The sequence below is a fragment of the Ceratotherium simum genome, chromosome 36 (assembly GCF_057802395.1).
Source record: "Ceratotherium simum simum isolate JZ-2026a chromosome 36, ASM5780239v1, whole genome shotgun sequence".
In the NCBI taxonomy this organism is placed as follows: Eukaryota; Metazoa; Chordata; class Mammalia; order Perissodactyla; family Rhinocerotidae; genus Ceratotherium; species Ceratotherium simum.
In genome coordinates, this window is record NC_141935.1 from 22,513,102 (window position 1) to 22,656,596 (window position 143,495).

At 47.9% G+C, this 143,495-nt stretch overlaps 1 protein-coding gene and 1 pseudogene across 1 annotated transcript; one reads left to right on the top strand and one right to left on the bottom strand.

The window, feature by feature from the left end:
- Positions 1 to 4,509: 4,509 nt before the first annotated feature.
- CNIH3 (cornichon family AMPA receptor auxiliary protein 3) lies at positions 4,510 to 115,472 on the top strand. Its single transcript, XM_087424399.1, has 6 exons — positions 4,510 to 5,393; positions 54,504 to 54,572; positions 59,335 to 59,382; positions 100,685 to 100,797; positions 105,386 to 105,529; positions 110,012 to 115,472. The coding sequence occupies exons 1-6, from the start codon at positions 5,313 to 5,315 to the stop codon at positions 110,037 to 110,039; spliced, it is 483 nt and encodes a 160-aa protein (XP_087280525.1). The 5' UTR covers positions 4,510 to 5,312; the 3' UTR covers positions 110,040 to 115,472.
- Positions 115,473 to 127,217: 11,745 nt separating this feature from the next.
- On the bottom strand, positions 127,218 to 127,324 carry LOC147912362 (small nucleolar RNA U3; annotated as a pseudogene).
- Between the last annotated feature and the right edge of the window lie 16,171 nt (positions 127,325 to 143,495).

Consider the following 143,495-nt stretch of genomic DNA (forward strand, 5'->3'; position numbering starts at 1 on the left):
TCTATAGGCTTTGACTGTTTCTCTGATAGATGCTTGCGGGTGAGGTGGAGAGGGGGTATAAGGGGAGCATAGAAACAGGACAGGGTTGGAAGAAGCTTCCTGAAGACCCAAGTCTTGAGTTGTGTGGGGACACGTTATTTGCCTTCACCTTCAATAAACTGAGGTGTTACTACGTAAGTTGACTATATGTAAGACAGGAAAAGGCAGAAAACCAAAACTCACCTGTGTAGACGTATAAACTTAGAAGGAGGTGAATGTGTCAGGAAAACATGGAACCATCAGATTTACTTAAGCGCAGACAAAGAGTTTGATGGAATTTGCCTAAAGTTGTCACCTTGTCTATGAACCCTCCCCTGATCATACCACCCCCAAAGCACTCTGTCTCTCTTCTCAGACAGCGTTGTCGGCACCATTGTAGCACCCAGAAATTGTCTCAGGTGCTGGTAACAGGAAACCCCATGACAGCGGTATGGAAGAAATGTGGATATTCACAGCCACTCAAAACCCTTTTTTTCTTTGCCTTCCTATTTTATAAAGGCCGGAATGAGAAAAGACTCATCTTCTCAGACTCACTTGAGGTAGAGGTGGCCAAGTGTCAGAGTTCTGGCCAATGAGATGTAGGAGATCCCTGGGGAAGGCTTCCTTTAATCTTCCAACAAGACATGCTTTCATGAGCTGAGACCTTTTGGCTCTTTTCTTTCTTCCTGCCTGCAACATGGACATGATGCCTGGAGCGCAGCAGCCTTCTTGTGACCATGAGAACTAAGTCCACATGATAAGGATATCAAATCAGGAAGGGGAAAGGAGCTGGGGACAGTAATGGTGTCATGGCACTGCCACACCAGCCCAAATATCCCGATTTCCTGTCATATCAGGAACACCCCCCCCCATTAAACCATGGTAACACTTAAGAATTGTGTTCACCTGTAAGTAACAGAATTCCTTACTTTCATGGCTTAAAAAAGTGGGAGGTTTTTATTGTCTCATTCAATAAGAAGTCAGGGAATAGGAAGTTCAGGTCTAGTAGGGTGGCTCAATTATGTTGTCAATGGTACTTGCTCCCTCTATCTTTTTAGCTTTTCCATTCTTAACGTGTTGATTTCCTTCTCATTGTGACAAAATGGCTGCTGTACCTCCAGGCATCAGGTCTGCATTGCAGGCAAAAAGAAGTATATATCTCATGGGTCCAAACTGTGTCACATGGCCACTCCTGGCTGCCTGGTGGCTAGGAAAAAAATCAAGTAATTGGCTTTTCAATGTCTACAGTAGATGAAACAATGTAGGTTGGTCACTCAACATCCATTCCTAATCACTTTCTCCCTTGCCCTCCTCTACTGTGTCACAGACCATTTTTCTTTTTCTTTTTTTTTTTTGTGAGGAGATCAGCCCTGTGCTAACATCCGCCAATCCTCCTCTTTTTTTGCTGAGGAAGATGGCTCTGGGCTAACATCTGTGCCCATCTTCCTCCACTTTATATGGGACGCCGCCACAGCATGGCTTGCCAAGAAGTGCGTCGGTGCGCGCCCGGGATCCGAACCAGCGAACCCCGGGCCGCCGCAGCGGAGCGCGCGCACTTAACCGCTTGCGCCACCGGGCCGGCCCCCATTTTTCTTTTTTAAACACTGCCTTGTGAAGGAGTTCTTTATCACCTCACTAATTAGGGTGGAAACCTTGTGGATCTCTGAAAGTGCCCACCACATATAGGTACTAAATAATATTTGTTAAATGAGTAAACAATAACTGTTTGGGGTTCTTATTTTCTGAAATTCTACTACCGCAGTCACCTTTACGAAGACACTGCTCTGTAACTGATAAAGCAAGATAAAGCAGCGTTGGGGAAAGGGCAGGTATTTTTCTGTGATCTGGATGGAGACCTTGAAAGTCAGAGTGGCAGGATGAGGGATTCATGTCTTCATTTGAAATTTTCCTCTGACGTAAAGACTCCTGATTCTGGCAATTCTAGGCCAGATAATTCAGACCAATTCCCCCACTGAACACAATTTAAGAAGGTGAATGAAATATAAAAACACCTTCTTAAAAGCATCAAAGACTCAAGAGAGTAAGCAATTATTGGAGCCAACTTCTGAGAGTGGTCTGGAATCCAGAGAGGTCAGCCTAGCACTTGGGGCCAGTTTTGCTCTAGGGACATGTGCTAATCCGGAGGAGGTGGCTGAGAGGCTGAGTTGTGGTTTTAATGCTTTGTAGGGCTGGGAGAAAAGGTCAGAGTCCAGGGACCACCAAGGCTTTGGACTTGATAATCCACCTGCTTTGGCTTGGGATCCCAAAAGGATTGTTCCATGTGAATAAGGGTGAACCAGAAAAAAAACAGCCCTCATACAGACCACAGTCATCTGGTTAGCCCAGAAAATCTCAAACCCTGAATTTGGATTAGGATAATTCTAGTTTCCCCCAGACACCTGGCAAAAGAAGTAGAAATTCCTCCTTGGAGAAAGATATCATCTTAGACCTCAAATTTCTGTGAAGAACTGTTCAAAACAATGTTTGACATACAATAAGAAATTACTAGACACATGAGGAGGTTGGACTTCATAAACAAGAACCAGCAGAAACAAAAAACAATAGATCAGCCCTAAAGGGACTCAAAATATTTGAATTAAATTTTCTTTGATATTATCTTATTGTTTTGGTGTCACAAAAATTTATACAGTATAATTACAACAATTACAAGAAATGGTTGGTATGAAGTAAAAAGCAAAAAACAGAGCTAGAAAGAAATATACCACTATTGTGCTGGTGGTGTCTGAGAGTGGCAAACTGTGGTGTTTGGTTCATCATTTTTCATTTCTGTATTTTCCAAATTTTCTTTAATGAGAATTTATATTGGAAGGTGTACTTAAGGAAAAGAGAAAGTGATAAAGAATATAAGGAGAGCAGAGCTGGATTCACAGGTGTGCAACCTCTGCAGTTGCCCAGGGTCCTGGAGTCAGATGGGCCTCATGCCTGGTTTAATGCTCTGCTGTTGCTCTTCTGAAATTCTTAATAATTTTTTAACAAGAAGCCCCACATTTTCATTTTGCACTTGGCCCTGCACAGTGTGCAGCCAGTCCTGGCCCAGGGGAAACCTAATGCTGATCTGTTGACCAATCGGTCAACAGCCACTGAACTGGCTCTAGTTTCCCCACTTCTCACCAAAAGGCGTCTTGTTTCCAAAGTGGAGGTGCGGCCAAACAGCTGCAAGAATGTTGTGGTGTAGTGGAAAGAGCCCCAGATTAGGAGTCTGCAGACCTGATTCTAGTTCTGCCACTGGCTAGTTGTATGCCTACCTCTCTGTAATTCATTTCTTCCAGCTCCAAAGCAGTTGGAATCACATTTGTGAACAAGGCAGCAAGCACACCAGGGTTACAATAACCCAACAACTATTTATTTAGTGCCCACTCTGTGCAAGATACCAGGTGCTCTGAGATTCACTCCAAACCATGATGTGGCGGATTTGCCAACTATTTTTCAGGATAGTCCTCCTTGCTTTCTGGACTTACTGACTTATCTGAAACCCAAGTTTTATCTTTAACGATTGGAACCTCTTTTGCAGCTGTCAGAAATCCCTTAGGAAGGAAGCATGGCGCGTTTCCAAGATGCTAGGCCACTGGGGCAAAGTGTGCAGATAACATTCTCTACTATTTACTGAATGTGCACCAAAAGCCAGGCTCTGTGCTACGTTCTTTATGTTCCCATTTAATCCCTTAAAATGGATTGGTAGTACTCCTATCCCTAATTTTCAGATAATGAAACTGAGGTTTAAAGAGGTTAAGAAAGTTGCAGCTATAAGGGGTCTGACTCCAAAAGCACACGCTCTCGACAGTTCCACTAGACCAACACCAATTACACAGAGCCATTGTTGCTGCCTCTTCAGCCCAGAATAGTCCACGAAGTCTAGTTTCCCAATCCCAAGGTCAGATGGTGGGGGAGGGTGAAGGATGCGAGGGAAATGGAGAATTTCGCAGGGGCTGGGAGCAGCACTGCAAACGCAGCCGGGAGCATTAAGGGCACTACAGTTTGGGAAAACCCACCCGAGCAATCCAGGGGGGCAAGGGCTTGTCCTGTATCCGCAACCGACACAAAACCAGCGCCCTCAGCCCCCACGTTTCCCACTCAGGAGGAACTGCGAGAACCGCAGGTACACACCATACCCTTCCGCAGCTTCCCACCTCCTCCAGACGCACGTGTTTAAAGAGTCCCTGCTCCTCCCCGGCGCGCCCCACCTCGCCGCGGCCGCCCTGCCCCAACTGCGCCGCTGGCCTCAAGTTTCCTCCGAGCGGCCGGCGCGCACAGCTGCAGCCGCGGCCACGGGCGCCCAGCGGCGCATCGCCGGCCACCTTTCCCCAGCCCCCGCCGCCGCAGTCTCCGCCCGCCGGGGAGGGCGTGCTCGCGGCGCCGGAGCCGAGGGTGGGGCGCCGAGAGGGAGGGGATCCCGGCCGCGCCGCTTCCGTGCTCGCAGCGGCAGAGGCGGCTGCAGCAGCAGGTGGACCGAGCGTCACGGCGAGCGGCTCCTGGCCTGAAATCCGCCGCTCCTGCCGCCGGGCGGGAGCAAGCCTGCCGGGCTGGAGCCCGTGCGCACCCCGGTCCAGTCCCTAGTCTCCGGGGAACTTGGATCACCGAGGCCGGCCGGCCGGGGCTGGGGCCAGGCGCGCAGGAGCGCACAGCAGCCCTGGAAGCTGCGTCCGGGGCGCGGGACCAAGGGGATCTGGCTCTTCCTGGCTCCCTAGAGACCTTTTCTCCCGAGAAAGCGCCGCTGCCGGCTCCGGGATTCGGGAGGAGCCCGGAGTCCGTGCGGGCACCGCGCTGGGCGCTCTCCGTGTGCGCCCCGGTCGCGCAGGAGGGTCCTGAGCGGCGCGCTCGCCTCTCCTCTTCGGCTGGGGCGCGGAGAGCAGAGGGCTCTTCCCTGGGATTCCGGGGGGACGGGAGCCTCTCACGCGGTCCTCCGTGGAGTCCTCGCACCCCTCGCCGTGTTGGTCTCGAGAGGCTCGCTGGCTGGCACCAATCTGCAGGAGTTCTCTACTGCTTTGGTTTCTTTTCCGATTTGGGGACATTTCCCGCCAACGACGCTTGAAGCACCTTTCTCTGTCTTCGCGGGCAGGCTGGCGCCCCGGGTTGCCGGAGCCTGGGAGAAACCTATCCCTGTTCGCCGACCCTCAAGGCTCTCTCCGCTTGGCCTGCCTCGTCCTAGCCACTGGCCTCGAAGGGAGGGTGCAGACGTGGCTCCTTTTTGCCCCCCTTTTGAGGGAGTGCGGTCCCCGACGGGGCCATTGGTCTCCTAGGGGCTCTTTGTGTGTGGCGGGATTGGGCCACCGGCCATGGCCTTCACTTTCGCTGCTTTCTGCTACATGCTCTCCCTGGTGCTGTGCGCTGCGCTCATCTTCTTCGCCATCTGGCACGTGAGTAACCGGCAGCCGCTTCTAACTCTCTTTCGCCCCAAACGCGCCCCTGTCCACCTCCTTCCCCAGTTTCGCTAAAATGCCACCTCATTTTCTCCGCATCGCGAGTGTGGGCGGCCCGGGAGGCCAGCCGCGGCGCTTCTGAGGTTGGACCTGCGGCCGCTCCCTGGTCCCGGGGCAGGAGACGGTTCGCGGCATCCCGAGGCCGGGCGGGCCGGGCGCGCCTTCGGTGCCCAGGCCACTGGCTGGAGGCGGAGGGACAGCTGGTTCCCGGGGGCAGGGCACCCTTGCCAGGGCCTGGCTTTGCGTCCCGGGCCCCGGGGAGTGGCGGCTACAGCCCCGTCTACCCCGTTGCTTCCCCTGCCCCCTCCTCTCTTGCCCGCGGGAGGCGAAGGAGAAGCGCCGCTGTCGGGCCGGCAATTAGTCAAGTAACTATAACAACTAAACATTTAAAATGTCAGCATCTGTGGTGGGTTGCGTTTAGACATAATTGGAGACAAAGTGGAAACACGACACGAGCGCCTTATAAGAGGAAGTAGGGAGAGGCCGGGCCCGGGGAGGAGGGGGAACCAGGTGATGGGGGTCGACATGGGAGGCGGGGGATGGCTTGGAAGAGAGAAAAGCGAGGAGGCGAGGGAGCGTGGGGAAAGACAGGCATGAGTGAGGCCGTGGAGGAAAGTCTAGGAGAGCGAGTTTCCTTCCTCCTTTGCTCTGGGATCCCAGCCATCCACCTCCTCAAAGACCCCCTGCAGGTGTCAGATCTCCCTTCGCCAGGCACCCAGCATCCCAAGCAGGCACAGGCTTTCCTGCCATTCTTCCAGGGGCGATGCCAGGCTGAGGGCAGTCGTGGGTCCCAATTCTGTAGGTGTGGTGTGGCAATAGGAAATGGAGTGCTTCTGAATAGAAGTAGGAAAAAAGGGAGAGAGTAGGACTGAGGAAAGCTGGTTTTCTTATAGAGATTGTGCAGTATCTGGCAAGTGGGTTGAACTGGAATTCTCAGGGCTTCCTCCTCTGGCTAAGCTCCCTACTCTTGCCATCAGAGAGTTGGTGGGAAGAATGGCTAAGGTCAAGTGTTTTAGAAGGAGCACCAAAGTGCATAGTCTCCCACCATTAACAGCCTTGCCCTGCCCAGCAAGTCCGGGTGACAGGAAGGACCCTGAGGTGAATTCTTGGAGGCATGGTTCTGGTGCCCCTTAGAGAGCACTCATGTGGTGGGAGATGACCTGGGATAAAGAGCAGAAGGAAATCACAGAGTGGGTGAGATTCAGGAGCTTTGTGTAAGTAGTTTCTAGAGTGAGAGGGTTTATCTTAAAATAGAACTAAGCAGCTCGAGCTGCTGCGGTTACAAGGCTCTCTGATGAGGAGGAGAGGGAACCCGGGAGGAGGAGGGCTTCTATGTCACCTTAGGAAATTCGATGGCTGGGCTTCCTTCCACATCTCCGGAGTGAGGGAGTTGACCTGGATGATCTTCAAGCTTCCCCTGATGTCTAAGATGCTGTAAGTCCAGGAATCAGTTGATTTAGGCATCTGGGGGTGAGAGAGAAGGAATTCACACAGAGGAATTTCGGGGCTGATCAAAAATCCTGCCAGTGAGAAGTGATGAGATCTCGCAGCCTCTCTTCCTCTGCCCTGGGATGCTGGATCTAGTCTACGGTGGAGAATTGAGCCTTGAAGTTGTCTACAGTTGTTAAGGGAAAAAGAAACTTTACTTAATTTAGAATAAAAAGGGGTACAGAACGGATCATGCCCACACACTGCAACTGACCCCTGCTAATGTGTTTTAAAGGAGCTTTACTTTGCTTCTTTGGATTGGGGGAGTTCTTTGCATTCTAGAAGGCTAACTAGTCCCTTTTTCCAGAAATACTTCATTTGCCGTTTCATTATGTTTTTGCCTTGACCAGAGGGTGGCAGGGACCAGAGAGCTCTGTCAAACTGTCAGGCTTGGAGTTCTCTGAACTAGCTCCTGAAGCAGAGCAGGTAACCGGAAACAGTCATTTTCTCTCACTCAGGGGAAGGTGATAAATAATTCAAGAGCAGGTTAATTAAACGGATGGTTTGTGCAGCTGGTTGACTAATAGACTTTTGCATCGGAATCAAGCATTGCTCTGATCCCGTGTTGGCTTCCACTCTTCTGGTTCCCAGTGCTCCCCTTGTCCAGGGCAGCTGAACGTGGTCAGATTCCAAGTCTGGGTCAGGTCCTGATTCCCAGGGGCAATGGCAAGATTCCAGTTTCTAATAATAAAAAGAATTTGTGCTTTTTGAATTCAAGTTACAGTAACAATTCCCAAGTCTCAGCCCTCTTCCTTTCCTAATCTTTTCCTTCTCCCTGTTTTCAAACAACCCAAAGCCCCTCTGCATTAATTTGGTTCCTGGACTTTGAAAGGAGAAATCTGAGACACATCCATTTCAGCGCACCCATTGTATGTGTGGGTGTTGTGTATATGGCGGTAATTATTTCAACCAAAATTTAGGAGAGTTAGTTTTATATTAGACTCTGTGTTTGCTTTCTTTCCAGCTTCTTATATTCCTTCTCTATTTCTTGATCTGACAAGCCATGTTGATTGCTTGGATATATTGATACTCCAAATAATGAATTGGGCACTTAACATACAGCAGTTAAAAAGCCTGCCCCATTGCCATCCCTAGGCTGTAAGATGAAGATGGCACCGTTTTTCTTATTTAATTGTGCGTTCCTACTTAGGAGAATAATAGTAGCTACTATTTATTGAGTGTCTACAGTAGGCCAGTTCTTGGCACTTGTAGATGCCCTCTCCTGATGTTCCTCCGTTTACCTCCTCCTTCCCACCGGAGGTCTGGGATGACGATGGATGTGGCCAGCCATAAGCACAACATTTCTTTCAAGTCTTGTTTTTTTACTTTGAACATGTATCTGCATTTGTTTTCAAATGAAAATATTTCGAATTGCCAATTTATTTTATATCGGCCACTATCTTCTAGTATATTTGTGATGTTTGGAGGATGCAGAATAAAACTGAAATTTTTTTTGTGGCTTTGCGTACCTTCAGGCACATGGCTTCTTACTGCCCAGGCAGCCCTTTAGTCTCTGAAACTGGCGTTTTACAGATGAGGAAACTGTGGATCAGAGAGGTTATAAAACTTACCTGAGGTACAGCTGGTATGTATTGGAGCTGGGATTTGAGCTCCAAGAGTCTGAAACTCTTATGCCTATGTCTTTTTCTAACTCTAGCCACTGTCTTTGGATTGTTTGACTTTGATAGTAATGGATAATGTTTCTATCCAAAGAATTAGCTTTTTCTGTATAAATAAAATATTTGGAGTTGGTATTTTTTTTTTTTAATTTTTACTTATTTATTTATTTATTTCTCCCCCAAAGCCCCAGTAGATAGTTGTATGTCATAGCTGCACATCCTTCTAGTTGCTGTATGTGGGACGCGGCCTCAGCATGGCCGGAGAAGTGGTGCGTCGGTGCGCGCCCGGGATCCGAACCCGGGCCTCCAGCAGCGGAGCGCTTGCACTCAACCGCTAAGCCACGGGACCGGCCCTGGAGTTGATATTTCTGATTGGAGTTATAAGAACAATAAGACACAAACATACTACATATCCTTTTTAAAATGAGGAAATTCTATTTCATTTTTTTGAAATTTGTTTTTCTGTTTAGAAAATGATATGGGTTCATTGCCAAAAATTTTGAAGATACAGGAACATGTAATAGAACAAAATGACCACTAGTCTTATCATCCAGAAAAGATTTGAGTGTCTCTTCTTCTCATCATTGTGTATGTGTGTATTTTTAAAAATTGCATATGGATGTTTAGAAGGAAAAAAAAGTGTTCTGAAGGATGTCAGATGGGAGGTGGTGCCTACTTGCAGCCAGGATAAAATGAACAGTGTTTACTCCCAAGAGCCCTCTCAGCTCCAACTTGGTCGAGCTTGTTTGCAGACTGTCTCATTTCTATAAACACAGATGAAACCACTCTTTGAAAAGATCAAAGATTTATTACTAGTTATTTCAGGTTTTTAGCTTTTAAAATTTTTCACTTCTGGAGTCACTTATGAAAACTCTGAGTTTTGACAACATACAAATAAAATTAATTCCCAATAATATTTTTGGGGGATTCACAGCAGCGTTTGCTATTGGAGAGTTTTAGTGGGCCCCAACAGATGATAACAAATACAGATTTACGGAGAGGCAGTTTTGCTAGGCGAAATGTCTTTCTGGCTGAACCTTTCAGCCAGTTCCACCGACACGGACACGGCCACTGGGAACCGAGTAAACTTCTTAGTTTCTCAAATTATCCTTTTGGAAACAAAAAATGGGTTTTTGTGAAATGGTCAGATGCCTGGAGTTGACGGTAGCCTGTCCTTCCTTCCCTACCCAGATGAGGATGCTGAATTCTTAGCCCGCCTAACCTGGTCTCCACTTCTTGTTCTGTTTGAGACAGCCCCATCCCCTCTGGTGTCTCCCTTTTCGATGTGATGTCTGCACCTCCAGCCTCCCCTACTCCCTCCTCTCTCATCCCCTCACCCCATCTCCTTCTCCCTTGCCTCCTGGCTAGCGTGGAAGGAAGCTCCATGACAGCAGGGACCCTTTCTGCCTTATCATTGTTTCTCAAGCCTAGAACAGTGCCTGGCATGTAGGAGGGGCTCAGTAAATACTCGTGGAATAGTTTCTTGTTCCCTTCTGGCCCATGTGGTAACTCACTTCTGATCTGGCTTCCGGCTCCTTCTCAGGGACTGCTCGCCAGGCAGTCTGGGCGCATGCATTTTCTGCTGAACCCCGGCACTTTGAAACCTTGGAAGCTGTAGTTGCAAAAGAAGACTGGCCATTACTGGGGGCACTGTCTTGATGATGCTGGAGCTAGTTCCCCTGCAGAGGGCAGCTTGGGGGCAGTGCCGGCTGTACCTGGAGAGAGTGCCTACGTTCAGATGTGATGTCTGTGCTGACTCGTGCTGCTCACCCTGGCTGGCCTGGAGGTGTTGGCTGGTGATTTTCTGTGACTACCCCTGAAAGAGAAGACTTACATCGTCATGGTGTTTCTACCACCGTCAGGTTGAGAGAGAGAGGAGAGAAGGATGCAGGATTCAGAGATCGCCTAAAACAAGTGGGCGCTGGCCCCATCTCGACTGCTTGGGAGGTTCAGGGCCTCTCTGGGGTTGGGTGTCACAGGGGCACTGTACCATTTGACTCTGATGTTACAGTTGCTGCACAAACATGACAGGCAGTGACCATTGTGAGGTCTTTGCCAGGTAATTGGGGTGCACACCTGTACTGGCCCTGAAGCCATGCCCGGGCAGAGCTCCCTCCTGAATTGTGAGGCTTGAAGACCTCACTTGGCTCACCCAGCCCCTCTGGCTGCCTGGCCCCTTTCTCTCCCTCACATCTACGTGGCTCTGTGCTGTCTCCTCTGGACTTGTTTTCTGCTGCTGCTCTCCCCCCTGCACGAAATCTGCAAAGAAATTCCTCTGCTGTGGACGTGCTCTCTGGGTGGAGCCCTCACCAGCCTTCCCTGTCGCCATCGTCTGTCTCCTCCAGGGATCCACCGATGACTTAGCATCTGGTCACAGTCACATCCACATCCTGCGTCATCCATCCTGGGTGCTGCCGGTGACCTGGCCTCACCTCCGGTCACCACTGTCACCTCCTGTGAGCACGTCCATCCCTGCAGTCCCACACCCTGGCCCTGCCTTTCCAGTGTGAGCCCCGGGTTCTCTCACTCCCGCACTCCGATGCCCTGCTCTTGGCCCTCGTTGTGACTGACCGTTTCCTCTCGACGTCTCGCCCCTCGAGGGGAGAGTTCAGTTCCTGCCCCGTGCCTTCAGACCTCATCATCCTCCACACGGCTCTTATTGCTGCCCTCAGCTGCTGTGTCCTGTGACCCGTCACTCCCACCTGGAAGCCCTTGGTCTCCGAGGAGTCCACTCACTCAGTTCCCCCTCTGCTCTCACCCCGGGTGCCTGAGGGCTGCTGGGGCTACATGACTGCGCGGTTGGATCTCAGTATCCCCTCATCACTCATCAGCGTCATCCCAGTCCCTTCTCTCAGCTCCTACAATACTGTTGTAGATCTTTGGCATTTTCTCAGAGCCCCCCGAAGCTCCCCAGAGCCCCCCATCACCTCCTCTCTGCAGGTGACTCCACCTTCAGCTCACAGAGAAGATGGAGGTTCTCAGACAGGGCTGCCTCCATATCCCGCCTCTCCTGAACTGCTCTGATTATGCCCTTATGATTTCTGCTTCCTTCCCAGACTCTGAAGAAGCAGTTTCTCCTCCTGTCTGAGGCTAGTGCCTCCCCTGCCTGTTCCCCGGGGACACTGCTCCATCACTTATCCCCACCCCCTGTGTCCTCAGCCACCGGCCCTTGCTGGTCCTCACCCCCGGCAGATGTGGGTTCTCTGAGCTTACAGACGAGCCCCTTTGTCCCCTCCCCACGCCACCCAGCCTCTCTTCCCTTGCAGACAAGTTTTGTCTCCTCACCTCCTGCCTCCCATTCCCTCTTTTTATTCTTACATCAAGCATACAGAAAAGTACAGAGACTAACAAAGCCTTCTTCTGCCTCCACCACCGAGAATTAGCAATTGTTAGCATTTTGCTACTTTTGCTTCATATCTGTCTTTTGAAGGCATTCATTTCCTCTTTGGCCTCTGCCTCGTGCCCCCACCTCTTCTCGGCCCCCCGGCATTGGCACCAGTGGCCTCCTACTGGCCAGTCTCTGAGTACCATTAGTGCTTGTTGGGACCTCTCTGTGGTTCTGACACGGTGGTCCACGCCTCCTTCTGGCTGTTGTTGCATGTTGCTTCTCTGTTCCTCCCCTTGGTCCGACGGTTTCTCCCCCGTCTCCTCTCTGGCCTCTTCTTCCTCTGCCTTCGTTTACCTGTTGGTGGTTCCCCCGCTCAGCATGCCAGTGCCTCCCAGACCTGTCCTCTGACGTAGGCTGTATATCGGGCTGCCTACCCCACCTCCCACAGTCGGTTCCATGCTGAGTGCGTCTATGTGCCCTCCTCACCCCTCGGCCTCAGTGGCCCCAGTCCCACCAGTGCCTCCCCACTCCTGTCCATTCTTTCTCTACTTCCTGCTCATATTCCTCCCCGCTTCCCCTGCCTCGTGGCCCTGCCTCGGTTCAGGCTCTCGTCTGCTCTTTCTCACAGCATCGTGGTCCCTTCCAAACTGGCCTCCCTGGTTAAAATCTCACCTGAACGAATCCGCCCCCACACACCTGCCGAGAGTGACCTTTCTAACGCCTGAAAGGACCTCTCCGTGTCATTCCCATACTAAACACTTTTCTGGCTTCTCTCACCTACAAAGTTTAGGGGGCCTGTGGGACTGGGCCTCAGTTAACCGTTTAACCTTGTTTCTCGTCTTCTCTGTCCCAGATGTTCTCGACTTCTTGCAGTTACCTGAATGGGCTGTTTCATCCCCCTCGAATGCTCTTCACCCACCGCCTTCTTCACCTGCCCCAGCCTTTGTCCTTAGGAAAAGTCCCACTCTCCCTTGTATCTGAGCCCCACTCCCGCTGCTCCCATCCTCTGGTCCGAGCCCCACTGATGCAGTAGTTACGTGGTGTTGTATTTGTCTCTGTGCCTGGACCATAAGCCCGTAGAGGGCAGGACCTGCTGCCCTCATGTGTAGCCTCTGTGCCCAGCATGGAGGTGGCACAATGGTGCCCACTGAGTGCAGAATAATAAATGCAGGATCTGGGTAATTTACTGTCACCAACCCAAGCTTGACAAACTTGTGCTCAATGAATGGTCTCCCAGACTCCCCTGGTTACAGCAGTCATCTGGGCTCCGCTGGAGGCCCACAGAGTCCCAGGTGTGGTTGGGGGGTAACAGAGCTCCGGCCAGAATCGCCGAGTTGAGGGGTGACGCCAGATGGGGCAGATCCGTCTGGTTGGAGGTGAAGAGGGCCCCGGTGGGCTGACATTCTGAATAACAGGCGTCAGAGAGGAATTGCTTTCATTGGAGTGGGCTGTCAGACAGTGACCACAGCCCATGTGGGTGCCCCAGTGCAGAGGACAGTGTCGGGGCTGGCACCAGCTGTGTTGATTTTATGCTTCAGGATAATGGTCCCACGGTATCTTGTGGTACACATTTTTGATCGAGGATGATTGTGAAATACCCCATTCTCCCATTCCTTGATGACCAGGTATAGATAGTCCCCTTGTGGCTTAGATAAGGCAGATATTAAATTCCAGGCTGATGTGTTTGCCTTTCGTGTTGCTTCTGAGTTGCTTCCTCTTCTAGTAGCTGGAGGGTCCTCAGAAAAAGAAAATGAACTGTGTTGGTTTAGGGAAGAGGCATTAGGTGAGTCCTGGTACAAACACTGAGGTCATGCACGTGAGTTACAAACTCAGATCTGTGGGGTTGGAGGTGGGATCTTTCATAGGCAGGGCTTCTGCCTCTTAACACGAGTAACTGAGACTTGCCCATACTACTCTTAATGGCACTCGGAATCTGATTAATTCCCATGAAGGTCACTGAAAACTCCAAGTGCACAGTCCAATCCTGAATTGGTTTCTGAATACCAATCCAGAACTTAATGATGAGGCTGAAAAATATTTTTAATTTGGCATAGAAAGCGAGGCAAACATGAGACCATGTTACTTATGCTAAAATAAAGCCGAAATATAAACCACTGAAAAAGATACCTACATCAAGATTAAGCTGATAGACTGTGACGGAGGCACCAGCATTTCTGTGTGCACAGCGTTGCAGGCATTGAAAGACTTCAGAGTCTTGGTGGGGACAGTCCCTGCTACAGGGCATGGGGATTGAGGACAGGGATCTCATGGGATAAAGTCCATGTTGGTTTGGTGTGGGAGGCCTATTACAATGTAGGCAATCTCCCACTCCCCCCCATCTCACAGCCCTAACTCCACAGGTAGACTTTACTGCCTCCTAGATGTGTGTATTTGTTCCTCTTTCCACAAGGAAAGGCTGTCTCCCTCTTGGATCTAAATTCTGTACATTCCTTCACTGTCTAGCTCAAGTCTCACCATCATCAACTCTGCTTGCTCCAGCCTGCCACAGACTCCTAAGACAGCTTGTGTGGCTCATTAGCTCTTGTGTGCCTATGACCTTATGTTAGTACACACTTTCCTGTGTGTCCGCCTGGGCTCTCTAAGTGAAGTAGAAGTGGATGGAAGGCAGGACCCTTATTGTCCACGTTATGCATTCACAGAACTTAGGAGGACACACAAACGTGTGGAGCACATCGCTGCTGGTTGTGGCTCTCAGACTGGCCGTGAGAGGAATGGAAGCCACCTCTTTGGCAGTCTCGTGTGGCTTGTGAACCCAGAAGCTTGCAAGTTTCCTCCCTTCGAAGAGAAAAGGAGCCTGTGGCTTTTGGGATGTTGGTGGCTGGCTCTGGGAACAGTGCCCAGGAATTGGCCCGCCCAGGATGGGCTGGGGGGCTGCCTGAGAGCTGCTTCTACCTTCTGCCCTGAGACTCAACTCAGAAGGGAGAGTCAACGCAGTACAGTCTCCAGGATCCACCAGTCAGTCTGAGGGTTGAGCATCATTGTCACAGGGGATGGCTTCACCCTCCAGGGGCCCAACCACCACAGGCCTTGGCACTCCTGTCTGTGACGGTGCCCTGAGAACAGAACCTTCCATCACCACCTGACTCTCTGAGGCCGTTGTCTTACATGAGCAATTAAATTACTTTAGCTGGAGGATTTGTAAGGGCCTCGGTTACATACAGGCATGTAGAGGGCAGGGCTGTTTCTTTTTTTTGTGAGGAAGATCAGCCCTGAGCTAACATCCACGCCAATCCTCCTCTTTTTGCTGAAGAAGACTGGCCCTGGGCTAATATCCGTGCCCATCTTCCTCCACTTTATATGGGACGCGGCCTCAGCATGGCCTGAGAAGCGGGGCATTGGTGTGCGCCTGGGATCCAAACCCGGGCCGCCAGCAGTGGAACACGCGCACTTAACCGCTACGCCACGGGGCCGGCCTCCAGCAGGGCTGTTTCTTAACCTCTGTCTTACCAGAACTTGTATAGACACTAATTAAGTGCACATTGAATTGGACTGGGTATTTGTGTCCAGACTCCGTCATTTAATAAGTCTAGCCTAGGTCTAGACTCAGGCTGCCATGTCGAGATATCTGTTGTTTTGAGTTCTGTCCTGTTGGTACCTTTTTCTCGACTTTCTCTGTGTTCCCTTGGCTCCCTGAGAGAGAAAGGATCTCACCTGGCCTTGCAGTTTCTACTTTGGGCTCTGTCTGGCTCCTCTAACTTTTTAATTTTAATTTTATTTTTTTATTGTGGAAAAATATACATAACAAAATTTACTATTTTTAACCATTTTTAAGTGTATAGTTCAGTGGCATTAAGTATATTCACATTGTTATGCAGCCGTCATCACCATCCATCTCCAGAACTTTCTCATCATTCCAAACTGAAACTCTATACCCACTAAGCAATAACTCCCCGTTTCCCCTTCCTGTCAGCCCCTGGTAACCACCATTCTACTTTCTGTCTCTATGAATTTGACTGTTCTATGTACCTTATATAAGTGGAATCATACAATATTTGTCCTTCTATGTCTGGCTTATTTCACTTTGCATAATGTCCCCAATGTTCATCCAGGTTGTAGCACATGTCAGAATTTTGTTACTTTTTGAGGCTGAAAAATATTCCGTTGTATGTATATCCCACATCTTGTTTATCCATTCGTCTGTTGGTTCCACCTTTTGGCTATTATTGTGAATAGTGCTACTATGAACATGGGTGTGCAAATATCTGATACCCTGTTGTGCATTCTTTTGTGTATATACCGGAAAGTGGAAATGCAGGGTCACGTAGTAATTCTACGTTTAATTTTTTGTGGCTCCTCTAATTTTAGAAGCAGAAACTCTTTTGGTCCTAAGTCTTTGCTGCACCAACTCTCTGACCTTTCTTGACCTTCTGGCTCCTGTTGGTTGCCTCTCTCTACCTTCCTCTATGATGGACCAGCGGCAGTGCCCCACACATCCCAGGTTTACTTGTTTGATTAAATATCCGATCTGTTTTGCTACATTACTCTGGAATCCTCAGGTCTTGCAGGTGAATAAAATGGTTATAGCATCTTCAAGTCTTAGCATTGGCTCCCAGTTGTCAGGAGTTATAATGCTCCTTAGACAGATTTTACTGGAGACAACTCTTGGGCTTTGCATGCAGGTGGCCCCATGACCATGGCCATTTCTTCCCGGGAATTTCATCAGGAAGGGATACCAGTGTTTTCTGACATTTTAGGCCTGAGGATGTTTTGGGTGTGTAAGAACTGAGAAATGCACTTGACATTAAGAACAAAGGGATCTTGTGAAAAAATTTTTGTTGCCGTTTGTTAAAACTTTATTTGCATTTCTGCTTTCAAGTCAATGGGAAGGCCAAAGGCCCAGCACTTTCTTTGGTGGCTGCCAAGGAGAGGGACCAGGCAGCCTTACGTGGGCTGCAGAGGAGCCGAAGACTCTCCATTTCGTTTTTGCCCTTCAGCTGGGGGCTGCTGGGGCATGGAAGTGAGGCAGGCTGTCAGCTCACTGGGAGACATTTTGGAGGATGACTTCATCTTCTAGTTTCTTTAAGCTGCCTTGAGTCACAAAAGTGGTTTTAAAAAACAAACTAGATTTGTAAAAGTGTAATTTCGCGCACGCACACACACACACACGCAATTACCACCACAACAAAAAATATTCCATAGCAAGGCAAATGCCACACTTTCCTGGCCATAAATATTGGGAGGGTGGAATTTGCTTTTCTCCGTTCTCCTGGGGTAAGGGTGGGTGGTGGGGGGTGTGGGCGGTCGGGATGGTTTGGGTTGAATGCCTTCATGGGAGCAGTTCACCACACACCTTTACCCAACCAGTGTCTGCTGCCCGCAGCCCTGTTTGCATGGTCAGCCCTTGAGTGCAACCAAGACCTAGAACTGCCCTTGGTGGGGTTGGGTTTCTCTGATGCTGTCTGGCCAGAATGATGCTATGACTTCTGGTCCTTTGCAGTGTTTGTAGAAGCTGTAGGTGTGTGCTCAGGACACGTTTCTGACTGAACAACACACTGATTCCTTTCTCCGGACACCTTTTCTCCTAGCGAGGGAGGAACCGCAGGCCAGACCACTGTGAATCCACCTTACGTTTCCCTCTCTCCGTTGCTCGACTTTTCCGTTCACGTTCTTTTCAGATTTTGTCTTCCCGTTTACACAGGGGGTCCCACTTACGTTGTTTTCTCTCTCTGGCCAGCCGCCTTGCACCCCCGAGCTCAGCTCCCCAGCCCTGCCCAGCAGGTGGTCTTGCTGGCTGGCTGGTTCTGACGTCTGTGGTTGTTGGTGAGTCCCTGGCATTAAGGATTCCCAGGCCTCGACTACTCTGTCTTTCTCCTTTCTTCCCTTCTTTCTCTATTACCTCCTTTTATTCCTTCTCCTTTGCATATCTCTTAGATCTGCCAAAGGCTGCACAACATCACTTAGCCCAGCTGGAGGGCCCAGGGGCTAGGAAGTTAGCTGACACCACCTCCTTCCCCCAAGGCATCTAGACCCATGGGCTGACATCTCCAGAGCATCAGTCTAAGGTATCTTTTGTTTTTTGTGTTCACATGGTCCATTTTGACTATGGGCGGAGGGACAGCTCTCCTGCTGGGGAAAAATGCAGGGGAGGAAAGCAGAGTCTCAGAGCTGACTTCCTTTTTTTTTTCCTTATTGGCATCTGATTCATGAACCCTAAAAAAAGAGTTGAGAGCAACATAGCCAGCTAGCGATAGCAGCCCAGATGGTCCCCTATATAATAGAGACATTTGTATCTTGGATAAAAAATATTTAAATGTGTTCTGTGAACCTGATTGAGAAAAGGAATTAGCAACTGCATTCAAGGGGTGTGGGTATGGAAATTGCCAGATGATTCTAGTCCCCCAGAATGCAAAGATTAGGAAACAGGAATTGGGAGGTGTAAGGCCCAGATAGGAGGGAATCCTGGGAGGGCAGATGGATTCTGAGGGCACCACATTGCACTGTCCGAGGCCTGAGGCATCCCTGCCTTGGGTGTGTCATGAGTAGAGGGGTCCAGTTTGGACGTGTGCACCTGTGGAGATTGCATGTCTGGCTTCTGTGTACTCCCAGAGGTCCTGCCAGCTGGCGAGACTTCACAGCAGCTGTAGGCAGACCAGGGCTGAAGAGAACAAATTTGTGCCAACCGTTTCTAAATTCTGCACTGAACAGATAGGCAGTTATCCTGTTTCCCTTCTCCTTCCTTTTTCTGTTCACTGGGAAAGGGTATGGGACCAGTGAATCCTATGGGCCTGCCTGAAATCTGTATAGGACTTTTATTGTTCTCATTGTTATGTATCCTAAATGGGCCATTGGGTGGGGCTTGGAAATCTTTGTCTGAGAGGGGTTCTGAATTGAGGTGGCATCGAGCTGACGTTGGCCACTTTGCGAGGATGGAGGGGGAGGTGACGCTGAGAAAGGATTAGTGCCACCCTCTGGGCTGGAGTGTGCGAGTGGCGGTTTGTGGGGATAGAGGACGTCTTAGGGCACGTGGAGTCATTATCTGGAGTTGGGACTCGGAACCAGATGCTGCGGAAGTTAAAGTTGCTTCATCATTACTGGACCGTGACTTATCCTGGGATCATTTTTCTTGGAGGTTCCGGAGAGTGATGAGGGAATTGGGTTGAGGCCAGCATAGCATATGTGCTGACTGGAGAAAAATGACTGGAGAAAAATGTGTTTGGTCTTGACATCCTTTTTGCTCATTGGTTGGCAGAACTCAAAGCCATGCCCTAGAAAGGGGCTGGCAGCTAATGGGGCCAGTGCTACTGCTGAGTGGTGCTCTCCGGCAGACTGCTCTGTGGCTTTAGACACGTCCCTGTGTCTCCCTGGGCCTTTTATTTTCATGGGTGTAAAATGAAGGAGTGGAACACAGAGATCTCTGCGCTCCTGTCCAGCTCCAGGGTCCTGTGGGTCTACCACTGCTTGCTATATGCATCTCGTTCTTTTCCCTTCTCCTGTGATGGTTTTCCTTCTGCGATAGCCTTCCTGGGCATTCGGTGTCAGCTTTCTCTGAAGGGACTGGATCAGTTAAGTTTCTTAGAAATCAGTTCTGGCCACCTTAATCACAGAAGGAATTTATGGAAATGGAATTTGAGTGCTCATAGAATGGATAGAAAGTCCAGAAAACAAGACTTGAAACAAGAGAATAGCCTAGATTTAGATGGCTGCCCCTCGTTCTTCTGTCCTTGATGCTCCTAAGGATGGAGAGTCTTGTAGGCTGAGCTTAGGTTGGTGCCCCCTGCTGGCTGTACCGAGTGGTGGGTAGAAGGATGACAGGGATCCCCAGGGACCCTTTTGGTCTCCTCAATGGAAAGATAGGCAGTTGGATTTACCCATCCACCTGAATGCACTCAAAGGGAGAGAGGTAATTCCCCAGAGGAAATCAGAGCAGTGTAGGAAGGGGGCAGAGATGTTGGGTGACCAAAAAATGACGGAGGGCCACTACCTGGGCTCTTCAGTTTAGTTGTCACCTCACCTCTACTCAGAGAAGGCAGAATTTTTTCTAAAGGTTAACTTCTCATTGCCACAGACCCTGTGATGTGTTATCCCCTGTGAGCTGCAGAAAAACATCTTATTTCGCTTCATCCTCAGCTTGACGAGGAGCAGCTGTGCTCTGGCCAGGAGGCTAGACTCCTGGGCTCGTGGCCCTGAAGGTGTTTCCCCGTTTGAGTGATGACTGCCCACTTAGTCAAGTCCCCATCATCTCATCATCAAAACCTTCCGTGGAGGCAGTGTGATATGCTTCCATGGCACACGTCTTTCCTTCTGAGCCTGCAACTTTTACAGAGTCCACTTGGATGAGGGCTTTGCAGGAATTTAGCAAAACACATGCTCACCTAGAAGGAAGGGACACCAGTGGTGTAAATCAAAAATAAGAAAAATGGTATCTTGCCGGTTTGGTGTCTCCCAGTCTGTTTAGCCCCAAATTCTAGAGGAAAAAGGGAGAAGTGAAGCCCAGCTCTTCCTTTTCTTCTTCAAAAAGCAGCCCCTTAACCCCAAATTCCCTCCTCTTCCTGAGAAATTCCCCCTTGCCCCACATCTAGACTGTGCTGAGCAGATGTGCCCAATTTCAGTTCCCTGCTTGATACAGAGCCAGGGGCAGGAGGCCCCCTCCCAGGCCCTGTCTGTACCACTTAATATGCTCCCCTCTGCCTTCCCACCAGGAGCCACTCTCTTATAATTAGCAGAGTTGGCAACTTCCACCACTGTAGAGTAGGTTATTTTGCTCTGTAAATGGAAGGCCGCATCAGTTGTCTCCCGAGGGGAGAGGTGATGTTATGGCTCAGAGCTATGCTGTGTGCTGGCACCTCCATTAAAATTAGTTCCTCCACCACTCTAAGAGGGTCATAAAGGAGCCAAATAAAGTTTGGTGTGGCAAGATTATTAAAGCCAAGGGAGCAGTGACTCTAAGAACAGCATGGCATTTTCAGGAAGTCAGTCCCACCGAGCCACGGGGAGGCAGGCAAAGCACTGGGCCTGCAACAGGGACTGACCACAGAGAGGGGTGCCTGCAGCACCACACAGTGGATTTCGTTGCTGGGAGCTACTTCCATGGACTCCCTCTTCAGTTTTTCCTTTCTTATATCAAAGTACCAAGTGGAACATTTTATTCAAGAAAAAAAATTAATGAAACAAACCAAAGCCCAACCCAGTAAAGGGTTTGGGGTCAAGCAGCGTGTGGTTGCTTGGCGTTGGTTCACGGGTGTTCTGAACTTCGCTGATGGTGCCCTCCTTCTGGAAGTGGGGCAGAGTGGGTGGGTTTGGTTTAATGTTTGCTGATTTGTTTTCTTTTAATGTGACTTGCATTGACAAAAGGGGATAGAGTCATGTAATCATCCAGTCCTCGTATCTGGCCACCTAAAGGGACCATGATGATCTGGTCTGTCTTCTCCTTTAGAAATGAGGGTACTTCAACCCCTGAGTTTTCATCAGGCAACCTACTGTGTTTTATAGCAACTGAAATAAAGAATAAAAATGTGTCTCCTTGATCTTTACAGCTGTGCAGACTAAGTATTCATACTTCCTCCACAGCTTGTAAGCGGATTTTGTGACATTTCATTGCTTTCTAGATGGGGAGAAAGAGAACATTGATTGAATTAATAGGGACACGTCATATTCCGCCAATCTCCGTATTTAAGATATTGCATAGCCCTGAGGAAGATGTGAATTAAAGGATTGTTTTAACATTTTTATTTATTTATTCATCTACCTCTGAGAGGTGCATGCTCTACTGTGAACAGAGGTTCCCATCCGAGAGGCCCAGCACACTCGTGCAGTCCTAATTCAGAACACTGAGACAGAACGTGTGCTCTTCCCGGAACAAACCACCCCTCACAGGTCAGTTCACCTCCCTTTGGGTTGCAGTCTCTTTAATCGTCAAACAAGGGGGACTTCTCTTTCTCCTGGTGTTCTGAATTAGGGGTCACCCTCTCTCCTGCATCAACACAGTTTCATGCAAGACATTATGGTCCTGCATTTTCAGGAGTGGTTTGCTTTAGCAACTGCCCACTCGCTTGCCTTTAGAAGGTCTTTGTAAACCATCAGCAAAGACACATCCTTTCTTCCTTTGTCATGGTGTCTGTCCTCTGACTCAGTACAGTCCTAAAGGACACGAGGTCGTGAGCAAGGTAACGGCTGGCTTGTCACCAAGTCGCCGGTTGAGGTCTTGTTGCTGTCAATAAATAAGAAGCATAAACTGCAAGAGAAGCAAAAAGTTTATTTGTGGTCTCAAGAATTGCAATTCGGGGAGCACAGAATCAGGTAGAAACCCAAATAGCGTCCTGTAGGGAGTAAAAGTTAGGGGCTTTTAAAGGCAAAGAAGGGAGGTCGTATTACAAAGAATTTTCATTGGAGTTGGAGGCAGAAGCTAGTCTTGGCTAACCATTGATTGACTATTTGATTCTGTCTTCAGAAAGCCCACAATGCTCAGTCTTTGTGATCAGGATGTCCGTTTTCCTGCTGAATTCTTGTAAAACAATTGCCATTTTGGCCCAATCCAAAGGTTTGGCCCCGTCCAAGATTGAAGACAGCAAGGCAGTTTCTTTGGAAAGGGAGCTCTGACTCCATTTTAAAATGGCTCCACTAATGTCAACTGTGACATTGCTCACACTGTGACCCTGTTGCTCACCACCAACCTCTCCACTGGGGGCAGACAGCATTGTGATGGTGTGTGCTTGGGGGCTCTCTCCCAGGCCCTTCGCTGTGGCTTTTCAGTTGATCCCTTTGGCCAGTTGACCCCTTCCGTCTGCACCCCCACCCCCAGTCCCTCCCTCAGGCTCCCCTCCCTGCCAGCAGCTGTGGGACCCTCGCCTGGTGGAGGTCAGTTAGGTTTGCTTGTGGCTTCAGCGCTTTTCAAATGGATGAATAAGAAAGACACAAAAACGAAGCCAGTGGCATTTCCCGTTTATAGCTTTTCCAACATAGAAACCCTGGTTTTGAGCGTAGCTGAAGTATTTCCTGCCTGAACCATAAAGGAAAGCTCATGCAGTGAGATGGGAAGAGTGCTCTGCAGTTGTGCCTGTGAAGGTGCCATCTCGCTGATGGACTTGGCAGGGCTGAGCTGCACCTTAGACCCCAGACAAACGTCGGCCCCACCTCTGTGAGGCTTTGTGGTCAGTCCCGGTGATGCTGAACCCCCTGGGAGAGGGCAGGCAGTGTCTGCAGAGGATGCAGGTGAAGAGATGAAAGCCACAGGGAGATTCTCGAGGGGCAAAGGATGGTGAGAGTGCATCTGCCCAGTCCCTGCCTCCAGGCTGGACAGGGTCAGCCTTTTTTGGAAACTCCAGGAGGTTCCGCAGCCCCCTTTTGAGCCCTGCCCACGAGGATGCTCATCCTAACAGCCAGGTGGATTCTCTTCTGCCCTTGTGGACCATTCTTCCCCTTGTCATGCCAGGCCTGACCTTCTGAAGTTGGGCTCTAGAACTCTCCTCTTGTTTGCCTTTCCTGATTTTACCAGCCTCGTTCCACTGCTCTGGGCCTCAGTTTCCTGCTCTGTATAAAGAGGGGTGGCAAAATTAGTGGTTCCCATAGCTGCCTCACCCCTAGACGTTATTTCTCAGAAGGTCTTGGGTAGAGCCCAGGACTTGGAATTTTTTTCCTTTTTTTTCAGTGAGGAAGATCAGCCCTGAGCTAACATCTGTTGCCAATCCCCCTCTTCTTGCTGAGGGAGATTGGCCCTGGGCTAACATCTATGCCCATCTTCCTCTACTTTATATGTGGGATGCTGGCTTGATAACCAGTGCGTAGGTCTGCACCTGGGATCCGAACCTGTGAACCCCAGACCGCTGAAGCAGAGCATGTGGACTTAACCATTACACCACTGGGCCGGCCCCAGGACTCTCAATTTTTAGAAAGCTCCCAGGCGATTCAGACTTGGGACATGCAGGCAGCATTAGGAAGCTTCCGGAGGCCTCTCTGACATTCCATGACTCGTGAATCTTATTCCCTCATGATTCCCCTCCAGGACCCCACATTAAGTAAAGTTAATTACCTTGTCATGTCTTTATTCTCAGTTTGGTCCCACATGTGTACCTCTAGCATGTAATTCTTTCCTTTATTTTCAGTTCTATTTTCTACGAATCCATATTTCCAATTTCCTTCCTCCTCTAGAAAGTTTCCCATGATTTGCTTCTTACCCACTTGTTTCCCTTTTGACCCAGGGCTCCCTTCCATCCTCAAGGTTATATATCTATATATATCTCACAACAGGGAGCAATGCTTCCTGTTTTGCTCACGAAATGTAGTCTCTTGGTGGTTTGGTCTGTGGATTTTCTTTCCCCCAGAAGGTAACCTCCTGACCATCCTCCCTTCCCAGCAAGGAGCCCGGGAGTCTCGAAGGCTCAGTGAACACCGTTGATCTTTGACCTCTGTCTTCAATGGGAAATTGACAGCCGTTGCCTAGCACATTCCTTGAAGTGGACTTTCCTATACAAGAAGCCCCGTTATCTGATAATTGTGTGATTCAGACCTTGATGGGGTCCCCTGTCCCCCCACCTCCCTCAAGGCCTACTGGCTGTCTTGTACCCTACGGCTTCCTCTCGCTCTTCATCGTTGTGTGAGAGCAGGCTGGAGCCCGTCTACTTTGTGACACCCGTGTGTGTGTGTGTGTGTGTGTGTGTGTGCACGCGTGCGCACGCTGCCTCCCATCCACTACCTTCCCTACCTCACCAGCCTCAGCCTCCCTCTCTGTAAATCGAGGGGGTGGACACGGTGACAGCTGAAGCCCCTTTAAGCTCTTTGCTGAAGAGAGGCCCGGCTCCCCCATAACGCCTCACTGCTCTGCACCCTTAAGCAACAGGTGCCCTGAGAGGCAGCTTGATGAGTGTTGCTTAGAAAAGCCCTTTGTTTGCAAAGGATGTTGGTGTCAAGGTTGTCTGGGGAAGCCACGTGTGCTTTCTGGTGATGCAGACTCTCGGAGCCTTTGTGATTCTCGGTTCCTGTGACCCTCTGAATAATTTATTTACCCCTAAGCATCCCCACTGCCTTTTCCAGCAATTCTCTGCTCATTAGCGTCTGCCCTGAGCGTACAGGGGCCCGAGGACCAAGTGAAATGATCCTCACGGCCACGCCCACTGTGGTGTGATTGGTGGTTCACGGCCCCGCCCACTGTGGTGTGATTGGTGGTTCACGGCCCCGCCCACTGTGGTGTGATTGGTGGAGTGGGGCAGCCCTGAGCCCAGGGACCAGAGGTTTGGGTGATGATGGAGGACCTTAGCCACCATCTGCCAAGATGACCATTGTGTGTGTCGTCACCCGAGGGATGGCTGAGCGGTCGTTAAGGGGCATGGGCTGTCTGGGGCAGGCTGAAGGCCACTGGTTGTGGTCTCTTAAGCAGCAGATCCAAAGGTGAAGGAAGAGGGGCACTCGGTTGTGAGGACGTGTGGCGGTGACAAGTTTCTCGTGAAATAGGTGACGTTTGGCAAAGATTCTTTTACTTTGTATGTGTCCTGTTTGCTTCCTTGATCAGGCAAGTGCAATTCCGCAGGGCCTGTGAGGCTCATTTTCGGTGTGATTGGGGTACGAAGACGCTGCCGGTAGAGTCTTGGGGGCGCCGCGTGGGCTGAGCTCCCTGGCAGACCCTGGCACCACCCCGCAGCTGCCCTGAACCGCAGTACCTGCTCATCGCAAGTCGCTTAGCCCCACCTGCAGGACAGGCCTACAGCACCTGAAGGAGGAAGGAGTAGAGGGGGCGAGAAGATTCCCTGCCGAGGGAATGTGCCTCCTTGCCCACCAGTCGTTTCCTGGGAATAGTGCCCAAGCACGATCATGTGTGCCCTGGCTGGGAACCGTCCCCTCCCCCCTTCCCCAGCTGGCCTCTCTGGAGTCCTCTCTTTTATTCAGTGGTGCTATCCTCTTCCCAGGTGCCCAGCCCTGGAGGCACCCAGAGCACTCTTCCTTGCCTCTCCATCCTCCAGTCCCTTGGAGAAGCAGGGCCTTGTGTGTACCTGCTGGCCTTTGCTCCCCTTCCAGCCAATCAGGACCCCAATTTCTCAGGCCCCAAAGGAAGCCAGGAACCAGCAGCCCTGTGACTGATCAATATCATGGTGTCTGAGTGGAAAACGTTGCTGAGAGCGCAATTTGCATAGGCGTGGCCTCTGTTCAGGCAGCACTAGCTGGATTACAGGGTCTATTCCGGTGCATTTCTCACTCGAAGGACAGCCGACTCTGAGAGGCTACCGGCCTCTCCCCACAGCACACTTCCTTCTTCCTCTGTCATATTCTCTTCATCATATGCTAGCACCTCTCTCAGGACAGGGATATTGGCCTGCCCCCACCTCCAGGAGTTCCAGACGCTGCCAGGCCCCACTTTCCTTTCCCATCAGTAGTTAATGGAGAATAAGTGGGGTGTCGGCTGTAAGACTCCGGGGCGATGCTTTTTGGTTTGTCAAGAAAGTTGAAGACGGATCACATGGAATCGCCTGTCCGTCACCTGAGATTAGGACGGTGAGCCATCCAGTCCCGTCTGCTGTCTCTCTTCTCCCTGCTCTGTCTCCTTCTCCGGTGACAGATAACTGACGAGAGATGGAAAATGGAGTTGTCTTAGTAAAACCGGTGAAAGCTCTAGGTTTCGTTCCTCCCGCATCTTGCTGTAGTTCCATTTAGGGTGTTCTTTACTGGTATTCTGGACCAGCGGTTCTCAAACTTCAGTGCACACATGAAGCACCAGCAAATGTTCACAAAATTCGGATTCATTCCTGCCCTTGGGGATTCTGGTTTGGGTGGGAGGGCTGCTGTGCTCAGTGTGGTTGTGAGGATTTGTTAGATAATGGTGTTTTCCCTGTATTGCTATTTTGTGGAAGGGTGTGAAGGGTTGGCATCACTGTAATAGTGGCTGATATTGATTGAACACCTACTCCTGCAGGCACTGTTCGAACTGTAGTGACTCGTTTAATCGTCACAGTGTCCTATGATGCAGCTGCTATTATTACCTCTGTTTCTCAGAGGAGGAAGTGGAGGCACAGAAAGGGCATGGCCAAGCCAGGATTGATGCCAGGCAGGCTGACCCAGAGCGGGGCTCTGTACCTTGTGCTACCCCACCTCTCTGCTCTGCTCTACCTTTTGGGTAACCGTTTCAAGCTCTCTGTGCTCGGTAGGTAGAGATTTTTTTTTTAAAAAAGAGAATGATTGGTATTTCTGATTTCTCATAGTCCTAGAATTGCACATATCTATGTGTAGCTCTGATGAAAGAAAACTCCAAGATGGTTAGGTCCTCCATCTCAAGATAGAAAGCCTGACCCTATGAGGTAAGAGGCCGGGGGTTAGGCAGAAGGAGAGGTTGGAACATTGTGAACAGATGCTGCTGTGAGCTATAAACTCTCCTAAGAGAGCTCTGAAGGGACACTTGTCAATGCAGCTGAACGTACCAGTCAGGATGCAGCTCTCTTCCAAGGCTCCCAAAGGATCCCTGATTCCTACCTGTGTCAGCCAGCTATGAGCTCGCAGATTGGATGCCTCTGCCGGCCTTCTGTGGTCTTGGTGGCTGTAGGCATGCATTTGGAGAGCATGCACTTTGATTTTAGCTCTTATGTTCCTGTCCTCAAATGCATTTACTCATTCCACAGTTATCAAATACCTACCAAGGATCCTGGGCCTTGGGAATATAGGAAGGACCAAAACGAGGGCTGCTCTGAAGGAGATGGCAGGCTGCTGGAGAAAATGCACGTGAGATGAGCATTTGCACTCCGGTGTGGTGATTGCTGCGTCCACAGAGCATCTTATTTGCACTGTCTTTTGGACATCGATTCCAGCCACATCTATGCGGAGGCTCATCTACACTTAAGGAAACTGGAGAAAACACAATCAGATGTTAAATATAACCACACCCGTCCTGCTTTGGTCCCTGCAGGCCAGTTAGCTTGGCACAGTGACCCCGGCAGGAAGGTGAGTCATGGGAGCGAGACCGAGTGAGGCAGGTTTGGTGAATGAGGGGAGGGCCTGCCTTACTGAAGGCCAGGCAGTTTCCTGACTGTGGCCCAAATGCTTGAGCACCTCGGGAGGAAACCCAGCCCAGGGGAGCAAGTCCGATGTCTCCAAAGCTGGGAGGTGGGTGTCGGTGCAACCCTGGTGAATCCACTGGGGTGTCAGAATTGTGGTAGAGGCTGAGTGACCCCAGGGACTTCTTAGACTGACAGCTTCATGAATGCAGGGCCCAGGTCTGCTGTTGTTAGCCATTGCCCCGGCACCTAGCCTGCTGTGTGCAGGCACTCAACAAGTGCTTGGCCAATGAATGTGTGGAAAAGATTGTAAATATCTCTACCAGATAATTTTACATCCAAAGTGGTAGCTATGGAGATAGATGACAGACTATCGGAGAGAGTGGGGCTGGACTAGATGATGTCTGAGGGACCTTTCGGCTCTAACATTCTTCCTGGCATAGGACAGGATGTCTTTGCTGAATTGCAAAAAATTCTACAATTCTAGGGAGGAAAAGAGCATCCCTATAACCCTTCTCCATGTCTTTCATCTCATCCATTCTTAGGTAAGCTTTTCCTGGCTGCTGCAAGTGGGTGACTGTTATCCCAAAGACACTTGACTGTTCTAAACAGGCTTGTCTTCCATTTGAGACCGAGTTTTTTTCTCCACCAAGCTGTAATGCTCAGCCGCTGCCACTAGAGGGCCAAGGTTTTGCACAACAACTGGGAGCTTCCAGTTCAAGGGTCTGAGAAATCCAGAGAGCAGGCAAATGATGTCCTGAAAACTTGCTTAAGCAATAGATGCATAAGCAGCCAAGTGCTTGCACATCTGGGCTGGGGGCGCAGGAGAATGACGATTGTTCCTGTGCTAAGAGACCTCGTGCCGGCAGTGGCTGAGGTCTCCGTGTGGCTGACTAAGGAAAATGGGACCATGGTAGATCCCGTGTGAGGAGTGTTTATGGCAGGTGACAGCAGCTCCCTCACCACTCTGAGCAGTGAACAGTATGAAACTGCTCTCTTTCTCTTTGAGTACTGGGCTTTTTTTATTTTAAAGGAGAGGAAATACTCAGAGGGCGTGGTCTTACCAAGGAAACTGTTTAGGTTCTAGGTCTCCCTGCCATGTTTGATCCTTTTCTTGTTCTCTTCTCTCACCACCTCTCCCTCTGCCCTGCTGCTCCTTTCCTTCTTTTGCCCCCCACTCCCCCATCCTCTCTCCTGTGTTACTTTCTGAGGTTTTGCCTTGTTTGGTGTCTGGTCACTGCTGGGCGCTGCTGTGGGTACTCAGGTCCCCAAAGGTGGCTGACCCAGCTCTGGAAGGGAAATCCAAAAAGAAGTGACAAAGAGACTTGGTGTGGCCTCATTGCCCTTGCTCCTTTGCTCAGCACTGTGCAGGGTTACATGCCTGTTCCGGAACTTGCCATGGAGGATGCAAAGCCAGCAGTGTCAAGCGTTTTCAACCTGCTCTGAAGTCAGGGCTGTGCAGCTCACCAATAAACATGTGTGTGACACGGTCTCTGTGCTCCAAAGTATACATTTCCAAAGTCTAGAGGGTAGTGAGGTTTAGGCCCTGGTGCAGTTTAGGGTGTTGACACATGGAACAGTTACAGTTCAGAAGGCTCTGTTATGGCAGCGTGTGCCCATTGTGGCCGTGGATGTTTACATCTATTATAGCCTAAAAATGCAAAGAAAAGCACATGCAAAATCCAGTTCATTTACACCATTCCCCACCGCCCTCCCTCCAAATGGAGGAATTTATGTTGTGGTGTATTCTCTGTTCCTGGCCATTGTTCCCTGAAGGAGTTAATAAGGACCAAAATGGCCAACGGGCAGGAAGCAATGGGGAGATGCAGAAGAGAAGCATGGACCATGTTTAATTCATAAATCAGGTAATCTCTTGCCCTTGGCAATGTACAGGATATTTTTAGCCCTGTGCTGGGTAGCCCTTTAGGGAAACCAGTTGTATTTAATTCTCTTCATATTTATTGAGCACTCATCTGTCAGTCACTGTGTTTGGACTTGTAGGCGATATAAAGAGTAAGATAAAGGCCCAGTCCTCAGGGATCTGACAGTCTAAGATAATGACTATAGCATAAGGCGGCACAGGTCCATGATGGACTTTCAAATCAAGGTCACCTCTGATTAGGGGCATCACAGAGAGGTGGCATTTGTATGGGCCTGAGTGTTTTGACAGATGGAGATGAGGAGAAAGATGGAGGGATTAGTCCCCATGGTGAGGATGTATTTGAGAGAACCCTCAAGTAGTATGGTTTGGCTGGTCCATGGAGCCTGAACTTTGAGTGGGGAATGTTGAGGTGAAGCAAGAGTGTCTGACCACCCTGCTGCCTGGGCCTGGGGACTAGGGGTGGGCGGAGTTGGCTGAGCTGTCCCTGGCAGGGGCAGGGTTCTGTGTGCCCAAGGCCGTGGAGGAAGTTCTCAACTAAGACTGAGAGTCATGAGAAGAACCAAAGCAGAGAGCTGGGTCAGAACCCCTAGGAGAAAGTAAAGCTCCAAAACATGGGAGAACTTAAAAGAAATGAGCTATCAAGCCATGAAAAGACATGGAGGAACCTTAAACGCATATCACTAAGTGAAAGAGGCCAATCTGAAAAGGCTACATACTGTATGGTGCCAACTATATGACATTCTGGAAAAGGCAAAACTGTGGAGACATAAAAAACATCAGTGGTTGCCAAGGGTTGGTGGGGAGAGAGGGATGAACAAGCGAAGCACAGAGGATTTTTAGGCAGAGAAACTATTCTGTATGACACTATAATGGTGGGTACATGTCGTTATACATTTGTCCAAACCCATAGAACAACAAAAGCGAACCCTAATGTAACCTATGGACTTGGGGTGATTATGATGTGTCAGTGTAGGTTTATCAACTGTAACAAAGGTACCACTGTGGTGTGCGATGTTGATAATGGGGGAGGCTGTGCATATATGGGGGCAGGAGGTATATGGGAAATCTCTGTACCTTCCCCTCAATTTACTGTGAACCTAAAACTGCTCTGAAAAGTAGTCTGTTAAAAACAACAACCCCAATTCTGGAGAAGACAAGGGCTAGGATGGAGGCTGAGGCCCCCAGGGCCGAGAGTTTGTGGCTGGGTGGCAGAGAGGTCAAAGGGAAAGCAGGTTGGAAGCGAGCATCGTGGTGGAGAGAGGAAGGAAATACCTTAGGAAATGGTCGGTGCATCCGCTGGTGTTCCCAGATCAGCATAATGAGCCAGCAGGCACAGGGTCTGGGGGGGTGGTCAGGCTGGCTTAATGGATCAGTAGCAGGTGGATGAGGGAAGAGTTTAAACTAGCTGAAGTTTTGAAGCTCTCGACCTGAGGAGTGCCGGTTACAGAAATGGGCAGGAGCTTTTGGGTTTGTTGAGGTATGTTGATGAGTTCTTTTCTGGGCCTGTTCAGTGTGAGGTTTTAGAGTACCTTGGGGCAGAAACTTTGGGTCTGGAGTTGGGGAGAGAGTGAAGCTGTTCAGCTGGAAGTGATCAGTCTAGAAATGGTAATAGAACCTGTGGGACAAGAACATAGGGAGTTCACCAGGACAAGAACATAGGGAGATATTTTCCCCTTCATTTACTCACCCATCAAATGGCTATTTAGCATGGGTACTGTAATAGGCAGTCCTCATTCTTCAGAGTCATTTAGGAGCAAAGGCACTGTTTGGGCTTGGGGAGAAGTTTGCTTATTAAGATGATATTAGAGCTAGCGATGCAGGAATATCTGAATTTTCTATCACTTCTCCCGGATGTGTTTCTGGGGAAGATACAGATATAAGGAACAGTAGCACAGTGGGAATGAGGACTGCTTCATCATGACTTAGGGCTGTGCTCAGGTCTCCCCAGTGCAGAGGGCTCCAAGGCTGCACTGGAGCCCAGGGCTCATGTTTAATGCCCAAGTGGGAGTCGTACCTCCTGTAAGCTCTAATCCAAGTTTTATCACCAGCTAGCCTCCACTCCCAAAGGGTGTAATGGAGAGCTGAGTAAGACGGGAGGGCATCTGGCCCAGGAGAGAGGACCAACATGTAAGGGCTTTTTGTGCCCAGTGAGCTTTAAGTGCCCAGTGGCCCTGCCCACCAGTGAGCAGGGCCTAGTCAGGGTCTGTACTCAGATTAGTAATGGTTCCTTCCTGGAGGGGAGGAGCAGGGAGGTTCTCAGCCCCACTATGTGCATGAGCTCCAACTCCCACTACAAATGCCCTTTATTGGAGAGGGAAATGGAAGGCCCAGAGTCCTGAGTTACAATTTATCCCCAGTTGTGAATGATCCATGTCCCTTGTTCTGAGAGTTTCTTCCTTTCAGACTCCCTGGCCTCTGCAGCCAGCCGTAAGTGGTGGGGCTTCCCTTATGTATGGTGCTCACCAATTGTGGGAGGCAGAATAATGGCCCCAAAGATGTCCATGCCCTAGTCCCTGGAACCCTAGTGACTCTGTTACCTTACATAACAACAGGGACTGTGCAGATGTGATTAAATCAAGGATGTTGAGATGGGGGGATTATCCGGGTGGGCTCAATATAATCACAAGGGTCCTTTTAAGAGGGAAGCAGGAGCGTCAGAGTCAGAGAAGGGGGTGTGATGACAGAAGCGGTTGTCACAGTGGTGTGATTGCTGGCTGAGGGCCACAGCCACGGAATGCAGGCCACTTCTAGAAGCTTCGAGAGATAAGGAAATGGATTCTCCCCTAGAGCCTCCAGAAGGAACACAGCCCTGTTGACACTTGATCTTAGCCCCTTGCGACCCATTTCAGAATTCTGACCTCCAGGACTGTAAAATAATAAATATGTGTTATTTCAAGCCACTGAGTTTGTGGTAGTTTCATACAGCAGCTAAAGGAAACTAACACACTAATATATACCTAAAATCCTGGTACATAATAGGTGCTCAGTTTAGTTTATTGGATGAATAATGAATCCCATATTAACTCTAACACCCAAGGCAGGGTTCTCTGTAGTGCTTTTTGAAATCTACTTGGCTTCATTTAGATGGGTAGAAACTTGGGGGAAACTTTGCTCAAGCAAACAAATCCCCAGCGGCTCCTCCTCTGTTAATTGCAAAATGATCAGTCCTCCAGTCCAGGCCACCAAATGCAGTGTCTGCTTGGGCAGGGTTTACGCTGTGAGGGCTAAAATATTTGCCTCGACTCTACCTTGCCTTTCACTGCTTTTCCACTCTCTCTGTTGCAAATCAAAATTGAGGAGGTGCCTGCAAGTTTAGAGAGCCAGGTGGAATGATAACCACACATAAACGTTGTCCTTCATGGAATCTTAGAGGTCTTTGAATTAACAGAAATTTTGAGTAAGCAAGGTGTGGTTCCTGCTCTCAAGGTGCTCGCATGGCCAGGAGGTATTATGTGTAATTAATTATCTACAAAGGTGTTCTTCTGCAGGCACGAAGCATTGTGTGGGGGTGTTGTGTTGTTTGCACACAACCTAAGTGTCCCCAAAGAGACAAGTCCCCAACACCACACTGGCCACACCCTCGGCTGGATAAGCTATTCCCGCTGATGGGGTACCTCCCCAGTGAAGACTTTCAGGAGTGTGGGCCAGGGCACTCCCTGCCCAAGTGTCACGTTTCAAGGGGACAGAAGTGTCCCTCGACCCTTACCAAGCAGGGAGGCTAATTGGATACATACTTCCAAGAAGTTGCACAAACTAACCAATTTTATTTTAAATACTTGGGATTAGGCCTCTGGAGACTGACATGCAAATTTATGTAAATTATATACAAAGAAGCACCAGATCCAAGGGGCCTGGCCCTGCCCCCTTACTCAGGATAGCCACTCCAGCCCTGCTGCCCTCGTGTCTAGTTCTGCTTTTGGCTCTGGGACTCTGGGGCTGTTGTGTTGGCAAAACGTGGGGGTGGGGTGGGCAGTGGAAGGAAGGATTGTTCCAATTTAAACAGCCACGACAACAAGAATCCTTTTAGCAAGTCGGCAAGCTGTTCATAAACAGCTTTCTATTCACATGAGGCTTTAGAGGCCTTATAAACTCTCTTCTTGGAAGTAGAGGTCAGGAAAAGATTTGTGAGAACCCAGTTCCTGAGGTGGTACTTGAGGAGAAGTCTCCTCCGCTCTCTGGTGGAGCCCCCGAGCTGCCGGAAATCAGGCAGGGCCCCCGCCAAGCCCAGTTTAAGATCTGGGCTCTTTGGGCAAAGACGAGGAGGAAGGTATGGAGCCTGCGTGTTCAGTACAGACATTGGCTCCATGGGTCTTCTGGAGCACGTCCTCAGTACTCCATGGCTTGTTCAGATGGCGGTGGGCTGGGGTGAGAGAGAACGTGAGAGAGCGTGCACACACACACACACACACACACACATCAAGACTAATAAACACTGAGCCTGGTGCAGTGGGCAACTCTCTCTATGGTGTGGTTCGTTTGGTTGGAAGTGGTGAGTTTGGAGTGACAATAGAGGTAGAGAATCAGGTGAATAAAAAAAATTAACAGTAAAATAGCTTTGGGGGGGTATTTTCCTGATTATAAGAACGATTCATACTTATTGTAAAAATGCAGACAATACAGGAATGCTGTAAGGAAACCACCTAGTGATCACCTCTATAGGCGTCTGGTGACCAAACTTTCACGTATCTTTTTTTCTTTTTTGTGAGGAAGATCAGCCCTGAGCTAACACCCATGCTAATCCTCCTCTTTTTGCTGAGGAAGACCGACCCTGAGCTAACGTTTATTGGCAATCCTCCTCTTTTTTTTCCCCCCTTTTTCTCCCCAAAGCCCCAGTAGATAGTTGTATGTCATAGTTGCACATCCTTCTAGTCGCTGTATGTGGGACGCGGCCTCAGCATGGCCTGACAAGCAGTGCATTGGTGCGCACCTGGGATCCAAACCCGGGCCTCTAGTAGTGGAGTGTGAGCACTTAACCATTAAGCCATGGGGCCAGCCCCTCATGTATCTTTTTATGGACGCACACATGCATAATTTTACATAAATGGAATTATATAGAATTATATCATGCTTTCTTTCTTCTTTTTTTTTTTTTTTTGCTGAGGAAGATTGGCCCTGGGCGAACATCTGTGCCCATCTTCCTCTATTTTGTATGTGGGATGCCGCCACAGCATGGCTTGATGAGCAATGAGTAGGTTCACGCCCAGGATCTGAACCTGTGAACCCTGGGCCACCGAAGCGGAGTGTGCAAACTTAACCAGTATGCTACCAGGCTGGCCCCACAAATGCTTTTTTAAGATGTGTCTTGGTTTTAAATTTTTCTGCATCTTGCTTTTCTCACTACATAATAACTCAAGGAAGACCCTCTAAGTTCACTGGTATAGATCATATGCCGTGGATGGGATGTGTCACTGCTTACTCAGTCATTCTCTTATTGATGGGCATTTACTGTGTTTCAAGTTATTTACCACCTCAAACAGTGCTTGGACATCCATTTTTACCTAGTGTTGCCTTTATTTCAATGATCTAGATCCCTAGGAGGGGCATTGCTGGGTGAAGGAGGTGTGTTTTCATTAATAATAGGTATCATCAGATTGCTTTCCAAAGGCTGTATCAGTTCACATTTTCTTTTTCTTTTTTTTTTTTTTGAGGAAGATTAGACCTGAGCTAACACCTGTCACCAATCCTCCTCTTTTTGCGGAGGAAGATTGGCCCTGGGCTAACATCCATGTCCATCTTCCTCTACTTTATTTGGATGCTGCCACAGCATGGCTTTCATAAGTGGTGTGTAGGTCTGTGCCAGGGATCTGAACCTATGAACACTGGGCTCCCGAAGTGGAGCACACGCACTTAACCGCTGTGGCACCAGGCCGGCCCCTGACTGAGTCACACTTTTGTGTTGAGTTCTCAGCCACTATTGAGGGATGCTATGATAAGAAGTCTAATACTGAGCCATCCCTGATGGCCTAGTGGTTAAAGTTCGGTGCACTCTGCTTTGGCAGCCCAGGTTCAGTTCCTGGGCATGGAACCACAGCACTTGTCTGTCAGTAGCCGTGCTGTGGCAGTGGCTCACATAGAAGAGCTAGAAGGACCTACAACTGGAATATACAACTATGTACTGGGGCTTTGGGGAGAAAAAAAAAAAAAGAGGAAGGGGGCCGGCCTGGTGGTGCAAGGAGTTAAGTGCACACACTCCGCTGCGGTGGCCCGGGGTTCACTGGTTCGGATCCCGGGCGCGCACCGACGCACTGCTTGGCAAGCCATGCTGTGGTGGCGTCCCATATAAAGTGGAGGAAGATGGGCACGGATGTTAGCCCAGGGCCAGTCTTCCTCAGCAAAAAAAAAAAAGAAAGAAGGATTGGCAGATGTTAGAATAGTGTGATCTCCTCAAAAAAAAAAGAAAGAGGAAGATTGGCAACAGATGTTAGCTCAGGGCGAGTCTTTCCCAGTGGGGGGGGGGAAATCTAATATCTATTGCTGTGTTGTGTGTGTGTGTCCTCTATTGGTTAAAATATGTGCAGTACATACTTTTTAGATATGTCTGTGGGGATAGTTTGTTTCCTCTGAGGAACTGGTACCCTTTCTCTCTATGGATGTTGAGAATATATAACTGATCTCTCATTCCACTTTAGCTTCTGGGAAGCTTAGATCCAAATTTTCAAGCCAATTTTCAAATGTTCAAGTCAATTTTGGCATCCTAAGGTCTTCGTGTGTGTGTGTGTGTATTTCCTCCTCTCAACTTTTACATTTTATTCAAGCTTGAATTTTTTTCTGGATCTACTTTTTATTCTCAATTATTTTTCACTATTTTATAGTGAATATTTTATTCACTATAGTAAATATTTTATATTTACTATTTCATTTTGTAGTGACTATAGTGAACTATATTATTTTATAGTTCTGATAAGCCACCTGAAATAATTTTTTATAAGGTAGTGTATTCTTACATCCTCCTGAGTATGGGTAAATTCAGTTGGTTAATTAGTGGATCTGGAGGAGAGTACCTGGATGGAGGTTCCAAATCTTGGGACCTGCTGTGTGATTGATGGACACGTGACTGCATGTTGGATGGACACATGATTGCATGATGAATGGACATGTGACTGCATGATGGATGGACACGTGACTGCCCCTCAGGGAACTGCCCTCCTGTACACTGGATTCCCCCAGGGTGCCATCTTTAGTGCAGAGATAATGGGTCCTTCAGCATACACACACGCACCTAGGAAGACAGTGTCGGTTAGAAGGACGTCCTCCACTTTGTCTGCAACAAGAGCTGGGTGGGTGGTTGTGATCAACTAATGGAGTATTTATGAAAATATTTTGAGAAGTTTAAGATGCTTCATGTTTATTGGTGCATGCATTTAACATTTACTGCAAGCGCTGGGCCAGGGATGCAAAGACGGGTAAAGGCGTTCGTGCATCCTTTCAGGAGATATTATTGAGCAACTGCTGTGTGCCCGGCCCTGATCCAGGTGTTGGGGATGCACCTGTATGAGGAAAAACCTCAGTTTTTCCCTCCTGTTGTGTCTCCTTTACTACACGAAACACTTCACTTCTGATCTACAAATGTGTGGGGTTTTTCCCCACACCAAGCAATTCTCTGCCACACCAGCTGGGTGTCCTACAATTTAACTCAATTCTGACACTATCTGCCTGGAGATAGCATCAGACCCCACAGGTGAAGGGCTCAGTCCCACAAGACTGCACCCCACTACAGATGCCCGTTGAAAGTAGTAAGTCCCCAGGTCCCCCACAACTTCTGTCTGACTTAGCTACAGATTGGAGGTTCCCATGACCCTCTCCTCAGGTTTGATTAATTTGCTAGAGCAGCTCACAGAACTCAGGGGAGCACTTACATTTACCAGTTTATTAAAGAATCTGATAACGGATACAGATGAACAGCCAGATGAAGAGATACATAGGGTGAGATCTGGGAGAGCTCCGAGCACAGGAGCTTCTGTCCTTGTGGAGTTGGGCTGTGTCACCCTCTGGGTACATGGATGTGTTCACCAGCCTGGGAGCACTCCAAACTCTATACTGTTGGGATTTTATGGAAGCTTTCTCACGTGGGCACGATCAGTTATTAACTCATTTCCAGTCCCTCTCCCCTCTCTGAAGAGTGGGGGGGTGGGACTGAAAATTCTAAGCTTCTAATCATGGCTTGGTCTTTCTGGTGACCAGCCCCCATCCAGGAGCCATCCAGGAGCCCACCCAGAGTCGCCTCAATAGAATAAAAGATGCTCCTCCTGCTCTTATCGCTTAGGAATTTACAAGGGTTTTAGGAGCCCTGTGTCAGGATGGGGTCAAAGACAAATATTAGAACAAGAGATGCTCCTACTATTCTTATCACTTAGGAAATTACATGGGTTTTAGGAGCTCTGTGCCAGGAACGGGAGTAGAGACCAATATATATATATATTTTATTATCTCACAGCAGCAATGAACAAAACAGTGTGTCTTCTCCTGGAGCATCGCATCCTGTAACCCTGGGGCACTCATGACCTAACGGGATTGTTTGCATATGTATATGTGCTGGGACTCACTTTTGAGATCAAAGCTATGTTTTTGAATTAGGGTTTATAGATCTAAGTTACTATGTTAAAGATGTTTGTGTTTGCAAAGAGATTTACAGCTTTTTTCCCATTCTCCCAACACCATGGAATGGTATCTACAGGTCAAAGACTTGGTGATAAACTTGAGGATTGTGTCTGGAGTTCCCAAAGAAGCTAACATGCTGGGCTCTTATTGTCTGAAGGATGCCGCAGGTGGCGTGTTGTGATAACATTCTCTAAGTCACATAGAGCACGTGAGAGCTGGAGGGAGAGTCAGGTAGTTCTCAATGGCCCCGGCAGTGCCATCCTCCGGGTGTGACTTAGCAGATCTAGGGCAGGGCCTGTGCCCCGTGTATTGTGACAACTTCCCTAAGAAATCTGAAATGCTTCCCATCCCTGTTCCATATTCAGAAATGCTGATCCAATTGAATGCACTAATTGTGCATATGAGGAAACTGAGGCAGAAGGGGGCAAAGAGGTTGCCCACCATCACACAAGAGCGATCCCAATGTCATAGTCAAGATTGCCCAACGTCACAGTCAAGGGCAAAGTCAGGGTGCAAACTCAGGTACCTGACTCCCATGCAATACCCTTTCCGGGAACCCAGGCTGTTTACCTTGCGTGGACATAGAGAGAGTGAGGGTGGGGAGGTGGGGTGGTGCCGTGTGCTCGCTGTGAAGTTAACCATCCTGCTTTCTGCCCTGCTCTGGAAAGGGGGCCAGCAGGGGCATTTTGGTTTTATTCTCACTTGATACTGTAGTTGCTGCTCTTCTGTTCAAGTATTTTAATTATTCAATTTTTAGTGCCTGGCTCTGAAGACTTCCCAAAGCAGACGGTGCTATTTTAAAAGCCTTAGTAAACAAAGTGTGTAGGTATCCCCCTGGTGGGGGGTTTTTTCTGCAGGAAATCATTACGGGGGCATTTGCTACCAGAAGAGTCTTAGCAGCCCATGTAGGTTTCCACAGACAGCTACAGCTCGGCCTTCGGTTGCCAGATTCATTCATGGGTTTGTGCAGGTTTGGAGGAAACGGCTCCCACAAAATGGCTTTACGAGTGTTGGGGAAGAGAGAGAATCACCCTCCGCCCTTTCTCTTAAGGTTCTTATGGCTGGCCAAATAATTAAAAAACAGGTTAGCAGGAGAAAATAATACCAAGTTTAATAACATGTATATATGGGAGAAACCAGGGAAACTGAGTTTCTCAACAAAATGACAGAGATTCTCATCTTAAATACCATCTTCAGCTAAAGACAAAGGAGGATGTTGGGGGTGGGGAGGGAGACAGAAGGGAGACAGAAATCACAGTAATCAAGGCTATGCAGATTTAAGTCCTCTCCTTCTGTACTGATAAGAGTTTCCACAGATAAGGCCACACCTCCCCCCCTCCCAGTACAGAGAGGGAGATACCTTTACAAATGGAGATTTCCCTTATAAATGTAAATGTTTGTCTGACAACTCTTTTCAGGGTCACCTAGAAAATGTGGCCCGGGAGAGACAGAATTTTTGATAAGATGGGCTTGTTGGTGCCTTTCCTATTGTAACGTCTATTTTACGTTATATTACACCCATCATATGACAGTGGCTCCTTCCTGAATCAGGTCTTCTATGTTAAATTTTTTAGGCAGTTTGGGGGAGGTCAAATGTCCGTCAGAGAAAATAATCAAGGTAAAGAGATATATTTCAGAGTGGCCAATTTTGATCTCCCACAGGAGGAAGTGGTCTGCCCATTGGGCACATGGAGGCAGAGCTGAGCGCATTTAATTGATTTTTTCTTGGAGGTGGATTCTGCATTTGGTTTTGAGAGCTTGAATGCTACAGTCCAGCATTCAAGTCCTAGTACAAACCCTTCTAGACTGGGAAAGGAATTCTAAAGCCCCCAGGATGGTCCTCTCTAGGCTGTTCTTGGGCCACACAAATATTTGCATAGTCATTTTCATCTGACTTGCATATGATTTACATATGCTCACAGAGGCGAGTCTCTTCCAGGCAGTTTGCAAGTTGAAATTTCATTCCTTCTCTTTAGAGTTGCTGTTTCCTGACTCCTCATCTCCTGTCACATCTCCTGCCACTCCTGTCATTAAGTCCAGGGACCATGTCCTGTCTTCTATCTGCAGCTCCAAGCACAGCGCCTGACACAGTAGGTGCTTATTAAATACTCAGTGAACTCTGATCCCCTGAGTTGACTCAGCACAGCCTCAGATACTGGTGTTGGAGGAGACAAAAGGACCAATTAAAGTCCTAGAATTTCATAAAGAAAATAGAAAATAATATGAGTCTATCTTTGTGTTTTAGGGGCAAGGAAGGACTTAAAACTTGAAAAAGTATAAAACGTAAGGCAAAAATGGATTGATTTCCATTCAGTGAAGTATGCCACAGAGTTAATTAACAGGTGACAGATGAGAGAAGGGATTCAATATGTCTAACACTGGAAGAGAACTCACATCTATGACAAACTAGCAACAAGTCAGATCAAAAAGAAAAAAGACAACAATCCTGTAGAAAAATGGGCAGAGCAGCTAAGCAGGCAATGTATAGAAAAGGGAACCCAAAAGGCTAACTGTTATATGAAGAGAGCCTCTAACTGGAGAAATCCAAGTTAAAACAACAAAAAGGTCCCTGAAAACCTATCAGACTGCAAAACCTAGAAAGCTGAGTGCTGGCAGTTGTTGGCAGGGATGTGGGAGTGTAGCCAGTCGGGGAACACTTAGTTCTATTAAAGAAACCATAAATGCACAACCAAGCAGTTCCACTCCTAGGTATAAATCCCAAAGAAATTGCCACACCCATACCTAGGGGAGCATGCATGGGGGTTTGTAGCATTATTTGAGGTGAAAGGTCAGGTCAGTCTGGGTCTCACTGGGAGTATGGATAGGCGTGATGTAGTGGCTACACCCACGGAGCCCTTTACTGTGCTGCTGAGTGCAGAAGGCAAGGAAGAGAATGCGATACGAGCTAGGTAAGTTAAAAATATGTGCACACAATGGGCCAGCCTGGTGGCATAGCAGTTAAGTTCATGCATTCTACTTCCACGGCCTGGGGTTCGCTGGTTCAGATCCTGGGTGCCAACCTACTCACTGCTCATCATGCCATGCTGAGGTAGCATCCTACATGGAAGAGCTACAACTCTACAACTATGATACACAACAATGTACTGGGGCTTTGGGGAGAAAAAAGAAAAAGAGGAAAGTTGGCAACAGATGTTAGCGCAGGGCCCGTCTTCCTCAAAAAAAAAAGAAGTGCCAAAGAATTTGCTGTCATGTTTAAAAAAAAAATATGTACACACAAACATATACGCAGTTTGTAAGAACACAACAAAGAGAAAGATACACATTCAAAATAATCATCAATAATCACCTTGGATGGAGGGAAAAGGCTAAGGGGATAAAAGGAAATGAATGAATGAATGAATAAATACAATAAGAGAGGGCCTTAATAATGTGTTGTGAACTAAGCAGTATGGTTAATTCACCATCTGCCCCTGAGGATCTCAAAACAAACAAAAAGCAATGCACCACCACCAACTCCTAAAAACATAAGTTCTGGGGGGCTGGGCCGGTGGCATAGTGGTTAAGTTTGCTCATTCTGCTTCAGTGGCCCAGGGTTCGCCAGTTTGGGTCCTGGGTGCGGACCTATTCACATGCTGAGGGGGCATCCCACATAGAAGAGCTACAACTCTACAACTATGATACACAACTATGTACTGGGGCTTTGGGGAGAAAAAAAAAAAAAAAGAAAAAGAGGGACATTGGCAACAGATGTTAGCACAGGGCCAATCTTCCTCAGAAAACAAACAAACAAACAAACAAACAAACAAAAAACCCAAAAGAACCACTTAAGTTCTGGCCCAGAGCTCGGGAGCTCACTTTATGCACATTCTACCTTCAATTTGATTAAATAATTCACGTTCGCATTCAGAACAATCAACACCTTGCTTAATAGGCTGCTACTCTCAGAGGCTGTTGCTTTTTCTGAGTTAACACAAGAGAATGAAATAGAGGTGTTAAAGAAAAAATTATTCTGACACTTGTTAACGCAGTAAGGAAGATTTTATTCAAGACTATTGCAAAAGGGGAGAGAGATCGGACTCAATTCTGGATACAGCAAGGACAAGTGGGGATTTAGAGCCAACAGCAGGGTCAGGGGGTGGTAGGTGGAAAGTTACTAAGAGGAGACACCAAGTGGGGGGGATTTCTACTAAACTGACTTAACAGGGTTCTTGCTGAAGGCAGACTAGGGTGATCGGATATCAAGGGTGGGGATTCTCTCTCAGCTGACTTAGCAGGATTCTTGCTAAATCTAGACTCTGCAAGGATGGACATGGAAGCCCAAGGTGGAGGCCTGGGTGAGAAGAGGGCTCAGAAGGGCCTGACTGAAGTGTGGTCAAGGAGAGAGTCTCTGTCCTTGGTAAAGGGCAGCACCCCGTCTGCCTTGTTTTTGGTAGTATATCCAGATCCTACCACGGTGCCTGGCAAATGGGCGATGCTCAGTAAGAATTTTCAAGAATGAATAATGATGGATCTTCCTGGAAGATACTTTGGGGTGTGGGCGCCTCCCTGATGCACATCCACACTCATTTGTGTGCGTGCATCTCCCCAGAGCTTGGGCACTGCAGGAATTGGAGGAGCTTTTTTACTTATTTACTCAAAGGAGCAGAGGACATTGGAACCAGAAGGAGGAGCCATTCCAAGAGCCGTGTGGGAGGCTGAAGGCCGAGGCCTCAAAGGTGTCTGGAGGGTCACCAAACAGTTTGAGCCAGAAATTGCTCCTGAAGTCTCCTGTTTGAGAACCAAGGATGCCAGAGCGAGCACAAGCTGGGCGAGAGGCGGGGGAGCTGGGGCTGGGGACAGTTGCTTAGAGCAGCCTCTGTGGTTCTCGACTGACTGCTTGACTTGGTGGGCCATGGTGCTGGGTGGGCTGGCTGCATTGGGGGCTGGGTGGAGCAGGGGGCTGTGGCCTGACTGAGTGGGTCCTGGAAGGCCCCTGAATGCTACAGGCGGCTGCCCTCTGCCCACCCCTCCCTCACCGCGTGCATTCTTCCGAGTGGCTGCCTTGCCCACCCCAAGTCAGCGGAGTGTGTGGGCCTCCTCATCGGCCTCTCCTCTCTGGCTTTTACCCTGATGGGGATGGCTGCTGGCTGGGGCCAGGGACCACCCTGCTGAGTGTCAGCGGGAGCGAGTCAGCTGGGCCTGCTCTCTTGGCTTCCGTCCCAGAAGTGCATGGCTCTGGGGACGTCTTTGTTTTCTGTTAACTAGGTGGGGACCAGGGAAGCAACGTCAGAACCAGCTGTGTCTGTAGATTCTGGCAGCGACAATGGCAACTAACCTGTGTCCTGTGTTCCCCAATTTGTACTCATCATTAGGTCTAGCGACCGGTCTAGGGGCAGCGGATGCTTCCTTCCCAGCTCACCTGCTGATCCCAGCCTCCTTCCCAACATCCAGTGCTCAGTCTCCCACCTGGCACAGGATGGGCCCCGCTGCTTTCTCACCCACCCGTGTCCTCAGAGGGGCGCTGCTCTTGGCTCCTACCTACATCCTGCTGCCCCACTTTTTCCCTAAAGTGCCTGAGTTCTCCTGGACTCAGACTGTGTGATGTTCAAAGCCAGGGAGGGAGGAGAGTCAGAAGACCAGAGAGGTGGGGCGCAAACATCTGCATGATGGTAATGACTACAGTCATAAAAGTAGCAATTAATATTTATCATTACTCTGTGCTAGGCGTTGGCCCAGTGCTTTATGCACATTGTTTCATTTAATCCTCGCAGCAACAATATGAGGTAGGAACCGTTACTGTCTGCTCATTATACTGAAGGATGCTGAGGCTTGGAGAGGTTAAACAATTTGCCTGCAGCCACACAAATAAATGAGGTGGAGTTTGGATTTGAACTGAGATGTTCTGACTCAGAGGCATATGCTTAACCATTAGGCGATGTTGCAACTTTTATATAATGGTACTTTCCGCCTCCTCAGCCAGCATCCTCTTCATTTCTCTTTACTCTAATGCTATGGTCGATGTCACCTCATTTCACACGCGCACAAGCCAGTTGAGGTCGGGCTGGTTGCTGTCCCCATTTTATAGCTAAGGAAACCACAGCCTGGAGAAGTGAAGTGACATGCCCAAGGTCACATGGCTCGTCACTGGCAGGGGCAGGACTCACCTGAGACCTCCTCCAGGTGCAGGACTCTTCCTCTAAAGAGGCAGCCCCTGTCGTGAGGCAGGGAGGCGTGGAGAACACCTACTGGGTGTGGAGCCAATGGTGGCTCATTTGTGATGGTGTGAGGAGGGGCCTGTGGGGCATGCATTGGTGGGGATGGTGGATATGAGAGGGTTTAGGAAGATGTGACATAAGAATATCTGGGGACTGAGGGGCCAGGCATGGGGCTGTGGGTGGAGAAGCCAAGAACAGAAGGTGTGGCTGACAGAAGGGCTGGGTTTCCTTTTTCCCCTGACCAGCAGCCCTCCTCCTGCAGAGGCCAAGGAGCTCTCGACCTTTAAGTCTCTGCTTTGGAACTGGCCCAGCCCCATCCTTTTGTGAGGCCGGATCACACACTTTTTCCAGGTTATTTTAAGGCAGCTTCCTTCCTAAGACAAGCTCACCAACAGATGCCAAGATTCATGATGTTTTCTCACATTAGAATAGGACCCACTGGGACCATCACTCTGTCATGATCTTCTAACCAAGCCCCACTGGCCAGACCCAGCACTGCCCAGAGCCTGTGACAATCCCTGGTACTGGAGGATTGTGATGGTTAATTTTATGTGTCAACTTGGCTGGGCCATGGTGCCCAGATGTGTGGTCAGACATTATTCTGGATGTTTTTATGAAGGTGTTTTCGGATGAGATTAATATTTAAATCAGTGGGCTTTGAATAAAGCAGATTGCCCTCCATAATATGGGTGGGCCTCATCTAATCAGTTGATGGTCTGGAAAGAACAAAAGATGACCTCTCCTGAGCAAGAGGGAATTCTGCAGCAGACAGCCTTTGGACTTGTGCTACAACATCGGCTCTTCCTGTGTCTCCAGCCTGCCAGCAACCTTCAGATTTTGGACTTCTCAGCCTCTATAATTCCATGAACCAATTCCTCAAAATAAATCTCTTTCTCTATGTACACATCCTATTAGTTCTGTTTCTCTGGAGAACCCTGACTAACACAGAGGTGAAACGGGGTGAGGTTAGGCTCACAGCCCCTGTGCTGGTTCAAGGTTTATTTTCCTTTTCTAAGCTCTTGGCCGTATAGGGCTAAGCAGACAATTTATTTGATTGGGGGCCCATAGAAGGCCGGGCTCTGTGTGCTGAGCCTGCTGTGGCAACCCACACTGATGGGTGCCTTAATAACCCTCCTCACTCCCCTTACACAAAGGGGAGTCTGTGTGGCCCACTGGAGAAGCATACGGAAGAGAAGCAGAGAAGGTGAGTGCTGGTCTCGGCTCTGCCGCTTGTGCTGGGTGCCCTTGGACATCCTAATGACCCCTCATTCTCCTCGATGCTTCGTTTGGAAAGCGGGTCTCACACCTACTTGGGATGTTACATAAAATGAACATAAAATAAAATAAAACATGTGGAAACACTTCGGAAAATTTAAACCACCCTGTGACTCTGGGCGTTGCACTTTTTAGAGAAAGGGGTGAGCGGTGGGGTGGGTGTCCGAGACCCTGAATCGTTTTAGGTACCACATGGTAATGGGAGCTGAGCAAGGGCCGGAGAAGGAGTTGGTACCCATGAGTGGGGAGCAGATGCTTCTTTCTTAGGGGCTCAGGAGTGGCTTAGCAGACGCTTGTCTGTAGCAGTTTAGAATCAGAACAGAGACGTTAGGACTCACGTCTTCACCGGTGTCAGGCAAAACCAGGACTAATCATAAGCCATGTGTGTGTTACAGTCATGGTCATTCCCATCCCCCGTCTTTCTCCCACCTGGCGGAGCTCCTGAGCCTCAGAAGGGGCCCCAAGGCTTGGGCTGAGCTTTGAAGGAATTGTTCTTGTTGGGACAAGACGTGGAGAAGAAATAAAAAACCGGCTTCTTTCTAAATTAGAGGTATATTCTGAGCATGCCTTTTGGGGACTTACAGGAAGACTTGGGGTGAGTATAAAAGCCCGCCTCCCTGGGGAAGTATTTATTTTGAGTCACAAATGCTCCTGTCTGCTTCTTCCACAGTAACATTCATTGGTGTCACCAAAAGCCATTCCTTCCTGATCCCGTCTTAGGTCATAGCAGCAGCACTGTCAGATATTTTGCAAATGTTGTGGATTAGTTTCCCAGGGCTGCCTTAACAGATGACCACAAACCAGGTGGCTTGAAACAATGGGAATTTATTCTGTCACGGTTCTGGAGGAGGCTAGACATCTGAAGTCAAGGTGACAACAGGGCCCTGCTTCCTCTGAGAGCTCTGGGGAAGATCCTTCCTTGCGTCCTGGCTTCTGGTGGCTCCTGACAACCCTTGGTGCTCTAGGTTTGTAGCTGCATCACTCCCATCTCTGTGTGTCTTTCTCTGTCTCTTATAAGGACACTGTCACTGGGTTTAGTGCCTCTAACCTTGGAGGACCTCATTCTAGCTGATCACACCTGCAGGGATCCTATTTCCAAATAAGGTCACATTCTGAGGTTCCAGGTAGACTTGACTCTTAGGGGGACATTATTCAACCCACAACATGGAGAAATCGAGAGACATCTGCTCGGGTGGCCCCACTGATGGGAGTCTGAATGTAGACACGAGGGGAGGGAGTTGTCCCTGTTGGTGGATGATCAGCAGGCAGAAATTCTGGGGGGGGGCTCAGGCCATGGGATCTCCCAATTCCCAGGTGCTCACTGGGGTGGGGTACCCCAAATTCATCCTCTGGCCTCCTGGATCTGACTTGCCAGGGTACGTGATCTCTTCTCATATTGCCTCTGAATACTGACTTCTCGTTTGGGTGAATTAGCCGCCTCGCAGAAAGGACCTGAAAACCGTCAGCCCACCACCTGTTCCTCAGGTTGCATAGCTGACACTGGTTTCACACGGATTGACCTGTCTCTTCAATATCCCCTTGGTCACGTCCATCACAAGCAGCAAACACTCAGTTCTGCGAGTCGTGTAAAGGCCACATCCCCAGTGGAATGGGCGGGCTAAATGAGGTCTCGCCCACAGGTCTCCTTTGCGGAGCTGCGGTTGGATGAGTCCCACACAGGGGGATCCTTGGGTGGTCCTTGCTCTCCACCTCATCTCCTCCCAGTCTCTCTCCATCCCTGGGCTTCAGCTGCTATGGCCTTGCTGCACCTCACCCCTGCCAAACCCGTTCCCCCATTAGGGCCTCTGTAGCATAACTCCCTTCTCCTGGAACTTTCCATTTCCAGCTCCTGGACATTCAGGTCTCCCAGATGAAATGGCACCTCCTCAGAGAAGCCTTCCTTGACTGTGCCCCAATTCTATGCCTTCATTCACGCTGTTGTATTTTATTCACGCAGCCTTCCATTTTTAGAAATTTTTCTTGTTCATTTGCTGATTCTCTCCCCCGCCCCCGTCCTGATGATAACCTCTGTGGTGACATGACCTTCTCTTCTTGCTCACTGCTGTGTTCCGTAACCAAGAACAGGGCCAGGTGCATTGTGGGTGCCTGGTCAAGAGATTTTGGGGCATCTTCAGTAACTCATCTCTTTATTTTTACCCTTTCCAGTCACAGAGAGACAGCACACTGTGCTGGATGGAGCATCAGCTGATTCAGGATTCAGGGACACTGGTCCTGGTGTGGGCTGTCACTCACTCATTGTGCCACGTAGAGCTCTGGCTGGGGCTCGGTTTCCCAGACTGTACGCAAGGGGGACATCCCTATGCAGTGCATGGGGTTCTTGTGTAGATCGAATATTGCAGTAAGATAATGCAGTACACGTGCAAGATCGTGAGAGTTCAACCAGCTAAGACCTTTCAGAAACTGGAGGACACTGTGGAGCAAACACAGGGGAGAGAATGTTCCAGAGAAAAAGAGGCTTCTCCAAATGCTAGACTCTCTGATGGGGCAGCCCTGGGGACTCATTAGCTAATGGAGGTTGAGATTTCAATCATTTCTTACTCTTCCAGGAAGGTTTTTGCCATAGCACAGCGTGGTTATTTTTAGCAAAATAACTGTTTCAGACAAGCAAGGTAACTTTTAATTTCTTGATTATAAATGCTATGGGCCTAAAGAAGAAAGGCTTCTTGAGACGCTTTTTAGAGTATTTCTATAATTCCTCGCCTCTTGAGGTGGGTCCAGGCTGCTCCCCCACCCTGGTGTTGAGGCCCATGGGGCCGAGGCTGTCTAGACCTAGGGCAGACTCAGCATGGCTGACATTGCTACGGGAGGCCGCTAGTCCCTGGTGAGTCCCCTCAGAGGGGGCTTCTGTTGGCTGGTGAATCATTGCTTCATGATCCTGTGATTGGGGTGGGGCTGGGGTCTGGGGGGCAGCTGGAGGGTCTGGGGCAGGACCTTTAGGGATGAGTTAGCTTAAGCCTATTGGTGGCAGGGACAGGGCTCAGTGTTCGTAGAAACAGCTTCACATCGAGTGTTCCTCTGCATGTGGCTCCCTTCCTGTCTGGACTTCTCTGCCGCCTCCCCTGGCCCCTGGCTCTGCCTCCCTGGAGCCTCCAGCCTAGAACATCACTAGGTCCTGGTGTCTGACCTTCTCTCTCCCTCTCGTGCGGCGTCTCCTGCAAAACCCCTGATTTCCCATCCCAGTGCCTGGCCTTTGCACCGCTTCTCCAGGCGTGGCCCAGCCCCAGGCACGGTCAGAGATGACCTGGCTCTCTAGAACGTCCGATATACAGCCTGTGGAAGAATTGTTTCTCTTGCTTTGTTTCTGCTGTTCTGCTGAAGACCTTTCCAGCCTTTTCTGTGCTCACTCAAACCTCCATCTCCAGTTTGATGAGAAAACAAGGTGGGGAGACGCCCTATCCTTTTCCCTCCCTAACAAGGGAGGGAAAGTGGAACAGAAAATGAGGGTGGCTCTGAATATAAATTCCACCTGTAAATTTGATGAGTTGGGTGAAATGGGCCAGTTCCTTAAAGTCACAAACTATCAAAGCTCTTGTAATAAGACATAGATTGCCTGAATAGTCCTAAATCTATTAAAGAAATTGAATTTGTAGTTTAAACCTTCTCATAAAGAAAACTCCAGGTTTTAGAAAAAAACATATGAGAAAATCATTGTGGCTTTAAGCGTTCACAGATCCAACGCTAAAAGTACGATCCATAAAAGAAAAACCGATAAATTGGATAAACTGATGTATCAAAATGAGAAACTTTGGCTCTGAGAAACATACTGTTGAGATGAAGGGGCTGGCCTGGTGGCGTAGCGGTTAAGTTCGCGCTTTTTTCTTCGGCAGCCCAGGGTTTGCCAGTTCGGATGCTGGGTGCAGACCTACTCACCACTCATCGAGCCATGCTGAGGCAGTGTCCCACGTACAAGTACTAGAAGGACCTACAACTAGGATATACAACTATGTACTGGGGCTCTGGGGAGAAAAAAGAAAAAGAGGAAGATGGGTAACAGATGTTAGCTCAGGGCCAATCTTCCTAAAAAAAAAAAAAGATTCCTTACAGGTTATTAAGCAGAGGTGGTGATGCACAATTAACCTTATTTAAAAAGAAGAAGAAGAATGAAGAGATAAGCCACAGGATAGAAGAAAATATTTGCAAATTATGTATCTGACAAAGGAATTGTATCCAGAATATATAAAGAACTCTCAAAAATTATCAATAAGAAAACAAACAGCTGAATTGAAAGAAAAAGATGTCAAATGATTTGAACACATGCTTCACTAAAGAAGATATTCAGATGGCAGTTAAACCCATGAAAAGATGTTCAACATCACTAGTCATTCGAGAAGTACAAATTAAAACAGTGAATTTTACTGTATGTAAATTTAAAAATAAATTTTAAGAAACGGGTGGGATTTGAAGGGATTTTATCATTGGATCAGCAGTTAAAGTTCGCCTCGTACTGTCAGATGCTGGGCTCCATGGCTAGCAGCTCAGAGAAGCTAGCCTGTGCGTACAGCTCAACTGAACTGGCCGCCCTTGGATCGTGGCATCATCCTTATGCTTGTCACGCTCCCAGTCATCCCGGATTTTAATGACTCGGCTCCACATAGAAGCCTGCAGCCCCCAGAGGGTTACGCTCTGCTGTGCTGCCTGTGTCTTCTGTTCTCAGACACCAGTCAGGAGGCTGGGACTCGGAAACTCTGAATTCGTGCTAAGAAGAGGGTAACCTAAACCTCACCCCTTCTGGGAGGCTTTGCTCTGGTTTCACAGGGACAGTTGCTCACCCTATATGTCCTTGAAATCCTTCCTTCCTTCTCTCTGTCTTGCGGGCAGGATAACGTAATGGTCACTGCATAGGTTTTAGTGTCACAGATGCCTTGGTTGGAATCCTGGCACTAGAGCAGTGATCTTGGGAAAGTAATGTAACCCCTTTTGGTCTCAGTTTCTTCATCTCTAACATGGGGACAATAACGGTACCTACCACATGGGGTGGCCGCAGGATTAAATAGTGAAAAGCACGGACAGCATGTAGCCCAATGCCTGACATAGTGAGCACGTGATAACTGGTAGCCGTTATTATAATCATCTTAACTGTAGCCCTTATCACGTTGTAATGCAATGATCTGTGTACATGCGTGTCTCCCCGATAGACCAGAACTTGATGGGGACAGGAGCTGTATCTGGTTGATTTTGTATCTCCAGGGGCTGGCCCAGTGTCTCTGTGTAAGAGATGCTCACTGAACGTCAAGTGAGTGGATGGGTTAATTAGTGAGTAGTTACTGGGGGTGGGGGTGCTGAAAGCCTTTATCCTTGTGTCTATTGCCATCATCGTCATCAGAAAGCACCCATGAAGTACCTGTCATCTCATGGAGCTCAAAGGCAGAAGCTACACTTCCGAGCCTTCCTTTCATCACGCCTTCCTCCAGGTCGGGAGGTTGCCTGCCCTCAGCCTAGCCCGGCAGCTCGGAATCCCCGGGGCTCCTGTCTTCTTGCTTCAAGCACCAGCTGCCTCTGTTCCCTTCAGTCCAGACTCGCCTCCCCCCACCTATCCAGGGACACGGGCACAGGTCAGGGCTCGGGATGGGACCTGTACGGGTCCGTCTTCAGTCCCAGCCACGATGTGGGGGCTGGACTCCTGTCCTCCGTGGGCCCCCAGCCTCTTGGGGAGCTTATATGTGGAGCACCAAGAGTTATGGGGTTTCAGTTGACGGGGTCAAAATATGGTGACTTGTCTTCCTAAGTGAGTGAATGATAAGCCCAAGGATTGCTGATGCCAGCCTTAGGGGAGCTAGGAATAGCGAGCTCCGGGCTCTGCTGTTGGTCCTGCTCAGTTTACATTTACATCAGGGCGAATGTGGATATGGATATTGATGACCTTATGTTCATTAGGATTTGTAGTTGGGAGATAGATCCTGGCTCAACAGATTGGACCGAAAAGGGATAAAGGTCAGTTCCTGTGCTTAGGCCCCCCCAAAATCCAACAATGTGCATGCAGAATGAGGTGCACTGAGCTCTACTGAAAGCACATGAAAAAGACACAGGGCTTTTAGGCAATGCAAGGTCAATATGAAGCCAGGGATGTGATGTGGCCACAAAAGAGCTAATGCAATCAGGTTATGTTAACAGAGGCATAAGCTACAGAACAGAGGAGGTGAGTGATACTTTTACTCTCTGTGCCAGCTGACTTCATCTTGAATATGGTGTTTAGTTCTGACAGTCACATTTTAGTATGCACATTTAATACAACCTGTAACATCAGTGGAGGGCAATCGGGATGACGAGGCAGCTTAGCGCCAGTTTATGTAAATAATAGTTGGAGAGACTTAGCTTGAAGCAGACAGATTTGCGGGGGTCATGATAGCAGAAAATACTTAAAGGTAGCAGAAAATACTTTAAATACTTTAAAAATACTTAAAATACTTCCTTGTGGAAGAGTGATTTAACCCATCTTACGTGCCTCTAAAGCAGTGCTGTACAATAGAACTTTCCGTGAGAAGGAAAATGTTTTATATCTGGGCTATTTAATAGCTACTAGACAGCTGTGATTTTCTGAGCAATTAAAATGTGGCTATGAACTGAATTTTTAATTTAATTTTAGCTAATTAAAATTAAATAGCCAATGGTGGCTACTGAATTGGATGGTGCAGTTCTAGAGGGCAAATGAAAAAATAGACCAGGGGATGGCAAATTTTTTCTGTCAAGGGTAAGAAAGTAACTATTTTGGGCTTTGCAGGCCATATGGTGTCTGTTGCAACTACTCAACTCTGCTGTTGCAGTGCAAAAGTATACATAATATATAAAAGAATTAATATGTCTGTGTTCCAATAAAACTTGATTTATGGAAACATTCGAATATAATATAATTTTTACATGTCACACAATATTATTTTTCTTTCGATTTTTTTCAACGATTTTAAAAGTGTGAAAGCATTCTTAGCTCTCAGATTGTACAAAAATGGGTAGCTGGCTGGGTTTTGCCTGCAGGCTGTAGTTTGCTGACCCTGGCTTAGACTCTGGGTGGAAGCCTTGGGGAGTGTGTAAGTTCAATGAAGGAAGGCAAGGATTGATTAGAGGTAGCCAGAAATGGACTGAGCATCCTCCATAAGTGATGAGTTTCTTGATCCTAAAAGGTTCAAGTACAGGCTGGATAATTAACTATCTGGCAAGGGATGATATAGAAATGTGTCTGTTTAATACAAGTTATACTAGAATTTTCCCCAATTCTATAGGAGTATTGAAAGCAGAATGACGTGTGACTGCTTTAAAATTATACCTGCTTTGTAGAGGGAAGCAAGTTGTTTTTCCTCACTGCATCCTTACTCTCAGCCCCATGTTGCTGGAGCGAGGGCACTTAGGGGTGGTGTGCGGGCTTCATCGAGTCAGCAGTTCTGCCAAGTGTTCAGGGACCCCTGGCATGTGCCTTTGTGGGGAAGTTGGTTATGTCCATTTATGTGCAGCCCAGGAGAGACAATGCTGAGAGTCATACCCTAAGAGAGGACACTCCACTGGCCAAATACCACCTTGTTCTGTCATTGAGCCCCCCTTCTGGGGACAAGGTGACTGGGATTAGGAAGTTAGTTCTTTCTGTGGATGTGCCATGTCTCCTTCGGTGATTGCCAAAGGTTACCTCCAACATTCTCCCCTCCAGACAAAAGGGGAAACTGTTGCTCTCGGGGGAGCTCGGAGTCTCTGTCCAGAATGAACTTGAGGACCCAAGCCCAATGGACCAGGCTGTCCAGCCTGTGAATTGCTCGAGATAGGGTTATTGCTATTACTGTCAACTCTGCTTTCCTGTTTTTCTCTTTTCCCTTTTGCTTGACTTCTGTCCACTTTATTTCCAATCAGCATCTCTGCCAAAATAAACAAAAATAAAAAATAAACAGCCCTGGGCCAGCCCCGGTGGTCTAGTGGTTAAGTTCTGCGCGCTCTGCTTCGACGGCCCAGGTTCAGTTCCCGAGCGTGGACCTACACCACTCATCTATCAGTGGCCATGCTGTGGTGGCGGCTCACATACAAAAAGAGGAAGATTGGCAGCGGAAGTTAGCTCAGGGTGACTCTTCCTCAGCAAGAAAAATAAGTAAATAAATAAATAAACAGCCCTTCCTGTAAGCAGAGGAGCTGACAGTGCTGATTTGAAGTTTAAATTCTTTGTGCCTTGATCCAGACTCCAACCCGCCCTCACCACACTAGAGTTTTCTCTACATCTTTGTCAAGCACAGAAAACTTAAAAAATTTATTGTGGGGATTTTTTTATTGAGATATATTTGACACACAACATTGTGTAAGTTTAAGGTCTACACCATATTCATGTGATACATTTATATTGCAACGTGGTTGCCGTTGTAGTGTTGGCTAACACCTCTATCCCGTCACAGAATTATCATTTCTTCTAGTGTTGGGAACAGTTAAGATCTAGTCTCTTAGCAAGTTTAATGTTTATAATGTAGTTTTGTTGTCTATAACCACTGCACTGTGTATTAGGTCTCCAGGACTTATCTACTAGTTGGAAGTATGTACTTTTTAAACAACATCTCTCCCATTCACTATTTTGGGGATTTTTAACCATAAAGAGAACTAGACAGAAAGTACAGTCAACCCCAAGTGTCCATCACCAGCTTCGACAGCGACCAACTCCTGGCCAGTCTTGGGTCATCTATGCCTCTTTCTGCCTCCTGCGTTATTTTGGAGCAAATCTACAGAAAGCTTTTGACGTGCTGTACTGATTCACCTTTGCGCTAATGTCTCGATTCTGTGTATTCTGTTTCAGATAATTGCCTTTGATGAGTTAAGAACGGATTTTAAGAGCCCCATAGACCAGTGCAACCCTGTCCATGCGGTAAGTAGTGGGTGCTGGTGATGGGTAGGGTGTTGTCACCACAGGCCACCCAGGGCCTGTGAAGGAAGGCGAGGTTTCGATAAGTAGGATGAGTGAAAAGCATGCTCGGCGCTGATTGGACCTCCATGCCTGGCTCAAGGTTGTCGAGGAGACTTCTCACTCTTGAGGCCTGCTGAGGTCTCAACTTATCTTGCAAGTCAAGTGTGACAGTCCCACGAACCCGGGTGGGAAGGGTCTGCTGTACTGTGGCTGTTGAGTTCTCAAGGCCTCTTGTTGGTGTTTTTTGGTTACACATCCTTGAAACAAAGAGAGAGGCTCCATGTTGGCCAACATATTGGCAGGGTATTGGAGCATCCTTAGTGGTCATCCCCACTCTGCACTTGGCCAGGTTTCCCAAGGGAGACTTGCCGAGTGGGTTGATGTACAAAGCTCCTAGGCCCACATCTACCACCTGTGAAGCATTCATCTTGATGGGCTCCATGGGCCAGAGGTCAGCTCGCCTCCCACTGGGGACTCAGATGCCCTCTGGTTGTCTGGTCCAGGTTCAGCACATGAGGGCCCCCCACCCCAGCATGCACTGCTCCTAGAGTCTTACTGCTGCATCTTCCTTGTCCGCCCGTGCATGCTGCCCTCCCATCCGCCCTGGAATGGATGTAGAAAGAGGCCTTGCTGCGGGGAGGGGAGGAGGACGTCACTCCTGCTGAGTGGGGTGGGTGTTGGCTGTCTGCCTCTCTGGTCAGTGCAGCCCCTGTCCCAGAGCCAGGGACCAACCGTGCGTGTGGACAGAGCCTTTTCCCAACTCCAGAGCAGCCTGCTGGGCTCACAGGACGGAGCCCACGCAGTTCACTCGAGTGTGTCTCTCAGTCTCTACTCACCGGCCTGCGTTTAGCTGAATTCCTTCCAGGCCCTGATTTCCAGTGCTAAGGCGAGTTTTGTTTGAATTGCTCTGTTGATATTTTCAGCCCCAAGTTGTAGAGAGAACATCACCCTCTCCTAGGATGATACCATCTTAACCTGGAAGGTAGTGACAAGCACAAAGAGCTTTGTTCTCCTTAGCTGCAGGCTCCCTGAAGAAGGATATGCTCTTAGTGGGGGTACCATTTGGTGGGCCAGTCTTCAGTGGCCCCCTCTGTAAAGTAGAGGCTTATTACTGGGGTTGTAATTTTTTTGAGTTTTTACCATGTGCTAGGAACTTTGTATATGTAATCTGTAATTGTCGTAACTGCCACACAAGCATCACTGACCCAACGTATAGACTCTTATCCAAGGAATCATAGCTTGTGAGTGCTGAAGTCAAGATTGGAACCCAGCTCTCCCTGTCTCCAAGCCTGCGTTCTTACCATTGACTCAACGTTGTCTCTTTAAGAGAATTGATTTTATAATACCTGAGGCCCCCTTTGGCATCAAATTCTTTGATTCTATGAAATAGAGCCAAACTCTTTCCAAGTCAACTGTGTAAAGCAGAATTCTGTTGCAAGTTGAAAGAATCCCTAAGATCCACTGGTAAACTTGCTATAGCTTGTGAAACTGATCATTATTAAAATCCATTTTGTTTCCATCTGCCAGCCCCCTACCCAGCTGTGATAACTTGGCTCCGCCAGGCCTGAAAGGGTTGCACCCTGGGCCTCATTTCTTCCTGGATGTTTTTGTGTTTGGCACCAACGTTACACACTTGGCTCGTCCATATCGACGAGGTGCACGGCGCTGTTCTTGTCCGAGGGAGTGCTTCCATTCTGGAATGCCAGGGAAGTCCAGAGCCCACTTTCCTCCCTCCCGGTAGTCTGGGCTCAAATTAGAAAGCAGCTCACTTAGAACACCCAGAGCCTTCTTGTATGATCCCAGGGTGAACGCTAGCGAAGAAGTGGGTCCTGCTGCTTAATTCCATCACACAAGTTCACCACTGGGTTGTAGATGATTGGAGAAACCATGAGACATTTTCAGGGAGCCCGTTTCCATCTCACCATGGCAAGAACAGAGAAAATCCGGACTAGCACAAGTTCCCCAGGGAGCTTCTATGAAAGGTCAGAGCAAGGATAGAACTGCACACAGTCGGTGCTCAGTAATTATTTGTTCACGAAAGAATGAATGGATATTGAAGGGCGAAGCTGTGTAGCATGGATCTCAACCATTTACTCCTATTATTAAAGCTACACTTTTAATTAGTTAATGAATTAATTAAGTAGCCGGGGCCCGGAAGGCCAGACATCTCAAGAACACACTGAAGCCACTAGGGAAAGGATTCTTGTCTGAGATTTAAAAAAAAAAAACCCATAAAAACTGTAAATGGAAGCGTGTTAGACACATTTTCCCAGTTCTTACGATGTTACTCCCTGGCAGGAAGTTAAACGCTTTGATGCCTCTTTTAACTCATATTCAAGCTCTTTGGGCCTCTGTAGAGCCCCTGGAGCAGCACTTCAAGATCAGGTGGCTTGAAAAAGCTGCTTCACTGGTTGGTAACTCCAGCTTTGGAAGACTTGTGTTACAAGTGATTGCTGATCGGTATCATGCTTTTCTAAATGAGTGTGCCTGGGTCCACTGGTTCTTTGGATTTAAGATCCCCTAAAGCTCCAAATATTGCCGGACCCTCTGGGTGGACCCCTTCCAGCTGGGCATTCAATATCACTGTGAAGTAGGGAGAGATGTTGTCCTTCAGAGGCTCTGGCTTGCCAGGAAGGAGCTAGTGTGTGTCCTGTACCACCCTCTTGCCTGCCTGGTATCTCACACCTTTTCCCATTATCCTCCATTTAGGCAGCCTCCATGCCCAGCTGTGGTGTGTGTTTGTGTGTGTACATGCGTGCGTGTGTTCAGGAGGACGTGGTCTGTCTTCCTAGCCACGTGGACGCTAATTCGTCCTGATGTGGGCTCTTTCCTCTGGGCTTAAAGGATGCACAGGAATCACTATATTTATGATTCAGTTAGGGAAATTGAAGTGTCCCAGCCACCTGTTTTCTCCAGATCCATGAGGAATCTCATTGCCTCGGTAATGAAGCACCGGGAGATGCCACAGCTGTGTTCCCAGTAGCTTCAGAAATCGAGAGAGTCACGCAGGGAAAAGAGAGGCAGCATTTAGTGTGTGATGTGAGCATTATCACCTGCCCAGCCACAGGGCATCTTCCCTTAGCAGGGAGCCAGATTCCAGAGATGGACTTCAACGTCTTGAAAAGTGTTAGCCCGGGGGCGCTGCTGGTGTCTAATTTGGTGGGGGAGATTGCTCCCTCTAAATACACTCACTTTAGAAAAATAATACTGACGGGCAGAGAACTTCCCTAACTTAGACACTAATTAGGGCACGTATGCCCTTCAAGCCCTGAGTGGGAGGGCTGACTGCGGGCTTTAGGACACTCAGTGAATGCATGGTGTACCTTCTGCACTTTGAGCATCTTACGGGTACGTGGAGGCTGAGAGGGACTTTGCCTGTAGAAAAAAGTACAGAAACCTTTCCTGGCCTGAGAGGGAAGCTGAACCCCTGCCGTTTGCTGGGAGAATTTTAAGAGCAGATGACTTCAACAAGGTAGATGGAAAAAAGCCAGAAACTCTTTTCTTCTTTCAGCTTTATTGAGATATAATTGATATACAGCGCTGTGTAAGTTTAAGGTATATAGCATAATGACTTACATATATTGCAAATGATTACCACAAGTTTAGTTAGCATCCATCACCTCATATAGATACAAAAAGGAAAAAAAAAGAAAAAAGATTTTTTTTCCCTTGTGATGAGTTTTAGGATTTAATCTCTTAGCAACTTCCAAACATGCCACACAGCAGTGTTAACTATAGTCACCATGCTGTAAATTATACCCCCAGTACTTATTTATCTTATAACTGGAAATTTGTACCTTTGTCCACCTTCATCCAGTTCTCCCTCCCCACCGCCACCTCTGGTAACCGCAAATCTAATCTCTTTTTCTATGAGTTTATTTCTTTCTTTCTTTTAGATTCCACATGTAAGTGAGATCATACAGTATGTCGTTCTCTGTCTGACTTATTTTACTTAGCATAATGCCCTCAGGGTCCATCCATGTTGTTGCAAATGGCAGGATTTCCTCATTTTTTATGGCCAAATAGTATTCCATTGTGTGTATATGTATATCACATCTTTATCCGTTCATCTCTTGATGGACACGTAGGTTGTTTGTGTATCTTGGCTGTTGTGAATAATTCTATAATGAACATGGGGGTGCAACTACCCCTTTGACATAGTCATTTCATTACCTTTGGATAAATACCCAGACGTGGAATTGCTGGATCGTATGGTAGTTCTATTTTTAATTTTTTGAGGAACCTCCATACTGTTTTCCATAGTGGCTGCACTAATTTACATTCCCACCAGCAGTGCACAGGGTTCCTTTGTCTCCACATCCTCGCCAACACTTGTTATTTCTTGTCTTTTTGATCATAGCTATTGTATCAGGTGTGAGGTGATACCTCATTGTGGTTTTGGTTTGCATTTCCTTGATGATTAGTGATGTTGAACACCTTTTCATGTACCTGTTGGCCATCTGTATGTTGTCTTTGGAAAAATGTCCATTCAGATCCTCTGCCCATTTTTTAATTGTTTGGGTTTTTTTTTTGCTACTGAGTTGTATGAGCAGAAACTCTTATTAGGAAAAGCCACTGGGTGTGCGCGTGCAAGCCATCTGGCCAGGAGGAGTCTCTGGCGGGATCTGCCTCCTCTACTGGGGGCTGGATGAGGGGGCTTCTCTCGGTCTTTCAGCAGAACCTCTAACCTCCCTTTTCCTTTCTTTCTTGTGCATCCTGATAGAGGGAACGGCTGAGGAACATCGAGCGCATCTGCTTCCTTCTGCGGAAGGTCAGTGCAAGAGCTGGGTACCGGAGGGTGGACCGTCACGTGGTCATGGGTGGTCACAGAGCGAAAGGGGCTGGGGAGGCTCAGTCCCTGCTCCAGTCCTGTCTCCCCAGAAAGGCACATGGCGGCGGGAGAGGGGGAGGTGAGAGCAAGTGGTCAGTTCTTTGAAAACCTCCGGGGACGAGAGGAGCTAATTAAAATGGGTGGCCATCAATCAAATTGTCAGGACAGCACTAGATATTTGCAAGTGCCCTCTGGTTGCATTTAGAGGTTCTTTATCTTTGCATGATGATGGATGGCATTTACGCCCGATGTTTGCCTCACGGCCTTTGTTCCTGTCTGGTGCTGGGCTCAGAAATGCTCCCGCCCAACTCAGGGAAGTCTTTCACTGGATGCTGGTTTCCTTTGAGGTTTCAGCCTGCCACTCAGCTTTGCAGTCTGATTGACAGCATCATTGGGAGTGTCGGAGGGGCGGGATGGGAGGTGTTATTATAAGGGGAGGCAAGCATTCAGAGAGTTGCTCTGAATGGATGGGCAGTAGGTCACAGCTGCCCTAAACGCATTCAGGAAGCATATTCACGTCTGCACGTGCAGCTCAAGCTTGGTATTTAGCACAGCTCTGTGACATAGCTGGGGAACCCCTGTGGCAGAGAGACCAGTCTGTCACTCTCCAATCAGGAAAGTGCATGCTTTTGGCAGCAAAGTGTAGAGAATAGCAACTTGCAAGTAAGATAAGCAGTGTCCATAGCCTTGAGCCAAAGGACATCCCTGATCCTTGTCCAGAGTGGCTGGGCTACAGGCCGTAGGAACTCCCTTACCCAAAGGGAGTTTTCGAGACTTAGATGAATAGGAGAGAAACCAAACGCCATGCCAACATGGATAGAAGGGAGGCAATTTTGCAAGCTTTTGAAATTTTTTCTATATTTTAATAATGATACCTTTCATTGGGAGAGAGAGCTCAATCAAGAAGTTACTTATTTTTGTAGCTAATTACTTGTCCTTTAATGTTTTCCAAGAAACTCAGCATGGTAGAATGGCACATCCTGTATGTCACGGCAGGGCAGTGTGCTCAGATATGAAAATACTAGTGATCCAAGGAATAAAGAAGGATTAAGAAAAAACAAATGGCATTTGGTATTAAGGGTAATTCATGAATTGTCAGTTATTTTCCCAGATAATATCTTGGGCACCGATAACCTGCTCCAGCCGTCACATCCATAGTCTCTGGTTTGTTCTTTAAGACTGACACCTAAGTGGCCTAGAATGGATGAAGACTAAATCAGAGCTTTGTCTTTCAAACTCCCTTCTTCCCCCATCCTGAGTGTACCATCCTGAATTCTCTGCAGAGTGGTAATCCATGTCCATTACATCGTAGCCTTGCTCATCTTTCTGTATTGCTTGACCATCGACTGTGGCCAGACAGTAGGCAATGGCCTGTTGCCTCTGCCAAGGTCCCCTGCTGCCCACAGCCCTGGACCTTTCAAAGGTCAAAGCCAAGGATACAAGAAAAAGTACGCGGGCTATGCAAGAATTAGCATTACCGTTTGCAAATTTGCATATAGTTTGCATAAGTTTCTATAAACAGTAGACTGAGGCATTTTCCTCCAGGAAACATGGTACTCCACGTACCCTTTTCTGTTTTTTTCCCTTTTTATTTACTTCTTCTTCCCATGCTCCTGCCTCTGTTGCTTCAGTGAACGCAATTGCTATTCATTGTTAGTGGGAAAGACCAGGGAGGAAAGTTCGAGAGAGACGTCAGAGGACAGGAAACACTGACTTCAAGACTTTAGGGGTTATAACTGCGCCTGGCCACACATTCTGCTGCCTAACGGTTTTCTGCCTCCCACGGGAGCCGCACTGGCCAGCACCCCGTGACCAACTTGGGGCTGACATAAGCCACTTTCCTTGTGGCATCTTCCTGCTGCTCCAGTGCTCACAGCACACCTTTCCTGTCAACACCTGGCTCTGTTAGCTCTCACCTCTGTGTCTGTGTGTCCTGGATGCCCAAGGTCGTTTTCATTGATGTCCACGTGATTTCTCTCTGAACGTGATTTCAAATTGTTAGCATTTCCGACTGTCTGGCCACTGAGATCTTGCCGTCCCTTGCTTGTTTTTTAGCTTAACTTGGTAACTGCATTCTTACAGACACATTTAGGTACCGGACATGTGGGTCTGACTCTTCCCACTAGAATGCAAGTTCTGGAAGGACAGCGACTTTGTTCTGTTCACTGTCACATATCTAGTGATGTAGAAGGAAGAACAGTGCGTAGCCTGCTGAAGGTGCTCGAAAAATATTTATTAAGTTAGGGAATGAGTGCTAACTTGCTGGCACTTCTGCAGTCTAAATCCTTTTTGTTGGGACCCCTGAGATAATCAGTAATCTTTTCATTTCTTCATTTCTGTACTGTCCATGACAGAGCACAAAACTTATATATTTTACTACATATATCCGATTTGTATTTTAAACTCAAATTTAATACTATATTGTATTCATTCTTGACACAGAAGCTCTACGCTACAGTGTCTCCCATCCCTTCCTTTTTCTTTGTGTTCATGCCCTCTGCCCTCTTTGTAGTCTGTTTTTTACTAGTATCTTTTCTCAGCCAATTCTGGTTCCTTCCACTGGAAAGGTGGTGTAGGGGGTGGTGAAGTACACAGGCTTCTGCTGCTTCCAGACCTGCCTCTGCCCTGTTATCTGTGTCGCCCTCAGCATGACTCTGAAGTGGGGTAATAAGAACAGAATCCTCCTCACGGAGTTGTTGTGAGAATTAAATGAGATCATACAGGTGTATCTAGCCCATAAATGCTCAGTACGCATTAAATGTTCTTCTTATTATTTTTATTGATTGATTGTTTTAGTGAGGAAGATTCGCCCTGAGCTAACATCTGTGCCAATCTTCCCCTATTTTATATGTGGGTCGCCCCCAGAGCATGGCTGATGAATGGTGTAGGTCCGCACCCGGGATCTGAACCCATGAACCTGGGCCGCCAAAGCAGAGTGCGCACCACGCCATGGGGCCAGCCCACAAAATGTTATTATTATTGTTATCCTGACCCTTAGCTGCTGCCTAAAACTCCTTATGCCATCCCCAGGCATATACTTGGTGCTGAGGCAGGCCGAGGTAATGCTTGGCTGGCGCACCCCTCTTAGCGCCGCCTCCTGTTTTCTTAGGTAAGTGCCATTTGATGTTTGAGCTTCGTCACGAGGTGGGGTGGCCTGGGCCTCCTCCCTCCCATCTCTCTCATTCTGAATGGGCTTCTGAGTTCAGATTCCCGAGCTGTGAGTGCGTTGGGGATGGTGGGGAGGGTTAATGGGTCTAGTTAGCGGCACCACCTTCTGGGAACTGTACCTTCCAAGAAATTTCTTGGAACTCGTCTCCTAAACACCCCGGAATGTGATGCATCTCAGCAGCTAACTGTTGTTAAACCACCTCCTCAGCTTTCTTGGGAGAAAGGAAGGGATTTTCAAAGCAGATCCATTTTTAGCTCTGTAATTATCAGAAAATGTGTTCTTTGGGTAATTGTCTGAACTGCAGGATTCTCGTGTCGACTTGTGCTTATGATTCATTTTTTCACGGCAAGAGCCACTTGCCTCTTGCACAGCTCTCCCACCCGGAGCGTGTTGTCGGCTCTGTGGGTCGCTGTAAGGTACAGGTTTGGGGGCAAGAAGCAACATGGAAAGCAGAGGTTGGTTTGATGGCTACTTTTAGGTGCATAAAGTGTCCTCACGGGGAGGAGACTGACTAGGGGCCTCCTGTTGCATCTCCAAATTCAGGGAATCGTTAGAGGAAATGAACCTAAGTGAAAGCCCAAGGTCGGTATGAGAATAAATAGAAAATTTCTGCAGAGATAAAGATCGTCAAACCTTGGGATCGGTTGTCCCAGGGCGGTGTGACATGTTCACCTCCCTTAGACTGAGTTGGACAACCTAATGGCTGAGGTGGTTTCCAGTTAGCCTGCTTGAGAGGGGTACTTAGTTGCATAGTTTGGAATGTCCCCTCTGGCGACAATTCTTTGATTGTCCAGCTCACCTCCTGATTTCCCCAAGAACGTGTCCTGTCTTACTGCAGGTTTTCTGACATTTGTGGATGTGAAAAGCTCTAGTAGGTGGGTAATTTTTACTCTCTCCATTGAGCAGTCACAATGGGACGTGGAAGAGGAGGACGAGTGGGCAGAGGGTGGGGGTGGGTGGGGGTGTTGAATTTATTGGGGAGGTATAACCAGGCTGGAGGGGGAGCAGGCGCTCCAGGTTTAGTTCTGGAAAGAACCCAGTGGTGATAAGGCCACAGATGTTACCACGAATGACCACCTATGTCCCTCCCCCTTTCATGCTTCTGAGAGCCACACCTCTGTCTTAGGGGAGGTAGCATGGTGTGAAGTGAAGCTGAATGGTGTGAAGCCCGAATCCACTGCAGAAATTCCATGACGTGGTCCGGAAAGTAGGGGCCGGAGGAGTGGGGAATGGATATGACACTCTTATAGTGCAGAGTCAGTTTGTTAAATGAGAAGATTGCGTTATTGTTCCCACTTCTTCACCATCCCCTGTATCCACGACTGGCTATATAATTTTCAGGGCTCAGTGAAAAATGAAAGTGTGGGGCTCCACGTCAAAAAGTTATGAAGAATTTTATGAAGCTGACAGCAGAGCATGCAGCTAAAAGTAGGGCCCCTCTGAGCATGGAGCCCGTGAAGATCACATGCCCTTGAAGCTGGCCCGGCCTGTATCTATGACCTTTGCCATATGATTTCACAGTTCCTGCTAAATGCAGAGTATGTTTCCTCTCCCCACTGATCTTGGGCTCCACTGTGTGATGGGATTTGTCCCCTGGAATGTGAGAGGGCACATGAGTGTGTACTGAGGCTTTAAGAGTCCCTGGATGTTTCTGCTCTCCCTCTCGCACTTCTCACATTGCCAAGGCCAACCCACTGGTGCAAGGAGCGTGAAGGCACAGGATACAGACATGAGCCCACCTGTAACTCAGAGCCAAGCCCACCAGATCAGGTGACCCCCAGTCAACCTTTAGATGTGTGAGCAAGTATAAATAATTGTCATTTTAAGGCACTGAATTTTGGAGTGATTTGTTACACAGCATTATTATGACAATAGCTAGCTGATACTCTATGTATGTGCCACTTTTATAAGGGGAAAACCTTTTCTTTTAAAGTGATTTTATTCTGTGCCAGAGATAAGCCATTTGCTGACTCTACAAATTTATAAATAGACAGTTTTAAACTCTGTCCCAATTTCTTTGACCTGAGAGAAGGCTACTAAATGCATTTATATGCCAGAACTCAGAGAACGGCCCATGTCACTTTGGAGCACAATATTTGTCATGCATTAACTACCTGGAAAAATGGTGAAGACGGTGCCTTTTCTCTAGTTACTGGCACTGCCTGTCACAAGGGCTTGACTTGATTTCCAGTCTTTTTGGCTGTTAATGCAGTTCTTTCCGCAGGGGTCCGGAGGGAATGGTGGATTTTAATTGAGAGACATAATACAGTAAACAGGGACACATAACTCAGAGGCAGTGTGTGGAATGCCTTAGAGAGCCCATCCTTGACTCAGCTCCAGATCAGAATTCTCTGTTGCTTGGGGGATTTCTGAAGCACGACAATGACAATAGCTGCTTACATTTCTATGTGCTTCTTTTAATCCCCACAACCACCCTATGAAGTGGTCACTATTAATAGCCCCTCTTAACAGATGAGGAAATCAAGGCTTAGAGAGGTTAAGTATATATCCTGGGGTCTCGTATTTCATCAGTTGGTAGAGCTGGGATTTGAAGGCAAGTCTGTTTGACTAGAGTCCACATTTTTAATCACCATATTATAGGGGAAATTGTTGGTTCTCACTGAAACACATTCCTTAAGGACCACCGCTACAGTCCTATTGCTCAGCTGTTTTAAAGGGAAGATATGAATACCGGAAGCCAACTAGGGCCTCAGAGGCCCCGTGATATGCTTGGCTCACCATTGATGGGGCCAAGTGGATTCCTTTAAGTCCCTTTTCTAATTCCATTTGACTTCTTGGTAGGATGGTTCACCCCTGGAGGGAATGTTTGAAGAAAAGTAAAAATATCCTGGAACAAAACTTGCAACTAGTTCAGAAACCGTGTCTCATGTATAATTTATTTTCAGGCGCTTTCTGTGGCAAACTCCTTGTTAGTCAGAGGGAAAAATGGAACGTTTTACTCACTGTGTAAATAATGGGGCTGTCATGGGGTTGCTGAACCGGAAGCTGGAGGGGCTAGAGTGCGAGTCGTGTCCTCACTTCACTCTGCTCCAAGGCTACAGAAGGCAGAGCTGGGGCTCTCACAGCAGCTCCCTCGTATGTGGGCTCTGGCTTCTCGAATCTGGGGAGCCGGTTGGCCCTATCCTTATTAGTTCTCTATGGCCATGATAATAGAGTATCAAACCAGTTTACAGCAACCACCATTTATATTTCTCCTAAGTCCATGGGTCATCTGGTTGGTTCCACTGATTTTGGCTGGGCTTGATTCTTCTGGGGCTCATTCATACATCTGGCAGTCAGCAAACCATTTGCTACTCTAGGATAGCTTCAGCTGGGACAGCTGGCTCTTCTCCACATTGCGTTCTTCAGCGACTAGCCCAGGCTTGTTCTCATGGTGTCACGGAGAAGCGGAAGAAGGAAATGGGCAATGGTATTCACTTATTCAAAAACACTTTGCTTGGCCCTACAGAGACAATTGTGAGCAAGGAAGGTATGGCCCCTGCCCCCAGAGAGCTTACATGGAAAGGCACAAGCACTTTCTCAAGCTTTGGTTTGCATCAAATCTACTAGCATCCTATTGGCTGAAGCGAGTCAGATGGCCAAGCCCAGGGTCAGAGTGGGAGGGACTACAGAGTTACACGGCAAATGGCATGGATAGAAGGAGGCCATTCATTGACACCATAAATGCTGCCAATCTACGGCCTGTCCATAGAAAGGGGATTAAGATACAAGAGTCAGGAATTTTGCAGACTTTCTCTAGAATGGTAACATAGACTTCTAGATGTGGGGGGCTACATCTCTATTGTAACACTTACTACACTGTATTATTGTCTCTTTGGATGCCCTCTTCTCCCGTTAGTTTGTGAGTTCCACGAAGAAGGAACACAATGTCTTACTCATCTTTGAATCCCCAGTTTAGCACCAAGTGGACACCAGGTTGACGGTCAATGAATGATCAGTAGATGGAATGCTAGAACTGGAATGGACCTTAGCAGTCATCTAGCCAGGTCTCTCATTCTCAGATGGGAGACTGAGACCCAGTGGGCTGAAAGGTGAGATGACGCCAGAGCCAGTGTGTCCTGGGCTGCTTGGCCACCTCGGCCACAGTGCCCTTCCCAGTGTCTGAGGTCCCTGACGCTGGACAGAACCCTGCTCAACTGTAAGCTCTCTGGGGGCAGGGGCCATACCTTCCTTGCTCACAATTGTCTCTGTAGGGCCAAGCAAAGTGTTTTTGAATAAGTAAATACCATTGCCCTCATCCCTGCCCCGTACCAACGGCCATTTCACTGTGAGTAGCATTCACTATGCATGAATTTCGTCTTCCCTGCAGGGTACAACCTCTCACCAATTTGGCATCTGATGGGCCCGGGAATAAGACGGCACACCTTTTTATTCTAGAATTCCAGCTAAAGTTGTGGAAAAGATCCTTGGTTATTTCAAAATAAGCAGGTCTCCAGTGAAAAGTGGTCTCTTCTAGGTAGGTTCATGGGAGGCAGGCCCTGCTCGGGCACTATTATCATCTGCAGCAGGATCGCAAGTGTGAGGAAAGTTCCATGAGCAGTCCTCCAATGGGTACTCTGCATCTTCTTCCTGTTGTGACGACTGTACAGAAATCTTAGCTCCTGCCATCATGAGAGATGGTCTCATTAGTACTGTAGGTATTTAAAGACTGTGCTTTCACAATTCTGACTTTTTGTGAGCAACCCTGAAGGTCAACCACGTAGAGCAATCTGCAGTATATCTGTGCCATGAATTTGATCCTGCGTGTTTTCAGGCTGATGGCACGAATGTATTCTTTAGCTAATGAACGAGCCTAGCCAGCTGCCCAGCACCCTGATCTCAACACGGCTTCGTCGTTCTCCCCTCATTAGTCTACAACCAGGAATTCTCATGAAATGCCTAGAGAGCACTTACGATTTCTAGTGAGACTTTGCTGCCTTTATTGTGGAAAACCATATACCAGCACAGTAGCAGGAAGTGGCAGATGTTAGCATCCACTGTTTTTGTGTTCGTCACTAGTCGAACTGGTGGTTTCTAATCATTTGTGTATCAAAATCTCTGTGGAGACTTTTCCAATTTACATCTGCTTAAGAACCACTTCCAGAAGTTCACTCCAGTAGGTCATGGGAGGGTCCAATCATCTGTATTTTGAAAATGCCCATGCGTGCTTCTTGTGGGTGGCCGAGGTGGAGAAACGCTCTGGGAAATATTTGGTGACTTGGATGGTTGGGGGACGTGTTGGTGATTCCTAAGCAGCTCCCATAATGGCTCCCTGGGGTCTGGAGAATTGGATGTGCGGAGGGAGAGGGAAAAGGGAGAAGAGACTCAACCCAGAGAGATTGGCAGTCAGCAGGCAAATGTGGCCAGCTGCCGACTCCTTTGTAGATGGCCCTGGATGAGCTGAGCCCCAGGCTCGAGGAGCATCTCTACCCTGCTCTGTCCTGGCTGTGTGTGGAGCGAACATCTTCCTCACCCAAGCCATGATGGAAGGTTGGTTCTGAGTTAAGTGTGGAGTTGGCACAACCAGCTCCACAAAGGGAGGAAGACCAGTGGCCCTCACGGTGGGGAGAGGAACCCTGAAACTGTCAGTGACCTTAGGGTGCATCACTGAGAGTGGCCTCCCAACTTGGCTATTCCTCACATCAAGTCTGGAGAGGTTATTAAAAACACAGATTCCTGGGCCGGCCCCGTGGCGTAGTGGTTGAGTTCAGCGTACTCCACTTGGGTGGCCAGGGTTCTCGGGTTCAGATCCTGGGCGTGGACCTACACCACTCGTCAGCCATGCTGAAGCAGTGACACACGTACGAAATAGAGGAAGATTGGCGATGGGTGGTAGCTCAGGGCAAATCTTCCTCAGCCAAATAAAGAAAGAAATACATACATACGTATACCTGAATGCCCACCCTCTGTGATGGTTAATTTTATGTGTCAACTTGGTTGGGTCATGGTGCCCAGACATGTGGTCAGACATTATTCTAGATGTTTCTGTGAGGGTGTTTTTTGAATAAGATTAACGTTTAAATTGGTGGACTTTGAATAAAGCAGATTGCCCTTCATAATGTGGATGGGCCTCATCTAATCAGCTGTAGTCCTTGATAGAACAAAGACTGACCTCCTCCAAGCAAGAAGGAATTCTGCAGTAAATTGCATTCAGACCTCAAACGCAACGTTGGCTCTTTCTGGATCTCCAGCCTGTCAGCCTACCCTGCAGAATTTGGACTTACCAAACCACTACAATCGTGTGAGCCAATTCCTTAAAATAAATCTCTCTCTCTCTATATATATATGTATGCGTTTGTGAGTATGTTGTGTGTGTGTGTGTATACACACATCATGTTGGTTCTGGTTCTCTGGAGAACCCTAACTAATGTACCCTCCTCAAACCTGGGAAGTTCAGGTTCAGTAGGTTTGTGGAGGGGCCCTGGGACTGTTGTGTAACCGAATCTTCACAGCAACCTGTGAGTTGGGTGAAATTATCTGCCTTCACCGGATGGTCAGTACCTTGCTCAAGGTCACCCAGCTCATGAGTCTGGTTCCAGAACTCATGCTCACTCCCTTTCTTCCTTGCTGCTTCCATTTGCTTCCATCCATAGGAGCCGGTAACTTTCTATACCTTTTACAGAGCTTTTTGCCCCTACCCTCCAGGGGCCAATCTCTGCAGGCCACTAACCAAGAATGACGATCGCTCAATTTCCCCTGTAGTCTCCACAGACTGTGTGGACCAGAAAAAGGAGGCCAGTCAACTTATTGCATCCATCGGCAAAGCAGATTCTCGCAGGCTGACCTTCTAAGCAATAAAGATTTATGGACTCTCGGCAGTTTTGTTATGAGAATTCACTAAATCGTTGACCCTTCGGACAGAAATAATTTGGTTTTCTGTAATACTTGTCTCCTCTCATTAATATAAAAAGGAACTCCAGGTATTGTAGGATGTGTGGGAGGCAGAAAAGCGTATTGGGTTCCGATATGAGTAAAAGATGCAAGATAACTATGGTTGAGACATGAGGGAGTCGGTCTTTCTCGGGGGAGTTGGTCCAGGCTGGTGGGGGGTGGGGATGGGGAGGACTCTGCCTCACAAGTTGTCTAGGGACCCAGGCTCCTCCTGCCTTTGGAGCTCCGCCATCGTTAGGGCATTTTCTTGTCCGTGTGGTCCACGAGGGCATCACACCATGATGTCCTTTCATCAGAGGATGGAGGAGGGGCCAGGAAAAGGGCCATTTTGGTGAAGGACATGACCCAGAAGTTGCACGCATCACTTCCACTTAACTCATTGCCTAGATCTGAGGCAAATGGCCACATCTGGTCTTATTTGGGGAGGCTATATGCTCAGCCCAAAACCAAGGATTTTATTCCAGAGAGAAGGGAGAGTGGGCATTGATGACTGCAGATCTTGGTCTCAGGGGGGATTCCAGTCTGCAGACAGTGCAGGGCACATAGCCACTGATGTGGCTTCAAGGGCAGTGTGATGTGGGGGTGGGGAAGGAGGAGGAGACGACTAGGCATGAAAGGTTGAGGTGCTGTTAGATGGTGCCTGGAGGGGCCTGGACATTGTGGGGGTTGGAGAAGGGAGCTAAGGAGTCCTGGGTGTTGGCCTTGGTGGGTTCTAACCTGAATTCACTCATTCCTTCAACTGGAATGCATTTAGCACCTGCTATGCACATAGTCCTGTATTATGTGCTGAGGGGGATAAATGTGTGTGTGTGTGTGTGTGTGTGTGTGTGTGTGTGTTGTGTGATGTGTCAGTTGTGAAGACATGCTCAGTTCAGCTAAAAAGGATCTTGTTTTTTCTCTGAATCACACGATACCTTATATTATGGTCACTTAATATAACTCATATCTTACACAGTTGTATTCTTGAGGGTAGAGATCACGCCCTCCTAATTTTTGTATCTGCTGCATTGCCTAGCGTGGTGTCAGATTCACGTTAATTAGCTAAATGGGTTAGTGAACGTGAGCCCAGCATAATGGCTTGGACTATTATTTTCGTAATGTGCGAGGCAGAAGTCTCGCTTCTGAGCATGGGGATAAGGCAAGCAGAGGAGACTAGAGAAAGGCCGGTGGCAGGTGTGACAAGCTTTGTCTTCTCCGAGCATCCCGCACTGGCCAGGATGCAGTTAGAGGGCTGCTTCTCAGCCTTGGCTGCACATTGGAATCACCTGGGTGATTAAACAAGCTTAAAAAGTCTTGTTCCTGGGTCCCACCCCCAGAGTTTCCGTTTCATCGGTCTGGAATGCAGCCTGGGCAGTGGGGTTTTAAAAGCCCCCCCGAGTGACTCTAATGTGCAGCGAGGCTGCAAATCACTGAGTTGGCAGGTAAGCCAGATTTCGATAATGCAGGTGGGGAGGCGTTTTCACTTTCTCAGGCCCCTAGGGTATGATTTAGAGAGCCATCATTTTCTAAATGGCACCAGAGTAAAAGCAATAATTTGCCCACGGGTGGACTGAAGGAGCGGGCGCCCGGCTTCCTGCTTCTGAGGAGAAGGTCGACCCAGCGGGACGACTCGTTGCGAGCAAGCCATGGACAGCTTGTTTTTCTTGGTGGGAGCTTGGCTTCCAAATGCTGCCTTTTCCCAAATGTGATGAGAAGTAAAAATTCAGTTTTTCAACCTCCCACATGCTCACCCTTCCAGATACTCATTTTTGCCCTTTTCCAAACTGCTGAAAAAGCAGGAAACATTTCTGGGTCGTGTTTCTAGGCCACAAAATGTGCCAATATTACCAAACCCTAATAGCCTTATTCCCTGTAGCGTTACCCAGTCTCTGCCTCGCCCTGAAGTTAAAACCTGTACCTAGGCAGGGCCGATAGGGAGCCCTGGGACTCCGATGAAAATTCCTATGGGCTCCCAGCTTGTGCTGAATTGATTCGTCCGCTCCAGATGTATCTTCTTCCCACGGAATAGCTGTATTGCTGCCTTATCATGCTGGCTCCTTTTGCAACTTATATGGGATTTGTTACTCTTTAAGCAATTTGGGGCCTTGGTCCTCCTCCAGCACAGAGTTTCACTGGCTCTGATTCCTAAGCTGTCTCTGTGGCGCAGACAATTGCAAAATGCATGGAGTTTTGTTTCATTAGGATAAGAGCAGGCAATAGACAAGGGAATGCACCGAATAAGTTCAATGTGCTATACAAATGCAAAGTGCCATTATTAGAAAGGGATGAGACAACCATACTGTTCCCTTTCTGCGTCTGCCAAATGGTCAAAGCGATGGTGAAATGCTGGAGGACAATGACGGCCGATTATAGCACGCGGAGGTGGGCGGGAAATACGCAGCAGGAACAGCTCTGCTATTGTGGCCTTTTAGTGGTGACATCACTGCTGTTGCCACTCAATGCATCAGCATAAAGGGGTGCCAGTGCCACTGGTGTCCTGGTAGGAGCCAGATAAAGGAGCCACTTAGGCAAGGCCCTTGCCCTCGGGGAATAGAAGTGTTCAGATTACATCAGTGGGATGTACGGACGAAATGACAAACAATACATCTTCTGCGAGGGTCTGTGTAGTCCTCTTTGTATAAGCTAGACTTTAATACACACCACTGTGGCACTTCTAATGTCTTATTTATTTACTTTCTTTTGGTGAGGAAGATGCGCTCTGAGCTAACATCTGTTGCCAATCTTCCTCTTTTTTTGCTTGAGGAAGATTAGCGCTGAGCTAACATCTGTGTCAGTCTTCCTCTATTTTGTGTGTGGGTTGCCTCCTCAGCATGGCTGATGAGTGGTGTAGGTCCGTGCCTGGGATCTGAACCCGCAAACCCAGTCTGTTGAAGCAGAGTGCACTGGACTTAACCACCATGCCACCGGGCTGGTCCCTTCTAATGTCTTTTTTTTTTTTTTTTGTGAGGAGATCAGCACTGTGCTAACATCTGCCAATCCTCCTCTTTTTTTTTTTTTTTTTTGCTGAGGAAGACTGGCCCTGGGCTAACATCCGTGCCCATCTTCCTCCACTTTATAGGGAACACCGCCACAGCATGGCTTGCCAAGCAGTGCATTGGTGCACGCCTGGGATCTGAACTGGCAAACCCCGGGCCGCCGCAGCGGAGCGTGCGCACTTAACCGCTTGCACCGCCGGGCCGGCCCCCCTTCTCATGTCTTTTGATGGTGGTGATGCCAGTTGTTAATAGAGACCAAGTGTGGTGGACATTGGGGTTGTTTCAAGTTATTGATAATTTCAAGCACAAATATTCTAGACTTTAAAAGGAAGGCAGTGTGGGAGGGTAAAGTCCGAGGTATAATACTTTGTAAAATGTTTGTTTTCCTCAGTAGACTATGAAGTTGGTGATGGCAGGTCTGTGTATTTTGTTCACTCTTACCTAGAAAGCAGTGCATATTCATAATGCTTTGCTGACAGAATGAATGAATGAGTGGAACAAACTCCACGGTGACGGTGTAGGCCCTTTACCCACAGTATTTCACTTATTCTTACAACTCTGTGCGGTGGAGATGGGGAACTGAGACTTGAGGGGTACATGTCTTGCCCAGGTCACTCAGGTGGTAATTGCTGGGTCTGGATTCAAATCCAGCTCTGACTCCCAGACCCCAGCCCTTCCTAGTAGTCCTTCTGTTTCCATGCACTAGAGATTAAAAACGTGTTTCCTTACATTTCTCTGGCCAGTTCCACACCTTTGAGTTTTTTGGAGCCCCCTTGACACCACCCTCTGACCCACCAGCATGTATCTATTCCCGTGATCCACCGTCATCCACATACATGAGTGCACCGTGCTGTTCTCTCGTCTGACCACCATCCCTTCTCAGCTGACTCTTGTCCTCCAAGTCAAACGCAGGCTAAGGGGTTTTGACCAAAGGCATCTTCTCATTTCAAGAGGCTCTTGGGAAATGGATGGCTTGGGAGAAAGAGCCTTCAGAAGATGCTGCACCCTCTAATGCTGGTCCCCTTGGGATCTCTGTTGGTTTGCTAGGGCTGCCGTAACCAAGTACCACAGACTGGGTAGCTCAAACAACAGGAATTTATTTCCTCTGTTCTGGAGGCTGGAAGTCCAAGATCAAGGTGTTGGCAGGGTTGGTCTCTTCTGACGCCTCTCTCCTCGGCTTGCAGATGGCTGCCTTTTCGCTGTGTCCCCACGTGGTCATCCCTCTGTCTGTGTGTCTGTATCCTAATCTCCTCTTCTTATAAGGATACCAGTCACGTTGGATCAGGGCGCATCCTAATGACCCCTAATGACCTTAATTACTGCTTTAAAGACCTTGTTTCCAAATGTAGCCACATTCTGGAGCACTGGGGGTTAGGACTTCAATCTATGAATTTTGGGGGGACACAATTCAACCCATAACAGCATCCATGCACCAGAGAGGAGTTTTTATGAAAACAGCATCCCTTGGTTGGCAGAAATGATTGGCCTTACCTTGAATTTTGCTCCTTGACAAACAGCAAACAGAGTGAATAGTGAGTCCCTGAACTTAGATTTTACTAGCATTTTCCCATCATCTGCAGGTGTAATCCGGTGAAAGAGGGGGCAAGACTTTGATCCTTTCCGTTAGACTTTATTGCATGTGTATCGGAATAAAAAGCAAATGTATACTGAGTAAAGCCTGTGAAGAATTGCCCCCGTCATTCTCCAGGGGAGATGGGCCAAACAAAAGGAACAGAGCCCACACCCCAGCAGGGAGCAGCGTGCAAAGCCAGTCGCCCGAGCCTGGACAGTTGGCTCAGCTCACGTTGGATGAGGCGCAGGTCATTCATCATTCTAATTAGCTCTGGTTCCTGTCTCCCCAGCAGGCATGGGGTCAGGACCAAATCATGTATGCGATGTGAGCTTTTGCAGAAGTGCCAGTTGCTGAGGTGGGCTGAAGTCATATAATTATCATAACTATTTGTATTTATAGGACATCCCTTCCCAGGAGATCCCAGGCACTTCCCTGCCCAGAAGTTGTCACTTGGTGACGGGACAGCGTGACCCATTCTGGGGCTGGAGGAAGTAATGAAGCACTCTGCCCACCCATAATGCTGTGCAGGCTGTGCAAAAAAAAGTCATTACATGCACGGCTCTGGGGAAGGCTGACGAGGTGCATCCCTCTGCTATGCAGAGAGTGGAAGGGGGGCTTGGGCTCTTTGCTGGAGGAGGTGAGCTTACCTAGACTTACAAGATTGGTCCTTAGTGGCTTAGGAAAAGTTTTTTCCATAACAACATTTATTAAGTTACTGAATGTGGCATAGAATATGCCAGACGTTGTGGAAAGTGCTTGGCTGGATCATCTCCCTTAATACTCATCCTCTGATGTGACATCATTATGATGTGGACATCGCTGTGATCCCCTTTCGCTGATGAGGATAATGGAGGCAGAGGGATGAAGGAGCTAAAGCCAGGACATGCAAAGCCAGGATTTGAGTCTAGATAGTCTTAACCCAGAGCTTGCTCTTTGGTTTTTCTTTATTAATTGTTTTAATTATAAAAGTAGTATGTCCTCATTTTGACTAGAAAATGATGCTAAGTTAATATGAAGGAAATATGAATAAGCTCCCTAACCCCTCTCTATTTCTAACTCTCTGACATCACTAATATTAAAAACTTGGTCTATGTCCTTCTGCTAATATCTCCATGCACATTCACACACACACAAATATGTTCATACACACACTCAGGGTTGGTGTTTGTTTCTTTTTCCCAATAATGGATAAATTGGGTTTTTTTTGGTGAGGAAGATTGGCCCTAAACTACCATCTGTTGCCAGTCTTCCTCTTTTTGCTGAGGAAGATTGGCCCTGGGCTAACATCCGTGTCCATCTTCCTCTACTTTATATGTGGGACGCCTGCCACAGCATGGCTTGATGAGCAGTGCATAGGTCCACGCCCGGGGATCCGAACCCACGAACCCTGGGCCGCTGAAGCGGAATGCACGAACTTAACCACTATGCCACTGGCTGGCCGCTAAATTGTTTTTCCATAACTTGTTTCTTCCCCACGTACCATTACATCATGGACACCTCTCTAGGTCAACCCTATAGATCTGACTCTCTTAAAAGTAATTGCACAAATTTTCATAATGTTCCACAGTACACACGGTTTATTCAGTCATTTCCATATTTATGGACATTCCGTCTATTTTCAGTTTTGTTTAGCTCCTACTAATAACCCTGCAATAAACACCTTTGTGTGTTTATATCCCAGGAGTAAGATCGTTGGGTGAAAGAGTATATGAATTTGTACTTTTCTAAAAATTGCCAAATTACTTTCCCAAAAAGAGTGAAGCAATTCGTATTACCACCAGTGGTGTAAGAAGCACCTGTTTCCCCACATCGCCGTCATGATGAGTAGTTGTTATTGGGAGCCCGCGGGCTGGCCTGTCCTCAGCCACAGGTGCAGATTCAAGTGGTCTGGAAGTTGTTCTCATAGACCAGAGTTTCACAGTCTTGGCAGCACATTCGAATCTCCTGGAGAGCTTTGAAAATCCAGGTGCAGCGGCCCTACCTGCAGACAGTCTCACTTGATTGGTCAAGGGGGCACGGGCAGAGGTGTTTTCAACGCTCCCCAGGGGATTTGAATGGGCTGCCACGGTGGAGAGCTTCTGAGAGAGACCCTGCCGACACCAACATCCGAACTTCCTTCTCTCTTCATTCCCCTTCCCCTGGTTCCTTCCTCGTTCCCTGGGGTCCTTTCCTTGCAGGTCAGTGGAGACTTTACTGGAAGCTGTAGGTCTTTTCCTTCAGCCAGCAGCCTCTCACTCACTGTCCTGGTCCTGTGGAAACACACTGGTTGTAAGGACTGACTTGAGCCCTCTCAGCAAGTCCCCTGCTGGTTTGCAGAGCCTTTAGGGCCCTGCAGGGCCACATTGCCCTTGAGAGAGCCTCCTTACCCATCCAGGTTTGGAGCACTGTTTCCAGGAGAGATGGGGGTGGGGTGCACCCACTCCTCTTTCATGACCAGAGACGCATGGAAGTCCCACTGGTGTCCTCTGCTGCAGAGGTGACGTCACTCACATCATGCAGTACACAGGCCTTCCATTCTTCCACCGGGCACTGCACCCCTTGTTACCTGCAGTGTGCACTGGTGTGACGCACACGGCTGCCTCCAGAATAGCAGCCCACGCCCTCACTCCACTGCAGGTGCACCCTGAGAGGTGTATAGACCACATGCAGAGTCCAATACAGCGAAACGCTGGTCTCTTTCGTGGCATGATGGGTACACTGCTGTTCGCTGCCATCCGACGCTCACCCTGAGTTAGAGCAGCTCACGGGCTGACCTGGGAAGCCTGCACACCAGCAGGCCCAGGTGTTTCATACACAATGGGGGTGTGTGTGTCGGTGGGAAGGGAGTGTGCCGGTGCTTACCTCGTTCTGCCTCAATTGTGTGAGGACCCAGCCCCTGGCTGGTGGTAGGGCCAGCAGAGTCCTGCAGAGCTAGGAGATGGCTCACATGTGTAAAAACACTAGGAATGGCTGTGCTTCATGAAAAAAGATGAGCTTCTGTCTTTCGGGAAACAAATTGCTACAGAAACTCTATCCTTAGCTCAAGAACTGGTTAGGATACTTGAAAGAGGCAACCAGGCAGGTAATGACCGATGATACTAGAAAATCCGTAGCTGGCCATCCTCGGCGTTGCTGGGCCCACATAATCATTAACCATGGTGTCGAACATTTGCAAAGTGCTCTTCAGGGCACTGTTTTTCAAACTTGGCTGCACACTGAATCTCTTGGGGAGTTTTAAGAAATACTGATGCCTGGGTCCCATCCCCGGGGATTCCGACTTCATTGGTTTGGAGTAAATCTTGGATGTCAGGATTTTTAGAACATCTCCTGCGTGATTCTACTGTGCAGCCAGGTTTGAGACCCTCGGCAAAGCGGGTTTCGGCATTCATGTTCGTTGATACAGTGAAGCTGCCCTTATGGCCTGGCTGCTGTGGCTCAGCTGGTCCAGTGGCCAACTTCCACCTTGGCCCTGTCCCTCCCTTCCTTAGTGCAAGGCCATGTGGGGTGCACAGACACCTGTCATTAGCTCCCCTACATCTCCTGGCACCTCCAATGTTTGGAAAAAGCCTTTGAGCAGCAGGGATGGCTGGGCCTTTAGAGGTCAGAAGCATTTCCAGCTCCAAGAAGAAATAGGGTAGTGGTTCTCCCCGCTGCCTGCACGTTAGAGCCCTCTTGGCAGCTTTCCTAACATGCTGAGGCCCTGGCCCTGCCCCCTGGGTTTCCAATGCAGTGGTGAGGTTTAGATGGGAAATTAAAAAAAACAATTTATTTTGAAAAATGTTAAATGTAAGGGAATGTTGAAAGAGTAATCTAATGAATACCTATGTAGCCCTCACTACATTCATGACTTGCTTATCTGTTCTTCCTACCCCCCCGTACATAGAGCACACACTCTCCACTGGAGGATTTAGTTGCACACATTATGGTTCTTCACCCTGGAATACACTCTCTGATGTAACCACAATACCATTATCACACCCAAGGACATTGTTATAATAATCTTATCTGATTATAGTTCAAGTCACATTTCCCCTATTTTCCAATAATGTCTTTAGAGGTTTTTTTTTTAATCCAGGATCCAATCAAGTATCATACATTGCATTGAGTTGTCATGTTTCCCACAATCTCCTTTAATCTAGGACAGTCCCTCCACTTTTTTCGTGACATTGACCTTTCTGAAGAGCCCCTGAGTGGGGGGAGTTTTTTCAAGTTCTGCAGGAATTTTTAACGAGCAGCAGCAGATCGAGAAGCTCTGCAATCAAGGCTGGCATATTTTGTTTTCTTCATGTAAATATTTATGCGGGAAAATGAACGAGCAAATCGGATGCTGCCCTGGGGGCTGCGCGCTTCCTGCTTCTTGGTCCTCAGAGTGGATTGGCAGCCGTGCTCCTGTCTGCCCTGCTTGCTCTTTGGAAGAGCCACCGTCGGTGTGTGCCCTCCGTGCACGGCTGTGGCCCTCGTCGTGTTTATTCTTACTGGGTCCGAAGTCCCAAGCCACTCTGATCAATATCTTTTCTGGTTGCTGAGCATCTTCACCTCCTCCATCCCTCTCCCTCCCAGGATCTCCCGTGCCCATTCTGTGTTTTTTGCACTGGATGTTCAAGATTTGAGCCCTCTGTACTAATTGCTTGAGGCAACCTCAGAGAGGTGGGCAGGCAAGTGGAGGGGTCTGCTCTCACCCTTATCAGGAGCAGTGGATTGTCGAGGATGCACTGCAGAGAGGGTGGTCCTTCCCGGGGCTGCCACAGTACCCTGCTCTAGCCACATGGAATTATGATGCCCCATTCATTCTTGTCCTTCTTGTTCATTCCCCCTTGACTTGTTTTTTTGTCTGGACCTACCCATTATTTTTTTTTTTTTGGTGAGGAAGTTTCACTCTGAGCTAACATCTGTTGCCAGTCTTCTTTTATTTTGTACTTGGGTCGCTGCCACAACATGGCTTGACGAGTGGTGTAGGTCTGCGCCTGGGACCCGCACCTGCGAACCTGGGCTGCCAAAGCCGAATGTGTCAGACTTAACCACTAGCCACTGGGCCGGCCCCCAACCTACCCATTCTTTAAAACTCAGCTCATGTCACTACTTTTGGGAAGCATTTTGCCTCCTTCCTCAGTTGGGACGTGTGCCCTTCTGTGGGCTCCCCCAGCACCTTAGCTGGCAGCACTGCATTTTTCTCTCCCCAAGTAGACCATGAGCTGCTGAAGGACAGGGGCTGAGTCTGTGGTAGGTATAATTCCCCAGACCTTAGCATGGCGCCCACACATCGTGGGTGTGCAGTCAGTGTGCCGTGAGCAAATGGAAGGAAGTGGAAGGAGAGCCCGATCTAGTTCTGAGAATCCTCCAATCACGGTTCTCCAGGGTAGAATCATAGCTTATTAGAGTAGAAAGGACCTTAGTGACTTCTGGTCCAGCTCCTTCACCAAAGATAAATAAAAGTGCAGGGAGATAGAGACCCACTCAAGGCCCGCAAATGGCACTCCATCTCCTCTCTACCCTAAGTCCTTAAGTCTCACTCCATCTCCTCTCTACCCTAAGTCCTTTTCCCCATAACTCACCTTTATTTCATTGGGCTATTTATTCATTTCAAATGTCCAAATCCCTTTGACTTTCAGTCATTCGCATGTGGATAACCCTTCATATCATTATCAACTGCAAATATCCAGCCTCATTGGTTACTTCTTCTTTCTGACCATGGGAAAGAGAAGTCCATTTTAATACCAGTGTAAGCAAGATGTACCAGGAGACCAGATCTGTTGGATGAAAACCAGCAATCACAAAACACCACTCTGTCCACCTCTAACCTTGAATAAGAGATTCCGTGCTGCTTCGGAACATCTCAGGGACGCTGTCTATTGGTGTGGACGACTGAGTGTTAACCATGAAGTTCGTGGAAGCGGTTTTGCTATTCACGTGGTCCGTGGACCAGCAGCAGTGGCATCATCTGGGAGCTTGTGATAAACGTAGAATCTCAGGCCCCTCCCAGACCTACAGGATCATAGTCTGCATTTTAACAAGATCTCCAGGAGATTTGTACGCACATTAATTTGAGCAGCGTGGCTGAGACTCCCAGCTGTCGAATACAGAGCCAACTGGTTACACTGCTCTTCATCACCTGAAGAGCATCACCATCGCCTGAGTGCCGACTATGTGTAGCCTTGTAGGAAGGCGCAGCAGGAGTGAACCTCGCCCTGTTGACTTGCCTTTCCTGCCACATCAGTACCACACTCCTGACTAAACCCCAGGCACTGCCGGAGACCATCTCTGTGTGCTGCATTCCTGCCCCTCACTGCAGCAGGGTCCTCACCGCTGTGCAGCTGGTCTCTGACTCACCCCCACACCACTCCGATCATGCTACCCCATCGGCTGCTCCTGACTTTCTCTGCTTTCCTTAAGCGTCCCAACTATTCTGCTGTTCCTCAACAGTGACCACTTGTGCTCGTGAGTAAGTAAGGGCTACTGATGTTGGGTTCCCCATCTCTCTCCTCTCTGCTTTACATCCTCATCTCTCCCATCCTTCTCTCCTATCTCAGGGCCCTCTCTGCCCCATTTTAAGCCTACCCATTCCATGGGTTCCCTTGATTTAGTCTCCTTCTAACTCATTCTGGAGCATATCCAAACTAACTCTCTCTTCCAGAGTACCTTCTATCTCTCATTGCTATCCAGCTCTTTTTTTCACATCTTTGAACACATCTAGTCTTCCTTGTTCTAAAAAATTTTGTTGACCTTGGTAACTGTTCACACTACCAACCCACACATTTCTTCTTTCATGTATTGCCAAATTCTGGAGTCATCGACACTCTTTGCCTGCACTTCCTCACTCCTACTCATCTCAGAATCCTTTGCAATGTGGCAGATGCTCCTTTCATTCTATTGAAACTGATATCTTGAAGGTCACCGATGACATTTCAATTACCAAAGCCGATAGATTGACTCCTTCATTCTTATACCCCTTGACCTTTCTGTAGTGTGACTAGTCACCTTCTTTTTGGCTTCCTGGCATGAGACCATCTTAATTTTTCCTCTGTCTTGTGCACACTCATCTCCATCTGCTTTGTGACTCCTCTTCCCTCACACCCCAAATATGGGTGTTTGTTCATGTTCTGCCCTTGACCTGGTTTATTCTTGTTCTATGCTAAGAGTTACAGTCAGCAGCATGTGGGTCATATGTGACCTGCAAATTTGTTTTGTTTGACTCATTTAACATTTTAAGAATCTGAAAATTTCACACGAAAGTCTGGGTTTTCAATTTCTTTTGAAAAAATGCACAAGATCTGGTAATATTGGAACTGTATTCCTCAAGGCAGCCATCAGCTGGAGTTGGGTAGTGGATGTGTGTTCTTCAGATCATCTTCACTCTTGCCACTCCCCCATCTGTCTACCACTTGTATGCACTGGAGTGTAAGATTCTGCTTTCTCCTGAGCTCATCTCCTCCAATACTGGAGCTTCTAACATGCTATCATGTTAGCGGCCCTCCAATCTATTCCTTGTTTCCTATTTCTTCTCTCTTGAATTCTAGGCAAGCATTTTTAACCATCTATGGAGCATCCTTACCTGGTTCTACTCCTTGTACCTCAAACTCAGAACCGGGGTTAGGAGTGCTGATGAATGATACTTCACCTCTTTGGGTTTGACCTAACCGAGAACAGACACAAGGGTCTAGATGAGGATTAAAATGCAGTGTCATACCCAACCAGTGGCATGGATAGTCATGACAGGATTCCAGCACCTTTAAGTACAGGAAAGAGAGAGAGGAGAATGAGAATGCCAAAGAGGGGTGGGCTCCAGGCTTGCGTTGCCAAGGAGCCAGGCTTTGGACCCTGACCGCATGAACCTACCACATCATTGCAGGAGTGAGGAAAGAAAATGCATGCAGTTTAGGGTCAGGCAGGTCCCAGAGCAAGAGAAGCCAGGCCACGGGCTTCCTCCCTAATACTTCCCCAAGATGTGGAAATGGTTGGTGGGAATTCCTGTTGTATGCGTTGAAGCGGGAATGCAGAGGGAGGAACTGAAGGGTTCAGAGTTCTCCCTTCAGTAAACCTGCTATAAACTCGTTGTTGCTTTACAACCTGCTCTTTCAATTAACCTACCTTGGTTATTTGAGACACTGCCTTCCATGTCACTCAGGTTTAGCACCCCAACTGTTGTTGGTCAGTGGATTCTGTAGCCGAAGCGCTTCATGAATTACAACCCTCCTCTCCCAAGCCACTCCCCGAGAAAGTCAGACCCTCATTTCTTTTGCGTGGACTATTGCAGTAGCTTCCTAGGTGGTTTGAGACTTTGGTCTGTTCCCTAGTCCTCCTCCCTGGTTCACCCTGCACATTATTGCTGGAGTGATCTAAGGAAATCTTGGTCGCATATAACTTCCTTATCCAAAAGCCTTCTCTGGATCCCAATTTTGGAGAATGAATGAGAAATACTTAGCATTGCTTCTAAGGCTCTCTGTGATTTCCTAACCTATCTTTTAACCTTATTGAAACCTACTTCCTTTCAAACACTGATTTGCTCACCCAGCATTTACTGAGTCCCCACAATGTGCCAGTGATTGTGTCAAGTCCTATGAATAGAGATGTATAGGACTCTGCTCTGTGATTTCCTTTCTTTGTGCTTTTTCTTATACTAGTTCATTATCTGGAATGTTTTTCTCTGTTGGCTAAAATGTTATCTTTCAGTTTCAACTCAAATGTCGCCTCTTCCATGAAGCCTTCTCTAATCCCCTAAACAAGAAATAATCTCCACTTCCTCTGTTTTACTGGATTTTTTATGGTCTTCCTGCAGAATGATGTCTTGTCTACAAGTTCGATTCTATTATGTGGCTACCATCTTCCTGAGGGCTAAAGCTATGTCTTCATCCTGAGTTCCCTATGGTGTCTATGCAGTCCTAGCACATATGAGGCACTCTTTTGATGAGTGTTAATAAAATTGCATTTTCTCCAAAATAGGAAATGGAACAAACCCTGAGAAATGTGTTTAAAAACACAAATATGTTAAGCATGATCCTAAGTATTCCTAAATATAGCTGCACAGAGACAAAAATGTCGTGATTAATTAACGACACATTTATGAGCCACCTACAATCTGTTTTGAAATAAAGCAGCATATAAAAATGTGAAATAATATTTCTTCACCTCTTCCTTTTCATTCCTCCTGCAGCCAACTGAGGTTTTTAGCTCTTTACCCTTAAGAACCAGAGGTTTCCTGATTGGTTTTTCTAAAACCAGATGCCAACTTTTGCCAATCCGTCCATTACACATCTGCTAAATTATTTCTGCTAACACTGCTGTGTGTGTCACTCCTGTGCTTAGAGGTCTTTGATGGTTCCTTGTTGCCTGTTGCATCAAGACCCAGATCCTTCGCCCAACCTTCAGGGGCCTCCCCAGGGGCCTTTCCCAGGCTGTTGTGGGCTTTTCCCCAGCTTGAACCCAGGCCAGCCAGGTAACACCCCCTCCATTTGGGTGCCATATCTTCCTTAGACTCTAAAGGCTCACTGAAAGCCCATCCACTCCCTCGAGATCTTTAACTCTCTTTTCAGCTGGGGTGAGTTCTCCTTCCTGTCACCTCGAGCAGCTGTTTTCAAATCTGGATGCTCATCAGAGTTAGATGCACAGCATTTAAAATACAGATCCCTGGGCCCCACACTCTGGAAATTCTAAAGTGGCTATTGGAAATCTGCATTTTTATGAAGATCTACCAAAGGATTCTGATGTGTAACAGTTTTTGGGACCAGTGAATTTTGGTCCCCAATGGAGATCCCATTACGTTGACCCTCCAATCATGTAATGGGATCTCAGACTGCCTTGTGTTGTGTTTATGTGTCTATCTGATTTCCCCTTCTGGATTGTACTCTTCCCAAAGGCAGGACCGTGTCATTAAGTCATCTCCCCTTTGGATCACCTGGCAGGTGTCGCTCACGGTAATAGGATAAATTACTCGACAAGTGTTTGTAGAATGAATGAATGAATGCACGAATGAATGCATGTGTGGGAGACTTCTTCGAAGAGGTGAGACTTGAAGGGTAGAAGGAATTTGTAGTGTAGCCAGGAGTTGAGAGGAAATTCAAGTGGAAAGAGGAGCTTTTAATTTCGATATTTTGTGCAAAATGCAGGTGATAATCAGACCTCTGGGGAGTCACTCTGAAATCTGTTTGCTTCCAGGGTCAAAATATTCCTCATAGATTGAATTATTTCCAGTTTTGAGAAAATGCTCATCTTTATAAGAATTTCCAATGTGTACCTTATTATTTGGTTGTTTCATTTCTGGCTTTCTGTTGATCAACTGGGTGTTTTTAAAATAGAATGCTTCAGTTCTTCCAGGATCTGGTTCCTGAGGTTGCTCTGGCAACCACCTTGAAAACTCCGGAAAGCTTTATCCCAAGTTTCCAAACTTCTCAGACTTTCCAGCTGCCATACTGCTTTTTACCATAAAGATTAACATTAAATAATCTTAATTAATTAACTAAATCTCCTAAAACTGCTTCAAAACCCCCCCCGCATTCTGAGCATCATAGTCATCACATATTCCTTTCTTGACTGGACCAGTATTGAACACTGGATCATATGATCTTCAGCAGTGTGTTAACCAGGCATCAACACACATACTGCCCAGGAGATCTTCCTCTGCAGCCCAATAGTTTATTTAAACCATAATCACTGCACCTATGGCTTCCAGAACGTATCTTTGGTTTTATTGAAAAGCCAAAAGGAGAAACAACCATGTAACTGCTGAGAAGTATGTGTGATATTGATGGTCACGGCTAAGTCTTTGCACAGTTCCAGGCAGTATCACGGATGTCACAGCTCTCCCTTGCTCTGTTCAGTGTGCCTCGCCCACGTGTATGTGATGCGTGCACGTCTAGGGGTTTACTTCTGTAAGTCTACACTCAACAGTCCTGATTGAGTCACTAAAGGGCTATGTGGCCTTGGGCACGTTACTTTGACTTCTCTGAGCTTCAGTTTCCTACTCTGTAAAATGAGGATTAGAAAAGCACTACTTCAGAGGTTGTTGCAAGGAATAAATGAGATAATGCAGTAAAGCACTTAACATAGTGATTGGGGCTGCTTAAATGTTAGCTATTATTATTACTATCAATCGACATATGCACATAGCCCAGCTTATTGGAAGAAAGGAAAAAAGCATACACTATTTTCTACCCAGTATGAAATCTGTCTATTTTAGTACTTTGGCTCCTCCAGTTTCAGTGTAATTTGTAATCGGTCTGCAACACACAGCATTAATGTTATGTATCTTCTAAGCCGCCTCAACAGGACCTGGGCTCCCTGAATTAAAGCAGCCTCCAGAAACCAGCCTGGGAGTCCCAGACAGGATGGCACCAGTAGCCCCCGTCTTTCAGTCTTAACTTGTAGAGTTGTCTATCAAAACAGCTGCCCAAAAACATATACTTTCGTCAGACTCCCCCACTCACTGAGAATCACCTTCTTGAGACAAACTTCTCACGTGGCCCCAGGGAAAATGTGAAAGATGACGGGGAGTCGAGAGGAGACTTGTGTTGGCCTGTCTCCTTTGCTCTCTGCAAGGGAGTCAACACACACCGGGGACCCTCACTTTGCGAAGAGTGTGAAAGGCTGCTTGCTTTGTACTTCCCAGGAGCAAGGAGGACGTGTTCTGATGTGTTCTGTTGTGTTCTGTTGCTTGCACCTCCCACACACTCACTGTGCCGTGGTAGCCCAGGGCTCTGGCACACGTTAGACCCTGGATAATGTCTGTCTGAATGAGTGCATGGAGTACATGAGCCGGCCATGATTGGAATTCCAGGGAGAAGTGATTAATCGGACCTCAGGGTCCTTCCATTCATCCACTCACTGATTAAGTTATTGTTAAACACCTACTCTAGGACACCTGACAGCACCGTCCCTGAGAGCTGCAGGGGCTACAGAAGCGTGGACTGTCCTCAATTTATAAATGGATTGTTTGCATTCCAAAAATTCATCTGAAAATTGATTGTTTCAAATAAAAACCCATTTTCCACCTGGTGTTCAGTCTTAAGGCCAATCCAGAGATTCCTGTCCTCTTATGTGGTGAGGGATGGGGTCACTAGTACTGTGGAATCATCATACCTCCATAAAAAGTTGTGTTTCTCTCATGTGCCTTCTTGAAAACAAACACAAAACAAAGAAAGCCCGTGTTCCCATGTGCCTCTCTAGCTACTGCCCTTCACTAGCCTCCTGGTCATAGTCACACTTCTCTAAACAGTGTATGAAGTGGCAGTGACTTCTGTGTCCCTGAATCCAGTGGGCATTTTTCCTTCCTGTGGTGTTCGTCTCCCTCAGTGGCATTTGGCTGCCCATTTCTCCACCTATCTTTAAGCACGAAGTTCCCCTGGCTTTCCTGACACCACACCCTCTGGTGGCTCTTTCTTAGCCTTCTTCATCTGCTCTTTCTCTGCTCATTCCTTGCATGTTGGTGAACCTAAGGACTTAATCCTGGACTTTGTTCTTGATCTTGTCTCACCCTGCTCTCTCCTACCAGGCACTCTGAATATCATTTACCATCAATGTTCCCACCACCGCCAAATCCTTCTTCTGAGGACAAGTCCTCTATACCCAACTGCCTTGGGGGTCCTACAGACACCTTAAACACTGGCCAACATTGAGCTTCTATCTCTCCCCCTCCCAAAACACTTCCTCTTCCAGTGCTGCTTATCCCAATAAGTCCATCACCCAGCTGTTCAAGATTTCTGAGAGTGATCCTTGACTCCTCTTCTCCTTCACACTCACCTCTCATCTGATCAGTTACTAAGTTCTATAGATAGAGCCCCCTAAGTATTTTTCAAGTCCATCAATGTGACTCTATCCCTCTGCCCCTGTCCTATTCCAACCACCACAGCCTCTTGCCTGGACCACAGTAAAGAAAGTGTGAAGCCGGAGGATTACTCTTCTCCTTCAGCTTTGATTCTTCTTCTTCAGGGCAGCCTTCCTCAACCCCCAGACCTCTGACCATCTGTTTTTCCTCCTATAGTATCACGTTCTTCTCCTGCATAACAGTATGTGTTTTCCACACTAGGACATAAGCTCCATGGAAACAGGGATGATGTCTTAGTTCCTTTTGTGTACCCCCCACACCACTTAGACCTGGTATATAGTAAATGTTGAATGAATGAGTGAATGAATACAATGGATACGTGACTTGAATTGTACTTGAGAGTCACAGAAGCCATCTGTCCCCACTGTAGCCTTAGCTTCCCCAGGGACAAGTCTGTGTTGATAGCTCCAGGAGTGGGGTTACTGGGGGCTGGAGGAGATGCAGGGAGGACAAGATTCTTGGGATTAGCAGCAGAGATGAAGATTTGGGAAAAGAATGGGGTATAGTATGAGGCCTCTGGGGGTTTGGAAAGCAGACTGAGAACTGAGTAAGGAAGTTTTGAGGAGCCTAGAAGGGAATGGGGAGGGAGCCACAGGCTGAGGAGTAAGGACCCCAAGTGGGATCTGTCTTCCCATCCTCTCCTGCCCGTCTCTGCTATTTCTTGGTTGCCCAGGGGTGGGAGTGATGAGCAATGGAGATGAGAAAGGAGGGGAAGTGTTGTGTTCTTACAGTGACCCAGTGGAGCTCCTCGTAGGGCCCCATCGGGGCTCCTGCTTCTGCCACAGGAGTGATGGGAGCCCCTGCTAGGGGCCTGGAGTGGGGACCTCGGGAGCAGCAGAGGGTTCTGGGCAATAGCTGGGGACAGGTGGCCTTTCATCCCTTTCTCATAACATTGGCCATCTCATTCTTCTCCTTCATACCTGTGCCCTCACAGTGGGGAGAAGCAGGAGGAGGCTCCCCTGAGGCACTGTGTGTGCATGTGTGTGTGTTTGTGTATCTGTGTATTTTAGTCTACTCAGGCTGCTCTAACAAAAATATCATAGACTAAGTGGCTTATAAACAATAGGCATTTATTTCTCACTGTTCTGGAGGCTGAGAAGTCTGAGGTCAGGATGGCAGGGTTCTAGTGAGGGCTCTCTTCCTGGTTTGCAGACGGGCACCTTCTTGCTGTGTCCTCACGTGGCAGAGAGACATCATCTCTCTCACGTCTCTTCTTCTATGGGCACTAATCCTATCCGTGAGGGCTCCACCCTCATGACCTAATCACCTCCCAAAGGCCCCACCCCCAAACACTGTCACATTGGAGATTAGGCATCAACACATGAATTTTGGGGGACACAAACATTCAGTCCACAGCATTGCATATCCTAGCAAGACCAGTGTTGGCAAATTTACTTCCTTCCTCCTTTGAACCTGCTGTGTTTCAGTTTCTATCTCGCTTCTCCCCATGTTCTGCCTTGGATGATACAGTCACTTAGGTGTTCAGCTTATCTCCCCTGGGCTATCGTAAGCTCCTCGGGTCTTTCTCATTGCTGGGCTGCCTGCCATATTGAACCCAGTACGCTGTGTGCTCAGAGCTTGGAGAGCTGAGCCGAGTTTGAATTTGCACTGATGCTTCTTTGCTTAAGCTCTTCATGACCAGTTGTACACATCCATAAGGGACCAGCCAGGGCTAGGGCTACAGTCTGTGAATGTGGGACAAACGGACACTAAACTGACACCAGAGCCACAGAACCTAGGCTTGCTAAGTTAGTGTTGGGTCAGCACCATGTCTTAGTCTACTGAGATGGCTGTTATGGTTTTTCATACTTAGAAATTAGCTCGATGGTGATAGCTATGTCTGTGTGGGGGAATGACCAAGGGACCAGGTTATTTATTCACGCAACAAAAAATTGAACTGTGTGCCAGCCGCTGTTCTCAGCAATGGGGATAAAGTTGTAAACCAGATGGGCTGCCCTCATGGAGCTTTCTAGTGTGAGAAACAGATAATAAACAAGTAAACAAATGCATAATTGATATATTTCATAATTGATATGAAAAGATTAAAGCAACAGGGAGAGAGACAATATTGGATAGAGAGGGAGGGCTTATCCAAGGAGATGATCTTGAGAGGATTCTTGAACGATGAGGAGGAACCAGCCATGAGAATGTCTGGGAGAGGACTCTCCAGTTAGAGGCAACAGCACATGCTAAGGCCCTCAGGTGGGAACAGACGGGCTGAGTTTGCAGAACAACCAAGGGGTGAGTATGGCTGCAATGGAATGAGCAAGGGAGCAGTGGTGGGATGTAGGGTCAGAAGGGCACAGAGCCCAGATCACATAGGGCCTTAGTGGTCATTGTAAGGAGTTTGGGTTTTATTCTAGGAGCAATGGGAAGACATTGGAAAGTTGAGCAGAGAAGTGATGATCTAATTTATATTTCAAAAAGATCTCTTTGGCTACTGGGTGAAAAATAGATTGGGAGTGGAGGTGGGGTAGAAGAGGGGAGACCAGTTAGGAGGAGGCTGCCGTGGTTCCCGTGGGCGGTGACGGAGGCTGGGACTGGCCCAAGGTGTTTCTGGATTTTGCAGCAGGCGCCTTTTCCCCGTGGCTACCTGCGAGGCTCCGTGCTGCCTCCGGTTTTCCCACTGCCTGTAGTTCAGGCTGTTTCCTTGACCCCTTTACTTACCGTTGCATAATTGCATCCTACAGCACATTCTGTTGTTCAGCTGTCAGTCTCTGCCCCCAGCCTGGGGATGCCTGGAGCATCGTCACAGTGCTCACCTAATTCATCCTGGCTTCTCCACTGCCTGTCACAGCATTTGACACCTCATAGTAGGCTCTCAGCATGTTTGTCAAATAAATAAATGGTGAGTTTGCTGAGCACTCACTGTGTACCAGGCACTGTGCTGATAGAACAACTGTATGGAGAGAGACCCACAAAGACACGCACAGACAAACCGATGGCACAGACACACACACATGCACAGTAGTGACTCAGGAGCATGCGGAGCTTTACTACTTAGGCGTAGTTATTGTTGACACACAAAATGATTAGATTCCCCAGAACACATGGCGTTTTGGGGGATAGAAAGTAGTGGAGGAAGAGAATTTAAAAAATGTGCAAGCACTGGACATAGATTGGAGAGGGAAAGGGAAGATATATTGGTTTGATTTTCAAGGGAGTTTAATTGCTGCTTTTTACAAAGTACTTGGAATATTTGAGCTGTAAAGAATTATAGAGATTGTCCACAAATACCTCTCCTTACAGATAATGGTTATTATTTATGGAGTGGTACTATGTGCCAGGCGCTATCTTCAGAGCGTCATACATATTAACTCATTTAATACTCATGACAGTCCTATGAAATAGATACTATTATTATTCCCATTTTATAGATGAAGACACTGAGCCCATTGACATTGAATAGCTGGGGTTCTGTAGCTTCTTTAGAGGCCAGGCTAGAGCCCATGTCTCTTGTTCCTTCCTCTAATTCCATTTTCACTAAGACACTGACATTCAAGCCCTTACTGGACGCAAAAGTTACAATATGATTTTGTCTTTTCTTTAAAATGATAATTTGCTAGACCAAACTTCGGGTAGGGCTTGACCCCATCCGGCAGACTCTGGACAGACATTTGCATATGCAGGCACTCAGATCGCCTACCTGGGTGGTCTTCGGAGCTGCTCATGTGTCTGGTCTTTGTACTGGGGGCTCTGGATCGTGCCGTTTAGCAGATTGCCCACTTCCCTGTACGTGCACCAGCGGCCAGTCAGCAGATATTAATTGATGGTGACCGTGACAGTTTGCTGTCCTTTCCCCAGTGCTAATACTTGCTTTCTCATTCAATTCACCCTCTTTTGCTTGTTCTGAGCAAAATTTCTCCAACCTGCTGAACGTAATAGGTAATTAACACTACTTAATAGCTGGTAAGTAGGATAATCGTCTGTTTTTATTCTGGAAGAGGCTGTCGTTCGGAAGCTAATGGTGCTGCTCAACACCCAGGCGGCTACTAGGCTCGCTCTGCTAAGGAGCGATCTGTGGTGCAATGAATAAACTCCCTGCTCTGGAAACAGCAGGTTCCTGTTACATAAAAGATGTGTCAACAGAAGCTTCACACGGAAAACACTGCTGCAGGAGGGGGCAGTGACTTAGGAAGGTGTGGACTTGGGGCTTGGAATCCTCTTCCCCCAACAAGAGTTGGGGTTCCTTCCCTTCATCCTGGGCTGGGAGGGCAGTGTGGATGGGACAGGCCGGAGAGGGGAGGCAGGGCTGGCAGCTGTGCCAAAATTCACTGGTGAACTTAACGAAGGGGAGTCCAGCGTCAATACTTAATTGTCATCCACCACGTGCAAAGCTTTCTGCTTGGGCTGTGGACAAAAATAAAGGCAAAAGATGACTTGTTTCTGCCCCTGGCCCCGTTCCTGTCACTGTGGTCGTCCCTGGTCAGGTGAAACCATGACTATTCCCTGAAAGTCTTGCAGGTTTAAAGAGAGGCTGGTATAAAGGATTTCCGGTCTCAGTGTCATTTCTGTGGAAGACTTGGAAGTGATGTCCTTCTGGGACATAAAGACAAAAGTGACTATCTCAAACACCTCAATGGAGGACGATGCCAAACATCCCTTGGGGATGCCCTTCTGCCTTGATATTCTGCATTCCCTAATACAGCTGATCGTCTAAGTCTCAGCTCAGAGGCAGTTCTCCTCCGAGGAGCCCTCCTCCATTTCCTCATGCAGAATGGACAGTTTCTTTTCTCCTTTCTTCCTGCCCCGAATGCTGCCTCTGTACCTTGCTTGCCATTTTTGTTGTGCTGTGGAATCCGCGATACACGTGACCACTTACATCGCAGTCTCCCCTAGCTACACTGCCTTGCATTCACTCCTTAGTAAGTGTTTCTAATAAATATTTGCTGAATGAGTGCATACGTGGGGCTCTTCAGCACTAGAAGGCTTGTTAAACCCTTACCCCTCGGCCCTCCTCATTCTAGAACATTCCCTTCTGCTAAGGTCTCTCCTCTCAAACAGTCTGAACTTTGGCCTAATCACTCCCTATATTCTGAACACGATTCCTACTCCCACCAGCCGTGGCTTAAAGAAAGAAGAAAAGGAGTGGGTAGCTACAAGTCTTAACTTAAGATGTCTCTGAATTGCCAGCAAGTTGTAGGAGAATTTTGTCCCTTTAAAAACATGGCATTACTTGAGGAGTGCTGTTTATTCCCACCTCCTTCCTGAGTGGGCTCTTAGGTAGTTCAGTAATTTAACAAGGGTGTGAGGGAATGTGTGTGAGAGACTTTTGAAATTCAAGTGTGTCTTGAAGCTGCATGAAAACAAGGATAAAAGGCAGGCTGGGAGGTGTGGGCAGGGCTGAAACCCAAAGGTTTGGTCCTAAAAGGAACCAGTCACCTCCTAGGTTTAGAAAGTGTCCATCGAGATGCCAGGAAGGCCAGAGACAGCTGGAAGGAGCTTGTGAGGGTGGGGCGCAGAGGTGGCCTGCCAAGGGCAGGTAGAAGATGGCGGGAACTGGAGGCTGTGGGCTTCTGGAGGTGGAAGGATGCTGGAGAGCTGGGCTCCATCCCCGAAGATGCCAAGGCCAGCCTTCCAAGATGAGAGACCGTGGCCACGGGGACTAAGGGAGCCAAACCTCCAGGTGGCAGTGTCTGGGAGAGCCAGGAGTCAGACACTGCTGCCCAGCTTGGAGTCTGCGAGCTGTAGTGAATGAGCAATGCTCTGTGAGCGCAGGACCGTCACAGCCTTCCTGGGGGCTTGGGGTGAGGACTGGGATCCAGGGTCTTGAAAAAGGAACCTCTGCCCCATGCATTCTTCAGTCCCTTATGAATCTCAGTTCAAATGTTTAACAAAATCCTCTGGGATGCTTCCAGAAAATGCAGATTCCTGGCCCAGAGAGTCTATCTCAGTGGACCAGGGTGGAACCCAGGAATCTGCGTTTTTAACAGATGCCCCAGGCGATTCTGATGCTGGTGGCTGGTGAACCCTGCTGAGCAGCCACTTCTCAAACATTAATGTGCGTATGAATCAGCTGGGGATCTTGTATAATGCGGGTTCTGATTCAGCAGATCTGGGGTGGGGCCACAAGTCTGCAATTCTAACAAGCTCCCAGGTGATAATGGAGATGCTGGTCCTGGGACCTCACTTTGAGGAGCAAGGTTCCCAGTGGTTCACCTGGGAACTGATTAGAAAAGCAGAATCTTAGGCCCCACTCAGACCTACTAAATCTGAAACTGGGTGTGGGGCCCAGCCATCGGTATTTTGGCAAAACCTCCAGGTGATTCAGAAGTACCATAAAGTTGAGAACCACTGCTGGAGAATGGGGAAGCTTAAAGAAATGGGCTGGAGCAGGAGGCAGAGTGGAAGGGAGGTGGCCGAGTGAAAGTGTCAGGACAGTAGAGCAGCAAGTGAAGCCCTCCTGTCACCTCTTTTCCCGGTTTCCTTCTCCAGAAACAAAGCTGAGACCCCTGTGAATTCTGATGGAAGGAATCTTCTTCCTCACAGAGTTGTGCATGCACACTTTTTTTTTTTTTTCTGGTGAGGAAGATTGGCCCTGAGCTAACATCTGTTGCCAATCTTCCTCTTTTTGCTTGAGGAAGATTGTCCCTGAGCTAACATCTGTGCCATTCTCCTCTGTTTTGTATATGAGATGCCACCAGAGCACAGGTTGATAAGTGGTGTATAGGTCCGCGCCTGGGATCTGAACCCGCAAACCCCGGGCTGCCTATGCAGAGCACACAAACTCAACCACTACGCCACCGGGCGGGCCCCATGCATGCACACTTTTCCTCCTGGATCTAAGTGGGAGGATCTCCCCACTTGGCCGGTGTCCCCAGTGCATGGCACAGCTGGTGGTGGGGGACAGCAGTGGGACTAGGGGTGCCAGAGCTGACGGGCATCTGTCAGGCTGGAAACTGGTCCCCGAGGAGTGGTCAGGACAGGAAGGATCAGGCAGCTCAGGGGGCTCTGAGCAGGGAGGGGGGTAGGCAGGGCAGTCCACGGTGGCGGGGCAAATGTCTGGGGCACATGTGACTAGGTGGTACAGGTTTGTCAGTGCACAGCCAGGTCCCACCAGAGACCGCTGGGCCGAGCTGTGAACTGGGCCATTCACTCGCTAGGTAGCCGGGAGCAGTGGGCAGCGGGGGTGTGGGTTTTGCCCCCCACCTTCTCTCTCTGGGCCTTTTCCTCTGTGTGCCGCCTTTTCCTTGTGTAGAGGTAGAAGTGAGTCCATGTGGGTGCCAAGAAAGGAGCAGAAAGTTCCCCAGTGTGGGTTAAATATGCTGTGGGAGGGTAGGAAGGAACCGGAGGGCCCCATGGGTTGGAAAGGGGGAAGCCTGGAGAGAAAGCCTCTCTGGAAACAGCACTCCGTGGCTCCCTGCCCCACCTCTGTGCCCTCGCTGACCAGCCAGCCTCCCCAGGCCAGAAGGAATTCTTCTGTCTTCAAGTCCTGGGTCACTCAGGCAGGGAACCCCCTCTCTTGCCATCTCCCCCAATCTTCTCGTGTTCTTGGTACACAGGAGCAGGCCCGTGGGAAACATGATCTGGGACTGGTTTCCCCTGAGCCTGGCCCAGTCCCCTGGGATCAGCCGTGGGGATCCGACCATGACAAGGTCAGAGCAACACATGGCCCAGGCATTTAGGAGAGCCCCTGGCAGCGAAGGGCTCAGAGCCACATCCACAGTTCCTGGTGTGCATTCAACCGGCACGTGTCCGATTAATTTTACGGTGACTTTTTAAGTTACAGTGCTAGACTAGGTGATTCTGGGTGAAGTTGCTTATGTACCAGCACCATCTGCTCAGCCCTTCAAAGTATTTGATATAAACATTGGTGCAAAATTCAGGAGGTCAAACAATTTAACATGCTGGCACTGTTACAAAATAGGCAATGCTCAAGGCAGCCCAACCCCGGGTCCTAGGTGTTGGGGTGTTCCTGCTTAATTGTGCCGTCTGAGGTTGGGGTGCCAGTCCCCGGCGCGAGGCGCTCAGAGGCCTGCAGTGGAGCTGTGCCCCTGGGGGAGGCAGGCCTGAGAGGCTGGGCTGCCCTCTCCACCCCCAGGTTGCTGCAGGCTCTTGGGAGAGCTTCGCCCAGAGCAGTTAAAGAGAAAGTGGCCTCCTTCCAGCAAAGGGACTCTGAATAAGCTTTCCTGATGGTGCGTGGGGTGCTTGTCTCATAATCTTCCAGTTTAGCAAAATCCCAGTTCCCTAAGCATGCCATCTCTTTCCTCCTTTCCGCTGCCCTTTCCCCCTAATGTGAGTCACATGCACGATTGTTCATTTGGGGAGAGATGGGGAACGGATCTCCACGTGGGACATTTATGAGAAAATTGCCTCCGCCCTGCTCATCCCGGAGGGGCTCTTCTGTTTTAGGGCCAGTTTAGTATGAGCTGGGGAGTAAAATTAAGGAGACATCATCCTTTTCTCCTTCTCCACACTCATCAGCTCCTGGGGCAGATAAACCTTAGGGCAGACACACCGGGAACAGGATTACTGTGGTTGAAAACAAGCAAGGACTGGGGTTTTCATGGTTTGAGAGACAGGCTGTTCAACAGCGCTTGGTTTCTCTTCCCACTTGAGGAAGCTGGAAGCTTGGTTTAATCAGACGGGGGTCGGAAGAGATTGGATGGAGAATCAGGAAACCACATTTGATTCTGGGCCATTTCACTGACTTTCAGAGGAAGAGCGACAAGTTACCTACCTGAGAATGGCGATTAGCTGGTATGTGATGTTTAGCAAGAATAACGATCCCCTTCATCCCCATAGCAGCATCTTCCTTTGCTCGATGCTTCATCACCGTTGAGAGCACTGTCATTCGTAGGACATCCTGTGTCTCTTAACAGCAGCCGTGTTGGTAGGTTGTAAATGTTGGCATCTACACATGAGGAAAATAAGGCTCAGCATCATTAGCTGATTTTCTCAGTATCACACAGTTGATCATTATGTAACTGGTAAGAATTTATGTAACATTTTGAAAGATTGGGCTAATATTTTTAGCCCAATGTGATCACAGTGGAAAAGCTTGTTGTCTGAGTTGATGGGGTCCATTCAGAGATGGGCGGAAACTCTTGGTCTCACAGCTGCCCCTCCCTTCAAACTACACTCAGCACTGGGACTTTCCCCGTGGCTTCTGTGGCTTGGATCTTAGTGTTTGGTCCCAGGCTGGCTTATACCAGCCCCTCAGAAATCCTGTCCCCCTGGGATGCATGGTGCGAGCCGGGAGCAGACCTCCAGCACTAAAGACACTTGCCATCACCTCTCCATCTTTGCCAGCTTCCCTCTCCCCGGTCTTAGAGAATCCCCTTTCTCTCCCAGGTAGCTTCATTCCTCCACTCCAACTCCAAGCATCCTCTCTTTATTTCCTCTCCCTTTGGGGGTTAGAAGAGGCGCACCCCCTGCCCTCTGATGCCCTTCTCCACCACAGTGGTGAGATAAGGCAGAAGTTGATACATCATTACGTTTTTCTCCCGTAATAGGTAAAGGTTAGCAGTCAGCTGCAAATCATCTGTGGGCTAAAGCAGCAAATGAATGGATACATGAATGAATGAGAAGATGCATAAAGAGAAATAAAATATTTTGAACACAAATAAAATAAAATTCTTGGAAAAACAAAGTTAAGGATGAAGGCTTAGAGCTGAGCTGAGTGTGGCATAGAGAGGGAAGAGGAGGGGGCTGCTCTATTGGACGGAGGGAGCATGTGCACAGGGACAGAAACCTGCCAGAAGGTTCTTGCACCAGCCTTGGGAGGAGGTGCAGGGGCCCCGACCAGTAGAGGGCAGTGGAAATAAAAAGGAAAGAACAGATGCAAGTGACTGTGAAGAAGAAATGGCAAGATTTGGAAACAGACTGATGTGGAGAGGGATGAGACAGAGGAGTCAGAGATGGCTCTCGCTAGCAGAAATTGGAAATTTAGGAGATAAAGTTTGCAGGTGCTGGGAGGAACGTGAGTTTTCAGCAGGCAGTGGTTGTGGAATGTCTGGATAGACATGTCTGCAGGAAATGGAGATGGAGGACTAGAATCTGGGCAGCAAGTCAGGACAGGTGGTCCTCACCAGAGGCCACATGCATCCTCTCAGAAGTGATGGAAGAAGCTAGGGAGTGGGTGAAGTCTTGGAGGTCTTCACTGACAAGCATGCGAGCTTTGCTAGCGTGCTCCGAGAATTGCTCCTGACCTTTGACCTCTGGCATGCATCAGAGCAGGGGGATGGCGGGAGGAGGGGGTGTTGTCATCATACTGTCATGACAGGTCCCAGCCCTTCAGTTTATGATGGGGGCATGCAAAGGCTCCAGCACTGGGAGATGAGAAAGCTGGGTCCTTACGGGAGGGGAATAAAACTGATGTTTATCCAGCCCTTGGCTCATGTCAGGCCTGGCCTGAATGCCATTCAGTGGCGAATGAGTGGGCCTGTAGGTGGGCTTGTGCAGGACCCACCCTGGGCACTGCCTGCCTTCTCTCTGCTTTGTTCTCTTGGTTCCTCTTCCTGGAATGCAGACGTCCCGCTTCCTCATGTGGTTATGTTTTACTCAACCTTTCTAACCTCCCTTGATTCGCCTGGATCACAGAACCTTCTGTGAGTCCCTCTGGTTGGAATGAATTGCAGCCTTTCAGCAATCCCACAATCCCTGTATTGAGACTGCTTATTTCGTATTTATAACTCTATAATGCAGGGAATAATAAGACATGGGAATTCAATAGACTGTGGCCTGCGTGAAACAGTTCCTCTGTTTGTTGTGTGAAAGAATCAGATTGGCATCATTCGACAGCTTCTCTTGTGAATAAACAATGTTTCCCAGTGCTAAGGGATGACTCAGGGTGGTGGGGGCATGGTCAGAGCATCACTCAGTGTGTCTGTAGTTTGCCTGGTAGATTCAGGGGTGTCTTTATAAAACAGTTAGACAAGCTCAGGGTTGGGAGGGGACATCCAGTCCAGCTGCCCCACACGTGAATAAGCATCATGCCTGCCTGGTGGCCATTCGCACCTACGTAAGCATGCCCAGTGCTTGTGAAAGGAAGAACTAGGTGGATGGTCGGGGGAGGATTAAGAGGGATGAACACAATTTTGCTTTTCCCATTGATTACTCATTCTGTATCCGACAAGATTTAACCAAATTATGCTGTCATGAGAAACAACTCCCAAATCACAGTCGCTTAAAACAACCCAAGTGTCTTTCTTTCTTGAGCTCTGTGTCCATCCCCGGTTGCTGGGGGGCCTCTCTCTTCACTTACAGTTTCCGGATGATGGAGTACCCACCATTGTAAATGCTTTTTGCTGCGTCAGAGGGGAGAGAAAGAGACTCTGGAGCGCTTTGCAAGTAAATCGTCCAGTGTTCTCTCCACGTTGTTTCTGCTCAGAGCCCATCGGCCCCGCCCAACGACTGGCTGCTGAGCAGTGCGGTCTTCCTGTGTTCCCGAGGGCGGAGTGTGGAAGCGTGTGGAGGGCAGCAGTAATGCCCACCGTGCAAATGGCTGGCTGATTTTCATTCGGCCTAGGAGGAATGGATTCCCTACGGCTTCTATGCCGTCACGACAGGGACAGCCTGGGCAAGTAGGAGAGAAGCAATGTGTGTATGAAAAGAGCACCAGCGCTCCTAAACGTCTCCCACTTGTGAGCATCCTGCTCAGTGACCGTAAGAGGCATTTGGGAGAAGCCGCCCAGAAGAGTAAGATGAATTCTTCAGCGTTTTTCCCACCCCCACACCAGGCTGGGGACCTCTGGAAGCAGCTGGCCTCTATTAAGCAGTTTTCCTCAGCACGGTGACAGTGACGAATCCTCCGTGCTCAGAAGGTTGCAGCTACCACGATAAATCAAGCCCCGACGAGGGAAGAGGCAGTGGTGATTAATAGTGGGACCTGAAATCCACGCTGTAATCAGTCAGATTTGTCACTGGAGTTGGAGACCGGGGATGGTGCTATCATGGATGATTCAGGCCCAGAGTGGCTGTCTCTGAACATGTTAATTACCTTGGCAGAAGTTGCTGAAACTGATGATTAAAAAATGTAGAGATGTGCATAGCAGAAGTCACAGCCACTGCCTCCGGGGCTGGCATGCTCGGCTCTGGGAATGTGGGCTTTCTCTTTGAATGAATGGGGCGAGGTAGGGTGGTACCTTGGCCAGGTGTGGATGGGGGTGGTAAGGATAACTCTAAGATCCTGTGAGGAGAAATGATAGGGACATACCCCCACCCCCAACAGGTGGTTGAGGCTCATAGGGGCTGGCTGTTCCCGGTTCACCCATGGAGGCCTTTGGAATGATGGCTCTTTTACGCTGATTCCAAGGTTACTGTCTGAGGATTCTAAGGCACGGGTCAATGCAATTCACTCTTCATCTGACTTTATAGAAGATGTCACTTAGTTACAAAATGCATTTCTTCTATGTGTGCCTCTGCAAGCATTTATCTTTAATGTGCGTCTCCCTCTGTATCTGTCATCTGGGGCAGGTAACTCATCTGACTAAAGTGAGAGATGAATGAGACCAAAGTCATGTTCTGTACTACCCAAATGGGACAGGATGAGGCAGTTTATTTTCTACCCGGAGAAATCTTGGTTTGTGACCACAGGATACATCCCTAACACCAGCCAGCCATGCTGCAAACATATGCACTTGGTCAGTTCAATTCATTTCATCACATATTTATTAAGACTCTAAGTGCCAGGTACTGAGCAAAGCACTTTGTAAATGGAGTTGAGAAAAGAATAGAGCTTGGCTAAGACGGCTTATAGAAGAGTGGAGTAGATTCATCCTCCATGATGGATAGGTTATGGAAGGTCCCCCTAGGTGAGCGTCAGAAAGCATGCCGTGGGGCTCAGAGCTGCAGGGTGGGGTGGGCTGGGGTGAGGTTCGGTAGTGGGGGCAGAGCTTTCATTAGGAAGTGGCATTTGAGATGGACCTTGAAGGATGGTTAGAAAGATTTTACTGGGAGGACCAAAACATTCGTGATGGTCTAAACAATACACAGAGGCTATACACAATACCCCCATACATATATATATATTCCTATATGACTAGGAAAGATGGTGCATTTGCATCTGTGTCTTCAGGTGTTCTTACCACTAGCCTAGGGCCAAATTGTTTCTTTACAATCATTTTGATTTCTGTTACAACTTTGATTTCTGTTAAGATGTAAACACCCCTGGGAGGGGTTCACAATCATTTTAAGCTCTTTTTACCCGTGTATTTCTGGGTGGGTAGATTGGGGGTGGGGGAGCTTAGTCTTCCTGCTGGTCACCTTCCGCCGTCTGACCCTTCCTGGCCTAGGCTGGTTTCTTTCCCCTTCCTCCAGAGGCCACACTTTCCCTCTTTTATCATCAAGATGTGTCCTTTCTCTTGGGTTCCTCTTGATCCACCCACCATCAAGCAAACAAAATGCTGTTTCTCAACTTTTTCCCGACCCTCCTATATTTGAAACAAACACACATATTCACTTTAGGTTTGTGAGTTCCTGTAGGAGGATACAGGGGGGCTATAAAGACAAGAGTGATAGACTCGCTAGAAACCCTGTCAGTATTTCTCCTCGCGGGTCCTGCCTCGGGTCAGACATCACAGGGGCTGGACAGCCTCTTCCAGTCTCCCCAGTGGTCATCCATGGGTGACCCCCAGAAGCAAGTGCAGTACTCTGGTAAGTAGAGTGCTGAGGGCCTGTGTCCATTTGGGGTTGAGTATAAAGCATGGCTCCAGTACCATAAAGAGGAGAACTTACCAGAAACGGATTAGTCTTGGGGCAGTGAGTCTGTGCTGCTGTAGGGAGGGCCTTTGTGTCACCAGCATGTTGGAGGCAGTGTCCGGGCAGAAGTCAGCTGCCTCAGAGGTGGGAATGACTTTTCCTCCCTCTAACTCAGGCCTGTGTCTCTGCTCCCTCTTCAGCTGGTGCTGCCAGAATACTCCATCCACAGCCTCTTCTGCATCATGTTCCTGTGTGCTCAGGAGTGGCTCACCCTGGGGCTGAACGTCCCTCTACTTTGCTATCACTTCTGGAGGTAAGTCTGCCTGGGGCTGGTCTGTCCTTCCTCTTTTCTGCTTGGGCAGCCTGCCCTCCAGAGAAAACCTCCCCCCAAAAAACCAGCCACCTGCTGCCTTCCTCTCCTCCCTTCCTTTTGGAGACCTTGTCTCTAGAGCCTTCTTCCGAGCTACTCTCAGACAGCAGTCCAATCAGGCGAGGCCCTTCTTATAGGCTCCAGTAACCACAGCCTCAACTCTTGTAGATCAATGTTAAAAGCATCTACAGCATTATTCACAATGGCCAAAAAGTAGGAACAACCCAAATGTTCATCCACAGAAGAATGGGTAAATGAAATACGGTATATCTGTACAATGGGATAGTATTTGGTAATAAACAATGAAGCACTGATACATGTTACAACACAGATGAACCTTGAAAAAATGACAAGTGAGAGAAGCCAGTCACAAAAGGCCATTTACGTGAAATGTCCGGAATAGGCAAATCTATAGAGACAGAAAGTAGCTTGGTGTTTGCCAGGGGCTAGAAGGGAGGGGGAGTGGGGAGTGACTGCTAATGGGTACAAGGTTTTCTTTTTAGAGTGATGAAAATGTTCTGAAATTAGATACTGGTTGTGGTTGTACAACTCTTATGAATATGCTGAAAACCACTGAATTGTATACTTTAAAAAGGTACATTTTTTGGTATATGAATTATATCTTAATTAAAAAGAAGGCACCTACCAGATGGACTGGCTTTTCTGCAACAGTTCTGATTTTTAATAGTCTATTCCCTGCTAAGATTATGCATCAGATCATGTGATTTGGGCTTTTCGTAAACTATAGTCACCATATGGATGTAGGAGGCAGGGAATGGGGAATACAAAAGTAGTAAAGAGTGCAATTATGCAAATAAACTAACCACCCTTTACCCCTGCTCCCAGAGCTTTGGTCCCTCAAACATTTCGTCATTGTTATTTTACCATAAAATATAGCCTGTATTTAGTCACGTCTAAAGCATCCATCCACTCCTTCGTTTAGCAAACATATGGAACACACACTACATGCCAGACATTGTGGGAATTCCAAGATGAATGTAAGATATCATCTTTCCCCTTGAGGAATATACACCCTAGCGGCAGAGGGAAATGTATTCTTAACAGAAATATGAGGAGTGTATGTAGGAGTGTAGAGAAATGAGCATTGAAATTAGGTGGGAAGAGTGACGCTGGAAAATCTGGAAAAGCACATTCCAGGTTGAGGGACTAGCATATGCAAAGGCTCAGAGGTAAGAGAGCACTTGATGTGTTTGGGGAATGGCAGTTGTTCATTGGCTGGATGTAGAGTTCTTGGAGGGATGTGAGCAGAGATGGGGTTGATGGTCAGTGGGGATCAGTAGGGAGGGTCTGAAATGATTGGATGGGGAATTAATTTATTCTGTTGGGAACGGACAGCTCTCAGAAGCTTTTGAGGAGGAAAATGGCCTTACCTGATCTGGTTTTTAGGAAAGTGACCCTGGCAGCAGTGTGAAGGATGGGTTGGAGGGTGAAATTTTGAGGACGAAATCCGATTAGGAGGTTATGATGAAATTCCAGGTGAAGAGATAATGAAGGCTTGAACTTGGTAGTGGAAGTTGAAATGGAGAGAGAAGGGGAGAATCCGTGGAGGTAAACTGGACATGCCTTTCTGAGAGCAGAGGAGAGAAGAAGTTGCAGGTTTAGGGAGGAAGGAAGATGATTTGGTTGTGTAAGAAAGTCTTGCTTTTTAAGTTAAGATAATCCACTAAAATCTGAATTTAGAAGGAAGTCAGATAGAAGCATTGTGGCGTTGAAATGTATTGCATACCCACTCGGGACTTTCCATGCCTTAGCTCATCCAGTGTCCACAACATGAGTGAGTTGGGCTTCCTTTTGCATTTTTCACACAGGGACACAGTGACTCACAAAGGATAAGTCACCACCCTGAGTCACTCAGCTAGGCCATGGCAGGGCCATGGTTCAGCCCCACCTCTGTACGGACCACAGTCCACATCCTCGTCACCTGGCATGCCACCCCAGGGGGCTGGCTCTCCTCCCTACAAGAGGAATTTATCCCTGGGTCCCTCAAATAGTGTGCTGTCCACCCAGAGTATCAAAAATGTGGTTAATTTACAAAACTTTGGTTGGTGCTATGCTTCTTAGGGCGGTCGCTCTTCCAGAGGGAGGAAAGGGAGAGGCAGGCCGTGTCCTCACACTTGGCAAGTTTATGCTTATTTAAGAAGAGAGTGATTGCAATCTCCTTGCCAATAGGGACTTTGTCTTACTTCTTTTGCGGCCCTGACAGGGTCTAGCCTAGTTCCCGGCAATTTGTAAGTGCACAGAAAATGAAAGAAAAAGGAATGAGGAGGGAGGGGTCCTTTACAAATCAGAGTCCCTAAACACCCTCTTTCTTTCCTTTCCCCTCCCCCTTCTAGCAGGTCCAGTCCAATGACATTTCTCTTGCAGATAAAGCTCCCTTCTGCCCTAGTTCTCAGTTGGCTTCAATAAAAGTGGAACTGTCTGCCATTTGTTCGGTGCCTGTTCTTCACAGATTATTTGCATCCATCACCTCCCATAATCGTCACAACAGCCCTTCGGAGTAGGCAATTTCATCCCATTTTACAGATGAGAAAGTTGAGGCTGAGAGAGGTTAATGACTGACCCGGGGAAGGTCAGTCTGGTGACCCATGAGTGGCAGAGCCCTGGCTCTTTCCACTGAGTGGCTCAGTCCCCTACCCCACCCCTGCCTCCACTTAACGAGGTCACCTGGGAACAAGGCCATAGCTAAGGGAAATAGGTTTTGAAATGTGCTTCTGGGAAGAGGAGAGGTGAGTGGCCTGGAGGGCTATGAATCTGGCTTGTGGCTTCCTCTGGCATAGTGTCGGTGACAGATCATGTCAGGGCAGTCCTCTGAAGGAGAAGGAGGAGGGAACTGAAATCCCGGCTCTGGGAGTTGCTACATTACAGGGATGTTCTTTACAGCAGTGTGATTAATCTGGGCAGAGCCCACTCCCCTGGGCCTTGCTCACCATCAGTTCAGAACCACAGCCTGTGTCAGCGGCTCAGAGGGTCGTTAATTTGCACCCTGGCCTCCTGATTCCTTTAGCAGACTGACAAAAAGGCAGCCCGCTGAGCGATTTCAGCCAGGCTTTGTTCTTCTGCTTTGAATGAGGTTGTGGCCAACATCCTGGGGCCAGTGTCCTGTTGAGGGCCAGAGGAGGGTCTGAGGACAGCACTCCCCTCCTGCCTGACCACTTCCAAAGGGCTCCGCCCCGGGTCTCACCCGGCCTGAGAGTTGCGCTCCTCCTGTGAACAAGTCTAGTTCACGTGGAGCCCACGGGATATCTGAAGCAGGCAGTTTGCTCCAGCCTCCCTCCTCGGTCCTCCTCCCTTCTCCCTCCTCCCTGCCTCCCTCCTCCCCTCCCCCTCCTCGCTCCTCTCCCTCCTCGCTCCCCCCTTCCTTCCTCCATCCTCCCCTCCCCCTCCTCGCTTCCCTCCCTCCTCACTCCCCCTCCTCACTCCCCCTCCTTCCTCCCTCCCCTCCTCACTCCCTCCCTCCTCGCTCTCCCCTCCCTTCCTCCCTCCTCCCCTCCCCTCCCTCCTCGCTCCTCCTCCTCCCTCTTCCCTCCATCCTCCCCTCCCCTCCTCGCTCCCCTCCCTCCTCACTCCCCTCCTTCCTCCCCTCCCCCTCCTCACTCCCTCCCTCCTCGCTCTCCCTCCCTTCCTCCCTCCTCCCCTCCCCTCCCTCCTCGCTCCTCCTCCTCCCTCTTCCCTCCATCCTCCCCTCCCCTCCTCGCTCCCTCCCTCCTCACTCCCCCTCCTTCCTCCCCTCCCCTTCTCACTCCCCTCCCTTCTCGCTCTCCCCTCCCTTCCTCCCTCCTCCCCTCCCCTCCCTCCTCGCTCCTCCTCCTCCCTCTTCCCTCCCTCCTCCCTCCCCCTCCTCCCTCCCCCTCCCTGCTCCCTCTCTCCCTCCTCCCTCCTGCCTCCTCTCTCCCACCTGCTGTTTTTTGCTTACCTAGTTTCCCCCCAGGGCTGCTCTCGCCCCGCCATGGCCAATGTTCTTTTTGCTGTTCTGGGGCCCTCTATCGAGAAGAAAAGTACCTGCAAACTACTCCACACTACAGTGGGAATATGATGTCCCTCCCAGAGTATTCAGGATTTTAAAAGAGGGTCTGGGTGGGGGACAATATTTACCCAAAGTAATGAATGTTTAGGGCAGCTTTGTGGTACAGTGGCATCTACCAGTGGAGACGTGGCTCTCCGTCCACCCACACCTGTGCCCATACTGGTACCCACGTGGACACACACTGCGGACCCCCACTCCCCTGGATGAAGGAGGCTCTTCCTGCCGTCTCCCAGGGCCCACCAGGTGACATGTTTTCCTTCTATCAGAGCAGCTGGTGTGTGGTGGATCTGAGTATTTGGAGAGTCACCACCTGTGAGAAGATAGTGTCTGGGCTGTGATGCGGGCAGGGATGCGGGCAGAAGGTAGACAGCTGCTCGGCAGAGATTCCTCAGGGGGAAGTTGGCATCAGGAGGGCTTGGCCCAGACAATGTCAGATGTCCCTTCCAAGCCTCTGAGTCAGTGATGCTGTGTCCTCTTGCCCTGCAGGTATTTCCACTGTCCAGCAGATAGTTCTGAACTAGCCTATGACCCGCCGGTGGTCATGAACGCGGACACCTTGAGTTACTGTCAGAAGGAGGCCTGGTGTAAGCTGGCCTTCTATCTCCTCTCCTTCTTCTACTACCTTTACTGGTGAGTTTCTGCCTCTCCTGGTGGGTTTCATTCCTGCAGCGAATGGAGGGAATTTCAGGCCGGCCTCCTGGTCTTCGGGAGGCGGCCTGTGAGGGTGGGAGTCGTGCCCATCGGGTATGATCCCAGCTGTCTGACTCGGGTTTGGGAGCAAGGGCTTCTGTGTGAAGGAGTAGGAGGCCTCGCCTGCTGACAGGCGCATCCTTAGGGCCGCACAGCGAAAACACATTCTACCAACACCTCTTAGGACATTCCTGGTGCAGGGCAGTCGGCTTCCCCATAGGGCTCCCGCCTCTAGCAACTCACCTGTGGTCCCAGATGCACAGCCTCATTGCCCTCTCGCCTGTGTGTAAGCATTCTCCGTGACCATAAGAGACCCCAGCAGCAACCACGATTCACAAAGGAGCATGCTGCATCATTAAATGCTTACACTTACGATTCTCCTAATATTCCATAACACCACTCTAATTAAGTAAAACATGCTGACTTTGCAATTCCATTTCAGGATTCTCCCATCTTTTCACCTCTTTACTCAGAACATCCTAGCTAAGCAGATAGTTATAAACAGCCTGTCTTGTGGTTTGATACTCCAGAGAATGCCTTTTCTGAAAATGTCTCCTCCTCCTTCCTCTTTCTCTTTGGGCTCATTTCTGGGCATCTCACCTGTCACCTTGCTCTCCTGTCGCTCCCTATGGCAGGGCATGGATATCCCCAAGTATTCCCATGTTGTCTCCAGAGTGGCCTGGTTGGCAGTGGCCAAGTGAGGAAGAGGAGGGTGGGGGGCATTAGGCTCCAAGGCCACCTCAGGGTTCAAGCTGGACTGGGGCAGGCTGCACAGTGGCTACATTTTTCCAGCATTTAAAAAGGAGCCAGGGGGCCCGCCCAGTGGCGCAAGCGGTTAAGTGCACGTGCTCCGTTGCAGCGGCCCGGGGTTCGCCGGTTCAGATCCCAGGTGCGCACTGACGCACCGCTTGTCAGGCCATGCTGTGGTGGCGTCCCATATAAAGTGGAGGAAGATGGGCATGGATGTTAGCCCAGGGCCAGTCTTGTCAGCAAAAAGAGGAGGATTGGCAGATGTTAGCTCAGGGCTGATCTTCCTCACAAATAAATAAATAAATAAATAAATAAATAAATAAATAAATTTAAAAAAGAGAGAGCAAAATAAAAAAGAGAGAGAAAAAAAAAAGAGGGAAAAAGAAAAAAAGGAGCCAGACTTTGGGCTAAGATCCTTACGTGTGTTCCTCAGTTTATGAGCTAAATGCTATCACTGCCTACGTATTAACAATGAGGAAACTCAATCTGAGATGATTAGATAATTTTCCCACGGTCACAGCTAATAGTGTCACAGCTGTAAGTCCATCTCAAATCTGATCCCGAAGACTGAGCTTTTAACTGCTGGCTGTCTTAGGAAACCCCTAGAAAGGTCTTCATCCAAGTGTGGTCTTTGGACCTCCTGTGTCAGACTCTAGGGGTGAGGAGGGTGTGCTTCTTAAAAATGCAGATTCCTGGCCTTTGATCTGCTGATTCAGAATTTCGGGGCTAGGTGTCAGGGATGCTGATGCATGCCTGAGGGTAAGACCTGCCGCCCTGGAGATGCTGCTTGGTTCTGCCTCCTCTTCCCTCCACATCCCAGCATCCAGAAGGCTCGGTGGCCCTGGAGGTCTAGCTTCCCCTGGAATAACTCAGCCTTCGAGGGGAGTCCGAGTTATTCTACCACATTCTTCTTGGAGTCAAGGGTTGGTCGAGGCTCAGGGTGACCTCTTCCCTCCTCTTCCTTGATGGAGTGTCCTGGAACATTGCCTGCTTCAACCTATAAGGAGACTGAGGGTCTATGAATCCTCTCTGGAGATTTTCAAGGTGCCCAGCAGGTTCACCCAAGTCTCTCTGACTCCAGGTCTGAACTCTCTATCAGGCTGGTTCCCGTCCTGGGAAACTCGTAGAGGGTGGCCCAACCCCTCATGGGCTTAGCGACTTGACCCTTGGGCTGACATGGAGGTTAGGTTTCTTTGCTGGAATGTGCTCAACCTCTTTCTTTGTGGGGCTGTGACAGCGCCTGCTGCAGAATCGTAGGCTGGTGGTCTGTCCCCAGAGGCAGCATTGTCTCCATTGCCCCTCCTCAAAGCCAGCAGAACAAGGACAGTGCTTTCCCTGGCTCCTGCCCCGTCAGCCTGGGGTCTGCCTTGGTCTCGATGGAGACCGAGGCAGGTCAAGCTCCATCATTTCACTTTTGTTGCAGTAACTGCTGGAGCCCAAGGCATTGTGGGAGAGAACATAGAAATTCACAGACAGAGAGCGAGGCAGCTCTCTATCTGCGGGGCTGTGGGGGCGGGAGGGGGCGGTGTGGGGGTGGTGTGATCGTTCTGTCACTGATTATGTTCCAGACATTCTGTTTGACTGTCTGTCCCGGAGTCCTTTAGTTCAGTTTGGCCCCACTGCATGTTACATTCAGTAATTACTTTGTTTCCAGAACAAAATTGGAAACAACTGCTCTTCCTCCCTCACTGGGACCCTGGGTGGCTGCTGGGCTTCCACATTCTTGGTTGAATCTGACCTCTTGGGGCTCTTCAGGGCCCCTCAAAGAGCCTGTTTCTCCCCCTCAGGAGCTCCCAGCCCCTCAGATCCAGAGCTGGTGGAGAGCACAGGACCATCAGCCCAGGCCACTCTCTTAGGGAGGGAAGGGGACTCACGTGTATGGAGAGCTGCGTCTGACCTGAGCACAATGACAGAGACTCAAGTGACAGCAGCTGGGGACCCCACAAAGGTGGGGTTGACATTTTACAGAGGTTCCTGAGGGGTTAAGAAATGTGTCCAAGGTCCTAGCTGATATTTAGCAATTTATCTGCCCCAGAGCCTGGGCTCTTCCTACTATATTGTGCTAACCATCCCACCCCCAGTGCCATCCCCCTTCTCAAGTTGCCTTATGGACCAGATGTTTGCAGGTTACACAGGATGGGGACTAGCTAATGCTAATACTGACAGTGACACCAGCTGGTTAGTCCAGTATGAACTCTGTCTACCTGCTCACTAGAAAGATCTTTTCAAATCAAGAGTGTAAAGCAGGCTGATCTTACCTCCCTGAAGTAGCACCACCTTCCTGCCTGGTTACTCCGGACGGATCTTGCCTGCCTCCCCTCCTGTGTATTTATCTCACTCTCTATTATGTTATTCATGGTTTACTCGGTGGCGGAGACCTCATCTGTTTCATTCACCTGTGTATCTGCACTGGCCTGGCCAGTGCCTGGCACACAGTAGGTGCTCATTAAATCCTTGTTTGTTGTTCAGCCTGGCTGTATGCTCCCTCAAGGCAGGGATGGAGGCTGCACACTCTCCATTGTTTCCTAGCACCGATAATGGTGCCTGGCTTGCAGGAGGCACTCAATAAATACTGAATGAATGAGTGAATGAATGAGTGAATGGAAGTGAGTAAACAGAGGCATCCCCACTGAAGCTCAGTATTATGCTGGAAAGAGCATGGCTTTGGCGTTGGGATGGGGCTCCTCGCCTTGCTGTCGCTGGCTGTGTGACCTTGAGCAATCCACTTCTCATCTGACCCCTGACTTCCCCGTGTCGAAGAAGACCCCTCTAGCTCTGGTCCTGACCAGTGATGCTCTGTGAACATGAAGGGTAGCAGCTTCTTAAAGATGAACTTCAGCTGCTCAGGAGAGCTCGCCGGGGCTTCACAGCTGGATAGGGTTAGAAGTGAAACACTTGCGATGCTTTCCCTTGGTTTTGTTTCTTAGATTATCCTTTTATTCTCTCTATAATGTGAAAAGGTGGTTGTTTTCCTTTCTGCCAAATAGACAAAGTGGTATATTTTGGTGTAGAACGTTCCTCGGCCTCGCAGCCCTTTCTAAGAGCCCAGGGGTGCATGACCTCCGTCCGTGGTAGTGTTGAGGCACCACCTTGGGATACATGCTCTTAATGCATCTTTAATGCCTGGATTCTGTTAAAAACAGGAGGGCCAGAGGGTTAGCCAATTAAGAATTCATTTCATTCATGTGCCGAGAGGGCTTGTGTTCACACGTCCGCCCCCGCAATAGTGATGATGCTCATCTCCCCAGCGCTAACGCATTATCCAGCAGCATCTGGGAGCCTCTGGACACAGCCATCACCTAAGCATGTGGCAGCTGGTGGGATAAAGAATCCGCTGCACCCCCCCGCCCACCCACTCCGGGGACCTGCCCTGCAATTGCAGAAAAGAGAAATAGCAGCCATAATAATCATCCTGATGAGAATAATAATAGGCACTTAGAGCAATCACATCTTTTATCTAAGGGACACCATATGCTCTCGTCACAAATGTTTAGTCCAATGTTGTGGGAAGCAGTAGGGGGACAGTAGGAGGAGGAGACGAGGTGCGTTAGCGGCAGGAATGAGAAAGAAGCCAGGGGCTCCGGCTTTTGGAAGGTCCCTGTCTTGAGGAGCAGTCGGAGGCTTTCCTGGGCTCCCACTAATGCCTTCTTTTCGTCTTCTTTTTGCATTTAGCATGATCTACACTTTGGTGAGCTCTTAACTCAGAGACCACGCACATCATCAGAGACTGGGATGGGAGAGGCCTGAGACTGAGAAGTCCACTTCTGCTGGTGATGGGAGAAGGGACCAGAATGGGACGGCAGACGCTGGGTGAATCGGGAGCTGGAATCATGCAGCAGCCGGGGGCCCGAGTTAACCGTGCACATATGTTGTGGCCCTCTGTGTCATAGTCTTTGGCGTTCACATCCCACACTCGGGTTGTAGCGAGGGCCTGGGGGAGTGGGTGACAAAACACTCAACTTCTCTGGAGCGAGAATGGCTACTTCCTCAATCCACTTCCTCGAACGGCTCCCTGCAAGTTCACACTGAGTTCCTGGACTGTGAGAGTGGAGGCTGGAAGATGTCTGCTAAGGAACAGAACACCAGAGTCAAGGCCGAGTCTGTGGGACCCGTTGAAGGCCTCAAGGATGTTGTGGGCTCTTGTGTTTCTTCCAACTGCTGGCCACGCCCTTCACCTCAATGGGAGGGGCTGGAAGGTGTGCAATTTGCTCCAGCTGGACCAACCCTGAGACTGCAGGGGTGTCTGCTTTTGTGCTGTCATCATGACATCATGAGCTGGGTTTGGGGCAGTATGTTGGTAATGAGTTATGTTCAGAGTCACAGGAATGGGGGTGTCCTGGGGAGGGGAGAATCATAGGAAAGATGGTTTTTAAAAGTGTTTCCTACATGTTCAATGTGTTCATTCTTCACCACAATAAGGTATATTCTTCTGCTGCCACTCAAAGCCACCACAGAGTCATTGAAGGCAAATCAATTGGTCAACATGAGTCTTTGAAGCTACCTTCTTTTTAAAGATCCTAAAACAGTTCCCAGCCCAGAAAATGCTGGAATGTCTGCTCCAAACTGTGGGCATCCGACAGCCAAGAAGTTAGACGACATAATTATAGCTTCATTTTATGATGCTGCATCATTTGTACTGTTTAGTTTAATGTGAGGACATTAGCTTATTCAGAATTTTCCATTTGACATTCTCTCCTTTTTTGGGTAGGAGTCGTGCTGGGGGGCTGTAATAATGACAAGGCGGAGATTTTTATTGTGTTTAAATTGAGCACAGTGATTTTGACCTTATTCTCCAAACTTCCCTTCTTTTCTTCTGTTTGACATACGCAAGCTATTTATACTTGTTCCCAGTTTCCATCCGAAACTTGTGACTCAGGTTTTATGAATGATATTTGTGTAATGCGTCGTGTGCTATGTTTAAAACGCAGCGACAACTCGAGTGTGTCACCTACCTGGCTGTCTCATTTAAACCCATTACAGGCTGGATTCATCTCTGTATGGTTGGTAAACTGATAGGTAGAAAACGCAAAGTTTCAAAAAGGCATGTTTCTTTTACAAATCCTAGAGAAAACAAAATGCAGACTTCTACTTTGAGGCAGAAGGTATAAAGCCAGAGGATTTGAGGCAATATTTTGGGGAGCTGGCTTCCCCTTGGCAATCCTCATCTCCCCACTGGGTTTGGGGTTGGAGGGGAGAGTTCCCCTTAGGGCTGGTTGGCCTCATCTCGGACTCCATTCCTGAGAGGACCAGTTACCCTCCTCCAGAGAAACGAGCCCTGGGTTCCAGGCTGCAGAGAGCAAATCTAACCCCCTAGCCATCTTGCAAATGCCACTGAACGGAGAGGGTCATGGGCCATGTTACTTCTGACCGTGGAGCTGTTTTGTTTGTTATTTTAGATTTTGCCTACTTTCTAAAAGGTTTGAAGTGGCTTATAATAGCAGACACAAGTACAGAAAGACTGTTAACATGGAAATAGGAAATTCGAGTTAATCAAGGAGGAGGATACAGAGATACCAACTTCCTGAACAACTGTTTACTGTGATGGAGCTTTCAATTTGATATCCTTTCTCTAGCAATTCACATTTACATAGTCCTTGACAGTTTATGTCTTGCACATCTTCTCATTTGACCCTCCTTACAATCCTGTGAAGCTGATACTATTCTTTTTCCCAAGTGAGGAAACTGAGGCTCAGAGAGGGTAAGTGACTTACCTGTAGTCACATAGCAGTCACAGACCTACCTTTGAACCAAGTCATCTGACTTTAAAAAGCCCATGTCCTTGCCATCACACCTGAAAGCTGGCAACATAGTAGAGTCCTGGTAAGTTTTGATTAGTAGCATTAAAGGAAAGATTTAAAAAATAGAGCTATAGAGGAAGTGCCTGGTTTTCTTGCCCTCTGTGTGCTAGCCTCAGACGTGCTTTACTGAGGGAGGTTCTTCTCTGAGCTGGTCCTCTGGAAGCTTTAAAATCTGCAAGTGCCTCTGAGGCAGTTCTTATGTTTATGAAAGAGAAACATCAAATATTTCCCACCCGCAAGTTGTGCTGGGAAGTAATTCCAGTTGTCTGTTGGGATCTTGAGCCGACTTTCAATTCCTGAGAAACACTATTCATGATGATAAGAATAAGAGTAATGGGGGGCTGTCCCTGTGGCGTAGTGGTTGAGTTCAGCGTGCTCTGCTTTGGCGGCCCGGGGTTTGCGGGTTTGGATCCTGGGCACGGCCCTACACCACTCGTCAACCGTGCTGTGGAGGCGTCCCATATACAAAATAGAGGAAGATTGGCACAGATGTTAGCTCAGGGCCAATCTTCCTCAGCAAAGAAAAGAAAAGAAAAGAATGAGTAATGAGTACAGTTGATGGAGCCTGTGTGGTGTGCCAGGCTTTATGCCACAATCTCACTCAACCTTCACAAGGATCCTATAAAGCAGGCTGGATATTTTTATTCCCCCTTTACAGATGAGGAAACCAGGGGGCTCATGGAAGGTGAGCCTTCCCTAGGTGAACTAGCCAGAGCAAGAGCTCAATGCTATGAATAAGTAACAAAATGATAACAATAGCTATAAATTGAGGTGTTGGGCATTATTCTGTATGCTTCAAGTGCTTTTATCTGAGCCTCATAAGAACACCATGAGGTCGGTATTATCTCTGTTTCATAGATGTGGAAACTGCGAGAAGGTGAGTCACTTGCCGAGACCCACAGCTTGTAAGGGGTGTGTATAGCCGTGGCTGAAGCTGAAACCGAGGTCTGCGTCTTCTCACAGAATTTGCCTGCTTGAATATCTTTGTCCATCCTTGTTTATCACACGGAAATGACCAGGGGAGGAAGGGGAATAGAACAGGAGAAACAGCGCCCTGGAGAAATCACAGAGTGAATGTTTCCCTTGGGTGATGGAGAGCTCTCCCTACCAGGCAGGAGAGAGTTTCTCAGGGGGGCACAGGCATCACGTGGAGGAGGTGGTGGTGACCTGGTTTCTATTTCCTTAGAGAGGCAGAGCCGCAGGCCTGGCATGGCTGTCCCCAAAGGTCAGAGTGGGATCTGCGGGGAGTCACCTAAGGTTACTTTCCCTTCACTTAGTGAAGTGAATAATGGCCCCCACTGCACTGACTTGTTGTAAAGATTAAATGAGCTCATGTTTGCAAAGACTTTAGAGGAGTGCCCTGCACATGCTGAGCCCTACCTGACTCATAGTAGGAGTGAGTCTCCCTCGCTGTCCTAACTCTGCCCTGTGCCCTTCCAGGGCAAGGTCCTGCAAAGGAAGGGCAGTCAACCAGCCATGCAGGAAGGGAGTGAAGATCCCAGGACCCAGCTGCGCTCCTGATGCCTCATTCCCATCTCCAGTATCCGGAGTGGGGATCAGGCTGGGACCGGACACCGACACCTCGTTTCAATGCCATTGTCTCGAGCCAATAGTGATACCAACTGCCATCGAATACTTGCCACGTGCCAGGCTCTATGCAAAGCACTTGACAAGCTTGGTCTCATTTAATCCCCACAACAGAATTATGAAGCCGGAACTATTACTGTCCTCAATTTATAGTTGAAATACTAAAGCTTACAGAGGTTAAACAAATGAGCCAAGGTCACAATTACTAGTAAGTCGTGGAGCCTAGACTCACACCCGACTCTTTTTGTGACTCCAGGATCTTGACCACTTTTGCATTTTTGGAAGGGTGATGGGAGGGCAATGGGATGTGAGAAAGAAGAGAAAAGGGGATGAAGAAGCAACAGCAGGGGGCTATCCCAGAAGTGTGGCTCTGCTCACCTTGTATATTTCACGGCAAGCAACTCAGTGTAAATGACCTTGTGGTTGGAAGGATTTGAGCTGCGGGATCTTGCGCAAGCTTCTTAACCTTTCTGAGACTCAGCTTTCTCATCGGTAAAATGGGGATAATAATACTTCCCTTTGAGTGTGGTTGTGATAATCAAGGTAAATTATGTACATAGAGCTTGTACAGAGAGGCTGTCTCGTTATGGACGCTCAGCAAATCTTGGTCCTCTGTGCTCAGCTCCACTCCCCATCCCTTCACAGAGCTGAAGGCAGGGTTATGTAGAATAAAACGGTCAAACGCTGCTCATAGTAGCACATGGCAACCTTCAATGAATCTTAGCTTCCTTTCTCTCCTCCCTCGCTCCTGGGGGTGGACTGTCCCAGGCATGCGACATGGGGAAGAGAGATCAGCCCTTTCAAGAAAATCTCCCTTTTGCTTCATAATTTTAGTTTCCGTAGTTGCACCAGTGTTGAATAAAGTTGTCACCATTATGACAGTTTTGTTCTTCATGAGAGACGAACACAGCCAGCAAAATGCTTTGACAACAATTAATTGCGCTCACGCTGTGTCACTGCACAGATCCATTTCATAACCCTTTCTTTTCTTGCACTGGGGCTGCTGCAGTCCAAGCTGTGCTCTGGGAAATAGAGTCCAGACTACAGAGCTGCCCATCCAAGCTGGACATCTTGGGGCTGCCCTGCTCCTGAGCCTTGGGCAGAGGCTATAATCACTGTGGGTGTTTGGAGGCATTCTGGAACATGGCCTGTGACATGCCTCATCCCAGGCAGAGGGAAGAATGAGCTGAGCAGAGGAGTGATTCTTCAGGACACAACCTGGCATTTCTAGGGAAAGATAGGGGTATGTCTTAGCTTCATCCTGGTTAAGGAGCTGGGAGCAGTCTTTCCCTGTTTCCAGGAGCTCTGTTCGTGATGGAAGTACTTTGCACAGCTGAGTTTGTAGAGGGAGAAGACCTTAGCACTGACACCTTGGTTGGTTTCGATTGCAGCCCGTGATCTGGAAACAGAAGCAGGGTCAACACAGCCACAAAATAGTATCTTCCAAGCTTTGCCCCCACCCTCTCCACGGTCATTTCTGCTCCTGTTAGTTCTGCCGAGATTCTCAGATCATTCTGCGCAGATCGCTCTGGATGCCCCAGGAGTGTCTTCCTGTGCTGTGAACTTGACCTCTAGGTCACCGTGTGATGCCCACATTTAGTTCCTTCCTAGCTAGTGGTGTGCTAGAGCTGGCTCATACAGGGTTTGAGAGCCAATTGTTAAATTTTTTAGGGATTTTGCTAAACAGTTATTAAACACAGCTGTTATTACAACTGGTTATGAAAGCTTACAATGAAATAAATTATATTAAAAACAAAGGTAATATATATAGTCAAAACTCATCACCTAATTATTTTACTACATTTTACTCCTATCTGTGCTCCTCAGGGTATGTCTGTCGTATCTATAGTGGAAATACTGTAGAACAGCGTGCTACCGTGCATTTCTTCCCATCTTTGTGTTCAGCGATGTCCCATTAATAGCCTGAAATTGGTGATGGTGGGAATATTTACACCACAGAAATTGGCAAATGCTATGGATTAGCTCCCTCTCACCCCTGCCCCCCGTGCTAGTCATTAAAGATTTACTAGTACTCACTGTTCACATTTACTGGTACTCACTGTTCCCAGTTCTGCCACAGTGTATGGCTACACCGTAGGAGCCAGTGACTAAAGTGGCAGCTGGTGACCAGTACCTCTGAGGGCTTGAGCACCAGAACCCAATGTTCAAGACCCTTCATGGCCAGATCTGCCACCCACCCCACAGCAGTGACACCACTGGTGCTGCCACTTACACTCTTTCTGTCCCCTAGAGATGATGGGAAAGTAGCTTTTTAAGTTTCATGCACTTAAGTCACAAGGTCTTGGGCCTGGAGATAACATACGTGAAACACAATAAGCATGAACGTAGTTTTATGCTTTGACGCTAGCCCCACTGCCCTTGAGTTAATTGGGGACCATCATTCTTCCTGAAGGATGGGTCCCTTCCCAGGAGGCTTCCAGGTCCTCATGCAGCTAGGCCCATGCCTCTTGTCTGAATGCTGGGGTGAACTGCACTCTGCTGCATTACCCACCTTATAAGGTGGTCTTAATGATAAGCAAGGTAATGTCTGCAAAGTGCCTAGTGCTGTGCCTTGCACACGATAGAAGGTCAGTACCATTGCTCCTTTCTCTGCTTGGCCTTTCTCTGCTCGGCTTTGCAGGCTGTTCTCTATATGGGTGTCCCCTCCCTAGCCAGCCTTATGGGCACCATTCTTCTACATGCACTCTCTCCCCCAGGCAGGCAATCTCCTTCCTGGGCCCCCTGGTACCCTAGGGGGCAGACACACACCTTTTGGTTTAGAGACGCAACAGTCTGACGTGGTGGTTTTGTTTCTTGGAGTGTGACTACCTGACAGTGAGCAGAGAGAGACTTAAATGCCATTGCAGAGTTTCTGTTCAGGCATCATACAGGGGTCTGAGCAGTAACCCTGTCCTTTTCAGAAAAGCTTAGCCTGTCAGAAAGACATTGGCTTTCTGGTAGGAATCTATGTCTGATATTTTAGAGCAGGGGAAGTGGGAAAATGAGAACCCGGGTAAATACCAGTCCCCACGTTAAATTATAATGAAACACGTCAATCTGGCTGCCATGCCTGGGACAGTCTGTGTGATTAGCAATGAGAACAATAGGGCAGCCCTAGAGGCTTTGGGGGAAATTTTGTTGGTGGCCTCATAAGACAAGTCTTGTGATGCGGTTCTTATTTTCCCATAGCTAAATTGAGAGTAAGTTTGACGTCGAGGGAACTTTCTAGACTCTACTAGGTACAGAGAGCCCTGTCAATGAGATGGAGACCACAGCTTAATCTAATGCCCGGCAGATGGGCCAGATCCCCAAGGGATGGCTCAGAGCCCTGTACTCTCGGCAACTGGTCTTTCAAATCAGCACTTCTTGTGTTTAACTACTATTTCGTGATTAGATTAAAACAACTGTGCCTCAAGATCTAGCACTTCCTTCACCGTTACAAGTGCAGCGGAGAAATTAGCAGTAAGGGCCTGGCTGCAGCTCCAGCAGTAATGACTTCTAGGTAAAAATAAGAAAATGAGGCCTGGTCACATTCTTCACTAGAGACACATGCCATCTAGGTCTGGGTTACTGGAAAACCCCCATCATAGGTTTCAACATCACAGTTTGGGGAAGCCCAGCCCACACCAGACCCAAATGTTCAGCACCAGTTGGATGATGATACTTTCCAGAGAGCTAAATAGAGGGAACCCAAGAGCTGGTTCATGGATCAGCATCAACATGGAAGGTGGAAGCTCATCCTGAGTGGGATGCCATGGGGCTTTGCACTTAACTGTGTCTTGTTCAAAGTTTATTATCAGTGACTTTCACATGAAGGCAACTGATCAATTCTGGGATGATACAAAGCTGAAAAGGATTAAATCAGGACAGAAAGAAGAGGTTTAAAAAAAAATCACAGTCTCAGACTCACTGGAGGAAAGACAATAGGCATTAATGGAAGGTCTTGAAATTGGACTCAAAAAGTCAGCAGCAAGATAGTGAAGGCCAGGTGGGGTGGTGACGGGCAGTGGGTTTTAACTGACACTAAGCTGATGTTGAGCCAGCAATGTGATCTGTCTGCCAAAAAGCTATGGTGGTTTGGGGCCTCATTATAAAAAGTCTAGAATGAAGTGATAGAAGATGGCCCTAGTGTCCTCAGCCCCCATCGGCTCTCCATGAGGAGCATTGTTCAGTTTGCAGCCATGTGCTTTAGGAGGGACACTGAGAAACTGAGTGTGCCCAGAGCAGGGCATCTGTAGTCCATCTCATAGGACTTGGCAGAGGAGCTTCAAGAAGACTATCTTCAAAGAATCAAAGTCTTGGGCTGGCCCGGTGGCTTAGCAGTTAAGTGTGCACGCTCCGCTACTGGTGGCCCGGGGTTCGGATCCCGGGCGCGCACCGACGCACCACTTCTCCGGCCATGCTGAGGCCACGTCCCACATACAGCCACTAGGAGGATGTGCAACTATGACATACAACTATCTACTGGGGCTTTGGGCGGGGGTGGGGAAAGGAGGAGGATTGGCAATAGATGTTAGCTCAGAGCCGGTCTTCCTCAGCAAAAAGAGAAGGATTAGCATGGATGTTAGCTCAGGGCTGATCTTCCTCACAAAAAAAAAAAAAAAAAAGAACCAAAGTCTCCAAGAGCACAGAGGGCAGGAATTGGGTGAAAGTGGCCCTCCCCTATCCCTTCCTCTTCATAGGGTATTGGAGAAGTTACTTCCCAATGAGGAGTCTGAAGAGGTGTCAGGTGGAAGGAATGTTCTGTGGTCAAATGCCTGTGGGACCTGCTGGGCTAAACACATCAGCTGGCTTTCCCGTCCCACCTTGGCGGGAATCTCTTAGTCATGAGCATCAAGAGGGATGACAGTTTGCAGGGCACATTCTGTGAAATGCACCAGGAGAGACTCAGAGACAGGAGTGGGGCAGAGCTTGCGGGGGTTGATGGTAGACTGAGAGATGAGTATGTATTATGGGATGGGATGGGTTCCACATAGGGAACTAAGTATCGGAAGTAATGTGAAAAAGTTGGGCTTGCTCCAAACTGGACAACAGCACTAATGATAATTAATCTACATAATTCGAATGCAGAAAAAAAATAGGAAGGGCTGAATTCAGGATCCCAGAGATTATAAACTCTTTGAGGACAGGTTTTTATTTAGATAGCTCCAGAACTGGGCTTAGTCCTCAAAAGGCCACAGTAAATATATGTTGAATTAAATTGAATTTCGGATTGCTTTTGGGATCAGCAGGAGGCAGAGATAACTCCCACAGTAGGAATCAGTGTCCTATGCGGAATGAGAGAGGGAAGAATGCTAAAGCAATGTGGAGGCCTCAGGCAGCCCGCGTCCTGGAAACTTCTCGTTGCTTCACTAGCAGTAAAACAGGCTAAGGCACGTACTGGCAGACTGCAGATGGTTGTTTACCACTGCGAAAACCTTTCTGGGCTCATTCTCTGAATCACTGAAACATACAACTCCTAGACTCAAAGGAGCAAAGACGACCAGCTCTGCAGAGTCACAGACTGACTAACTCTAAACTCCATCACCTTTTGTACTCATAACAGTTGAGAAAACCTTGAGAAAAAAGAAATGCCAGGCCTTTGATTGCTGTTTGTTGGCTTGGAAGAGTCTGGCTCTTGGAAGCAGCTGTGGGGAGTAATGCACAGGAAACCCACGCGCAGTTCCCCAGGTACCGTGGGGGTGTCCGAAGTCCATCACTGGCTCAGCTGTTGCGCCGTGCTTCTGGCAGAAACAGGGCTTTAGTGGCTCCCATCTTCCCACATAACCTTGGAAGTTCTCCAAGCTGGAGCCATAAAAGAGCGAGGGGGCCAGTGAGAGCAGAGTAAGTGGACGGTGAGAATGACTAATCCCAATCAATTCTACAAGGTTGCCCTTTCATGTCCAACTTTTTTTGGGTTGGTCAGCCTGGTCCCAAGGGAAGCAAGGCAAAGGCAGGATTGAGCTTGGTAATGGCATCTGGCCCGAGCTCGATCATGACACCACATGCCCCCTCCACCCACTTGCCTGCTCTCCAGAGAGGCCAGAGATGTGGGGTTGAGGGTGTGTGTGGAATGGTGGGTGATCTGAAGGGTTTAAAGTCGACTCCAGGGTCCAAGCCTGTTCAAGAGCCATGGGGAACCCTAGGCTTCATAATCCTCTGCCTTCCTGGTTTAGTTTCCAGCTGAGCTGTGGTGTTAATCAGGTGATCAGTGAACTCATATATGTTTGTGTGAGCCCTGGTCTTGGAGTGAGAATAACCTAGGTTGAAATCCTGACTCCACTTCTTGTTGGCTGTGTGATGTTGGTCAAATTTCTTAACCTTTCTGGGTTTTAGTTTTCTCAATTGTGAGATGGGGGCACTAATTTTAGGGTGATGGATGATGGAACAGTAAATAAGATTATTTATGTGAAATCAATTTACAGTGTGGAAAATGCAATGCAGGTGAGGAATTATTACTATTATGGTCACAGAAGGAGTTGACTTTTCTTCTGCTTCAAGAGTGTGTTTAGGGGCCGGCCCTGTGGCGTAGCGGTTAAATGCGCGCACTCAGCTGCTGGCGGCCTGGGTTTGGATCCCGGGCGCGCACTGATGCACCGTTTGTCAGGCCTTGCTGTGGTGGCATCCCATAGAAAGTGGAGGAAGATGGGCATGGATGTTAGCCCAGGGCCAGTCTTCCTCAGCAAAAAAAGAGGAGGATTGGCATGGATGTTAGCTCAGGGCTGATCTTCCTCACACAAAAAAAGAAAAGAGTGTGTTTAAAATATAGCTGGATCTGAGTCTATCGGATGGAAGAGCTGAAAGATTTGGGCTTTGGGACAAGAGGGGAATAAATTGCTGCCCAGTCCTGATTTTCTCCTTAAAAGGCTGTCCTTGATTAGGTGGAATGTTCCAGGCCTCTCTAAAGGCTGTTGACTGGTGGGGTACAGGATGTTTCTCATACAGCTTTTTGACTCGTAGGCCAATGTTTTATTCTATGTCTAAAAATAATACAAATATTTATATGATAATTTTATCAATCTTGATGACTTTTCACTGAGAAAGAGACTTCTGAAGTGAACTCCATTAGGCCAGTTTAATTGCTTGGGTAATTTTTAACATAGCACCATTAAACCATTTCTAAATTTTCCATTTTTATTTTCCTAAAATTATTTCCCCTGAGATCAATTATCTTCTGTATAAAGTTTATGGCAAAGATTAAATTTATCAGTTAAAAAAAAATTATAGCTTCTGCCATTGTGAGTTTCCTATGGAACCACCAATTTTACCAAGTCTGAATTTCCCGGGTCAAATTTTGCAACACCAAATTCTTTTGTCAATGTATAGTCATTAACAAATTTTACCATAGGCTGTTTTAGCCAATGGAACTTCTATTTGGTAATGAATGTTTTACTAATTCTATTTTTCATATCAAAGTCTTCAGTTTCCATTGTTATCGATCTGAAGTAGTTCTTCAGTAAGCTTATATGTCTCACATTTTATCATGGACTGTTTAGACATTGTCAGATGTATTTTATTCTGATTAGTTCTACTGGAAATAGTAATTATCATTGGTTTCAGGAATACTAGTTTTTTTTTACTTATTAACTACTGTGTGAGAACATTCTCAGCAGTTGTCTTCAGATGTTCCTGGATGGCTCCCTTGGCCAGGGTTGGCTGTGTCTTTAGCTAATCCACCTCTGCTTTGCCTATGTGGAGCAAAGAGGGCAAGGGCAATGTAAGGGAGGGTCAGAATGTCCTAATTTAATTGAGAGATTGAAAGCAGAGGAGAAACATGGTCAGATTTGGGCTTTGGAAAGCTGGTGCTATCTTTAGAGTGGATTGGAGAAAACAAAAAATGGTTGGGAGATGGTTAGAAACTACTGCAGAAACCCAGGGAAAAGACAAATTGCAAACATTTATATAGCACTTGTGTGACAAGCATTGTTCTAAGCATTCTCTAAATACCATTTTATTTTAGCCTCCCAATAACTATATGGGGTAGGTATAATTATTATCCCCATTTTACAAAAGTGGCACTTGAGGTACAGAAAGGTTCAATAAATTATCCAAGATTATAAACTAGGAAGAGGTGGATGTGGATACAGAATTCAAACCCAGGTAGAGAGGCTTCAGGGATTGGGCCTTTAGCCCTCTGATAGTTTTCTGATGCAAGGAAGAAGGGGGTGGGAAGAAACGAGGATTTTGAGAAGATTATAAGAAGATGGGAATGATGGGGTTTGGTGAGAAGGGTAAGGAATTTGAAGATGGCGTCCATGTTTCTGGCTTTTGTGCCTGGTAGACGGTGGGGCAAGAAGGGAAGAAAGGGAAACGTATGAGAAATTGTTCAGTCTGGTGTTGTACGAGTTAAGGTGACTCTAGCTATGGTGTAATAAACAGCCTGACTCCATTTTCAGTGTTTGATTGCTGGCAGCTTTCAAGCCTCATCACTCTCCCTTCCCCTTCTTCCCCATATCTGGGCAAGATGATAAGAAATATGCATGATCCCTTCCTTGACACCAGTGGGAAGTTCCAGCCATACAAAACCTGGCCTGTGTGTGGGAACATTTGCCCTAGTCCCATCCCCTAACCACAATGAAAACCACAGCCAGTCACCCCTCCTTGCTATCTCAAGTCACTTTTGGACTTGCTTGGGAGCCTGCCCTGCTCTCCCCTGAAACACTCATTATTTGAATTATAAATCTCTTCTTACCCTCTTGGTGCATGTGTGGCGTCTTCAGTCTCAAGATCCAAACCACATTCTGGGTATGGAATTGGTCCAGCCCCCACCCCAGGGCAACAAAAACATATGGTAACAGATAAACCCTGAATCAATCATTTTATTTCTGGTTGATGTGATAGTCCAGTGCAGGAGTTCCAGGTCAGGTAGCCTTCCATGAGCTTATTCAGAGACTCGGGCTCCTTCCATCTTGTAGCTCTACCTATTCAAGATCTTTAGAATTCTCTCCATTCAGTCAATAGATGAGAAAAGAGCAGGCAGGATCATATGACAGGTTTTTGAAAGGATCAGGCTTGGAACTGGTACACATCACTTCTGCTCATTTTCCTATGCCTGGAACTCAGTGGTATAGCCACACCCCCACACAGAAGGTTGGGAAAGGTAGTCTAGGTGGGTTTTGGTGGATGTGTAGCAGTCCCCATCACAGATATGTTGACTTTGAATATTGGTCATTGGTCAATTCGTCATTGAGATGAGACATTTATAAGGTAGGAGGATAGAAGGGTCTGAGGAGAAAGTTCTGGGCTAGAGCTATACCTTTATAAATCACCTTCTAGGTGATGAAAGGAGAAAAGGAAAAAGACAGAGAATAGTTCTACTCTTAATTTTATTTTTGTTTGATTTTCACCTTTGAGGATTGCCTTCCAGAACCTCACTAGCAGTAGTGGGGTGTTGGGGTGGGGTAGAAATTGAACAGTAAGATGAGGAATACCATTCCCTTTGAATTAGAATCAGCAGCTGCCTACACATACACCACGCACGCACGCGCGCACACACACACACACACACACACAAACACACTTTTTGTTAATGATCTGGCTCCTCCAGTCTCCTGCCCTTCTAAGCCTCCACTGAGAAGGCTAATTGGAGAGAAGAGTGAAGGAATGGCAGAGTGGGTAAAGGAGAGAAGAAGTCAGCCTGCTATTTTAAGGATATGGAATTCTTCCCATAAACCATTATGGTCTCCTTGCCAGTTAATTTCATTTTGAATGAAGTTGAAAGGTAATCTGATAGGTTTCATTATCTCTGCAAATAATTCATAAATTCAGATGAATTCAGGACTATGACATAGCATGCGGGAAGATTTCAAGGTCTGACAAGGTGATAATTACCAGGACTGCACTGGAGTTGACAGTTGGTATTGGAATGATCTCTTTTGTATTGAAATTTTGTGTGTGATTAGGAAAAAAGACAGCTAAATTGAATTAATCTGCAGCAGTCGGCAGACACACACTGCTCCAGTGCAGACCAACAGAGCTGTGTGTGGATGTGTGTGGCGATGGCAGAGTCTTTGTGCCTGATTTAGAACTTCCTAGGCAGAGGACTGTCACATCTAGCCAACGACAAGAGCAGTTCAAATATGCAGAGAAGAATGGCATGTTCAGTTCCAGAAGCCGGGAGAAACCTAAGAAAGAGAATCAGAATACATTTATCAGCACAAGCCAGCCCACTTGTAGTAGCTCCTTCTTTGCTCAGGCTGGAGATGTATTGCCTCATTAGCTGGTTACATCCATTCTACAGTCTCCTCTCCTACTCCACTGCTCCCAGATGGATGGCAGGAAGGAAGACAGAACATAATGTTTGTCTGGTGGACCAAAAGGAAATATTGTCTTTTGTAAGCAATAAAGCATTGCTGTATGGTAAGTATACTTAAGCTGATGGGATATCTTCTATGGCCCTGAAATACGTGTAAGCTTATGGAATAAACTCGTAAGTTTCAGGATAACCATAACAGTAAACGGATAGAGTGCATATATTAGAAGATTAATACCTGCAAGTTAATACATCTATTTATTCATTTGTGTATAATTTATTCACTCACTCGTTCATTCATTTATACTATAAAAGTTTATAAAATCTGCCACACACAACATTGAACGTACAAAGATGAATAGAATGAAGCTGTTACTCTCAGCCCTCAAGAAGCTCACACCTGTCTATTTCTCTACCTCTAGCTCCATCTATGCATCTATCCATTCACCCATCCATCCATCCATCCATCCATCCATCCATCCCTCCATCCGTCCATCCATCCATCCATCCATCCATCCAAGATGCCCACTGGGACCTCAGAGATTCAACTGAGCCTCAACCCCCCAATATTATAGCTCTGTGAAACTCTAAAAGCCCTCCCCATGGTTTCTCTGCATGCCTGATGTTTATTCCTCTTCCTTCCCTCTGTCTCTGAGCTTTTGGGCTGCTTGGAGGTTCCTGATTTTAAAGTCATAGGATAAACACACAGCCTTGCCCCATCCTTGGTTTCTACCTCTCCAATTCACACACCTCAATTATTTTGTGAGTTTAGTAATTTTACATAAGGTGGGGGAGGAGCAAAGAGAAAAGTCATATCATGGAACCTTGACCTTCCCCTCCTTCCTTTCCCTTTCTCTTACTCTTCTTGTGTTTCTTCTAAAGACACACAAATAAACGTGACTTCCAACCCTTCCTGCCCCAACACACACACACCACAGTCTCATACTGAATAAATGATGTCCTGGGAGTTCAACTTTTACCCCAAGTCAGTTGTTTAAAAAACAGTTTCTGAAGAAACCTTCCCAAAAGGAATTGGAGAAAGAAAAAGGATTCTTTCCCCCTCTACTATGTATTATTTATCTATGTATCTTCTATCTTAAAACCCCAGTCTTAAGACATGGCATGGGTAGATGAATGTGTGATGGGCCATGACTCACAGACAGATAGATAGGTAAGTAGTATATCTTAAAACTAGGGTCAGCTTCTATATACCTCAGCAAAAGAAAATTTAAAACTTCAACAATTACAGTTCTGTTTGCGTTTCTATTTCTTAAGCTAATGTTTTTAAAGTAAATATCTTGGCCTGAGATCATGCACTACAGGGTACAAAAATGCATTCAATCAAGTTTAAGCAGAGAGCCATGTATTAGTTATCTATTGCTGTGTAACAAATTACCCCAAAATTTAATTACATGAAACAACAAACATTCATTATTTCACACTTTCTGAGGGCCAGGACTCTGGGAGCGGCTTAGCTGGGTCGTTCTGGCTCAGGGTGTCTCTTGAGGTTGTAGTCCAGATGTTGGATGGGACTGTGGTCATCTGAAGACTTGACTGGGGTGGAAGATCTGCTTCCAAGATGGCTCTTCACGTGACTGTTAGCAGGAGGCCTCAGTTCCTCAAAATGTGTGTTCTTCTCACAACATGATACATGGCTTTCACCATAGTGATCGAGAGAGGAGGGAGAAATCACAGTGTGTTTTATAACCTAGCCTCAGAGGTGGAGGAGACTACACATGGGTATGGCTGCTGGGAGTGAGGATTATCAAGGGCCATCTTGGAGGCTGGCTACCACAGGACATGTCCTTAAGGGCACTAGATTCAATTCTATGAACATCTGAGAGCAAGAAACCAGTGGAAGCAGAATTGGGAAGAGAGGAACTTGTGTTCTCTTTCATCCTTGCTTCTTTCTAGTTCCTTTCCTTACACTGGTGTTCGTGGCCTAATATGGTCACTTCAGGATCCAACTCCACATACTTTTCAGTTTAGCATTAACAACAACAACAACAATGTATTTTATAATAGTCTATTTTACAATGATCATTATTGCAATGGCTAACATTTCTTGAGCAGTTCTGGTCTATGCACTATGTTAAATGCATTGCATAAGTGATTACATTTAATTCCAGAATCATACGCCTATTTTGCAAATGAGGAGACTGAGCACGAGTGATGTTGAAGGTTACTTGGCTAGAGCTTCTGGGCCGTTCATTTCACATTTCTTTAAGCAGAATCTCACTGGTCACTGCCGGTCAGGTTTTCCTACGTGGCCCTGAAGATGGATGTTCTAGCCTGGGGGCTGCTCCTTCTGAGGCTGTGGGAAGAACATACTGAACTAGAGGGAAGAATTAAGCATGGCAGGAAAATGGATTAGCATATCCGCTAGAGTAAGCAACCACTTTGTTAAGCTAAGACTTTACCTTAATTGCCACCATTAGTACCTAGAAATCTACTTGTGCAGTGTGCAGATACAACTATCTACTGGGGCTTTGGGGAAAAAAAGGAGGAGGATTGGCGATAGATGTTAGCTCAGAGCCAGTCTTCCTCAGCAAAAAGAGGAGGATTGGCATGGATGTTAGCTCAGGGCTGATCTTCCTCACAAAAAGAAAAAAATAGTGCTATGAAAGATTTTCTTTCGGAATATCAGCAGTTTAAATGTATGCTACTTTTTTTCATATTATATTTTGCCGTCTTGTGGCTTGCCTTACAGCTACCGAAGAAGCAGGGGTTTTTTGAAAGGGACACAAGTAAAAATCCTAGAGGAAGGGCCCATGGTGGATGTGTATTTCAAATATACATCCATCTAGCTCCCTCTGCCAAAAAGCCAAGATTTCTTCGTAAAAAGTAGAGAAATTCTTTAAATACCAAGCACTTCATCCCACTCTATTATATTTCTGTCTCATTCCATCTTTTTATATTTTTATTGTTTCTGGTGAATAGAAGAATGTGGGTAAGTAAGCTCCATTTCCGAGACAGGGGAGTGTTCATTCATTCATTCAACAAACACCCGTTGAGCTCTGGCATGTGAAGTGTCGTGCTGGGTGACGATGTATTCAGAATTCATTCATCATCCTCCGATTGTATTTATTGAGTGCTGTTTAGCTCCCTGGCACCCCTGAGTGATGCTGTGAAGGTTTAAAAAGAAAAAAATGGAGTAAGATAAGTGAGACAAACTTCTTGTTCCTAAAAGCACTTGAAACATCATTGAGAAAATAAAATTAACATGAAACAATCAAGAAACAAAACCAGAGAGTCATTTTTTTCCTTCAAAATAATGGGACTTTATTTCTATGGATTCTTCTGTGTTCTACATGTTCAGAAAAACTTCTTTAATAAAACCATAGAAGTGATTCCTCAAAGTATAGTCTTGAGACAGTCATTAAGTGCACGTTTTTGTGGTACACGCTGGGAGCACCAGGGGTTTACACAAGGGGTTGATGAGCAGCCAGAAGGGGCTGGGAAGGCTTCTCAGGGGAGGTGTCAGGGGGTGGGGCTCTTAACAGCACCTGTGCAGGTGCACTCGTAGGGGATGCTTCAAAGACCCCTGGGTCCTGGAGACTTCGGTCCTTCTCTGGTTCCAAACAGAAGGGCAGTGGCCATAATGAGAGAGCTCAGAGGCGAGTGACAATGGGATTATGGTGTTAGCGCACAGCCCAAAGGGATGGGTATCGTTCAATCTGGAGAAAACTGAAGGATGCAATAAAAATGATCCTTAAGTACATCAAAGGTCTTACACACCGAGAGGCTGGTGTCTAGTGCTGATTTCTCTGAAGGCTTTTGAGGAAACCCGAAGGGCTATCACTACACGGTGAGAAGGTTTGGGGTCAGTGCTGTTGGGCTCCTGCCCACCCTGACATGACCTGACACCCCTGCACAAGCACCCCCATGTGGGGACCTCCAGGATTCTCCTCGGGTGGCCAGCCATCCCAGTTTGCCCAGGACTCTCGGTGCTAAAACTAGGATGGTCCTGGGCAGACCAGGGACCAAAGGTACCTCCTCTTTTTTTTTTTTTTTTTAATTTTTTGTTTATTGCAGTAACATTGGTTTATAACATTGTAAAAATTTCAGGTGTACATCATTATACTTCTATTTCTGCATAGATTACATCATGTTCACCACCAAAATACCAATTACAACCCATCACCACACACATGTACCGAGTTATCCCTTTCACCCTCCTCCCTCCCCGCTTCCCCTCTGGTAACCACCAATCCAATCTCTGTCCCTATGTGTTTGTTTATTGTTGTTAAAGGTACCTCCTCTTGATACTACATTTGGACTCAGCTCAGGTGTGCCCCCCTCCAACACTGCCCATCAGGGCCAGACCCCCAACATGACCCCCATGAGCCTTGTCCCAGGGATGAGTTGAGCTGAGAGGGGGTTTACGCAAGACCACATGGTCTGGTTGGTCAGAGAATCCGGTCACAGCTGGAACCACTGGGCCCTGTCCCAGACCTGGAGGGCACCACAGGCAATGAAAACGAGAGAGCAAGAGAAACCTGAAGCCGGGAGTGTTGGGCACATGATGACAGGGCGACAAATGGACCCATTCTCCTGTCCAGTTACCCCAGTTGGGGAAAACAAATGGAGGACAGAACAGGCGGAACCACTGACTGCCCTCTGCCTTTCTCGTGCTCACACAGTGAACTCACAGGCTCTTAACTTCAGCGAGATTTGTTAGGCACAACTTCTGACAGTTAACAAGCCTGACTTTGTGCTGACAGGGCTTTTAAGAGGGCCAAGTTTCTCTGGAATAATTTTAATTTTATCTCAAACCGGAATGATTTTTTTTCAATGGAATGGTTTTAATTACACTGAAGTATTTCTGCATGCTTGGCGCCATGCTAAGAACTTCGCTGAGATTATTTTACTAAACCCTGAGGAGAATCCTCTGGGCGAAGGGCCCTTACACTCCCCATCTTAGCGGGTGGGGAAACTGAGGTCAGGGAAGTGAGGTCACACAGGGGTCAGCTGGGGGCCCAGCCAGTGAGTTTGGCTCCAGAGTCCATGTTCTTGTCTTCTTCTTCTTTTTTTTTTTTGGTGAGGAAGATTGGCCCTGAGCTAACATCTGTTTTGTATGTGGGACACCCCCACAGCATGACTTGATAAGTGGTGCGTAGGTCTGCTCCTGGGATCTGAACTTGCGAACCCCAGGCAGCCAAAGCGGAGCACGTGAACTTAACCGCTACGCCACTGGGCTGGCCCCCAGAGTCCATGTTCTGAATGTGCTGTGTGCCTGGGCTACGCTGTCGGCTGAAATGGGTTTTAGAGACTCTGGATTTTATCTTGGTGTCCAGGAGATACCCACCACTCCTAGCTGTCATAAATAATCAGATGAATTACCAACACCACTTATATTAAGCTAATTTTATCAGAAACTATTAAAATATCTAAAAATCGTCTCTGTTGGTGGTGATGTTGGTTCTCATATTTAAAGGTAAGGACATGGTGACAATGAGAGGTGACTCTAGGATTCTATTTAAAGGATCATTACTCTGGTTTTCAATAATGTAAGACTGCGTTGGGATGAGGTTTACTAGTTTAAATGCTATTTTTTGTGCATATAATTGAAAGGAACTAAGCTTGGGCTGTCAGAGGAGATGAGAGAGCGATTCAGGCCAAGCGGCTTGCTTCAAGAAACTCACAGTTATACGCTCCTCGCTGAGACTTCAAGTTCCCAGACAGGATGGGGGAGAATGAGTTTGACCTGTTCAGGACTTTAATCTCGAAAATTTTTAAGTGGTTTGAGCCAAATCAGGCACTCTAGGTTACATCCTGTCTTAGTCCGTTCGGGCTGCTATAACAAAGTTCCACAGACTGGGTGGCTTATAAACAATGAATATTTATTTCTCACAGCTCTGGAGACTGGAAGTCTTCAATCAGGGTGCCGGGATGGTCGGGTTCTGGGGAGGGCATTTTTCAGGGTTGCAGGCTGGTGACTTCTTGTAATATCCTCACATAGTGGAGAGCAGAGAGCAGTAAGGTCTCGTGATTCTTATAAGGGCATTAATCTCATTTATGAGGGATCTGCCTTCATGACCTCATCTAACCCTAATTACCTCCCAAAGGCCCCACCTCCTAATACACTGGGGGATAGGGTTTCAACACATGAATTTTGGGGGGACACAACCTTCAGTCCATCACACATCCCAATTGATGAAACTTAATGACTAGACTGCCTAAACTAAACTAGATTGGAAGCATTTGGGCTGTATGATGTGGACGTCAGCTGTCAAACTGTTAATTCCCTGTTCAGAATGGCTGAGTTTTCCCAAGGGCGCCTTTGTGAGCATTAGAGGAAGGCGCCCCCTCTGGGTGGGTGCGGCTCCAGGCAAGCAGAGTTAAGGCTCTATTTCAGCTCCCACCTGCCTCCACTCTGCACCACTCAAGACCCCCAACATGGCGGCCCCAGTCTCTGGGGAAGCCTCGAAGTCTTTAGTTTTAGCACCACTGTGGGCCAGGTTCTACACGGGGCACAGGCTATAAAAATGAGTAAGACATCGTCCCTGCTCTCAAGAACCATACAAGGTCCTCACTCCACGGAGGGAAGCAGACCCATAAACAAATGAAACAATGCATCTGTGAGCAGATGTGGCCTGGGCATCAGGGACTTAGTTGTGGGAGGGGTGGGATCAAGGAGAGCTCTCTGGAGGAAGGGCCCCCGAGCTGAAGGATGCACTTGGCTCCCCTTAGTTAAGGAGCATCCAGAGGTACAAAGAATTAAGTGAGGTCGAGAGCTCAGGTCTTGCAGTCAGCTGGAGCTGAGGGTGAATCTTGGCTCTGCCACTTACCAGCTGTGACTTAGGCAAGTTGCTTGTCCTCTCCAAGTCTTGGTTTCCTTATCTGTGAAATGGGAAACAATAACACCTATTTTCCTAGGGGCGTTGTGAGGATTAACTACAGCAATGTATGGGTAGCCCTTAGCGTCACAGTGCTCAACTGATGGTTTTATTATTATTGTCACATGTAGTTTGTCCAAGGGCCCCACCTGATGCTTACACTGATGTCATCAGGAAGGAAAAGGCTGCGAGGGCAGCAGAGGGTCGGTCCCATGTGTGGGTGGCCAGGGCTGTGATTTCAGGAGAGTCAAGGTCACCAGAGCCCTCGGGAGCACCTCTGCCCCTCCCCCATTCTCTCTTGATATGAGAATACTTTCCACACAGGACATTGGGCAATCAGATGAGCATCAACCAGTAAACCATCCAGGAGGAGACTTCAGAGAAGAAAATTCGCTTCAGGCTTCTTTCCTCAGAGCAGTTTCTGTGGCGGAAAGTGGAGAGAGAGAGAAAGGGTGAGGAGAAAGGAAGTTGGGGGACAGAGCATCAAAATCCCCCTGCTTTCTAGATTTGTTTAGGTGCAGGCTTGGTGCGCAGCATGCTCGAGTGGAGAACAAACCAGAGCAGCTCACTGAGTGCCTTGGGTGGGCTTGTCCTTCCAGATACCAGTCAGGTCTGGTCTGAATGCCCCGCAGACTCAGCAAGCAGCCAGCTCAGGTGGGGTTGAGGATCCGGGCCCTTAAGAGGATCCCTTGCTTGTCTCACTCCATCCCTTGGCCAAGCCCATTTTCTAGTTTTTCCAAAGCTAGAGCCCAGGGATGTGGGGACACGTTGGGTCAGCCAGTGGACTATGCAGCCAAAGATTCTGTTGCCAACAGAAGCCTGAAGGATATGATGCCAAAGGGCTGGGCAGAGGTGTGGGTCTTCCTTGATGGCTGCCTTGAACATCAATTTATCTAATCCATTTCATATTTTCTTCCAGAATTTCCTCCTCTAGAAGTAAAGCAATTTCCAGAATTACTGACATTGCTTTCTTGCAATACACTCTGGGGAATTGACTCAAGAACTGCAACTGAAACCACAGAGATGCCATTTCCAGGGTGGCAGTGTCCCAGCAAAGACCCTGGTCCTGGCCATGTCACCATCTCTGTCCATTCCCAGCCCTGGTCTTCTGGTCTCCCCATCTCACACATCCTTAAGTTGCACCATAACACCTCTCTCCATCTGGAGCTGATCGCTCTCTGTCCTTTGAGGCCAAGTGGTGTTATATAACTCACCCTTTGCAGGTGAGCAGGGATATCACTTTACCGGAAGCGCTGACCTGTATCAAAATAGCGCCGTCTAAAATGCAGAAGTGGTGGGTAAAAATAAGCCATGCTCATTAGATGGCTCCCTGCCCTATATAGCTGCCCAAAAACTTACGTCTTGTTCTGCCCATGTGTAAATAGTCTCCCTATTTAGAAATGGCACAGTGGGAGGTAAACTAATTGTCCAGAAGAGACCAATCATAACTTGTCACATTGAGAAGCTTAAAAACTATTTATGTGGAAAAATACTTACGCCTATCAGTTGTTTTAGGGCCAGGCTTGGTGCTGGGGGCTTTACATACATTATCTTATTTAATCCTCCTGCCAACTCTGCAAAGGTTTTCTTATTCTATTTGCAGATGAGGAAAGTAGGTGCAGCAAAATTAAGCAGCTTGTTCAGGGTCAGGGAGATAGTGACACGGAAGCCAGGAATCTGACACTGGTCATTCTTGTCCCAAGCCCTTGTTATTTTCACTAGACCCCACCGCTAACAACTGGCCGGATGATAAGGTTATCAGATGCGTTATAAGACCTTGTCCCCCACTATTGTCAGGAAATTCTTGGCCTGATACTTGGCTGAAAGGTGCTCTGCAGGGAGGCTGCTTATGATGGATAAAGCCTGAAATTAAATTCCCTCTCGCTGTGGTTGAGGCCATCCCTGGCTTCCCTGGGCCTTGGCTGGGTTCCTATACTCTCAATGATGGTCCACATGGCAATGACACTCTCGGTGCCCTGCCTGCCTCTGTGCACTGGCCTCTCCTGGATATCCTAATAATAAGGGCTGTTGGGGTTTTGAAGCAGTCCAATAAATCGTGCCTCCATTCCCTGCCCAGATTCTGAGTCAGAAATAAGGCAAAGAGTAAGGGAGGTGTAGGCCAAATAAGGGCTCTACTAGGGAATGTTGCTCTGTGTGAGAACAAAATGGGTTTCTGTTGCAGGATGGTGGGAAGAAAATCTGAGATGGAGATTATGTGGCAAGAAGTCCTGTAGGAAGTTCTTTTGGGATCTATACCCATAGGAGGGAATGGGATGGAAGCAGGCTTGGCAGAGGGAAAGGTTCAGCAGTGACGCAGTCTTATCAAAGGCCTCAGCTGCCTCCTTGGAGTATGCTGGATCTTCTCTCTTCTATATGGGACAGTCATTGGGTTCAAGCTGCCTCTGACAAGGGGCATGACCTTGGGAGACAGCCATATTCAGTCAAGGGCATTCCCAGACAGGGCTATTAGTCCAGGGCTGTCAGCCAGCAGCACTCGCAGCAGAGGGGGAACAAGTCCTTCAGTTCTCATTTTAGACTCTGGCAGCTCATGAGAGGGTCCACCGTGTGGATCCACTTCTTCATTCAATTTCCGAAAGCAGGTTAGTAGGACAAACTACAGCCCCCATCACAGGAGCTGATCTTGAGGCCACAACCGATATTCATCATCTCCCTCATCCTCAGCAAACACCTCTGGTGGTCTAGGTGATGTGACTCAGACCCTCATCCCTGGTGACTTGAGCCGCTGGACACCTGGTTGCTGAACTTGTCCATTTACTATCAAAATTGGTCAGAGAAGTGCCAAGAGGTGCGAAGCAGATGACCTGGGCACCCGATTCCTCTGTGCCCCCACTGTGTACAGCAGCCCTACCTCCTCCTGCTGGTCAGGGTCAATTTCCCCTGCCAAGATGGCGACTCCACTTCTTGCCAAGCCCCTTGAAACAAGCCCCATGTGCCCTGGAGGCAGCCATTACGAATAGCTCAATGGTTCTTTTACTCTATCCTCTGGTGGGAATGCTCCCCCTCCTCAACCTGGACCTCTAAACCTAAAAAACCTAGAATGAAAGAGATGGGAAGCATAAAATCTCCAATGGGTCACCAGCAGTGACAGCAAATGGGGCCATGCCATTACAGCTTCCTACTACTGAGCACTGATTTAGCAGAGCGAATCAGGGTGGATCAGAGTTGCATAGGCTTCCTCCCTCCCCGCCCCCACCTCCTACCCTGACACCCCACTCCCATTCTCCTACAAGGACAGAGTCAGTCCCTGGAGGAACTGGGAGGATGGGTACTCTTTCAGGCCAGTTCCATTCCTAAGAGGAAAAGGAAGCAACTGAGCCAAGCATGGCCATTTTGCTCTTCCCAAATTGATCAAGGAGGTACCACTCCACTCTCCCTGTGGCTCTCCAGGCCACCATGAGTGATGTGGTGGCGATATGCTGGGCGCGTAATGCTAATGGAGCTCCCTCCACAAGGAAGAAAACATCAAAAGTTGTGAAGAAGCACTGCCCTCGTCAAAAGCTATTGTTTACTGAGCACTTACTCTATGCCAAACCCCATGCTAAGTACTTTTCTTCAGTTATCCTCACAACAGTCCCTTGAGGTGGGGATTACTTTTGCCTCCAGTTTATTCATGATAAACTGAAGTACAAGGAAGTAAAGAAATATGCAAGAATCAAACCCCATCAGTGCTAAGGTCCAAGCATTGAACCACTATTCCAGTAGCTCTCAAACTGGTATACGTAAGAATCCCCTGGGGTAGTTTGTTAAAACTCAGATCTTGGACCCACTCTCAAAGATTCTGAGGGGCTTGAGGCAAGACCCAGGAATGTGGATTTTTAACAAGTTCCCATCCACTCCCCACCAGGAGAATATGGCTTAGGTGATTTAGTACTAACCTTTGAGAAATACTTCTCATTTGTAAGCCCAGTGCACAAAAATGAATGAGTGTCACTACTAATTGGGCATATTTTCTGTTCCCCCTGCTGGAAGGAAGGAGCAGACGGGTTGGAGTTGCACAATGTGAGGACAATCATGTTCACCTTGCTTTTGTGGAACATGGGTAACCAAAGATAATACAGCACACCACCGACTGAAGGGCTAAACCATGGGGCTTAGACTATAAAAGCAATAAGAGTGCAGAAAATGGAGCCTCCACTGTCAGTTTGGCCTGAGTGGCTAGTGAAGGATTTAGACAAACTGGGGTGGTGGAGAGGAGCAGCTCTGGGGGCAGGAGAGTGAGGAGCTGCCTGGAGAAAGCATCTAAGGGAAGGAGTTTAGACATTGGGAGCTGTGGGAAAAGATGCTGTATGGGAAGAGGTGGAAACAGAGGAACATCAGATTCCGGCAGCAGTATGCAGGCATACAGCAGCACAGAGGGTATCAGCTGCCTCCCAGTGAGGCAACAAGCTTCCAGACCCCAAACACATGAGCACAAGAGCAGGAAATGATCCACAGAGAGCCCGAGGAACTGTGAGGATGAGACGGGGACAGTGGATCGGCAACAGGAAATGGATGCTTTACCAGCATTTATTGCCTGTCGGCATGGTGCCAGTGCTTCAGACGCAGAGAGGAACGAAGCCCGGTCCCTCCTCTCCATAAGACACCACCCAAGTGTAAAGCACTGGAAGAGGGCTTAAGCTTATTCATTTCTTTTGTAGGGGAGGAAAAATAATTTTCCTTCTACCCTTCTAAGTTCCAGCTGGGGCCCCTATAACAAAAGACAGATTAACAAGAGAGAAACAAACAGAAGTTTATTAACATGTATAACTCATGTATACGTGGGAGATACCCAGGGAAAAATGAGTAACTCTCAGAGGTGGCTTAAACCTCTAGCTTATATAGCATCTTCTACTGAAAATGAAAGAAAGAAAGGGGAGGCCAGTTATGGGGAGGCGAATAGGAAAAGCATGGTAAACAAGAGTAGGTTTGTTCTGCAGATTTAAGTCCACACCTTCTCCACTGGTAAGGGTCTAAAGCTGTGTTGGGAGGGGGGATTAAGCTTTGTCCTTCCTGGTAGAGAGGGGAGAAGGGACATTTTGTAAATTTACGTCCTGCAAATAGGGGCAGGGAGGGCAGAGAGTTTTCTTTGTATCTGCTTCTTCTCAATCGCTTTCAGTGTGAAATAATCCTTATGACAAAGTGACATATTTTGGGGTGGCGTATTCTGCAACCCTTCCCTTTGATATATTTTACCACTTTTTTTTTTTTTTTCCTTAAGGCACATAAGGCAGACTTTATTAGCTTTGGAAATCTGTGCTGCGTAGAGAGGTGGTAAGAAATGGATGAAAAGAGAAACAGTCTTTTCCCCATGGAGTTTGTGCTTGGATAGGTAGCAAGGACTTGATACCACACAGAAGCTATGATTGGAGAGGAGGTGAGGGGGGCACAAGAAGAGAGCCAACTTGTCTAAGATCTCAAGTTTTTCCAAAGGAGTCTAATAACAATGAAGTGGCTTGTGACTCAAGTCCTTGCCTCAACCCACAGCAGAGACAAGGTTTCTGCTGTGTTAGGACAACGCATGGCGAAAGGTGTCAGCCTTGGACAAAGGGGAGGCAGAATCTGAGTGCAGGACAAATTTGGGGCTCTGGCCTGACCCTCTTGGAAGGTGGGCTGTGTCCCCAGCCTGTCAGACCTGAGCAGAGAAGAAATTTGAAGCCAGGTGGCACTTGGTTCTAGGGGATGGGGATGCCCTGAAGCTACATCCTGAGGTGTGGAGTTGATCCGCCCACCTCCTCATCCTCTGATCTCTGTCCACTTTCACGTTCCCACCCCAGTCCCAGGGTGTGCTCAGTGCCCTGGTTCTGGAGCCTGCCTGCTCGATGCCACCTTTCCTTTCCGATCCTATTCCTCAACAAAACTGCCCTCTTCTTTTCCTAGAGCCTCAGTCTCCACCTAGTGAGGATCCTCCTGAACGTGAGGTCTAATCAAGGTGTTGTTAGTGTTGCACGGAAGCTGAATGTGCTACTCCTTTCCAAGGGCAGTACATTTTAGCTCAGACCCAATGCCCCGACCAAATGAAGCATCTTTAATTTGGAATTCTCAACATCGAAACCTGTGGGTGGGCGTACACCAGATCTCAGGAGGAGGTTTTTCCAGAAGGCTTTAAGGTGCTCCAGAGAGGTAGTGAGTGTGGTTCCCCCAAGTAGATGTGGTCAGGAAGTTTCAGAGTCTGAATTCTGCCTGGGGCCTCATTTTGGCTACTTGTAAAATGGAGAACATACCTCCTAAGTCAAGTCAGAGTTGTTCTCAGGTAAAAATGAGATGCGGAGTGGTTTGTGAGTCAAAATGCATGCTTCTCTGACAATGTGGGGATGCCGGCACTGGCTGTGAAGTACGAGGCTTGAGGCAGGGGCTGGGGCAAAGGTGGGAGGAGAGAAGGAGTGGGTGCGGGTTAATCTGCGGAGCTAAAGCAGGCGTGTAGAAGGAAGGGGCAGGCGGCTTCCCAGAATCCTCACTGCACTTGCCCGATTGCACACAGCTCGGAGTTTAGTGCAGCCAGGACAGTTCCCTACCACCAACTCTTCTTCAGTCGTCCCCTGCAGCTCAGTGAGACGTTGAGTTAGGCATCAAAAGACCGGCTTTGCAGAAGCGGGAGGTTATTTCTGCTTCCAAGTCTCTTATCGTTTAAAAAACAGCAGATAAATTTTCAGAATGCTATTGGTTCCCCTGCTGGCAAGGAGGCAGCGAGAGGAGGGTGCCAGGGGAGACAGCTCCACGTACGGGGATCTGGGTGGGGGCTCTGCCCCAGGGACCTCACGTGACTGCCCCGATTGGGCTGAGCTTAGCAAAGACTGGGTCAGCTTGGTAATTATTCAGAGACTATTAAGCCCATATTGCTTGTGGATTAATTAGTTTGGAAGAAGGAAGGAAGTGGCCCCTTCACATGATGGGAAGCTTTAAGATATTGTGAACGGCAATTAATCTAGCTCTCTGGTAAATTCGTAAGCACACTTAGCAAAAATTGCATCCGATCGTAACGGCAGTTGTGGCTGGAGGCAGCTGCAAGTGGTCTTAACACAAGCAAGGCGCGGTCCCAAGGATGTGACTCACATCAAATCCACATGAGGTCTCTCGGGTCATGTGAGGGGTGAAGCAGGAAGAGAAGAGCAGGAGGAGGGGAACAAGGTTTCGAGAGAAAAGAGGAAAACCCAGAGAGGGCATAGTAACATTCCTGATGGAAATTAAGTAGAGAAGCATAAAAAAATGAAAACAGATTGAAACGATGAACAGACGATAAAGATTTTAGCCCCAAATGAAATTAGTAAGCAGATCTTCCATTATAATGAGCACAGTGAACCTATATCGACTCTAGAGTTAATTTTCATTTCAGTTGAAAAAGCACTTGGTCTCTACCAGGTCAGCATAAGACGACACACAGAGTTCCTTCATCTTGGTTGTGTTGATCCAGGTTTCTGGAAAGTTTGCCCTTACTCACTTCAGAGAATTATAGTTTCTCCTCTGACACTTGAGAAGTAATCTGTTGGGCAGGAGAGGAGAAAGCCTTCCTAACTACAGTCAGTTCATGCTGTTGAAGGTCCTTCCGATAAGCTGTCTCATTTAAGGCTGCATGAAACCCAGAGAAGAGGGCTGAGAAAATTGGGACATAGATCTCTCCACTGTTTTCAACCTGGGTAAGAATGATGATATATTAATACCCTTCGTTTATAGAGGGATTTCTCTTAGGAAGGTTTTTAGAGCTAGTGGTTTTCCACCATTGGAATCATCCAGAGAGTTTTAAAAAACAGCCAAATGCCCCGTGGCCCCATCCCTCAAAGGTTTGGATTTAACTGACCTGGGGTGGGTGCTCACATGATTTCCTGGTATAGCTAAAATAAAGAAATGCTGATTTATAGGGTTTGCCTTATTGTACTTCCTTACTGCAGATGCTGGGGCCCACCCTTAGCTTCATATTCAGCAGGTCTGGGGTGGGACTGAGAATTCCACTTCTAACAAGTTCTCAGGTGATGCCAATGCTGCTGGACCGAAGGCCTCCACTTTGAGAACCACTGTCCTACAGTATCGTTTATGGACCCTGACGCCTTAGCTTTCTGATGGTTAAACACAGCTGTGCCCAGGGGCCTGGAAAGATGAACTGTGGCTGTTCCAGCACCATTTTGGACAACCTCCCAGGATCTCCTCAATTTGCTCCACATTGGCTTCTTTTCTACTCTGGGCTCTCCCTGGCTCCTGACCCGCGGCTTCCTCTCCCATCCACCAGCAGCGTTTGGATTTGTTTTTTGGCCCTGGCTCCCCTGGCTCTGACTCCTGGCACTTCCTCAGGTCTTGCCTCGGTCTCCCTCTTCTGATTCATTATGCTCGGGACAGATCGGAGTGGACACCTGTCCCCAGCTTCTGCCCCTGCAGATCACTCTCCAGCATTGGCTCATTGTCAGGCCTCCTGGCCCCCTGCAAGGGCTGGGAGGAAGATGGACGGTGACAATGTAAGAGTGAGGATATGGGGTTTCTCAACATTGTTCTCACACTTCTAACAATAACCTTATATTAACAATAACAACCGGAATAACATTAATAGCTGATGCTCTGAATCCACACCATGTGCCAGGCAGATGGTAGCTAAACACTTACATGGATGATCTCCTGTTGTGTTTTTCTCATTTCTTCAACTCTACTGTCTGTTACCTAGGCCCGGGGTCATGTCTTACACAGGTTCCACTGAAATCTAATGGAATGATGGTCTTGTGGCTTTTTGTTAGCCCCATCGCTTTACAATATGTAGTACTTCTCTGATTGATTTGAGACGTTAAAAGAGAGAGGAAAAACATTGAGCTATGTAACAGGGCAGTCTTATGTCACAGGCCATCGCTATGAATGTCCATGCTACTCTGACCAGCTGGAAGCATTATGTTGACCACCTGTCCTGTTGTGTGGTTGATACACCACTGAGGCTGCAGTGCTGAATGCAGAGTTGCTTGCAGGGGAACTGGAATACTTCCCTTCACATTGTAGTAGAGATGCCCCACCCTCTGTAGCAAACACTGGGAGAAGGCATGGAAGCAACACGTGTAACTCCTCCTGTCTTAATCTTGGGGCATCTGAGACACAAGAAAGCCCCGTACTGATGGCAATTATGTGGTTCAGCTGATCAGCAAAGACCCTCAGATTATTTGGCAGTCAAGACTTCCAGAATTGCTCCCATCAACTCTTCAGGGCAGCAAAGGTTTATTCTAAGATACAGAGTGAACTTCCAATCTCCATTCTAAAATCACAATTACATATTGGGCATGGGACTCCATCTTGTAATAGATTGAGGCCCTTTCTGAGAGCAGTTTCTGAAGGGCGTTCTTGCAGAGGTAGTTTATAAAAATTGGCTGAGGTGATGTTAAGGAGAATAACAGTATGTAAATGTCAAGTTTGTAGCTTTTAATTAAAAGAGGATGTGTGTGTGGGGGGGGCAGGGACAATATTTGATTCTTCTGTTAGACTAAAGTGAAAATGACCTCCTTCTGATTAGAGACTGCTATGGACTGAATTGTGTCCCCCAAAATTCGTATGTTGAATCTCTAACCCCCCAATGTGATATTAGGAGGTGGGGCCTTTGAGAGAGAATTAGGGTTAAATGAGGTCTTGAGGGTGGGGTCCTCATGATGAGATTAGTGTCCTTATAAGAAGAGACCAGAGAGCTTGCTTCTCTCTCTGCCAGGTGAGGACACAGCAAGAAGGCAGTGGTTTACAGGCCAGGAAGAGAGCTCTCACCAGAAACCAACCATGCTGGCACCTTGATCTTGGACTTCCCAGTCTCTAGAACTGTGAGAAATAGTGTCTGTTGTTTAAGCCACCCAGTCTGTGGTATTTTGTTAGAGCAGCCCAAGCTGACTAAGACACTGGCTTAACATGTGTAGGGAGGAGTGTAGCTAATTCCATTTTCATATTCATTCTGGCCTGTCAGAGGGCACATGTAGGGGAATCCTGGGGTGAAAGGACTGGCGAAGTGTCTCCCAGCTACTCCAGAGTCCTAGAAAGTCATCCCAGGCCTTCTCCCCAGTTAGCTCCCTCCATCTAACCAGGCTGAACAGGCCACCTGTGAACTGGGTGAGCCATCTGGTGAACAGTATGGGGCATTTGGACACCAAGCTAGCTTGAAACCCGGGCAGTGTGAGCACCTCAGGAGTTAGATGCTAAGATGGACTGGACATGGGTTAGAGAGGAGCACCTTAGTCTAAGTTTTTGTATTCTATTTGGGTTAGAATAAGTGGGTAAACAGAATGGGAAGGGTCCTGGAGAAAGGCAACAAATGAGATGATTTTTGAAGAGCTTGTTCTGGAGACGTCTTCACCTTATGACTTAATGTTTGTTATGCTTAATTTAAGGCTCAGCTAAATTAAAAAAATTTTTAAAGGCATGAACATTTTTCAAATTTTTAAGGAACAAATGATTTCTATGCTATTTCAATTTCTCTGGGCTATAGAAGATGCAAAGCCCCCAATCTGTGCTACAAAGCAAAACCAAACAAAGATAACACAAAAAGCAAAAAACTAACCTCACTTATAATGTAGACAAATACATTCTAAATAAAACATGAGCAAATAGAATGCAGTCCTTTTCCCCATAATGCGGTAGGGTCGATGCCGGAAATGATAGGATTATTCATTATTAACAAATATTATTAATAGAGCTGATAAGAACCTTACTGGTGTGGAGGGGTATTGGGACTATGAATTGGGAGCCATGAGAAGGATTTGAGCAGAGGGAAGTGAGGTGATACCTGGTTCAATGGGATCACATAGGCTGCTGTGCGGGGAAGAGATTGCAGTGAGGCAAGAATGGAAGCTGAGAGATGAGTTAGAGGTGTGGGAGGCAGAGTAATATCCTCCCAAAGATGTCCACATCCTAAACCTGGAAGGTGTGAATATGTTATTTCACGTGGCAAAGGAGAATTAAGGTTGCAGATGGAATTATGGTTGCTCATCAGCTGGCCTCGAGATGGGGAGATTATCCTGGTGAGAACAATGTAATCACAAGGGTCCTTATAAGTGGAAGAAGGAGGCAGGAAAGGGAGAGAGTGACGCGGGATGAGAAAGACTTGACCATGAGCCGGGGAAGGCAGGTACTCCATAGGGGCTAGAAAAGGTGAGGACACAGATTCTCCAAAGCAGACACCTTGATTTTAGCCTGGTGAGATTCATTTTGGACATCTGACCTCCAGAACTGTAAGATACTCAATTTTTGTTGTTTTCAAGCCACTGAGTTTGTGGTAATTTATTATAGCAGACTTAGGAAGTTAATGCAGGTTTGCTGCTACAATAATCCAAGTGGGAGCTGGTGGTGGCTTGGACTGGAGTGGTGACATTAAGATGTCAAGAAGTGGTTGGGTTCTGCACATACGCTGAAGTAGAGTCAACAGGATTTACTGATAAATTGAATTCAGGATTTGAGAGCAGGGGAAGTCAAAGTGATGCTCGTTGAGAGGCAGGGCTCAGAATTCCCATGGAGAGGCAAGTATAATTTGAAAAAGCCCCCTGGAGACTGACAGCTTTCCTCTTTCCTCCCCCAGCGCCTCATCATACCCATCATACCCAAGGATCAGCGGTCTGGACACAAAGCATGCCAAGTGGGTTTTGTGGGCCATTTTTCCTAGATTTACACCCTAATCTGGGCCCTTAAGATATTGCCACGTTGACGAGAAGAGTCATAAAGAAAAAACAGTTAAATGATGAGATTTATAGCATCTTCCCCATCCCCCTGACTGTTAAAGAAAGAGCATCATTTGCATCTGCCTCCCCACTCTCCTTCCCAGGGAAGGTTTGAAGTTGTCAGCTCAATGCCTGGGCTGAAGCATCTAGTGGGAGAGGCCAGAGCATTTCCATCAGAGAGGAAGCAAATATCTAGTGCGAGAGAAAAAAATAGATCCAAGAGTAGGGGTGGAGGGGAGCCAAAGGAGCAGAGAGTCACTTGGATGGATTATTGGGGGGTGTTGGCAGCAAGCCAGAAATGCAATGGAGAGAGAGGCTTTGATCAACAAGGTGTATAAGCAAGATTGAGAAGGAAGAAAGGGAAGAGGATTTTAAGACATGTTGCTAGGGTTTAGAACTATATCCTCAGTGATATTCTTTGAGAACATCAGTAAAAATTGGGGTTGCTTTTAAGTGCGGAGATGAAAAACATCCCATGCCCTGTAATTCATTTGTTAATACTCCTCTGCTATCCTTCGCCTTCCATAAGTTCTTAGATCCTCAGCCTATTCTTTTTTCCTAGGTGCTAAAAAATGAAATTCTGTTACTTGGCCTTGAAATCGTGTGCACTTGCAAATGATGATGAAAAACAATCTCCCCGAGATAAAAAGTTTTCCATTTCCTTGAGAGTATTCTGCATCATAAAGCAATCCTTGCAAATGGTAAATAGACTTGTAAGAAAAACATTCTGCAATTCTTAGCAGTTGTCTGAATCATTAGTTGCCCTGGTAATGGAAGAATGCTCACTCGATTGATATATCTGTTTTCTGAAAGGTGTAGATGCTTGTGAGTTTTCTTTGATAAATCAGAAGGGGATCACTGACACTTTTTGTTCTTCCATGTGAATGGATATAAAAATAAATAAAACCGAAGACTTGGTTAGATATCTTCTTTTGGACACAAAGTTTGGGCATCTGGGTCCCCTTCTTCACTACCAAACACTTTGGTTTGCTGAACTCTGTTTTCTGGAGTTTTATGCTGAGCAGGGACTTGCCTATGTGGTCAACTGGT

Excerpts from the sequence above, each read along its gene's own strand:
- CNIH3 (XM_087424399.1), top strand. The coding sequence starts at position 5,313 with ATGGCCTTCACTTTCGCTGCTTTCTGCTACATGCTCTCCCTGGTGCTG. Across the intron at positions 5,394-54,503 it reads TCTTCTTCGCCATCTGGCAC|ATAATTGCCTTTGATGAGTT; the intron begins GTGAGTAACCGG and ends ATTCTGTTTCAG. Across the intron at positions 59,383-100,684 it reads TCTGCTTCCTTCTGCGGAAG|CTGGTGCTGCCAGAATACTC; the intron begins GTCAGTGCAAGA and ends CTCCCTCTTCAG.